This window comes from Tenrec ecaudatus, chromosome 5 (assembly GCF_050624435.1).
Source record: "Tenrec ecaudatus isolate mTenEca1 chromosome 5, mTenEca1.hap1, whole genome shotgun sequence".
NCBI classification, from domain to species: domain Eukaryota; kingdom Metazoa; phylum Chordata; class Mammalia; order Afrosoricida; family Tenrecidae; genus Tenrec; species Tenrec ecaudatus.
In genome coordinates, this window is record NC_134534.1 from 93,029,358 (window position 1) to 93,173,536 (window position 144,179).

At 42.6% G+C, this 144,179-nt stretch overlaps 1 pseudogene; it reads right to left on the minus strand.

The window, feature by feature from the left end:
- Nucleotides 1–60,681: 60,681 nt before the first annotated feature.
- LOC142449189 (thimet oligopeptidase-like) lies at nt 60,682–104,618 on the minus strand (annotated as a pseudogene).
- Nucleotides 104,619–144,179: the final 39,561 nt, after the last annotated feature.

Here is a 144,179-nt window from a genome sequence, read left to right on the forward strand (position 1 = left end):
CACAAGAGAGCTCACCTCCACTGGGGTCAGTTTTCAAGATGCGGGCAGAGGGAGAACATCATTCACTCGGTTGCCATACAATACTGGACAAAGATCACCCCAAATCAACAGACTCTCCTACAAGAGTGATAAGGGAAACTTACTGGACACTCACGCCAAGATGGAGGGAGTTTGGCACTTATGTCTCAGAGAAGACAATTACTCTTCTGTCAGTGGGCAAACTGGGTGGAAGAACCTCCCACTGGGTAAAAAATTCCCTTCACAATACTTAGACCCCAAGGGGAGAATGATTCTAGTATTATGTTTCTACTTGGCCCTTTTGATCTAGTTTCTACCCAGCCCTCCGTGATGCAGGCAACGTACTATAGTTTAGACTCTGCCTTTTCGAGCCAGTCAGATTCCTTCAGAGGCCACACCAGAAGGAAATGAATGTGGAAACCCCACTAAGGGAGCGGGGCTTTACCTCAAACTCAGCTGGAGCAAATTTAAGAAATCAATACACTCCCTTGGAGTGAAGGCTGAAATGTCCTGATGTGAGACGCTGTCAACAATTATTCCAAGGTTATGGAATTGGGGGTCCTTAAACTTTGGTTCAGATCTCTTGCTGTGATAGTGCCCAGTGAATGGTGGTCCAGGACTAACATATATTTACTATTTTAATGTCCTCCTTTTTTATTTTAACCCTTTTTCTTTTCTTTCTAAAAAGTCATTTAATGGACATATAGTTCACATACCATACACTTCCATAGTTCAGTCATCTTCAAGAGCTGTATCATCATACAATCTGCTTTCTCCCTTCTTGTCTTCATTATGATGTCCTTTGTGTACTCATTATCTCATACATTCTCTTCCTACAACCTTAAATGAGCTTATGGAACTTGTATACCTACCTAGAAATGGCATTGCTGGACCATAGGGTAATTCTATTTTTACTGTTTTGAGGTATTGCCACATTTATTTCTTTTTAAAAAATCTTAGTTATCCTCATGGGTGTGTAATCATATCTCATTGTGGTTTTTTTCCAATCATTTTATTGGGGCTCGTACAACTCTTACCACAGTCTATCCATCCATTGTGTCAAGCACATTTGTACATTTGTTACCATCATCATTCTCAAAACATCATTCTACTTGAGTCCTTGCTATCAGCTTCTCATTTTTCCCCCTCCCTCCCTGTTCCCCCTTCCCTCATGAACCCTTGATAATTTATAAATTATTATTATTTTGCCATGTTTTACACTGTCCGATGTCTCCCTTCAGCCACATTTCTGTTTCCCGGCCCCCAGGGAGGAGGTGATATGTAGATCCTTGTCATTGGTTCCCCTCATTGTGGTTTTGGTTTGCAGCTCTCTGATGGCTTAGGATGCTGAGCATATTTTCATATTTGGGATCACCATTTTAATATCCTTTTTGGTATTTCAAGTCTACTGCACACTTTGTTATGGAACTTTTTGGTCTTTTGCTACTATGATCTCAAAGTTTCATATCTATTTTGGTTACTACATTTTTGTTGGTTCTAAAGTTCTCCTAGTCAATAGCATGTCTATTCACTTTTTTTAAAAATTTTTTTAAAATTTTTTTTTAACAATTTATTGGGGATGATACAATTCTTTTCACAGTTCATACATATACATACATCAATTGTATAAAGCACATCTGTACAGTCTTTGCCCTAATCATTTTTTTCTCTTTTCTTCTTTTACATTTTATTAGGGACTCCAACAACTCTTACCACAATCCATACATATACATACATCAATTGTATAAAGCACATCCATACATTCCCTGCCCCAATCATTCTCAAGGCATTTGCTCTCCACTTAAGCCCCTTGCATCAGGTCCTCTTTTTTTTCCCCCCTCCCTCCCCTTTCCCCCCTCCCTCATATGCCCTTGGTAATTTATACCTCGTTATTTTGTCATATCTTGCCCTATTCGGGGTCTCCCTTCCCCCTTTCTCTGCTGTCCCTCTCCCAGGGAAGAGGTTACATGTGGCTCCTTGTAATCAGTTCCCCCTTTCCAACCCACTCACCCTCCACTCTCCCAGCATCGTCCCTCACGCCCTTGGTCCTGAAGGTATCATCCACCCTGGATTCCCTGTACCTCCAACCCTCATATGTACCAGTGTACAGCCTCTGTCCTATCCAGCCCTGCAAGGTAGAATTCGGATCATGGTAGTTGGGGGGAGGAAGCATCCAGGATCTGGGGGAAAGCTGTGTTCTTCATCGATACTACCTCAAACCCTAATTAACCCATCTCCTCTCCTAAGCCCCTCTATGAGGGGATCTCCATTGGCCGACATTGGGCCTTGGGTCTCCACTCTGCACTTCCCCCTTCATTTAATATAATATATATATACACATACATATATACATATACACATATATACACATACATACACACACTTATATCTTTTTTTTTTTTTTGCATGATGCCTTATATCTGGTCTCTTGGGCACCTCGTGATCGCACTGGCCGGTGTGCTTCTTCCATGTGGGCTTATTTGTTTCTGAGCGAGATGGCCGCTTGTTCACCTTCAAGCCTTTAAGACCCCAGACACTATCTCTTTTGATAGCCGGGCACCATCAACTTTCTTCACCACATTTGCTTGTGCACCCATTTGTCTTCAGCGATCCTATCATGGAGGTGTGCAGTCAATGAAATGATTTTTTGTTCTTTGATGCCTGGTAACTGATCCCTTTGGGACCACTCGATCACACAGGCTGGTGTGTTCTTCCATGTGGACTTTGTTGCTTCTGAGCTAGATGGCCGCTTGTTTATCTTCAAGCCTTTAAGACCCCAGTCACTATCTCTTTTGATAGCTGGGCACCATCAGCTTTCTTCACCACATTTACTTGTTCACCCACTTTGGCTCCAGCCGTTGTGTCGGGAGAGTGAGCATCATAGAGTTCCAATTTAATAAAAGAAGGTATTCATGCATAGAGGGAGTGTTTGAGTAGAGGCCCAAGGTCCTTCCGCCACCTTAATACTTGACCTAAAAATATCGACACAAAGATCTACTTCCCCAACCTCCTATATATATTTGCATGTACATGTCTTTGTCTAGACCTCCATGAATGCCCTTTGACTCCTAGCTCTTTCCTCCATCTCCCTTGACCTTCCTCCTGCCCTACTACCATGCTTCATCGCCACCTGGGCTAGAGTATACCTCTTCTCTAAGCAACCTTACCCTTGATCATTTCCCACCAGGCCTGCCACTCCCCCTTCTCTACCCTTTGGGGTCCCATGTTTTTCCCTTATCCCTGGGTTTGTTAACACCACTTCCTTACCCCCCCCTTCCCCCCACCCCAAGTCCCCCCGGAACTGTCGGTCCCGTTGTTTTTCATCCAGATAGTTCATCCAGCCTGTCCTATTCAGACAGACCTGTGGAGTCACTAACATGCACGAAAACTAGACAGAGGAACACAAAGCAACAGTATACAACCAGACAACAAAACAACCAAAATAAACCACTGAAAAAGAACAGAACAAAACAGTTCACAAGAGAAAAGCTTGTAGTTAGTTCAGGGATCATTTGCTGGCCCTTAGGAGCGTTTTCCAGTCCAGTCTGTTGGGGCACCACGCCCTGGCCCCAAAGTCCACTTTCAGCATTCCCTGGGGACCTTGCCACTCCATTCCCTTGCTGTTCCGCTGCACTCCCCCAGTGATTTGCCTCGGTGTGGTGGGATCAGGTCAGGTGCAATTCCCACACTGTGTCTCTGGTGCTGTCCCCTGTATCGCCCTTAGTCACTGAGGGGCATCATGTCTCATAGTAGGGCCAGCCATGTTGTTCTCTCTGTGGACTGGCTGCTCTACTCAGGAACATCATCATCACGGCCTGGTGGGCCAGGCTGTGCTCCACTCTCTCCTCCTGCCCCTTCATCTGCTCCCATGTGCTCTGATCAAATATGTCCATCTCCCATAGCTGCAGGGTCAATGTCGTCCTTTGGAACAAGTTCTTTTCGGGGGAGGGGCAGGAATCCACTTAATTTATGGTGCTGGGGCCAGCCTCCCAGACCTCTCCACCGGTTCCCTCCTCCACGCCGGGATATTGCATTCACACCTTGCGACACTGGGTTGACGTCTGGTCCCACTTTCCCTGTGGAGATATAAACCATACCCTCCCCTTGGGTGGATTAATGCCCCATTTCTGTCATGCTGATTGTACTTACCTCAGGGGACTCATGTTGTACCTGTCCCTTTGGGTCTGGCTTACCTCGCTTAACATAATTCCTTCCAGCTCTTCCCATGAAATAACGTGTTTCATGTGCTCATCGGTGCTTTTTAGTGCTGCATAATACTCCATTGTGTGTATGTGCCAAAGTTTGCTAATCCACTCGTCTATCGATGTAAACTTAGGCTGTTTCCAAGTCTTTGCTATTGTGAATTGTGCCGCAATAAACATTGGAGCGCATATGGCTGGTCGTGTTTTATTTGCTGCTTCAACCGGGTATATGCCCAGTAGAGGGATGGCTGGGTCGTAAGGTAGATCAATTTCCATTTTCTTTAGGTATCGCCAGATTGCTTTCCACAGTGTCTGTACAAATCTGCATGACCACCAGCAGTGGAGGAGGGTTCCTATTTCACCACAGCCCCTCCAACACTTGTTGCTCTCTGATTTACTGATCTGGGCTAGCCTCAGGGGTGTTAGGTGGTATCTCATGGTTGTTTTGATTTGCATTTCTCTTATGGCAAGGGACTTCGAGCACTTTCTCATATATTTATTGGCCATATTGATCTCCTCTCTAGTGAAAGTTCTTCTCATTTCTTTTGCCCACTTCCTTAGGGGGTTAACTGTTTTCCTCTTTTTGCAGGTCATGATGGTGTTGTAGATTTTAGTAATGAGCCCTTTGTCTGACGTGTCATTACTAAAAATCTTCTCCCAGTCTGTGGGTTGCCTTGTCACCCTCTTGGCAAAGTCTTTCGAGGTGCACAGGTGTTTTATTCTTATTAGATCCCATTTGTCGATTTCCAGATCACCTGTGTGTGTCCCCTTCCCTGTTGCAGTGAGCCTATGTGCTCCCTGGGCCAGTGCTCTGAGATTAGTCCCGATTCCCTCCTTAATGGTCCTGATGGTTTGGGGTTTGACTTCTAGATCTGTGATCCACCTTGAGTGTATTCTTGTGCATGGGGTGAGGTAGACGTCTTGTTTCAACTTTCTACATGTGGATATCCATTGTTTCCAGCACCACTTATTAAAGAGGGCATCTGCTTCCCACTTGACGTTTTTGGGACCCTTGTCGAAGATCAGTTGTCTATATGCTGATGATTTTACTCCTGGGCTTTCTATTCTTTTCCACTGGTCTGAGTGTCTATCATTGTGCCAGTACCATGCTGTTTTGACCACTGTAGCTGTGTAGTAGGCATTAAAATCAGGTAGGGCGAGTCCTCCAATTGTGTCCTTCTTCTTGAGGAGTTCTCTGCTAATTCTGGGTTTCTTCCCTCTCCATATGAAGTTGGTGGTCAGTTTTTCCAATTCTTTGAAGAAGGTTGATGGTAATTGGATTGGTATAGCATTGAACTTGTAGAGTGCTTTAGGAAGAACTGTCATCTTTACTATGTTCAGCCTACCTAACCATGAGCAGGGGAGCTTCATCCATTTGTGAAGGTCACTTTTGGTTTCCTGTAATAGGGTTTTATAATTATGCTTATAAAGGTCTTTAGTATTTTTTGTTAAGTATATTCCTAGGTATTTCAGTTTGTTCTTGGCTACTGTGAAGGGTACTTCCCTCTTAATCGCCTCTTCCATGGCCCTGTCCGATGTGTATAGAAACCCTACCGACTTCTGTTTATTGATCTTGTATCCTGCTACTCTTCTGTATTCCTCTATTGCTGTAAGTATTCCAACTGTGGAGTTTTGGGGGTCTTCAATGTATAGGATCATGTCATCTGCAAATAACGATAGTTTCACCTCCTCCTCTCCCAACTGGATCCCTTTGATGTCCTTCCGCTGTCTTATGTTGTTAGCCAGAACCTCCAAAACGATATTGAATAGAAGAGGGGACAGGGGGCATCCTTGTCTTGTACCCTTTTTCAGTGGTATTGTTCTTGTCTTTTCTCCATTGACTATGATGTTGGCTGTTGGTCTTTCATAGATAGCTTGTATGAGCTTGAGGAACTTACCTTCCAATCCTATCTTCATGAGTGTTTTGATTAGGAATGGATGCTGGATGTTGTCAAATGCTTTTTCTGCATCTATGGATATTATCATATGGTTTTTATCCTTTTTCTTCTCGATGTGGTGTATGATATTGATGTATTTTCGGATGTTAAACCATCCCTGCATCGCTGGGATGAATCCTACTTGGTCGTGGTGAATGATATGTTTGATGTTCCTTTGTATTCTATTGGCCAATATTTTGTTAAGGATTTTTGCATCTATGTTCATTAGAGATATTGGTCTATAATTCTCTACACCTGTGGGGTCTTTTCCCTGTTTGGGTATCAAAGTAATGCTGGCTTCGTAAAATGAGTTTGGGAGCTTGCCGTTCTTTTCTATGTTATGGAATACTTTGTGGAGGATCGGTGTCAGCTCTTCCCTGAATGTTTGGTAAAATTCTGCTGTGTAGCCATCTGGCCCTGGGGCCTTTTTCCTTGGTAGGTTTTTGATGACACTCTCTATTTCTTCCTTCGCTATGGGTTTGTTGAGGTTCTTGATCTCTGTCTCAGATAATCTAGGGATAGATAGTTTTTCTAAATATTTATCCATGTCTTCCAGGTTTCTGAATTCATTAGAATACAAACCTTCATAGTACTTTGTGATTATCCTTTTTATCTCATTGGGGTCTGTTGTTATTGACCCCGATTCATCCCTCATCCTGGCTATTGATGATTGTTCCTTTCTATCTTTGGTAAGCTTTGCCAGGGGAATGTCAATTTTATTAATTCGTTCACAAAACCAGCTTCTAGTTGCGTTAATCCTTTGCATTGTTCTTTTGTCTTCCCACTGGTTTAACTCCGCCCTGATTTTTATTATTTCTTTTCTCTTGCTATTGGAGGGGTAGTTCTGTTGACTCTGTTCTAGTTGTTGGAGGTTTTGTGTTAACATATCTGTCATACGCCTTACTTCTTTTTTCATGTATGCATTCAGTGATATCAAGCTACCTCTGATAACTGCCTTTGCAGTGTCCCATAAGTTTTGATATGTTGTATGCTCGTTCTCATTCGTTTCTAGAAACTTCCTGATATCCTCTCTGATCTGGACCTTAACCCATTCATGTCGCAGGAGATCGTTGTTTATTCTCCAATTGGTGGCCCTTGCTTTTCTGGGTGCCCTCCTATTAATCTCCAGCTTTATGGCATGGTGGTCTGAGAAAGACGTCTGGATAATATCTATGTGTTTGAATTTACTCAGGCTGGCCTTGTGCCCCAGCATGTGATCTATTCTTGAGAAAGATCCGTGTGGATTGGAGAAGAATGTGAAACCTTTTGCTTTTGGATGAAAGGCTCTATAGATGTCTATCAGGCCCTGTTGCCTAATTACATTGTTTAGCTCTCTGGCCTCTTTGCTGAGCTTCTTTCCCTGTGACCTGTCTTTCTCTGATAGTGGAGTGTTGAAGTCCCCCACTATTATTGTTGTTTCCGTGATTTCTTCTGTCATTTTTTTAATAGTTTGTTTGACGAAATTTGCCGCACCATTATTAGGTGCGTAAATATTCAGTATGCTTATTGCTTCCTGGTTTACTGAGCCTTTGAGCATTATGTAATGTCCCTCTTTGTCTCTTTTTATGTTTTGGATCTTGAGATCCATTTTGTCGGAGATTAAGATAGCCACTCCTGCCTTCTTGGAGTTACCATTTGCTTGGTAAACTTTCTGCCAGCCCTTTATTCTCAGCATATGCTTGTCTGCTTGCTTAAGGTGTGTCTCTTGCAGGCAGCAGATTGATGGGTTATGTTTTCTAATCCAATCCTCCAGCCTCTTTCTTTTAACATATGAATTGAGCCCATTTGTATTCAAAGTGATTATTACAATCTCTGGCTTCATGGTTGCCATATTCTGTTTTGTGTTTTGGGTCTTTGCCTATCTTCCTTCATATCAGTATACTGCGTTTGAGTGGAGGGTTTCTATCCTGTCCTCTTTTCCATCTGAGACCGTGTTGTCCTGGTACGTGTTGCTGGCATGTTGGCTTCTAGATGGAGATGGGCTATATGGTGGTCTCCTGGTGGTTCTAGTTGGAGCTTGATCTTCTGGCCATAGTGAGTCAGCCAGTATGTTCTGCAGGGTCGGGTGACTTGCAGTATATTTTTTGAGTTCTTCCTTGTCCTGGAAGACCCTTATCTTACCCTCTATCTTAATGGATAACTTGGCAGGGTATAGGATTCTGGGGGAGGCATTTTTATCTTTCAGTTTTTGGAAGATGTTGCTCCATTCTCTCCTCCTCTTCATGGTTTCTGCTGATAAGTCTGAGCATAACCTTACCTGCGCTCCTTTGTATGTGACTGTCTTCCTTTCTCTTGATGCTCATAGAATTTTCTTTTTCCTCTAAGTTGGATAATTTTACAATTATATGCCTTGGCGTGTTCTTCTTGGTGTTTAGCTTAGCCGGCGTCCTCTCTGCTTCCTGTATGAGAGTCGGATTCTCCTTTGTTAGGTTGGGGAAATTTTCTTCCAGGAATTCCTTTGCTATCTTGGCGGTCGATTTGTGTGTTATGTTGTGTTCCGGTAGACCGATTATTCGAATATTATTCCTCTTCATAGCATCTGTCATTGATCTCAGGCTGTCTTCTTTAATTTTCCTATCTGATTGTTTTTCTCGCTTGCTTTGTTTGGTTTGAGCATCCTCGAGTTCACTGATACGGTTCTCATCCTCCTCAAGCCTAGATATAGCTTCTGTGACCTTTTGTGTGGCCTCTGCTACCTCCTCTGTTAGTTTCTGCAGTTCATTTTGGTGGATAGTATTCATCCCCTGTATTGTGGACTTCATCCCCTCTATTGTGCATTTCATCCCTTCTATCGTTGCATCCTTATTTTGGTTTGCTTCTCTTAGCTCCTGTATTACTGCAAGCAGAGTTCTGAAGATTTCCTTTTGTGGCTGATCTATATCTGTTTTTTCTATGAGTGACGTTAGGTCTGTTAAAGTGCCTCGTTTTTCTGATTTTTTTGTTGGGAGTGATGTGGTCTGTTGATTTTTCCTTGATCCTTTAATAGGCCCCATGCTTCTGGGAGACAGGAGTAACCTTATTGTGTGGAGGCTCAGGTCACTGTGCCGTCTCCTGGGGTGGCTGGGGCGGGCTGCGGCAGGCTTAGGGCTGGCACTGGGGACCCAACAGGGCCCCAGGTGGTGAGAGCTGGCTGGAGCTCACTGACGGCTCCTCAGGGACTGCAAAGCCGAGACCCAGGCTCCACTGCAGGTGGAGTGTTTGATCTGCCCGGGCTGTGAGCGGGCGCGGGGAGGCCCCTTGGATAGCTGCGCAGGCAGCTGCGGGACACTGCAGGGAACAATGGTGTTCGCTCTCGCCCTTTTGGCTCGAAACCGCAGGGGGTAATGGCGCCGGCAAAGGAGGCTTGGCGCGAAACCGCAGGGGCCAATGGCGCCCTTCCTCTGCTCAGGCTCAGAGTCGCGGCCGCCGGGGTCCCCGCAGCACCCTGGGGAGGGCACCTACTCTTGTGCCTTGCGCAGGGAGGGGCCCTTGGTGGGCAGACTCAGCAGCGCGGGGTGCGGCGCTCCGCAGAAGCTCAGGGTCCGGGACAGGCGCGGGTTGGGCTATGGCTCCTGTTGGCGGGAAGTGCTCAGCGCAGGGTCCCCGCCAGGAGTGGAGCTGGCGCTAGGCTGCCAGGGGCTGGCGGGGGCGGGCGGGGGTGGGAGGCCAGCGCACGGAGGGCAGGTGGAGAGGTCCGCGGCAGCGGTGCGGGTGGACGGTCCCCCGTGGGGGTCGCCAGACAACCCGCGGGTCCGCTCCCCTGAGCTTGGATGAATGGAGGGAGGGACGTGGGCCCGAGGGCAGATCGCTGCCCTGTGGGGAGAGGGGAACTGCGGGAGAGGAAAGCTTCTCTCCCAGTGGGGATCCGCGAGTGGGGAGTGGGGAGTGGGCCGCTGGAGTAGGGAGGGCAGGCAAGCGGCTCTGGGCTGGCGTCCGGTTTGGGGATGGAGCCTAAGCTGGTCGCCAGTGAGCTCATGGCAGCTTAGTGGCCAGAGATGTCCCACTAGTCCGGTCCTCTTTCACCTAGACCCCTGCTCCGGACAAATACTTGGGGTGGAATGGGGTGCTGTCCCAGGGGGATATTTCACTCACCAGACTCTTACTATTCAGCTACCTGGTCGCCAATCCCGCTTTGTTTGGAGGAGCTCTCAGAGTATGCCGGTGTCCCTGTCGGCCATCTTCCCCCTCTCCCGTCTATTCACTTTTTGAGAAAGTCCTCTGAGGAACAAAACTTTTACAATTTTATGAGGTTCCACTTATTTATTTTGTCTTTAGCTGTTTGTGCTTTTGTTATTATATTACATGATCCATTGTTGAAAGATAGGCCCAATAGTATTGTCCCTTTTAATTTTTCTAAAAATCGTGTGGTTTTAACTTTCACAGTTAGGTCCTTAATCAACTTTGAATTTATTTTTTTGTGAGGGAAGAATCTTGTTTTTCTGCGTGTGGAATTCTAATTTCCCCAGCACTGTTTATTGAAGAGATGTTATTCCCTCATTTAGTGGGCTTAGTGCCTTTATTATTTTTTTTTAATTGAAAATAAACATGTGGGGTTTTTCTTAGCCTCTCCAATCGACTCCATCGATGGCTATAGCTATTGTTGTACCATTACCAGGCTGTTTTTGATGACCAATACAGTACAGTATGCTTTAAAATCAGGAAGTGCGTGTCCTCCACTTTGCTCTCCTTCAGCATTGTTTAGCTCATTGGGCCGATGATGTTGGACATATGCTTATTGATCGACCATTGTATACCTTCTTAAGAGAAGTATACAAACCCATGTTCCCATTTTTTAGGTTTTAAACCTTTTTCTTTTTCGTATCAGTGCCTTATGCTGGCCAAGGAGGCCAGAGGGTAAGAAAGCATACTTGATCCTAGGCAGAGTGCTTGCTGGCCCGAACATTATTGTTTGTCAGGGCACTTGGTCTGGAAGCTGTTTTCATGTGGGGGGTCTGATGGATTTGAACCACTGATCTTTAGATTATAGCCCTTACCTTTGACCACAGTGCCATTAGGATCCTCTGTCCTGAATGTAGAAGAGAACTGTTGGATCTCTCAGGGGAGAGATTGCCCTCGGTCCTTGGGTCCACGCTGAAGCCTGGTTTGTGATCCAAGTAGATTTATAAAGAATAGAAGCAGTTTCAGGCTCTACAGTAAATGGACCACAAGCCAGACAGAGTCCATGACACAGTTGTGGGACCACGGCCTGGATGCTCTGGACCGCAGCCCCGCTAGGCTACCTCATGTAGCAGCCACTGGGAAAGCGAGAGAGCCAGAGCAAAACCTTTGGCCTTTCCAGGGTTCATTGGGAGGCGTGGTCAACAATACTGGTCGACCCCATTGGGTGAATCAAATTCACCTGGCTTAGCTGGGCCAATCCAGGTGTAATACCCACCTAGGTGTACCACCCCTTCCTGGCCGGAAGCTTGAACTTTTGAGCATGCATAATGGATGCCCATGGAGAGGTATCATAGTATTATTATAGTATTATTCTAGATGTACATGAACTTGAAGCCATTCTCTGGCCATAGGCATAGCTCCAATATGTTAGATGGTATGGAGACTGAAGAGTAGCCATGACTAAGAAGAAACTTTAAAAACAAGCAGAAATTTACAGCATTTCCCTCAGAAACTCCTTGTGTCACCTTTCACACAGTGACACTCTGGAAATTGCTTTTACTAGTAAAACTGGGGGTTGGGGATGACAGAGACAAAAGAATAAAAACCAAACAAACCAAAAGCCCCACAAAATTTCAGCTCCGGGGCATACCTCAGGCACTGAAAGAAACCTGCCATCACCCTGTCTTTCTGATGATTCAACTATAGAAGCTCGCTTGGTTCTTGGAAATGTGGGTTTGATTCAAGACAACTTCTTTATAAGCTTTGGCAGCGTGCCCACTCATTCCACTCAATTAGACAGTTGAAAATCACAAATAAAGCACAAGGGGTTTTATGAAGTTTTAAGATTCAAAACTGAAATTGAAGGAAGCCAGTAGACTAAAAAAAAGAACAAACTAGCATATTCTTTCCTTCCGCCAATAAATTAAATTTGAACTTTAAATTAAAACAAAATCTATTTACTTAAATGTTGCCCCTCGAGATTGCTCTTATCCAAATGTAATCACCAACCTGCAGGAAGTCGTTTAAAGCAAACCTCCAAGTCCTGCAACCTGGGTTTGCTCTGTCACTCACAACCGAGCGACTGGGCAAATCACCTAACCCAAAGTGCTTTTTAGTTTCTTCATGGGAAGCTGCCCTCTCTATCAGTTGCTGTGGGCTTGACAGACGAAATCTCCTGTGCATTGGAGTAGAACCGCGCGACCCAGGATTTTCGGGGACGGATTTTATAAAGGATCATCAGGCTTTTCTTTTGAGGTGGACACAAGCCATCCAACCTTTTGGTTAGAGATGAGCACATAATCCATTTATACCAGCGGTTCTCAACCTGTGGGTCGCGACCCCTTTGGGAGCTGAACGACCCTTTTACAGGGGTTGCCTAAGACCATCGGAAAACATGTATTCCCAATAGTGTTAGCAACGAGGGACTGCTCCTCTAGCCCCAGGCGGGTCGCCCACATGCAGGTATGCTGATCTGGTGAGAAAGAAGCTATCTCAACCTTCGCACTGACTTGGCCTTTTTTGCATTCTGTTACAAAATGTAGCAATGCAGTTTGCTGTTGTTATAGTAAGACTGTTACTCATGCTTCAAGACAAAATTTCAATTATTTGTCATTGGAAATAAATGTTTCACAATATATCATTCCATATTGCTTTTGTGATTAATCACTATGCTTTCATCATGTTCAATTTGTAACAATGAAAATATATCCTGCATATCAGATACCTACATGACAATTCATAACAGTAGCAAAATTACAGTTATGAAGTAGCAACGAGAATAATTTTATGGTTGGGGGGTCACAACAACATGAGGATCGGTAGTAAAGGGTCGCGGCATGAGGAAGGTTGAGAACCACTGATTTATACTGTCCAGGGAACGAAGGCTATTTATTGTAAGACTTAAATGAGTCAAAACATAAAATTTAGAAGAAAGCCTGTCATGAAATAGCACTTTACAAAAAGGTGTTATTATAATTTCATCCTTAACTAGGGGATAGTGGCTGATTTATTTTGATTTTATCATGATTCCTACTATGAGTGGGTGAGATCTTTCATAATCTTGTCTTTTAAAATTGTTCCCTTAATTTGATGTACCAGGATTCTAGGATAATTCCATGCTTCCGGCCTTCAAATTTTGGAGCCCTGGTGGTGATATCATGCAGATGTTGGATTGCTAACCATAAGGTCAGCAGTTCAAAACCACCCGCTGTTCTACGAGACAAAGATAAAGACTTCTGATCCTAGAAAGACTTAGAGCCTCAGAAACCCACAAGGGCAGTACTTCTCTGATGCAAAGGGTCACTATGATTCGTAATTGATGTGTTGGCAATGAGTCTTGAGTTTGCTTTTAGACGATTCGATTCTTAACATATCTGGGTTGTGGTCGTGCAAATCGACTTTTTATTATCTCTAGTTCATCGATCTCCTGGTTGCTGCTACTCAGTTTTGCTTTCCTTGGGGATTTTGATCATCAAATGAATCCTGGTCAGGACAACAGCCCATCAAAAATGCACCAACAGGCAAAGGGGAACTCGAGAACTAGCTCCCGGTGATCCGCACTAGAGTGGGGCCACTTGGGGTATTGCAGGAAATCTCTTGGGGTGCAGAAGGTGAGGCAGGGTTTTCTCCAGCCCCCTCCACCTTCAGTCATGTATCCAATTCCAGCAGCTTCCCAGTTGTTCTCTCCTAGAAGACTACGGTTCATTAACCTCTGCCTAGTTTAGCTAAGCCTTCAGGTGCGCACACATCACCTGGGAGTCATATTAAAGCACAGATTTTTTTTCCATTTCTGGTTTTATTTAGCACAAATAAAACTCGCTAATGAGCCATTTTTCTTTGCTGCACAACCTGGCACTGGGATTGGTGGCTCTGATGGCCACCTGGGCTGCTCTTTCTACGGTGGTTTTGCGATTCTTGGAGGAAATGTGAGCAATCTCTGCACACTAAGACTTGTTGCACATCAGCAGCACTTCCAGCTCCTTGACATTGTTGACCAGGAGCTTGTGGACACCACTGGGAAGCATGTGCTTGGCTTTCTTGTTCAAAGCACAGAGTTTTGATTCATTGGATGCAGGGTGCAGCATAGGGCACTGTGAGAAGGAGGGCAGGCTGAAGAGAGCCCAGGTGTAGGCAGTGGGGTGATCACACTTTCATATGCTCTCTTTGAGCTGGCCACATGCTGACTCTGATGTCCTGTAACCCTCATCTTAGTTAGGAATTGAGCTAAACCATGTTCCTCTTGGCATGATTTCAACCAACGGTGCAATCCAAGGTTGATGTAGCAGAATGTGCAAAACCTTTGGGTTCAGAAAAAGTAGTGTTCCAATCCTCACAGGGATGCTGGTTGGTGTGGGGAACCATTGGAATTAGTTTTACGTTTGTAAAACTAAGGATAGTAATCCTCATGGGGTTAGTATTAGAACTAGAAATCATAACAAGTGGGAAATAGGCATCTATCAGGCACACTGTGGCAGTTCTACATAGGTTCTTTTACTCTATTTCTTTAACACATTTAACACAATGTCCTTATTAGGTGCCACCTGTTATACTGTGTGAGACTCCTGAAACAAGAGAATCTCTTTGTTGCAAGACTTTTTTTTTTTTTTTAAGAAAATGACTTTCTTACACAATCACAATAGAAACGACAAATGCAGTTGCAAGGAGGTTGATTACGATTCATGGTACCTCGTGGATGTGAGAGAAGAATTGTGGGGTTGCCAGGAGTTTTACTTTTTTTCGCAAGTGAATCACCAAACCTTTCTTCTGAGGCACCTCTGAGTGGGTTTGAATCACAAGCCTTTCAGTGAGGAGTCCAGCACATTAAACATTGTACCCCTCAGAGACTCCATAATCACAACACAATGTTCAATTTAACACTGGTGCAATGCTATTACCTAATCCACAGTCCAAATTCAAATTTCACCAATTGCCTCCACAAGGTTCTTTATAACTTTGTTCCTCTCTGGTAAACTCACAATAGTTTCTGTGGCATTTTCCCAAGCAGAAAACAAAATTTCATAACCACACGCTGTTCTCTTAAATTGGCCATCACAAAAATGAGGTTCGAGTGAAATTGCATTTACGAAAAAATTCAGTGTGACCAGAGAACATTCTCAGGTGACGCCACTGGGTGCACCAACTCAGAGCAAGTGGCTCAATGCTCGCTTGGTGTGAAAAATGTGTGTACTACAAAACTTCTGCCCAGCAGAGCATTTTTCCATTTGGGGGGGGGGTACCCCCTTATAAGTCATAATTGACTAGATGGAGCCGAGTGAGTTCATAAGTGAGGTTTTTTAAGATTTCAGAACAATTGTTTTGCAAGATGACGCTGGCCTTAGATGTGTCTCACATTTCCTCAAAATTAGAGTCAGGTGAGGCATTTCTGGCAGGATTGTTGTCTACACTTGGCACATCCTTTGGCACATGACATCTACGTGTCCCGTTAGTGATCAGGTGCACTTTATCACTTGGTTAAGATGGTCTCTTGCAGATTTCTCCACCAGGCATTGTTCTTGCTTTAAGAGATGTCTTGAAGGAGTTAGGCCTCAAAAGGCTTCACTGAAAGTGAGGGAGGAAGAGAGAAAATGAGAGACAGGGAAGGAGAGGGAAATGCTAACATAATAACTGTGGGTGGGACCTGGTTACGGTCACAAAGGGGTTCATTGGGCTGTTGCAACTTTACTGCATGAAGATTTAAAAAAACAGAAAGTATAAATCAAACAAAAGCTGACAAACACTACAGTGGGTAAAACACATAAAAAGACATAGTTACCACTAGGGCTGCCAGGTCTAACAGAGTAAAAGACAGGCTTCCCAGCAAAGTTTCCACCACCCTCTGTCAGTTTGCTACACTGTGGTGCCTTAGCTCTTCCTCTGATGCTGGACTCTGATGACATTATGAAGCGATACCACTGAGTCACCACAGCAAATACCAGCCAGGTCACCCATGGTGGACAGTTTTCAGCAGATCTTCCAGACTAAGAAGAAAGTTCTGGTAATCTATTTTGGAAAATCAGTCAATGAAACCTAATGGATCACAACCCAATACGGTCCAATACAGTGCTAGAAGATGAGTTTCTGGGTTGGAAGGCACCATATGCGATGTCTGCAGCAGGAGACCGGAGTAGAGGGTGCAAGACCGGGCAATATGTGGTCCCATTGTACATGGGATCGTCAGAAATTAGGGTGAACTCAACAACAGCTAGCAACAACAGTTATATTTAGGTGCCAATTAAACAACAACTAATGGTTTTGTTGTACATGTATCCTCCATTACTAATGATTTGTTAAAATTCAAGCTAGGGAGCTCAATGGGAGAGAACAGAAAGAGGGACCTGGTTTCACTTACTTAAGAATAGTTCAGGATTGCTTTCAACATTGCAATTTCACTGTTCATTGTGACAGAAAAGATTTTGTCCTTGTTAAAGGAGCTTAAAACAGCAGGTTAAGAACAGCACATTTGTAGAAAAATTAAGTTCCAGAATCGCACCATAATGGTTACAGCCTGGCTAGTGCCTTTGTCCAGCTCCCAACCCTCACTTCTGAGTGATACGTTATTCAACCTGACAGTCATGGTTGGTACTTCCAGTGTGAACTTGAGGGGTTCCAAGTTTGGTGGCCACTGCCTGAGTAGGAGAGAAGGGGAGCACACTTCTGTTAAGAGTACAACCGTGGACACATGTTGGTGCTGCTAGTAAGCTTCTGTGTTTTTGCCCCAATTTCTTTCCCTATAAATTGGGGGCTGCTAATAAGAGGGTCTTCCTTGGGAGCTGGTGGTGCAGCTGAGGTGGGTGAATGCATGCACAGAGCTGAGAGGGGCTGTCTGGCACTTTTTATTTTCCATTTGAGTATTAGGCATTGCAACTCTCAGCCTTCTCTCCTCTCGTGCCTTCTAAGAAAGATCCTGAATCTTCAGCTCAGGTCCTAGGCCCTCAACAGTGCTGCTGACATGTATTTGGATAATGGTGGAACATAAGGAGCTAAAGCGATTTTCATTCAGCCTACAGAGGAGCTTACCTAGGTATTTTTGGTTGACTTTTTAGATCTGTGGTTCCTTCGGGAGTGGGAGGTGGGGGTACTGGAACAATCGAGGAGGCTGCAAAAGCAGATAACTATACTTTAGTAGATTATGGGCTATTGTACCAAAATGTTTAATTGCCCAAGGGGCACTGAGTACAATTTTTTTGTTGTTGTTCCTGAAAAGAGGGCGAAAGAACAAATTACTCTGGTAACCTATGCTTTAGATAAGGGGCCCTCAAACTTTTTAAACAGGGGGCCAGTTCACTGTCCCTCAGACCGTTGGAGGGCCGGACTATAGTTTTTTTAAAAAACTATGAACAAATTCCTAAGCACACTGGACGAGTCGGCTGCTAAGCAGGACAGGCAGCAGCGGCGGCAAAAACACCTGGTGGGCCAGATAAATGTCCTGGGCGGGCGGCATGTAGCCCGCGGGCCAAAGTTTGAGGACCTCTGCTAGATGGATTGATACCATCGCCACAACAATAGAGTCAAATGTCTCAATGATCATAAAGATGGCATATTGGTGGGCAATGCTTTCTACACATAAGGTTTTCAGAGCCAAGTCAACACCAACTAACAACAGCAGCAGCAACCACGTGATTTACTTCAGACGTGACCAGAGGTTGCTCCTCAGAGGAAGAAAGGAAAACATCTGGAAGGGGGGAGGTAGGGGAAAGGGGTGATTGAGAATAACAAGAGCAGGAAGGAGGAGGGGTTCTGGGCACTTGCTGGAAGGCGACCATGGCGGTAGGGAGTGATGTAGGGATACAGAAAATAATGTCACATGCTGGACGGTGGCCTTACTTATTTGCCCTTTTGGAGTGGCCCTGGCAAATGCACACAGGCTCTTTTAAGATAGCTGCATACGGCCATGCATTTCTTCTTCCTGTGACCCATCGATGGAACCTGCTTCAGGGGGTCAGAAGGATGGCGAGGCCACATCCCACCCGGGTCCAGGCCGGCAGGCAAGCAGTGCAGGCAGATACACTATGTTTCAGATTTTAAATTTCTCTGTTGTTGTTCCCATCACCGTGGTGCTTCGATGGGGAAGAATGCAAGAGGGAACATTCTTGTCATGCCCATGGGATGACACGGTGTCCCAGCACCTCTCAGCTCTGTCCCTAATGTGGGCTCTCCCTTTGCTCCTCCGGCCTTTATTTCTTCATTAAGTATTTACTCGGCTCTCATCCTGTACACAGAAGCTGGACCAGCTGAGGCGGAGGCAGCCATAGGACCAATTAGTTCTTCACTTCGAAAATATTGCTCCTTGACTTTATGTCTTAATAAATAAATAAATAGATAAATAAATAAATAAATAAATAAATAAATAAGTAGATAAATTACTTTATTTCTTTTTCAGGAAGCCTTTCTGTATTTGAAGAAGGATGTAAAGGAACAAGAGAGGCTTGAAGGGAACCAGAAGAGTCGGTAAGACACTGTTCCAAAGACGATCTTCCACAATGACTACTTCTTCCTTCATGAGGTGGGGCTCCATTCTTCTCCCACTGAATGAGTCTGACCAGGCAAAGAGAGTGAGGCACTGACCTTGGGTGCAAATTTTGAGAGGGCACCAGGAAACTTAATAATAATTTTAACTCAGTATTTAAAACTAATAAACATAAAAATTAATGCATTAATTAATGAATAAAATTAATGAAAATCATCTGTAATAGTTAAATAAAGATATGATTAGCAAAAACTCCACTCTAAGAAGTACTGGAGCCTAAGGCCAAATGGGTAACATTGATCCTATCTCTGTCACATCATATAATATAATCAGAAGAAATATCAGATAAACCTGAATGAAAAACCCTTCTACAAAATGCTCCCTAGGAGTCCTTGCAGGGCACAAATGGTTAAGAACATGTGTGTTGGCAAAAGTCTGATGGCTGGACTCCGTCTAGAGGTGCCTTGGGAGTAAGACCTGGCTGTTTACTTTGGGAAATCTGCCATTGAAAACTGTGTGAGGCCATCTCTACTTTGACGCACACAGAGTCACCATGTGTCAGAGTCAACTCGATGGCAACTGTTTTTGTTGTTTCTTTGCTTTTGGTCGACTCTCCAGAAGGGTCAAATTTACAAAAGACCAGGAAAGACTCCGGAGTTGGGCCAGCTGGAGGAGGTTTAGGAAATGGATGAAACAACTAAATGCAAGATGGGATCTTGAGTTATACTCTGGAACAAAAAAAACCCAACAACCCTAAATTAGTAGCACAAAAGGTTAAATGTAGGCTAATAACTAAAAGGTTGGTAGTTCAAATCCACCCAGAGAATCCTCAAAAGGATGATGATTGACTTCTGAGAACTCACAGCCTTGTAAACCCTTGTAAAAGAGAAGTCACCATGACTTGGAATGGACACTTCAGCAACTAAACCACAACTGTAGGAAAACTATTGACATTGGAATGAAAAGATCTACGTGGAATCCTGTTCTCTCTGGTGGGAAGCCTGCATCAGTTCCCAACTAATGTATCTCAAAAGCTTAGCAGGTCCCAGCAGATCTCCTCAACTAAGCTGGACAAACAAGAAAGAATTAGCAAGCAACTTTGAAAATCCATCCGATGAAAACCTTATGAATCCCAGCATTTCAATCAGGGGAATGGCACATGACCAGTAGCATTGTGTTATGCTGTGGATGGGGCTGCCAAGGTCACCAAGGCAACCTTGAAGGCAGCTAACAACATCATCAACAACAACATAGCTCACTTAACAGGATCTTAATAAAGCTAAATTCTTGGTTTTAATCATTGTTCTACAGTTATATGAGGTGCCAACATTCGAGAAAGCTGAGCTGAGGTAGATGATTTCTGTTTTTAATTTTTTCTGTGCCTAAACCTATTTCAAAAAATATATATTTTAAAAAACAGTTCAAATATATCACTGGACCTCGCAATAAAAATAAATAAATAATACATATTTAACTCTTGTGTACACTAATGTCATGTGGGTTTTCCATTTGTCAAGTTACTGAGGCAGAGGGTGGAGACCTGTGAGGTTGACTTGGAATATGATTGGTGTGTGAGGACATCGTTTGTTGAGTAAATCATATGATGCATGAGTCAGAAGTTCAAGAGGGAGGGTCTATACAAAGCACCCCCTGTAGGAGGTGCTAGTCCATGCTTGGAGCTGAGGGCCTCTCTGGACCCACCAACGAAGCAAGTATAGAGAAACAGCTGTATCTACCCGAGGTAGAGCAGTGTTTAGCAGATGGGATCGTAGACTGTTTTAGGATGAGGAGACAAAATAAGGCATAATCAGAGTACCTAATTTCTGGCTCAGTCTAGGTAAAGCGAGTGTAGAACATCTAAGAGATGTGTGAAAGTAAGAGGTGGCTTTGTAAAATGTTCCTCTTGGAGTTCCAATCAGCCTTGCTAGTGTGTCACTTTGATTGTAAAGACAGTTAACTACTTTCAAGAAGCACATATTCTGATAAGCCCAGTGTTTTGAAGGTTCTATAAAACTGATACACGAATAGTTTCTTTTCTTTTTTAACACAAATAGTTTCTTGTTTCATCTATTTTGTGGCAAATCTCTTTTTTCAGGGGCTGTCACAGGGAAGGAACACTTTTGAGTGGAGTTGAAATTGGCAAGATGGAATGATTCCCACGAATGCTTGGGGTCCTAATATTTCTCAGTTGGAGAACCCCTTAAAACTGTTTTTAGATGAAAAAATGAGTTTGGAATTTACCCAGCAGAATATGTGTGGAGTAGGCATTGTTAGAACACAAAAGAGGGAATAAATTTTCCTGAAGCCTATTTAGTCTTGAGGAGAAATTAAATGGCCAATCATTGGATTGTGTCTACTTTGGTCCCATGTGCACTGAGCTGTGGGAAAGTGGGGTGTGTGGCCTTTGGAAGGCCTGGTAGTCTTCTCCTGCCTTCCATGTGCAGGTCAATTCACTTCAGTGTTACTGTATAGACAATGGGGGGTTTCCCTGCCAAGTGAGAACCGAGACACCATACAATCCCAGTTTCCCAGTCTTCTATCTAATACCTGGGAGCAGCCACGGAGGAAGCACTATAAAAGTTACCAAATAGGAGACCTACCATCAAGTCTGACCTTCACACTGACCTCATGCCATTCCGCTCTCCTCTGTTCCATGTACGAGAACCTGGTGTGCAAGGCCACCTCCATGCAGGGGAACAGGGAGGCAATGGGGCCTTTGGTTCTTCTGAACCAAATGTTATTTTTATTTAATTTCCTTGAAGTTTTTAGATTGTTCTTGGTGCTAAAAGTGAAGTCCCCAGACAGCTAAGTGATCGTGTAGAAAACTTTGGAGTTGTGAGTGTGTGGGCCTGGTGGTGGTCATGATGAGGGTTGGTATATCTGTGTGTGTGTCAAAGTATATGCATATGTATGTGTGTATGTGCGCATGTATAGTTAGTATATGCATGTTTGTGAATATGTGCATGCATGAGTGCATTGTGTTTGTGTATCTGTATCATGAGTGTGTGCTTCTATGGACATGTGTGTGAATGTGTATGTTCCAATAATGGGCCCTGTGTGGTGGGCTAGGTCTGACTTGACAAGTAGATTGCTGGCATGTGTCATGCCCTATGATACAGCTGTTGAGAAGTGTTCATCCACCCACCCCACAAAGACTTTATTCTTAGAATTATTATGACTGATCTCTGACTCTTGGTTTCACCCTCTCTCTCCAGAGCGTCACAGAAAACGTGAGTCCTGCTGTTCGTGAAACCACCATGCCATAAAGGGGCCCTGGACCCAAAGAGCTGAGGTGAAGGGTCCGAAGCTGTCCCACAGAGGAGATCGAAGAACTCCTACAAAGTGGATGGAGCTGCAGTTACCTGGCATATGAGACCCGAGAAGCAAAGAAGGCACACGGGGTCTGAGTACTGTAAAGGCTTCCCCTTCCTGAAACAAAGCTTTTCTCAGACCCACCACGTTTCCAAAGTTAATGCCTTCTCCCAGCAGCCTGTCTACACACTTGGGAATACGGACCTGATTTCCAGCATCTCCTTTGAAAGGAAACACTACATCATCCGAGCTTCTTTCTGAAAGGAATCTATTTTGAAAGCCTCAGGTAAATGCCCGCCATGGTCATCGGGCGATACACAGTTTGTGCTTAACTACTAAACCGAAGGTTAGCTATTTGAACTCACCCAGCAGCACAGTGAAAGCCAGGCCTGACAACCTAGTTTTCTACAAAGAGTCCAGCCAAGAGCGCCCCAAAGCAGTTCCACCCTCTACTAAAACTGTAATTGTCTCACTAGTCAGGAGTGTTTTCATTTTTGTTTTGTATGTTCACACTCATCATAAACATACACAAACTTCATGGGCTTCATGGGCTTTCCATATTTCCCCCTAAAAGAACCAGAAAGACAGTTTAAAATTCCTTTTAAATGAACTTTTCTGTAACCCGTTGGATCCTATAGATATGTGTATGCATACATTCGCACAGATACGCACACACTCAACTCACCCTTCCTTCCTTGACTTTCATTTGGGCATGGCCACTGGCTTCGTTATCCAGTGCAGGCATAACAGAAATACCACAGATATTTGGTATCTTGACAAACAGAAATATGATCTACTTCAGTTTAGGAGGTTAGAGGTCTAAATTCAGGGCAACGGTTATAAGGGAAGGTTTTCTCTATTTGTTGGCTTACGAGTTAGGAGAAAGATCGTGTCTCCTTTCAACCTCTCTGGGTGGGGCACTTGTTGGAGGACACATTTGTGTATCTTGGCGTCAACCTTCTCCTGGGTTAGAAAGCTCCAAGTCCAGGGACCCTGGGTCCAAATGGCTTGTGGCTCTCTTTGCTCTTCTTACTTGGTCGCCATAGATCCCCCTGAGTTCAGATAACTTTAATCTATTTTCTATCTCAACAAAAGGTGGACACAAAGACGAGCTACTCTTGTAGATTGCATGGTCTCACGAACAAAAGTGGCACAAATCGTAACTCATGAACATCAGTAGAGGTAAGGATTTACAACCCAGATGAAAATGACATCACATCGCAAAATGGAGTACAATTACTGAGAATCATGACCTAGCCAAGTTGATCCATTTTGGTGGGGGTGGGGGGCACACAATGCAAACGATAATAGGACAAACAATTTCATTATAACCATGTAGAGATCTATGGCAAACTTCAGCAGGGCTTCAGTTTATTCTTCATCAAGCTGGTTTGCGCCTCTGGAGGGACCTCAGCCCAGAATCAGTGGGGGCCCATTGTGATAATAAATAGATCACCCTCAGATGGGGTGGCTTCCCATTCAGAAATGAGTGCCAAACCCAAGTGTGAAGAAGCCGGCACTGAGTCACTTACAAGCATTGCCTGGCTCTCGAGTCTGTTGCAATTCCCACCGCCACTGGAAATTTCCAAGAAGCCCCGCCCCTGCACTCAGGCAACGTTGATTTTAATGACCGTTCCTATCGAGTGTGTCTACCACCCCTGTTTTGAAAGTACTGGCACTGATGCCGGCACATCTGAGTCATCACGGTCTTACATCACCAGGTTTCCTTTTAACTTGTACTCTTTTATTACCCTGCCCCACCTTTTCTTTAACTTGTCGTTTTGGAAGCAAATGCTCTCTGTTTATTAATGTTCTGGCCCTAAGGTAAGAGCAAAACTGCTGCGAGCTATTGTATCCAGTTAATTAAAATGCTGGGGTGGGTGTGTTGTGGATGAGAATGACAAAGAAACCCCAGCTGTAACGAAAAACCGTCTCGGTGAATAATCATTCTTGTGCTTTCTGCCCACATTTTATACTTGTAGATTTCATTTACTGGCGGTCCAATCACGTTCCAACATATGAACCCTGTACATATGCAAAGAGATGGAGGTTATTAAGAAAATAAGAGGAGAGAGGACAACAAAATAAAGCGTGTGTTTTTCTCTAACTCCACTAAAAACAATGTGGTGTATGAATCAGTTCTCTTTTCAGACTAGATGCGCCAGAAGAATGGCTGTGATTTATTAACTCTGCAGCTGGGGGGTTGCCAAGTTTCCTGTCTTCTGCCGGAGCAAGTGCGCAGAGCCTGGCTGTGATGGGAACGGTAGTTTTTGTTCCGAAACACGCTGATGTGTGAGGGACATCAGCTAATGGTCTTGTTTGGGGATTCGCCTCAGTATGATTTACAGATGGTTTCAGAGCCACCACAGAAAGGCTTCACTTTAAGTTAGCTACGAGCTGAAGCAGAGAGAGGGCGTCTGTTCAATGTTGAAAGACTGCCACCTTTTGTAGGAAATGAGAGTGGCTACCAAGCTGTTGCCAGAGGCCATAAAACTATCTGGGAAGGAGGTAGTAAAGAAGAGCCAGGTGGGAGGATGTTGTGGGAAGAGAGACGAACGGAAGCCAAGCCTGATAGGTTTTTCATGGATCCAGCGCCCTAGCAGTTGGTTTTACCATTGGTCCCTGAATGCTGCCATGTCCTATTTCTCTGTTCCCTCCATGGAATGAATGCGGTACAAGTAGGATGTGCGTGTCCTCCAGACTAGCCAGTGTCCTTTGTCTTAATGGGGCTTGATTAGTGGCACCGCAGTGGAAGCTGCCATCTTCCAGACAGCAAAGCTCACAGACCTTGTTAAGACAATGCCTACCCTTAGCTGGTGTCCATGGCTACTTGTTCGTCCATAGTGGACCCTTCGGTGAATTAAAAAAGGTCCCTTCTTGATGGGACTGTCCCCTTCAGGTAGACAACCTTAGTAGAACTCTACCAAACAGGTTGTCCTTTCCTAGTGATTGACCTTTCTCATGATGTTTCTCCTGCCACAAAGTCATCATCCATCCAAATTGGTCACGTAATTCCCCAGATATTCAAAGAATACTATCAATGTTAAGTCCCTTTGACTCAGAAGGTCACTACGGCACTTTTGGGGGCGATAGGAGCAAACAATCATCCTTGTGTTGGATTTCTCAGGTGGGAAATACCTCAGTTCTTGACTTCATGTGAGAAAGAATTCACAGCAAAGCCTGGTTTGTGATCCAAGTGGGTTTTTGTAAAGGACAGAAGAAGTTTCCGGTGTCACAGTCCCAAAGGGTATACACTATTTTGGGAAAGCGTGCCAAACCGCATGGAAGCTGAGCTGTGGTTCACCACTGAACATGGGCAACCTGGTGGGACTACACACCCACACGTGGTAGCCTGAGGTCAGAAAGACCGTGGTACAGAGGAGCGGGCGCAGGACAGGAGCTGAAGGGAAAAGAGAAAATAAGGGCCTGCGGTCTGTGGTCAAGGTATTTTGAGGCCTCTGGCTGGGAGGCATTTTCGAAGGTATTGATTGACCCCATTGGCTGAATTAAGCCCACCTGGGCATAGTTTGGGCCACCCAGGTGTACCTCCCACCTGGCTTGGGCTTGAATTGGCACATGCTTAGTGGTCTTTATGGTTGGCTAAGTCTCGCCTGATTCTCTTCCAACTTCCTATAGTGGGACTGGAGAGGGACAACCCCCTGACCCTGTTTCTTGCTCCCTAACACTTGGATCAAACTGGTGAGAAAAGTTGCCAACAGCCTGGACACCACACTGATTCTTCCTGGCACCTGGCAGATCATTGTAAAGCTCCCATCCGGGTCTTAGCCCATGGGTCTCTCTTGAGAAAACTAGGGAGGACTGCCTTATCCCATACGAGTTTACCAAGGAGCTATGTGGTAGTTCTATAACTGAAGGGGTGGAGTCTAGCCTGTCAATTGGGTCATAGCCAATGAGGCTTCTCTGTGGGCATAGCCTTCCCCTAAGGGTTTTGGGGATTCAGGTATTTCCTCCTTGGAGGTGGGATACTCTCTGCCATTCCCTGGGAGACATTGCAGCTGGCAAGACACATGGAACTCCGCTAATGCCCTGAGTTGGAGAAGCCACCTGGACCTACCCTAATGCAACTAGACTCTGAAGCTGGAGAAGCCACGTAGAGACCCCAACCAGCACAGAGATGCTAACAACACCACTGGATCCAAAGACTTTCTACCCTCTGGCCTGTGCTCTTCTACATTTGGCGTCATTGCATGTGTTTCGTGAGTCTGAAGAGGACTTTATAGTTTGGGATCAGACATGTGGGCTAATATTGGACTTATGGACTTGATCTGGACAGGGCTGGGATGTTTTCTCAATGTTCAATTGCTCTTGTATATGAATCTCTTTCTTGTACACATATGTGTGTCCATGGATTTCTTTCTCTAGTCTACCCAGACTAACGCAAGCTATCACGGATTTTAACTGAGCAATGTTCAAGAAGTCCCATCTGTACTCACGTTGGTGAGAGGGAGGCATTTACTATTCAGTTCTATAAAATTAGACCCCCCCCCAATCCCTGAGACAAATGGGAAGAAGGGGTGGGGGCAGGCCTCCCAGCTCCTCCACAAGCATTTTGTCCGCTAGTTAGCAAGCCATCTCCTCTGCTTCCTCATTGGCTGAGTACTGTGGGGTTAACTATCTTTGTTGCTTGAGTTTTCTGCCCGCTCAGCCAGATTCCCTTGCCCCCTCCCTCCTGCCCTCTTATGTCATCTGGTTCTCACATTCCACACCCCAGGTACCTGAGCTCCATGACTCTGCTTAACAGTTAACAACTGGTGCCTTGGCGATTTAGTAACTACCGGACTCTGCGCTCTGTGTGCGGAAGATGCTCCAGCCCAGTGACTTAGTGCTCACAATTTCTCCCCTTTTTCTTTATACTAATTCGTCTCACCTTCCTTTAAGTCTTTCAAACTTATCTAATATCTGTTGGCTTTCCTCCTCATCGAGGTTACCCTCCATGGATGGCCCTAAAAGTAATAAGTTGGTTTGTTGACATGTCGTGGACATCTGTTTACTCACAGCACCTTCAATTAGCCTTTGAACCAGTCCTCAAACACGGCTCCAACATCCAAAAGCTGTTACAATTCCAGCCACTATGAGGAGAGAGGGTCAGACTGAGGGAGTCATGGTTTTCCACTTTCTGGACCACCTCTTATCCAGTCAGCTAAAGGGTTACTAATCCGAATTCATTCGCTAGAGTGTTTCATCCCTGCAGGGCCCTTGCGGAGGGTCCATCAGGGGCTGTGTTGTTGGGGATGAAGGTGCTACATCTATCTCCAGTCATTACGCATGCACCTCCTCTCTCAGCTAGTTTCCCATCTAGTATCATCGGGTGTTTGCAAGCCATCCTACTAGGGGCATATCATTGGCTGGCTGCCCCTTGCAGTACGTCCCTCATGTAGTTGATGAACCTCTGTTGGTTCTAGTAGATGTAATTAATCCAGTCCACATTTTTGTTTCTGGTTGACCACTAAAAAAGCATACTCTTGAACCCTACAACTATCTAATTTTTAGCGTTAAATTCATCGAGAACTCCCCTAGAAACTCCAATGGGATGTAGAGAAATGTGGATCAAAAGACCCAGGGAGAGATCTCTGGACTCGAGATTCCTCATTGTGCTCAAGTTTTTTGTGGAATTCCAGGGTGGAGGGGATTGTCAGCTGGACCAAGGCACATGTCCAGTCCAACTGGAAGTCCGAGGCTCTCCTTTCCATGGTTCCACCAGAAATTGACCTGGGGTACTCTGAGGCGACATTTAGGATGTGGGTGCAGGTTGTCAGTTCTCCTATGGGTACTGTGACATCTTCTCTCTGCCATGAGGGGCAATAAGAGTGATTCATCTGCCCTAGGGAAAATGAGGGGATCACTCTTGGGTCAGACTTCTGCAGTGCAGGGAAAAGAAATGAATAGCTCTCACAATGCCATTTTCCCAAGCATCCTTATCCTGGCAAAGAGCCATCGTTCAGTGAACTCCTACTGGATCCAAGTCCCAAGTGAGGGGAAAAGGAACCACCTGTTCTGCACAAACATCCAAAAACTCACTGGCATTGAGTCAGTGCTGACTCATATCAACCCCCTCTGGGTTTCTGAGACTGTAACTGTTTAGGGGGAGTGGAAATGCCAATCTTTCTCCTGTGGAGCTGCAGGTGGTTTTGAACTGTCAACCATGAGGATTGCAGTCCAATGCATAACCACTATACCACCAGGGCTTGGTGCACAAACACAGCCATCACTTTTGTGGAGAACCAGCCCTGTATATTTACCCCTTTCTGCCCAAACATCACACTTTCATATTCTGTTACCATCTCTAATGTTTGTCTTAGGTCCCTTACCACAATCACTTCCATTCGTTTGGGGTCATTATTAAGGGCTCTCTTGGGTGAAACAATGGGGATAGGGTCTGGAGTTGGCTCTAAAGTTGGGAGGGTGCCAAGTTGGAGTACAAATTCCCCTACAGGATCCCATCGGGAGATATCAGCACCTATTCTAGAGACTCACCTTTCTACTCTTGGCTCCCTGTCAACAACTTACTGTCACCTGGGACACTGAGCATTAGACTGAGGAGTTGGATCCCCTCTCTAGAGAGGCTTCCCTGGCCACCTCTGATGCAAGCCGGTGACTGATAGCCTCCAAACTCATGTGGGGTTCTCTTATGTGAACCCCTGCTGTTTCTGTAGGGAGTAAGAGACTGCTCAGGATTTGCTTAACCAGAGTGCCATGAGTTAATTCTTTCACTTTGCTATTTATGAGCCCATGTTCTTTCCATAGTTTTCTAAATGGATGCACTGCCCCCAAGAATATCTTGAATCCGTGTAAATGGTGCCTGCTCCTCTTTTGAGAGGCATTAGGGCCCAACGGAGAGCATAGGACTCACAAGTGTGTGCTGACCAATTATTAGGTAATCTGCCCTTTTCATGGAAGGACTAACAGTCCATCTAATATTGTATACCCATTATGGCTTTTTCCTCCGGCCACTTGGGAGGACCCATCCACAAACAGCCTCCTCCCCTTATGCAGACAAATCTCCCGTAGGTCTTTAGTCTGGCATTCTATAATATCTAAGCAACTGTGCTCCAGAGCTTCTGAGCCCCCCGGCCCCTTCCACAGAAAACTAGAAGGGCTCAAGCTAACCTCCGCGGTCAAGAAAAGGTCGTCTTTTTATAGCAGTATTGTTTCATATTTTAGGACTCAAGAACCTGTCAACCATTTTCCAGCCCTTTGGTTTAAGATGCTTCTGCTCTGGTGTGGATGCTCACAATGTGAGCCCCCTAGGGTCAGCATCTGGTTTCCTTCCACCAGCAGGTCGGTATCAGCTACTGCTTGCACACATTCTGGCCACCCTCAAAACACGATCTAACAGATTGGACAGAAGGGCAATGGGTGGCTTCTTCTCCCCACTCACCTGGGTGAAGATTCTAAGAGCAACTCCCTGGCTCATTGGAGCAATAGGTGGAAAGGCCTCTTCAAAGAATGGAGCGCCGGAACTGGGCCTCTAATCATGGCATACTTTAAATCTTCTACTGCCTAAGTTTCTGTGTGAGACCAGACCTTCTTCTAAGACTTTGAGGTATAACACCTTTGTTCTTTGGCCATAGGAGTCGGTCCATAGTCAATAGTATCCAAGTAGTTAATTCCTAAGTGCCCTCTTTGCCTGAGCTAAGAACAAGCTCCCAATGCTGTCATTCACTCTAGCTGTCTTTTCCACTTCCCTTCACTGATCATGTGTCCTAGGTAATTCACCTCCTTTTCTAGGAACTGCAGTTTACTTCTGGAGACTCATAGCCCCTTTCCAGGCAGGAAATTGAGTCAATTGACAGTCATTTCTAGCACCTGGCTCTTGTTTGTCCCTGAGATTAATAAATCTTCTACTTCATCGCAGCATTTGAGTCTCTCCTTGGGGTTGAAATTCCTCTGAGATTCTTTCTAAGACCTAGCTGAACAAATTTGGGGCTTCGGTGAAACCCTGGAGTAACACTCTCCAGCGAAATTGTTCTCCGCCAGTCTGTGGGCTCTCCCACTGGAAGGCAAAGAGCTCTCTACTTTCAGAATCCAGGGGGCACCCCCAGAATGCATCCTTCAAGTCTATCACATGAAACTCTGCTCATGGGGAGAGAGGAGGGTATAAGGATTGAGAACTTTGGAACGACAGGTATGGACTAGTTGATTTATGGCTCTTAGGTCCTGTACTAATGGGTATGTTCCACCAGTTTTCTTGCCCGGGAGAATTGGGGTGTTCTAAGGAGACACACAGGGTGTTAGGAGGCCGTCTTTCAGTAGGCTCTCTGTTCCTGGCTGTAGGCACTTCCCCTCCTCAATGGGGATGGGGGACTGTTTTCTACAAACTAGTTTTCCTGGTTCTGTCTGTTCCACTCACAAGGATGTAATCTCCATCCCTCTCATTGCCTTCTTACCGCAGCCCAGAGGGTCAATCTTTCCTTTCTCTAGAAGCCTCATTATCCCCCTCATCAGCCCCTCCTCCACCCCGACCCTAATCCCAAATTTATAATGTGGTCCCATCCCAGAAGATTTACCCCACCTTTGGGAGGTAGAGGAGCCTCTCCTCTCCTTGATCTAACTCTTTTCTGAGAAGCGTCTTCTGAAACAGGGGACCTGGAATCTTTGCTGAGTCACTCATCGCCCGGTCAGCATCTCCGATGATAGGTTGCTTCCCTTTGACTGGCAGGTCAGGGAAGGGCAGATAGCCCTAGTGTCAATCAGAAAGGTCATTTCTTTCTCTTTAGGTCCCACCTGCAGCTTTATCAAGGTTCGTGGTGGGCCCCAACCCTTGGCTTCCCTAGTCCTGATCAAAAGTCATAAGGGGACTTGCCCTTCCTTCTTTAACTCTGGACACTCCCTTTTAAAATGACCTACCTGTCCACGGCTGTAGCATCCACTAGGAGTTCTGGTGGTCCAACCTAGCCCTCCCCTCCCTCCCCTCTTAGGGGGCCTGCTACTTCCCGACTGCCTTCCGGGAAGGGAGTCCTGCTCTCGACTCCGTGGACTGTCTTCACCGCGAACACTGGGGTGGGCTCTCTGCTTTTCTTCTTGTCTCACAAAGACTTTCTGGACCCCGTGAAGCATTCATCCATGGGTCTGTCGCTCCAGTCCTTCATCTGCTGCAATTTCTTAATAACATTGGGCCAGTTTTTGATGACAGTGTTGTCTTTCAGGATCCCTGCCCATCTGGCTCTCTGTCCAACCCAGAATACTTTCTTTCTTGATCTAACTTCGGTACTGGTAAGAGAGACATTAACATATCCAATTTCCCCTTGGCCTGGGGGAAATTGGCCCTGTCTCAGGCCCTGTTTCTCTCTGCCATGTGGCATAAGGAGCTGGCAGGCAAGCCAGAAGAATCCACTGTTTTGATTTTTCCTCTTAAAGGGGAAACATTGCCTTAACTGGTTCCGATTCCCCCTACCAGCCAGCAGAGGGCACAGGCCACCTCCTCTTGAGAGAGCGGTGTCCTGTCTTTCACACAGAGGACTGGAACCCTACAGACCCGGTCCTCACTGGGACCACATTGGAGCCAGAACTAATTGGTTCTTTTGGCCAATGAAGCCGGCAATGTTTAACCACCTTTTGTTTTCTTTATCCCAGGTTTGGGGATTGCCCTCCCTAAAGGAGTGCGGGGAGGAAGGTGCTTGGGAGCATCTTCCACTCTCTTCTGGGTCTCCTTCCTAGGCCCAGAGCTTTTGTTCCCCATTTTCTGTTGGTCTATGCCCGGTGTCTGAGCTTCCGTGTGCACTCAAACCCCCTTTCTTTGGAGGTTTCTTGCACCCACAGATTACAGTCATCTCCTCCCGGGCAGTTTCCTCGTGGGAGGACGGAACGTCGGATAAGGACCTCACACTTGCTTGTCTCCAAGACATGTCTCAGCCACACGCACGTGCCCCAGAAAATGCCCAACCACCAGGGTAGCACTCACAGCTCCTACCGTGCAGACAACGCCCCGAGGAGCACACAATTTCCTGCGCCACATTGTTGAAACCTTGCATACCATACTGGCTCCTCTTGGTAACTGGTATAAAACCCTGAAATGGGCCGTCCCAATGAGTCTCAAAAGAGAACTGGCGACCGGCCTTACCCCATATGAGTTTACCAATTGGCTCTCACGGGATTTAACCCACCACCACTCAAGAAATCCCATCTGTATTCACTTTAGTGAGAGAGAGACCTTTATTATTCGATTTTGCAAAATCAGGTGCCCAAACCTGGAGACTGAGGGGAAAAGGGAGTATTCGGGGTGCCTAACAGCCCCCCTGTAACCATTTTATACCTAATCACAAGCCCCCTCCCCAGCTTCCTCACCAGCTGAGTACTACTATGGGGTGAAAAATCTTTCCTAAGAATCTTCTGGCTCTCAAGCAGCCCCCTCCCCTCTTGAGTAATTCATCTGTTTCTTATAGTCCATGCTCCAGGTGCCTGAGCTCTAGTGACTGTTCTAACAGTTATCAATCTGTGCCCTGGTTATTCGCTAACCACCTGACTCTCTGCTCCCTGTTTGCTGAAGATGGCCTAGCCTGGGGACTTATTTATCACAAACCACCTGCAAGCTGAACCAGCATTCTCTGGGGCCTACAGGAGTAGCCCAGAGAAATGCTGGGCATGGTGGGCATAGGCCTCAAGGGTGCAGGCACCTTGAAGGGGTGATGACACAGGAATTGTTGTCCTATAGGGCCCTCAATCTTACAAATGTCCTCAGAAAGAGAATTGAACAATGTAGCTGGAGCATGGACAGGAGCAGCCTTTCAGCTGGAAATGCAGACTCAGGTCAGGTGGAGAACAGTGCGGTGTTGCTCAATAAGCAAGGAAAGCAAAAGCTAATATGTGTTTACATACTAATCTGCTGTGAACAGTGTCACATCTTTTTCACCCTGTCAAAGATTCTTCTAAGTAGGGCTTGGGCTTTCAGTGTCAAACATAGCTTTCTGCAAACTGAGAGCTCAAAATTTAACCCTGCACACAGTGTCCTCCTCTGTTCTTGGATTTTACTGTTATTAATTCTTTGATCACACTGGTTGGTGTGCTTTTTCTTTGTGAACTTATCTGACGCCTTCCTTAGATGACTGCTTGTTTTAAGACAAGCCTTTAAGATCCCAGTTATTCTTCATGATACATTTCTTGTGCTTTTCTTGTGGATTTTGGAGGTGGCGTAGAGGAGAGTTAGATTATATAGCAGAAAGGAAAAAGTAATCACTTTTATTTAACTTGGCAGATGAGAAAAATATTTTATTTAGCAAAATAATCTGATGAGTCATTTTGATTGAAGAGAGATGGTCTCCAAAGTTAAAAAAAAATAGAGAGGGAGAAATAAGGAGCTATTTTCTCTTGAACAGAAAATGGAAGGGCCTTTGTTAGCCCAAGGGGAACTGTGAGGGTTGCTGGAAAGGGTCGGGGGCAGGGCAGAGACAGATGTGGAAGTGAGAATGGTCAGCTTCCTAATTCTGCTGGCCAGAGTGGGACATATCATATCACAATCTGTGGCCTTCAGGCGGTCAGTAAAGTCTGTAATGCACAACTGCTCTTATTAGTCAACTGTTCCTTGTGGGATGTGAGGTTTATTTAAATAGGTTGTACTGTATTTGGGACAACAACTTAAACAGAGAAGGAAACAGCCTACAGAAGTGTGAGGCCAGAGACTTAGAATTGAGAGGGAGTTTTTTTATTGGTCCTCTGCTCATCAGAAGGGAGGTAGGGAAAGAATGGAGAGGGACTGAGAAAAGCAGTTAGTGATGCAGCCAGGAGCCAAGGCTGACTCTGCAAATTATTATTAAATTGTGAGAATGTGCCATTATCTTCTTTTAACTGATGTGGAGAGCAGGAACCTAAGGGGTCATGTCACTTGCCCAAGGTCACACAGCTAGGAGTAGATTCAGATTCAAACTTCAGTTTCCAAAGCCTACATGATGATCTATTCCCATAAATGCTTCCCTAAATGATCATGAGCATGTAATTCAACATGTACCTCATAAACATAAGACCCTTCCTGGGTAAGCAAGAAGAAATGGGGAGCCAGCCTGTGACTCAAAGGCCCTGAAGCCTTGAGCCCTAAAGGTAATTGTGTCTAAGGGATGACCTTGAAAGCCAAATGATTGTCCTGCTTACCTGACCTGTCAGGAAAATAGAAGTTGCACTTTGTATTCCAAATTATTTGTATTTTGGTGACCATCAGAGTCTAGGAGTGAAGGTCTGGGAAGGTGTGTTAGTCTGGGTTAACTAGAGAAACAAATTCATAAACACTCATATGTGTATAAAAAAGAGCTTTATATACAAGAGCAATTGATTATTGAGAAAACATCTCAGCCCAGTTCTAATCAACTCCATAAGTCCACTATTAGCCCAAACGTCTGATACCAATCTATAAATTCCTCTTCAGACTCACGCAACACCTACAATGACGCCAAATGCAGGGAGATCCCAGGCCAGTGGGTGGGAAGTCTTGTACATCCAGTGGCAGTGGAAGCATCTCAGTGCTGGTGTAGGTCTCCACTTGACTTCTCCAGGTCCAGGACTCTGGCTCCATCCGTGTGTCTCCATGTGGTTTGTGAACAGAAATACCTCACAGGGAGTGAGTGTGTGTCCCTCCTCCAGTGAGCTATTGATGTCCTTATTGCCTCCAAATGAGGTCATCAAGCTGCAACATGATTGACAGGCTAACCTCTATCCCTTCACTCTCGTTTCAAATTGACAACAGACTCTAACTACCACAGATGGCCTTAGTGTATAACTTTTCAATAGGTGCTCTTTAATCAGTTCCCTAGGAATTTCCAACCAATGATTTTTGGTCTGCAATAAAAAAGATATTTCTCAAGGGTGCCCTTCAAAATCTCTGAATTTTAGGAATCTCTAGGATGCTTTTGGAGCCCTGCTTGCATAGTGTTTATACCACGGGGTTCTCACAGTAAGGTCAGCAGTTCAAAACCACCAGCTAACATGTATTTGTGAGGAAAAGATGGGGCTTTCTATTCCTGTAGAGTTAGGGTCAAATGTTTTTTTTAAAAAAAAGAGGGTCTGGGAAACTCACAGGGGAAGTTCTACCCTGGCCTATAGGGCTGCTATGAGTTGGCATTGACTTGATGGCAGTGAATGAGGATGCTTTCACCAGACTGCAGATGGATAATTATTTAGGAGACCATTCTGAAAGCATATCCATCCGACAGCATCTATTAGCAAGCTCCCTCTCGATTGCAACAGCTGCTTTTCTACTTTCTAAATTTGGGGACAGTGCTTATTGGTAGACTCTAATTTATTTATTTTTCCTGCTGTTATTATTTTTTATTTTAATAAATCATTTTATTGGGGGCTCGTATAACAATCCATACATCAGTTGTGTCAAGCACATTTGTACATATGTTGCCATCATCATTTCCCAAACATTTCTTTCTACTTGAGCCTTGGTATCAGCTCTTCTTTTTCCCCTTCCCTTCTCCTCCCTCCCACCCTTGTGAACCCTTGATAATTTATCAGTTATTTTTATTTTCATATTTTACACCATCCGCTTTCTCCCTTCACCCATGTTTCTGTTGTTCATTGCCTGGTGGGGTGGGGGAGTTGTACCTTGATCATCGTGATTGGTTCCCCCTTTCTGTCCCTTCTCCCCCCACCTTTCCCCTACCCTCATGGTATTGCTATTCTCATTATTGGTCCTGAGGGGTTTATCTGTCCTGGATTCTGTGTGTTGAGAGCTCTTATCTGTACCACTGTACATGCTCTGGTCTAGCCAGAGTTATAAGATAGAACTGGGGTCATGATATTTGCGGGGAGGAAGCATTAAAGACATAGAGGAAAGTTGTGTGTTTCATCAGTGCTATACCCCACCCTGGCTGGTTCATCTCTTCCCTGCGACCCTTCTGTAAGAGGATGTCCAATTTTCTACGGATGGGCTTTGGGTCTCCATTCCATGCTCCCCTTCATTCACATATATGTGATTTTTGGTTTTTTGATGCCTGATACCTGATTCTGTGGATATCTCATGATCACCCAGGCTAGTGTGGTGCTTCCATGTGGGCTTCATTATTTATCAGTTAGATGGCTGCTTGTTTACCTTCAAACCTTTAAAAACCCCAGATGCTATATCTTTTGATTGCTAGGCACCATCAGCTTTCTTCACCAAATTAACTTATGCACCTATTTTGTCTTCAGCAATTGTGTGGGAAAGGTGAGCATCACAGAATTCCAGGTTATTAGAACAAAGTGTTCTTACATTGAGGGAAGACTTGAGTAGAGTAAGTGGACGCTAATTTAGAATTGATAAGAGGTGGTGGGATATGTAATGTTTTTGTCTTCTCAAGACAGGAGACTTTAGAAGAGGTTGATGAGGCCAACCTTTGTAGCAGAAAACACACAGACTGGGCGAGACTGAGGGGACATGGACTCTGTGAGTCTCTTGTGTGGTTATCTACAGGGTGTACATCCTTCGAAAAGATACACTTATTTTAAGGAGCACACGCACTTTTTCAACAAAAGGCTTCATAGTAAAAGTTTTAGATTTTATAAGTCGCACAGTAGTGTCTATTACATATAATTTACCAATTGGTGGGGAGAAGATTCTAATTGACAGCAGTCTCATCAGCGTCAGCTTAAAGCTGTGCTCCGTAGGGATTTCATGATGCGTCCTTGAGAAGTCGATTGATTGATAGGCCTTTCTTCTCAAACACTTCTGGTGGACTTGCTAAACTTTTGGTTAGCAACCATCATGCTAACCATTTTTACCAACCAGGATACACACACCTCCATTATCTTGCTATTCTGTTTTTCCACAAACTTTCCGAAGCCCTCCCCTACCACTGTGTGTGTACATGCATTTGTTATAAGGAAGAGATACATCTTTCTCGGCCTCTATTTATCTATCTGTCTACGCATACATGCTTATATGACTGCAAGTCAAAAGGTGTTACTACTAGGTTTTAGTTCATACATACAAGGGTTTATTCTAAACAAAACACATGAACACGTCTCTGTGATAAGTGGATGGCTATAAAAAAGGTATCATCATAAAACTTTTGACACAATGTCCTTAGGGTTTCTTTTTTTAAAGGCCCAATCCAAAGTGAATTATTTTGCTGGCACTGACGATTGCCCCAGTGATCATGCCTCTCACAAAGGAACTCCTTCATCCCTCTCCTGAAGAAGAGAAGAGAAAACACAAGAAGTGCCTGGTGCAGAGCCCTAATTCCTACTTCATGATGTCAAATGCCCAGGCTGCTATAAAATCACCATGGTCTTCAGCCAGACACAAACAGTAGTTTTCTGTGTTGGCTACTCTACTGTCCTCTGTCAACCTAGGGGAGGGAAAGCAAGGCTCACAGAAGTGTACTTCTTCAGAGGGAAGCAGCACTAAAAGACCCCGAATTAAGATGAATGGGAAGCCATGCTGATAAACCCATTTTGGATACCAAAAAACAGTGAATTGTTTCACGTGCAGTTAGGTTAAAATTTAATCTCCCATTTGACCCATTTAAAAGTTTTTCTAGCTTTTAATATTCATCTACTTTTTTGTGTGTTGAGGTTTTTCTGTTTTATTTTATTATTCTTACTAGTTTTAGTTTTTGGGTATGTTTTTCTGTCTATGATAACCAGGGTGAATAAATCTATGGAGACAGTCATTGAATTAATGGTTGTTGGGGCGATGGCAGAGGAGGTTGGAGGAAATGGGGAGCTAATAATAATGAGTACAAGAAAAAAATATTGTGAAATTATTTGTGGTGATGATTGTACAAATTTTCTTGATGGGATTGAACTATTGAATTCTATTTATCCTACATGTAGGTTATGTGCCAATAAAATGGTTTTGTTGGGAAGATGGCATCCAGGTAGATTTACGGGGCCGCCCGGGGCTCTTGCTCCCAGACCAGAATAGTACGAGGTAAGGGGAATGAGACTGGGAGGCCAAGTCCTAAAATTAGGATCAGGGTACTAGGGTCTGGCCCATACCCCTACTTTTTAAAAATTTCACTCACAAATCAAACCAAGAATGCACTGAAATGCTCTAGGTTCATTGTGCTGGGCTCGCCGGCGCTGGACTGAGCCTCTGCCAATGCCCTATTCCGGCAGCAAGCAGCAATTACCTCAGGCTGACATCTAAATGTGGTCATACTCCCAGATTCAAAGAGACCCTCTGAATGCTAGTCAGAAGACCCACACCAGAGCTCCACACGCTGTTAGCTACCTTGCGCTCATAGCCTAGTGGTTGGCGTCAGTGCGGGTAGCCATAGATTTGGCGCGATTGAAAAGACGTCAGGAAATGGACCTGAGTCAGAGCGCAGTGGGGCAGAGCATAAGCAGGTAGCCAGAGCCCGGAGAGCGAATTCAGTTCCAGCTGGCCAAGAAGAAGGCAACCTCTCTAAGAAGCTGCATTTCCTCCCCTGGGGGTCAGCGTGAGAGCCCCGAAATCAGGGCGTCCCACAAGCCCAAATTAAAAAAGAGAAAAAATATTTTCTCTGTAAAAACTGCAAATCCCAGGTTCACTGTTTAACTCTAAGACAAACTGGCAGAACAGGTCCTTTAGCATACATTAACATAATAAGGTAGCAGGAGCTAAGGCATGCCAGAAGTTAGCTCCAGAGCTTGAGGATTTCAATATAACAAAGAGCCTCTGGAGCAAGCATCAGTCTCAGAATAATTTCACTGAGCTAACTGCAGAGCCATAGCCAGGGGGCTAATTTAATTTAACTCAATTCCAGTTGGCCAGGGGAAATAAAACTTCTCTGAGCTATTGGGGCATCAGCAATCTTGGACCAAGCTAGGGAAACTCTGGAAGCCCAAGAGGATGGGGAGCTACTGTATAGGGGATCCCCTTTCTGTCCTGGGGCCCTACACTTGGCTGAGGGAACTTCCCCACCTGCTGCAGTGCTGCATAAGGCACAAGTGATCTCCAGCGCTCCGCACCATTGTGGGAACCACTGCCTGGCCTCCACTTGATCTTGCCTACAAGGGTAATTCTGCCCAACATCTGTTGGACTCTACACCAAACAGGCACACCACCACCCCTACCTTGAGACAGGGTGGGAACTCCTCCAGCCCCACGATTAGGTGATCAGGGCTCGGGTATCTCCTTGCTTTCTATTCTTTTTCTTCTTTCTCTCTTCTCTCTCTCTTTCCCACTGCAGTCAGTTTCAGCGGGCCCAGTTTTTGGTTTTCTTTTTCTGTTTCTTTTCCTTCTTTGCTCCCTCTCTTTCCTTTCACACACCACTGCTGGCTTCTGAGGCATTGTGCTCCACCTAGGGCAGCTCCACCCAAACAGCAGGGGGAACTCCAGCCTGCCCTCTGTGGGAGTGCTGCACACCACACAAGGAAGCTGTGAGAGCCCTCTCCAGGTCTCCACGCTGCTGAGGAAACCTGCCTGGCCTCCATGGTGACCTTGCTGATTAGGGCAATTCCACCCAGCACCCGTGGAACCCTGCACCCAAAGGGCACCCTCACCCACCACCCTGGGGCAGGGTTTAAACCCATCAAGCCCCTCATTCAGGCCATCAAGAAGCAGTTATCTCTTTACTATTTACTTTTTTCTTCTCTGTTTCTTCTCTATTTCCCACCACAGTCAACCTCAGTGAACACAGTTGTGCTTTTCTTCTTTCTCTTTCTTTCTTTCTTTCTTTCTTTCTTTCTTTCTTTCTTTCTTTCTTTCTTTCTTTCTTTCTTTCTTTCTTTCTTTTCTCTCGCTTTTCTTTTTCTCTCCCTCTCTTTCCTTCCACATGCCACTGCTGACTCCAAGCCCTCTACCCTCTGCCTAGGGCAACTCTGCCCACCCAGCAGGGAGAGCTCCAGCCTGCCCCTCTGTGACAGTGCTGGACACATCACCATGCAGTTCTACATACAGCACGGCACGGGGCTCAGCTATCTCTTTATCTACATGTTTTCCTTTTCACCCTCTTCTTTCTTTCTTTTCTTCTTCTTTCACTTTTTCCTTTTCCCTCATCTTCTATCTTTTCTCTTTCCTGCCACAGCCTAAGCAGGCTCAGTTTATTTTTGTTTTGTCTTTGTTTTATTTTGTGCATGTTAGTTTGTTTTTTTATTTCTGCTCTTGTCTTTGTTTTCTCCTTTCTATCTTTTTCTTCTCTTACCCCTCTCTTTCCTTTCACAAGCTACTACCAGCCTTCTGGTCACTCCCTCCACCTAGGGAAACTATGACTGCCCAGTTGGGGGAGCTCCCACCCATACTTGTTGGCTTTACACACGATTTGGGAAATCACGCCCACCCTCCATTACACCCCAAATGGTGGGGGATCTCCCCTTCAAATGGCTGAAGGAACTCCCGTCAACACCCCAATGTCCTACAAGTGACCAGAGCAACTCCTGCATGCTGTTTGTGGTGCAGGAACATCTACCCAACCAACACCACAATCTCTCCGACTAGGGTAATTCTGCCTGCCATCCATGGTGCTCTACCCCCAGGGGGAGTACACCCACCCACCCTATGCGGTGCTCCACTTGCAAAGGGAAAGCACAAGTTATCCGAGACCCTCCAAGCCCCATGAGACACCCCACCACAGCTTCCTGGGATACAAGCCTGTGAAGCACATTCTCATGGGCCCAGAACCACCCAACCAGTGTCCTATGACAGGACTATCCAACTCATATTCTAAATAACAGAATATTGGTTGGTTAGGACAAGAGTGAAACCACATAAAGATACAGTATGGGCAGAATATAAAAACTTACCAAGCACAAATAAGAGACCATCACATAGAACAACTCCATCCAGAGGGCAACAAAGGGAAACCATCCCCCAACATAGCATTAGCTCAATGGTGAAAGGAAGGCAAAAATGAAGCACACACACACAAAACTGATAAGATAGGTAGTTAGGAAAACACCCAACACAAAAGGTACAAGGTGATATCACAGAGTCCACAGATGGATGTAATAACACTGAATATCAGTGGACTAAACTCTCAGGCATTAAAAAGCAGTGGCTAGCAGGCTGGCTTAGAAAACATAACCTATAGATCTTCTGTCTACAGGAGACACAGCTCAAACTTACCGGGGAAAAGCCTGAGAATTAAAGGCTTGATAAAAATATACCAGGAATCCAGGGTGGATGATACCTTCAGGACCAGGAGTGTGAGGGGCGATGCTGGGAGAGTGGAGGGTGAGTGGGTTGGAAAGGGGGAACTGATTACAAGGATCCACATGTGACCTCCTCCCTGGGAGATGGACGGCAGAGAAGGGGGGGGGGGAAGGGAGACTCCGGATAGGGCAAGATATGACAAAATAACTATGTATAAATTACCAAGGGCACATGAGGGAGGGGGGAAGGGGAGGGAGGGGAAAAAAGAGGACCTGATGCAAAGGGCTTAAGTGGATAGCAAATACTTTGAGAATGATTGGGTCAGGGAATGTGCAGATGTGCTTTATACAATTGATGTATGTATATGTATGGATTGTGATAAGAGTTGTATGAGCCCCTAATAAAATGTTTTTAAAAAATAAAAATAAAAAAAGAAGAAAAAAAAGAGTTGTATGAGTCCCTAATAAAATGATTTAAAAATATATATATATATACCAGGAAATGCAAGTCAAAAAAAGCAGGGGTAGCAATCTTAATCTCTGACAAAATTGATCTCGGGCAAAAGCCATAACAAGAGACAAGAGGGAGCACTATATAATGCTCAAGGGAACAGTAGATCAAGAACCACTGAGCATAATAAATATACATGCACTCAATGAGAGACCTGTGAAATTCGTAAATCAAACTCCAAAAGATGATAAAAGAAATCACAGGCTCAGCAATTATAGTAGGTTACCTTAATATACCATTCTGAAAAAGATAGATTACAGGGAAAGAAACTTAACAAGGCAGCTACAGATCTAAATAGCATAATGGGATGAATTGACCTGATAGATATTTTCAGAGCTTTCCACCCAAATGCAAAATAAATTCACATTCTTTTCTAGCACACATGGCACATACTCAAAGATAAACCACATGCTGGGCCATAAGATGAACCTGAGTAAATTCAAGCATGTAGAGATTATACAGACTTCTCTCTCCGACCACTATGTCATAAGGCTGGAAATCAACAAAAGAATTATAAAAAAAATAATGGCAAACAATTGGAGGATGCATAACTCCCTATTGCAAAATGAGTGGGTATTAGCCTAGATCAGAGATGAAATCAGGACATTTCTAGAAAGCAGTGAGAATGAAAATACGACGTACCAAAACCTTTGGGACACAGCAAAGACATTTATCAGAGGAAGTGTGATAACATATGCACACAGGAAAAGAAAGAGAGACCTATGGTTGATATGCTGGCACAAACTTACACTAATTAGAGCACAGTTAACAGGAAAGAAATAAAAGTAAAAGGAAAGAAATAATAAAAAATGCAGCTAAAAGTTGGTTCTTTGAAAGGATTAACAGAATTGATAGACTGCTGGCAAACCTAACCACAAAAAGGAAGGAACAAATTTCAATAGCAAGGATGAAGGATGAAACAGGGGACATTACAACAGACTCTAATGAAATCAAAAGGATAATTACATAGTATAATAATGTCTATACTCTAATGAATTCAACAACTTGGAAGACATAGACAAATACTTGGAAAAAACAATCCCTCCCCAGACTATTCCCAATGGATGTCAAGAATATCAACAGACCCATAGCAATAGAAGAAATAGACAAGATTACCAAGGGATTACCAACAACAAAAAAAATCCCCAGAGTCAGATGGCTTCACAGAATCCTATCAACCATTCAGGGAAGAAGTGACACCAATCCTACACAAACTCTTCCAGAACATAGCAAACGATGGAAAACTCCTAAATTCTTTCTATGAAGCTAGTATAACTCTAATACCTAAAGTGGGAAAGGATCCAACAAAATTTGAGAACTACAGGCCAGTATCCCTAATGAACATTAATGCAAAAATCCTTAACAAAATACTGGTCAATAGAATACAAAAGTATATAAAACAAACAATTCACCATGACCAAGTGGGATTCATACCAGTAATGTTTCAACATATGAAAGACCATTAGTATTATTTGCCACATTGACATGAAAAATTATCAGAACCACATGATAATATCAATAGATGCAGAAAAAGCATTCGACAACAAATAACACCAATTCCTGTTTAAGACACTCAAGAAGAGTGGAATGGAAGAAAAATTCCTCAAGATAATATAATCTATATATGAAAAAGCAACAGGAATATGACCATCAATGGGGGAAAGATTAAAACAATTCCACTGAAAAGGGGGACTAGACAAGGATGTCCATGTCCCTACTCCTATTTAACATCATACTGGAGGTCCTAGCTAACAACATAAGACAAAGAAAAGACAACAAAGGTATTTGTCTGGGGAAGGGAGAGGCAAAACTATCATTATTCACAAATGATAGGCTTTTTATATATATTGAAAATCCCCAAAACTCCACAAGTGGAGTGTTGGAAGCAATAGAGGATTATTACAGAGTGGCAGGATACAAGATCTACAAATAGAAGTCTATAGGACTGCTATACACATCAGACAAGATCACAGAAGAGGCGATTAAAAAGGTAGTACCCTTTATAATAGCCAAGCAAAAATTGGAATATTTAGGGATTTACCTGACTAAAAAACAACAACAAAAGATTTGCAGGAAGAAAACTATAGAACACTATTATAAGAAACCAAGAGTGACCTGAGCAAATGGAAGAATACTTCATGCTCATGAATTGGAAGACTCAGTATAGTAAAGATGTGAGTTCTGCTCAAGGCACTACATAAGTTTAATGCTATTGCATGACAAATATTGTGTGACAACATTATTATTATTTTTTTAAATAGCATTTTTCACACAAACAGAACATTATTTGATGTTTGGAGGGGTGGGAGGGAAATGGGAGATAAAAAAACAAAAAAAAACTAATTGTGATTATACAACCCATTTAAAAATCAATGCAACCATGGTAGCATATGATATGTGAATACTATATCAAGAAAACCAAGGGGTGGGGGGAAGAAGAAAAGAAAAGAAACCAAATTTGACCAATATTTACCACAGGTGAAGGAGAAAGCGTTGTTGCACAGGGGACATTGAGTTTATGTCAATGGTGGTAGAATAATTTGGGAAATGATATAAATAGTGGCTGTACAGCATGAAGAGTATAATCAATGACACTGATTTACACAGTTGAAGGTGTGGAAATGGAAAATGTTCTATTGTGTTTATTTTTGCTACCATTAGAAAAAAATTACATGAAAAATGACTACAAGGAAGAGCAAATGTTTTAGAATGGAACATGTTGGCAATTGTACAACTCTTGGATACGATTGAATTATTGAATTGTATGACAGGTGGGTAAAATGCTAATAAAACTTTAAAAAAAGAATGTTGAAAGCAACATACTGCTAGAAGAAAATGTCAAATCTATCTTGGAGGAAGCACCTGCAAGAAAGGAGGATGGCGAGAACTTTATCTCATGTACTCTGAACGTGTTATAAGGAGAAACCAAAGCCATGGAAAACATCATGTTTAGAAAAGTAGAGGGTCAGAGAAAATGAGGAAGACCCTTAATGGATAGCTTGACACAGTGGCTGCAAGATTTGGCTCTAACCTAACAACTATGACGACAGCACAGGATGAGACATGTTCCGTTCTGTTGTGCATAGGGCCATTATGAGTCAAAACTGAATGATGGCACTTAAGAAGAACAATCATATATATACACATACAGATATACATATACACACATACATGTGTTGTTGTTTTGGTGTCATCGAATAGACTCTGACCCATAGCGAACATATGCACAACGGAATAAAACACTGCCCTGCCCTTTGCCATCCTCACAATTGTTCCTGTTCCTGAGTCCATTGATGCAGCCACTGTGTGTGCAGCAGATTTACACAATGTGGTGCATCTTATGATCCCTTGACTGCTGCTTCATGAGCATTAATTGTGGATCCAAGTAAGACAAGATCCTTGACAACTTCAACCTTCTCTCCATTTATGACGATGTTACCTATTAGTCTTGTTGGGAGGATTTTGGTCTTCCTTACAATGAGCTGTAACTCATACCGAAGGCTACAATCCTTGATCTTCATCAGCAAGTACTTCAATTTCTTCTCACTTCAACAAGCAAGGTTGTGTCGTCTGCATACCACAGGTTGTTAATAAACTTTCTGCCAATCCTGATGCCACATTCTTCTCCATATAATCCAGCTTATTTGATGATTTTCTCTTCATAAAGTTTGAACAAGTATGGTGAGAGGATTCAACCATGAAGCATATCTTTCTTGATTTTAAAACATGCAATATTTCCTTGTTCTGTTCTAATAAGTGCCTCTCGATCCATGTACTAGTTCCACATGAGAACAATTAAGTGTTCTGGAATTCCCATTCTTCTCAAGATTATCCACAGTTTATTATGGTCCACACAGTGGAATGCCTTTGCACAGTCAATGGAGCACAAGTAAACATTTTTCTGCCTTGAGTAAAATCCATTTGACGTCAGCAATGATATTCCTTGTTCCATGTCCTCTTCTGAGTCCAGCCTGAACATCTGGCAGTTCCCTGTCAATGTGTTGCTGCAATCGTGGTTGAATGGTCTTATTCAAACTTTTATTTGTGTGAAATATCAGTGACATTGTTCTATGGTTTGAGTATTTTGTTAGGTCACCTTTCTTTGGCATGGGCACAAATTTGGATCTCTTCCAGTCAATTGTCCAAGTAATTGTGCTCCAAATTTCCTGGCATAGATGAGTGAATGCTTCCAGTGCTTCTTCAGCTTTCTGAAACATTTCAATTAGTAGTTTGTCAATTCCTGAAACCTTGGTTTTGGCCATTGCCTTTGGTGCAGTTTGAACTTCTTCCTTCAGCACCATTGGTTCTTGCTCATATGCTACCTAGTGAAATGGTGGTATGTCAACCAATGTCTCACTTAACAGGGAAAAACCGAAAGCCCTTCCCTTGCTAACAGGCACCAGCAAGGATGCTTTCTATGAGCACTTTTATCCAAAATGGTGCTGGAAGTCTTAGCCAGGATCATTAGACAATAAAAGGAAATCAAAGGACTCTGCACAGGCAACGAAAAAGAGAAAATGCACTGTTTACAGATGATATGAATCTATATAGAACAGCTCAAAGACTTGGCAAAATGTTGTTTTGAAACAATCAAAGATTTGGCAATGTGGCAGGCTATCAGATTAAGAAGCAGAAATCAATTGGATTCCTGTATACTAACAAAGAGAATTCAAAAGTACATCAAGAAAACATTACCATTTACAATAGCCACAGAAATACTTAGGATTAAAACTAACCAAAGAAACCAATAAACAAATCTAAACTCACGGCCATTAAGTCAATGCTGACCCATAGCAACCCTTGTGAGTTTCCGAGACTGTAACTGTTTATGGGAGTAGAAAGCCCAGTCTTTCTACCACAGAGGTGCTGGTGGTTTCAAATGACCGACCATGCAGAATGCAGCACAACATGGAACCCTCCCAATACCAGTGCTCTAAAGGAACAAAAAACCTGGTGGTAGCTATATTATCTGGTGTCAACTTTTAAGAGTGAAGAGGTGGAGTTTAGCCTGTCATCGAGTCGCAGGTTGATAACCTCATTTGGAGGTGCTATGGGGTAAATAGCTCACTGGAGACCAGACCCACACTCTCTGCTACATATTCCTGTTGATAAGCCACATGGAGCTATGCTGATGGAGTCAGAGCCCTGGAAGCTAGAGGAGCCATGTGTAGACCCACACCAGTGTTGAGTTGCTCCCACCACCACTGAATCCACAAGACTTTCCACCCACTGTCCTGTGATCTTCCTGCATTCAGCATCATTGCATGTGTTGAGTGAGTCTGAAGAGGAATTTATAGATTGGTATTGGACATATGATCTAATATTAGACTTATGGACTTGATCTTGACTGGGCTGGAATGTTTTCTTAATATACAATTGCTCATATATATATAAAGCTCTTTCTTATATGTATATAAGTATCTCTGGAGTTGTTTCTGTAGTCTACCCGGACTAACACAGACCTGTAAAAAGAAAAGTATAAGACCCTATTATATAACCAAAAGAGACCTACATTAATGGAAGACTGTCCCATATTCATGGAATGAAGGTTTAATATTGTGAACATGTCAATAGTAACCAAACAATCTATAAATATCTACAATATACTGGAAGCTTCAAGACCTCAATAAGATAAACGGAAGAAAATAATCATAAACTACCATTACTATAAGGATCAACACCAAGACAAAGACGGACATTTGTTCTTGGGTTATGCAATCATTTAATCTGGCCTTCCAAACAATGTAGTGGTTGTCTGTCTTACATTTATGATATATTTATCACTCCTTTATTGGTACACGTTAAACCACTTCAGAGATCTCATTTCAGGCGGGTCAGTTTCATATTTCTGTGTCAAGGGACAAGACCAAAGTATTTTATAATATTTCATTATGTCATGATCAACCTCAATCAATAGACACTCCTAGAATGGTGATCAGATTTCAATGGGAATGCATGAGCAGAGGGGAGGGAGCTAGGTATCTGTCTCTGAGAATGTGATTTCACTTCTGTTGGTAAGTAAACCAAGAAGGGGCAGCCTGTCCTTGGGGAAAAATGATGAACATTTCTTTTATAGACACCCATGGGAGATACTGCCCAGCATTAGGTTGTGGATAATGCATTTTATTCTGAGGTGTTTGGTTTTTTTCAGTCTTCAGTGACCCTGGCCAGGACATAATAGGCTATCTGGATTTGAGACTTGTCTTTTTGAGATGTAATACATTTTCCAAACCACTTAAGAAATATGATTTGTAAACCCCATTATGGGAACCAAACTGCCTAAAACACACCTGCTGCAGATTAAAGGAATTGAAAACTCATTTGGACTTAAAAATGCGACACACAAATGTGAAAAGAAACAGGACTGTGATTCCAACGTTGTGGGCTTGGAAATCAGTAGACTTTGGCTCACATATCTTGCTTTTAAAAAAATAAAAGCCAATTTATTGACATGTAATTCACATATCACACAATTCAATGATTTAAGCATATTTTTTAAAGTTGTGAAATCATTACCACAACCAATTTTAGAGGGTTGTTGTCTTGTAGTCATTATTATTAGTTACCCATCTCTCCCACCTTCTCTGCCCAAACCCTAAGAAGTTATCAATCTAATTACTGTCTCTATAGATATACCTATCTCAGATTTCATATACAGAAAAACATACAAAATATAAAACAAAGCAGAAACCAACAATAACAGAATAAAGCATAAAATCCTCAATCAAAATGAAAGCATAAAAATTTAAAACTAGAAAAAACATAAATGGGTCAAAATGGAGAACAAATGATAAAGATGTTAAATTTTAACCTAACTACATTTGCATTAATCCACTGTCTAATGCACTCTGTAAACTCGATTCTCAGAATTTAAGCTCTAACACGATTCCTTCCACGAGTCTTAGATTTTGTTATTTATAAATTTTGGATCATGGAGGTTGGTGCGCGTCTTCTATGTAGACTTAGCTGGCACCTCACTTAGAGGGCTGCTTGTGTTTAGATAGCCTTCACGACTCCAGACACTATTCTTTCTGATAACTGGACACTGTCCAATGTCTTTACCACACTTTGCTACAGCACCCATACCTTCATATCTTCAGTGATCTCTTCATGAGGGCACATATTAAGTAGGGCTACATGATAAGGACTAATTGGTCTTAGATGTGGGGTATAATTAAGTGTGAGCTCAAAATCCATTTATATATTTATTGTATATATATGACCCTGGTTCACTTTAGGAACATCCTTATCTTTCATTGGGGGGAATGAAAAATCATCCCCCTAGGACATATGATGATATTACTTTAGATGTACACTTTAGAATGCTGTTGAGAAAAAGAAAGTGCACATGTATATTAAAGCTTTTCAGACTGAAGCATACAAATTGTTGACTTATACAGATTTAAAACTTATGCAATTGGGCACTATTTACACAAACAATGAAAATTAGATAGAGGGAAAATTTCAATGACACTCATTCACAATGGCTGAATTATACAAGGAGGTACACAAAAAATAATGGAATTTTTTCCCCAAAGATACATATTTTTTTTTTTTTACAAAACAACCTTATAAAACCTGTCTTGGACTGCGGTGAGGGGTGGGGGTAGGGTGTTTCTTGAGCCAAGGGGAGTGATGTCTGTTCCACATAACTCCTGGGGAGTAAACGAAGGGACTTTCTTTTACTTTCCTCTTCACAATCACGACCATTTCCATAGTCTTGGGATGGCCATCCCTTATGCATCTGCCATCAGGGAATTTCAGTCCTAAGTCCAAGGGCCACAGGTATGTTTGCAGTAGGAACTAGTTTGTTCAGTTGGGCTTCCGCATCAAGTCCTTCTGGTGCGGCACTTGGGAGGATGCCATGTTCCCTGTAAAGTCATCAGAGTGCTCAGTCCATGGTTCACTGAGGGTTGTATAGAAACTTAATAAAATGATCCGTACAGGAACAAAGAACCTGGTTTATTCTCCGCTTAGGTTCCCTGCAGTTATTGTTGAGCATCCCTTCCCATGAGATTGCTCTTCCCGTTTACCCCCAAACAGAATTATCAGTGCCTCCTCTGAATTGTGGATGCTCCCCTCCCTGATATTAGCTTGATTTCCCAGTAAGGTTCTCCTCTCATTCCTGTGGAGGGCCTGTGGATTTGTCACTGCCTCGTCTCAGTGTTGCACAGCATCAAATGGATGCTCTCCTTTTTCCACCCTCCCCGAGGATAGGCCACCCAGTGTGAGGTCTCTTCATCAATAGTAACTCTTAGGAAATGCGTATAAGGGGAGTAATGTATGATTAATTGCCAGTAGATAAACTTGCCTCTAAGATTTATTTAATTGGTGTTTCTCTTTATAGTCGTAGACCATATTTGTCCTTTGGTGCTGACATCCCTCACTCAGCATAATGGTTTCCAGGTCCTTCCACATCACATGGTGTTTCATGCTTTCATCACTGTTTTTAGGTAGGCACAGTGGTCCGTTGTGTGTATGTACCACAGTTTCTTTATCCATTCTTCCACTGTGGGCCATTTAGGCTGCTTCCAGGTTCTTGCTATTATGAACTGTGGTGCTAGAAATATGGGAGAGCGTACATCTACTTGTGTTGTACCTCTTGGAGTATATGCCTAATTGTGGTATTACTGGATAGTATGGGATTTCGATTCCCAGTTGTTTTAAGTATTGCCATATCGTTTTACATACTGGTTGTATTTACAAGTACACCGCAGTGAATTCAAGTTTCATTCCCTCCACAACCTTTCCAGCAAATGATGTTTTCTGTTTGTTTTGTTTTTTTTAATTGGGCTAGCTTTGTGGGTATAATGTGGTCTCTCCTTGTGATTTTAATTTGTATCTCTCAGATGGCTAATGATCGTGAGCATTTTTTCATGTGTGTGTTAGTCATTTTACTTCATTTTTGATGAACTGTCCATATCTATTTTCCACTTTTTTGTTTCTTTCTTTTTAAAGTTAAATTTTATTATTTTAAAAAAATCATTTTTAGAGGCTCTTACAGCTCTTTAACACTTGTTTTTTTAAAAACATTTCATTAGGGGCTCATACAACTCTTATCACAATCCATAAATATACATACATCAATTGTATAAAGCACATCCGCACAATCCCTGCCCCAATCATTCTCAAAGCATTTGCTCTCCACTTAAGTTCTTTGCATCAGGTCCTCTTTTTTTTCCCCCTCCCTCCCAGCTCCCCTCTCCCTCATGTGCCCTTGGTAATTTATACATTGTTATTTTGTCATATCTTGCCCTATCCGGAGTCTCCCTTCCCCCCCTTCTCTGCCGTCCATCTCCCAGGGAGGAGGTCACATGTGGATCCTTGTAATCAGTTCCCCCTTTCTCTTTAACACTTGTTAACTGGATTGTTTGTTATTTTCTTTTTTTTAAATCATTTTATTAGGGGCTCATACAACTCTTAACACAATCCATACATACATCAATTGTGTAAAGCCCATTTGAACATTCATTGCCCTCATCATTCTCAAAACATTTGCTCTCCACCTAAGCCCCTGGCATCAGCAACTCATTTTTTGCCCTCCCTCTATGCTCCCCCTCCCTCATGAATCCTTGATAATTTATAAATTATTATTTTGTCATATCTTGCCCTGTCCGACGTCTCCCACAACCCACTTTTCTGTTGTCTGCCCCCCAGGGAGGAGGTCACACGTAGATCCTTATAATCGGTTCCACCTTTCCACTCCACCCTCCCTTTACCCTCCCTGTATCGCTATTCACACCATTGGTCCTGAAGGGATCAACGCCTTGGATTCCCTGTGTTTCCAATTCCCATCTGTACCAGTGTACATCCTCTGGTCTAGCCATATTCTTAAGGTAGAATTGGGATCATGATAGTGAGGGAAGAGGAAGCATTTAGGAACTAGAGGAAAGTTGTATGTTTCATCATCGCTACATCGCACCCTGACTGGCTCGTCTCCTCCCCAAGACCCTTCTGTAAGGGATGTCCAGTGGCTTACAAATGGGCTTTGGGTCCCCACTCCGCACTAACCCCCTCATTCACTAGATTTTTTATGTTCTGATAATGCCTTATACCTGATCCCTTCGACACCTCGTGATCTCACAGGCTGGTGTGCTTCTTCCATGTGGGCTTAGTTGCTTCTGAGCTAGATGGCCACTTGTTTACCTTCAAGGCTTTAAGACCCTAAATGCTATATCTTGTGCTAGCTGGGCACCATAAGCTTTCTTTGCCACATTTGTTTATGCACCCATTTGTTTTCAGCGATCATATCACGGAGGTGAGCAAACAATGATACGATTTTTTGTTCCTTGATGCCTGATAACTGATCCCTTCAGCACCTCGTGATCACACAGGCTGATGTGTTTCTTCCATGTAGGCTTTATTGCTTCAGAGGTAGATGGCTGCTTATTTACCTTCAAGGCTTTAAGACCCCAGACGCTGTATCTTTTGATAGCCGGGCACCATCAGCTTTCTTCACCACATTTGCTTATTCATCTGCTTTGTCTTCAGTGTTTGTGTCAGGATGGTGAGCATCATAGAATGCCAGTTTAATAGAAGAAAGTATTCTTGCATTGAGGGAGTATTTGAGTGGAGGCCCAATGTCCTTCTGCTACCTTAATACTAAACCTATAAATATATGCACATAGATCTATTTCCCCATTCTCATATATATTTGCATATATATGCCTTTATTTAGACCTCTATAAATGTCCTTTGCCTCCTCTATTTCCTTTGACTTTCCTTTATTTCCTTTGACTTTCCTCTTGTCCCACTATCATGCTCAGTCTTCATTTGGGTTTCAGTAATTCCTCTTGGTTACATTACCCTTGATCATGCCCTATCAGGCCTCCTACACCCTCCTCACCACCGATTTGGATCACTTGTTGTTCTCTTGACCCTGGGCTTCTTAACATCACTACCTTTCCACCCACGTCCCACTCTCCCATGTCTCCCTGGAATTGTCAGTCCCGTTGTTTTCTCCTCCAGATTGTTCATCCAGCCTAGCTTATTTAGACAGACCTGCAGAGATAATAACATGCACAAAAACAAGACAGAGCAAAGCCAAGGAACAATTTACAACAAAACAACAACAAACCAATGACAACAAAACAAAACACAACAAAAAAGAAAAGCTTGTAGTTAGTTCAAGGACTGTTTGTTGGTCTTTAAGAATGTTTTCCCGTCCAGTCTATTTGGGCACCATGCCCTGACCCCAAAGTCCACCTTCAGCATTCCCTGGGAACCTCGCTGTTCCATTCCCTTGAGGTTCTGTTGCACCCCCTTAGTGTTTTGTCTCGGTGTGGTGGGATCAGATGGGGGGCAATTCCCACACTGTGTATCAGCGTTGTCCTCTGTAGGGCTATGGGCCAGTGAGGGACTGTAGGAGGTGGTCGGCTGGTCAGGGTGTTTATTGGTGGGTGACTACTTAGTCTCCTGTGCCTCTGTTTACCTTGCAGCTAAAAGCATTGTGACATAAGTCAGTTATTTATGACCCCTTTGAGATTATCTGGAACCCTGCATGTCATTGTGCTTATCTTAGAATACAGTGCTGCTATTATTCAGTGTATAGACAGTGTGCCTAGTTAAACAATGTTTACATAGATAAGAAGTTCAGAATGTTTTTTTTTTAAAATAAGTGCTTTAATGTTTACTTTGTAATCATTCCCTTGTAAGAAGAGTATAAAAACCAAGCTTTGAATATACTCGGTACTTCAGTCCATCAGACTGTTGTCCTCCCAATCCCATACTGTATATATGTCTCTTTCTTTTCCTTTCATCCACACGCCTCAGTTCGGATGCAGCTTGATGCAAGACAGCTGGTCTATCACCCGCAAGGGACGTCATGTCTCATAGTGGGGCCGGCCATGTGGTCCTCTCTGTGGACTGGCTGCTCTAATTGGGAATATCGTCCTCAAGGCCTGGTGGGCCAGGATGTGCTCCACTCTCTCCTCCTCCCCCTTCATTTGCTGTCAGATATGTCCCTCTCCAGGAGCTGCAGATTCAATGTTGTCCTTTGAAATAAATTCTTCTTAGAGGAGGGGCAGGTGTCCACGTAGTAGTTGGGATTGGGGATGGCCCATCAGACCTCTCCACTGGTTCCCTACTCCACGCCGGCATGTTGCATTCACATGTTGGAGCTCTGGGTTGAAGTCTGGTTCCGCTTTCCCTGTGGAGATATAAACAATACCCTACCCTTCGGTGGGTCAGTGCCCTGTGCCCCCGCTACCCATTTCTTTTTTATTATTATTTTTTTCCCTTTCCTTACCTCCTTTTTAGTTGGCTACTATGTGTATCCCTGTATTTGTTCTGGTCCCTGCCATACTACCTGGTCCTCACCCCAGGAATGTTTGCATACAGTAGCTTTTTCCCTGTGCCCCATTTGCATTTTTTTTAAAGCTTACCTCAGCGGACTCATGTTGTACTTATTCTTTTGTGCTTGACTTACTTAACTTAGCATGATTTCCTCCAGTTCTTCCCATGCAGCAATGTGCTTCATACGTTCAACACTCCTTTTTAGTGATGTGTAGTACTCCATTGTATGTATATACCACAGCTTTTTAATCCACTTGTTAGTTGATGGAAATTTGGGTTGTTTCCAACTCCTTGCAATTGTGAACTTTGCCACATGAATATTGGAGCACAGATGTCTGGCCTTGGTTTGTTTCTTGCCTCTTCTGGGTATATGTCTAGTAGGGGGATTGCTGGGTCATATGGTAACTCAATTTCCATCTGTTTTAGATATTGCCAGATAGATTTCCATAGTGGCTGTACATACCTACAGGTCGACCAGCAGCTGATGAGAGTTCCTGTCTCCCTGCAGCCCCTTTAACACTTGTTGCTTTCTGATTTTTTGAATTGGGCTATCTTTGAGAGTGTTAGGTGGTACCTCATTGTTGCTTTAATTTGCATTTCTCTAATGGCTAGAGATCTGGAACATTTTCTCATGTTTGTTGGCCATTCAGATTTCTGCCCCTGTGAAATTTCTGTTCAGGCCCTTTGCCCACCTCCTTAGTGGGCAATTAGTTTTTTGGGGTTTTTTTTGGGAAGCTAGCAGAGTATTATAGATTTTAGTAATAAGGAAGGCCTTTGTCTGATGTTTTCCCAGTTGGTAGACTCTCTTATTACTCTCTTGGTGAATTCTTTCAATGTACACAGGTGTTTTATCTTCAGTATACCCACTGGTCAATTTGTGCCTCCTCTGTGTTTGTGTCCTTCCCTATTTCTGATAGCCTGTGCATTCCTGTGCCAAAGTTCTCAAGTTGAGTTGTTGTAGAGTTCTGTATATTTTGGTAATTAGACCTCTGCCCAATGTGTCACTGTTAAAAAAAATAAAATCCCAGTCTGTGGGCTCTCATTTTACTCTTTGGATGCAGTCTTTGATGAGCATGTGATGTAATTTCAGCATGCCCCAGGTACCTAATCTGTCTTCCTCTGTGTGTGCTTTCTTCATTATACTTGATAGTCTATGCATGCCCTGAAACAAGGCCCTAAAGTTCCTTCTTGCTTTCTCATTGATGATCTTGGTGGTTCTGAGGTTCACAGTTAGGTCTTTAACCTACTTTAAGTTCATTTTTGTCCATGGGAAGAAATATGGATCTTGTTTCATTCTTGTAATATGAGAATCCAGTTTGTCCCATATCATTTGTTGTAGATACTGTCTTTGTCCCATTGGCTATTTCGAGGTCCTTTTTCATAGATTAGTTACCTGTTGGCTGATGCATTTATGTCTGGGTTTTCTGTTCTGATTCATGCGTCTATGTATTGCTCATTGTACAAGTAGCAGGCTATTTTGGCTGCTGTGGCTAGGGTAGGTTTTGAGGTCAGTTAGTGCAATACCTACTACTTGGTTCTTCTTTTGAGAAGTTCTTTGCTTATCCTGGGTCCTTTGCCTACCCATATGACATTGGTAATTAGCTTTTCCGTTCCTTTAAGGAATGTACTTGAGATGTGGATCGGGCTTGCATGTGTCTGTAGGTTGTTTTAGGTAGTATTGACATTTTCACAACATTAACTCTGCCTATCCATGAGCTAGATTTCTTGATTGCTGCTTCTTCCTTTACCTCTCTGCTTCCTCTTTACCAATCCCTGCCTTGAGGGGCCAGCCAATCACCTGCTTGACCTTTGATCTTTGCACGGGATCATGACCTTGACCCCTTGGAGCCCCAGGTATCTTCTGCTCTGATGAGGGAGGCACAGTTCTGTTCTCGGGTGCAGCACGGAACACTGGAAGCCTCGTGAGGGCTGGTTGGAGCCAGAGACCTGTTGTCCAGCTCCTTGACCACTCAGGAGCCTCCACCTGGCAAATGATATAAAAATGGCTCTATAAGAGCTGTGGTTAAACTTCACAATGCTTTCAATGTAGCTGACACTCCATGGCCCCTGATTTCAGATTTAACTGTTAGGAAGTACTCCCATCCTCTGCCCTACTGCCTGCAGAGGAATCCTGGGGCAGAACAAGCTGTCCAAAGCCCAGACCTAACTCCATCATGCGACATTCAGGACAAGGCCCGTGAAGTCTCTCCAAGGGCCACCTGGGTTCAGGCCCACTGCTCCCTGTCCAAGACACCTTCGCTCCCTCCTACCCAACATGCTGTAGTTCTCACTGGGCCTCTTTCTTTCCTGCCCACAGTGGGATGCAGTCTGCTATGGGCACTTCAGGGTTGGCATTCCTGCCCCTACTCAACCTCTGCCCCTTCTCTAGGTTCCGTAAGTCCTGGTGTCAGTCTTTCCTTTCTTTAGGATGTGGTTGCCAGCACCCCGCCAACTTCACAAAATGGCTCTAAAACAGGAGACATTATTCAGAGAGCAGGGTCTGGCAAATGGGGGTTATTCCAAATTTTCTGTGAAGATGGCGAGGACTGAGGGTGTGTGTTAGATAGGGTTCTCTAGAGAGATAAAACCAGATTGCTGATAATTTTATATGTATATTTATAAAGATAGCTATATAACACAAGAAATGAACTGTTCAAATATAGATAGATAGATAGATAGATAGATAGATAGATAGATAATACAAGAAATGAACAGTTAAATTATAAAGCAGTACAAATGGCTCAGTGTAACTCACTCCTGTGAGAGAATTGTGAGACACTGGCAGTCCTTCAAGTCTTGAGAGCCGCCAAGTAGTCCTCTGTAGAGAGAGCTAGGCTATCCCAGCACAGGCAGCAAACAGCAGGGCAGGTCACCAACCGTCAGTCCACAGCTCCAGAGATGTACATTCCAATTCTCTGGCAAGGAAAGTTTTAAAGGGACCTCAAATTACAGTGACACAGTTCACAGGTTAGGTATCCCACAAGTAGTGTAGTTTGCAAATTGAGGCACAGAACAAGCAAGGCAGCCACACACTGGTCCGATGATCAAAGAGCAAGAAACAAGAAAGGTGAGGCTCACCGAGCCATTTCTCTCCGTCCTTCAATTAATCCCACACGTGTTTATCAGCCAGCCTGGCACAATAAACTACCTCAGGGTGAGCTCCCAAAAAAGAAGCAACAGAGGGGATTCTGTTTAGAGTTCATCTTTATGGTGTACACACAGCATACAGGACTAGGGGTGTGTGTGTGTGTGTGTGTGTGTGTGTGTGCATTACCTACACAGAGCCCTGTAGAACATAACAATGAGTCAGCTAGCTTCAGAGTATATCCCTTGAGCAATTTCTGGAATAAGGGCTGGCTTCCCAGGCCTCCAGGAGGACATGCTGCAGTGGTGTTCTGGTTCTGGCATCCTGAACACAGGCTCCTAACTGGTGTGATGGCTCAAGCCTGGCAATCTTCATCTCCTCAAAGCACAGGATCCTCCTTAGTCTGTAGTTCCCTCAGAGCTGACCCTGGACTCAGGCCCCTTATGTTAAGGCTGTGACCCTTTAACACAATTCCTCATGTTGTGGTGACCCCTCCCCCACCATAAAATTATTTTCGTTTCTACTATTTTCATTGCTAATTGTTTTGGGGTGACCCCTGTTGAAGGTCTAGAACCTCAGTAAGACCTCTCTGAGCCTGCTGTCTACTCCTAACTAAACTCAGAGAGGAAACATATAGGTGGGAGGTAGACAGTGGTGGTGGACCTTAAGGCTGCCTGTAAGCCAGGGGCAACGGGGTCGCCCCTGTGCTGATATGTGTGTATAGTCCAGAGTTCTTTAGTTGGGGTGGGTGCATGGTATAGGGCCAACCTCCACCATGATTCTTGACTCCACCCTTTGGCCATGTGTCACTTTTAGTCTGTGATGTCACCTGCATCAACTACAGTCCTCAGCTCACCTCCCTCAGTCTTAACATGCTCTGGCCTTTCAGTGCCTTGTCCTGGCCTGTCCAGGCATGGCCCTCTCTGGTCGAGGTGCCGGCTTAAGACCTTTCCCACCAGCTCAATTCCTAAACCTGGGCATCCTCAAAGCCTAATACCTCCTGCTGGGCTAATGCCTGGTCATGCCCACATCCCTCTCTTCTGTGCCTGGAGGGTCTCCTGCTGCCTGCCCTTTTTTGACTTCCCTTTTTTTGTACCCAGTCCATGGAAGTAGGACCCACACCTGGTAGCCTTCTGACACCATGAGTTTCATCCCCCATACCTGGGCTGGCTTCAGCCATTCTCCTCTGCGATTTGCCTCGCCTCCTTCTGAGCCCTCCCCATCTCTGTAGGCCCTATGACTGTGCTTTCTACTGCCTCACCTTACATTCCACAAGCATACCTGGGTGTGATGTCCTGTCTGTCCCCACCCTCCAAGGCCACCTCTGTGCAATCATCCAGGCCCTCCTTTCATTGGCTCCTGTCCTTGTGTGTTGATGAGCTTTTTCTTCTTCCCCACTCTACCCCTCCTCACTAACCATCACTAGGCCGCCTCCCAGCCCTCCCACCTCCTCACTAACCATCACTAGGCCGCCTCCCAGCCCTCCCACCTCCTCACTAACCATCACTAGGCCGCCTCCCAGCCCTCCCACCTCCTCACTAACCATCACTAGGCCGCCTCCCAGCCCTCCCACCTCCTCACTCAGGACATCAGCCTGGCCCCCTGAGCCCACCTGTCTCTTTCTTCACCCCTCTGTGACTTCTCTAGGCCTCTCCCACCACCACAGCTTCCATCATTTGTCTCCCTCTCGATTCCTCCCACTTATTACCGCCCCCCCCGAGTGTCCCTGAACCCTCCTTTTCCAACCCCAAGTATATTTGCTGTGGACGGGCACTCCTGCAAATACCTGTCATGACACTCTCCAAAGCACTACTCACTCTCATCACTCAAAGACGGATACATCCCAAAAACCCTTTAACAGATGGATGCACGAACGCGTCTGGCCCCTCCTGACTGTAGAATTCTACTGAAACTTTAAAGCGCGTGCAGTGTGGATGCTTCTCTATTGCTGAGGAAACTTGGAGAAGTTGGCTAAGTGATGGTAGCAAGGCATAAAAGGCCTCATATTTTCATTTACATATGAAAGTGTCCACGGAGAAAGTCATAGACACAGAGGGCCAGTCATGGAGCTCATCTAGGGGATGGACCAGGAAACCAACCCTTCAAAGGTACAGGTTTCCCTTTGTGGTGATGAACATGATGTGGAGGGAGATAGCCGTGATGGTTTCCTGGGAGTACGGAAGTACTTAAAGTCACGATATCAAACAAATGAAACCTATGAAAACACTTTACTAAACGCTAAGTCCATTTACAATCAATAGCCCTGAGCCCTGGATGGGACCACACGTTAGAGTTGACCTTGTGTGTCACCGACCTCTCCCCTCATCCATTCCCAGATAACACTGGTGGAGGAGCAGAAGAGGGGGACAGGGAGGTGCCCAGAGGCCACACGCCGTCACACTGTTCCACTCCCCACATAGCTGGAATCTGACACAGACTCTGGATGCATCAGAGGTCAGACCTGACCATACCGGCCCCCTGTCCTCACTAGACAAATGCTCCCTGCCCCAGCCCAGAAATTCTGGGACCCTCATTAGGGGGTGCAGGGCATATAGCGGATGGTTATTTGGAAGCAGGAATGAATCACTGAGCACTTTTGAGAGATAGAGAGTGTGTCAGCACCCAGTCTTGCTCCAGCACACCGTGTTACAGTGCAGCTGATGCTGGTTCTCCTTGAGAGTTCGATTCCTTGTTTGCACTTCCTGGTACATTCAAAGATAAAGGGTTTGCCATGAGCAAGCGGCAAAGACCCAGGGCTTCCAGAAATATACAGTTGAACAGGAAGCCTGGAGACCGACAACAGGAGTCCAAAGGTACCTTTCCTGCAACTGCAGGAGTGAGAGGCAGGGAGGAAGTGACATCACAGTGAGTTCTGCAGGAGGTAGGAGTCTGAGCTCTGGGGGGTGGGGGAAGGATTACTCTGGGAGACAGGGGGTTGGCAGCAGTGTGAGTGAGGTCTTTGTGGTACACACCAACAGGAGGTCGGTGCAGCGGGTTAGCTGCAGCTCCCGATCCTGGTCCCACTGCAGGAGCAGGGCGATTAACTTGCTGTGTAGTAGACTGGTCCAGGACTCCTCACCTCATCATGTCCCCAAGGGTAGAGGCACAAGCAGAGAGCCCGAGGGGGCTTAAACAAGGCTGCAGAGCAATCAGTAGGGAGGGATCGATCAAAGGGTCCTGGGGGCAAGGCGGCTTCCACAGGGACCAGGAGGCAGAGGCAGGGGCCTCTAATGAAAAAAAAAAACCAAAAACATATCAATGATACATTTGTAAGGTGAAAATCAAGCGACGGTAAATATTTACAGAAAATAATCCCTAAAATAAGGAATTCTTTTAGAAGTTGCTGGGCTGTGAAGTTGGTGCTTCCTGCATTGGGATTAGAGGAGTCTCCTACAAGAGAACCAGATGAACCTGAGCCCCACAGCTGCAGGAGCATCAGCATGGGCTTAACGTGGTGCTCAACTTCCCTGAGGAGGGCTTGCAGGGATCAATCCCAGCCTCCCAGCAGATCTGCAACCTGTTCCCAGTGAGGGCTCTGGGGATGGAAGGAGGCGCTGATGTTGCTGGAGGACAGACAGGCCACTGCAGCTGGTGCTCCAGGAGTCAAGCCTGGAGACGGCACAGAAACAGGGTCCAGGTTTCCACTTCTGTCATCATCAGATAGTCCTGACTCAGGTGATGGACAACAACCAGGTGTTCGATGGCACTGAAATGATGCTGTAGGGGCCTGAGACACAAGCGCCAGCGCTCCCTCAGCTGCGTCTGGAGGCTGGCCCAAACACCAAGTGGCCCTGCTGCGGGCTCTGATCCAGGTCCTCGGACCGGAACACCACGAACTCCACGGGGATCCTGTGCCAGCGGCGCAGCTGCAAAAGGACGTGAGAAAGTCCTGGTCCATCTGCTTGTGCAGCTGATGCCACAGCTGGAAGTCCGGCCTCCAGCACCGGCTCCGTCAGGTGGGATTGACTGAGCCCTGCCAGGAGGACCAGTGCTCCGTGGACGCCATCGTCGGTCCTGCAGGGCCTGGTGAGAGAGCAGCCAGGAAGGCAGGGGACAGTGCTGGCGGTGGCCTAAGGGCAGGCGGTGGCCCTCCAGCTGCCTCTCCGCTTCCCACCAGGCAGAGGACTCCCGCTGGAGACGCCGACTCTGGAGACTGCCCAGTGCAGGTGCAGCTTCTGCGCGGAAATGAGCGGCAGGGACACCAGCCAGGTTCTCAGAGAGCCCAGAAATTCAAGCGGATTCTCCAGAGCCCTTATGGAGCGGAGCCCTGTAGACCTGCGGGGTCAGGAGGGCCTGCGGGGCATCTGACAGGCAGGGGGGAGCTTCTTCTGCAGGCGGCTCACAGGAAATGCCCTGCTCTCTGACAGGATCGGTGCTTTGAGCAGGTGATGGAACAAGGTGGGGGTGGGTGGCTCAAGGTGGATGGCGCCTGCACACCTGGGGATGTGGGACGTGGCCCCAGGGAGGTGTCTGGACCCCGTGCCAGGCGCTCAGGTCTTTCCCGATCAGGGGCCAGGTCTGGCTCTGGTGCTGGAAGAGAGGCAAGTTCACCACGTGAGGGCATATTCTCTTGCCTTCCAAACACGGCAAACATTGCACTTCCATGGAGTTTATTTCCAGGATTTCCATCCCAGAATCTGGCTAGAGACCATCCCCTAGCTGAGACGGGACACGCCTCCTGAGATGGGGGCGGTCTCAGTGGCGGATTGTGTTAGATACCACTTGCATGGAAAAGTGCACCCCAGTTCCTTCCTCACTACATGAGGGTTATGAAGCCAGCGGAGCACAAGGATGCCGGGGGCAGGGAGAGGGTGTGGTAAGACAGGGCAGGTTACTCTGAGCGCTGGCACCAATGCCGCTCAATGGGCACCCTGGGCGGCCCTAGTCTTGCCTCACAGGTCCACCTTCAGCATGCCCAATGATCCTCACCTGCAGGTGAGTACTTGGTCATTGTCGGTTCAAGGAAGGACTCATGCACATCTATTTTGGTGTAACAAGCACACTGAGGCAGGGGGCAGAGGTGAGACAAGGCGTCAGAGCCTGCACCATGAGGCACCAGGAGTGTAGAGTCTATGTCATTTGTGACATGTGCCTGAGATGGGACACAAGAGACTTCAAAACAAAATGTGGTGGAGTTTACTGAGTGGGATTTGAAGTGGGGGTAATTAAAATATAACACACTGCCACCCAGTCCTTCTGACTCATGGTCACCCTGTAGGCCAGAGTGGAACTGCACCTCTGGGCTTCCCAGGTTTTAAATCTCTGTGGGACCAGACGTCCTCACATTTGCCTAGAGTAGTGGCGTTGGACTTAAACTGCAGACCTTGAGGTTTGCAGCTAAACATGTAATCTACTGTTCCACAGGGGTTTCTGGATTAAAGCATTAAGACCCCGAATTTATTTACTTACTTATAATATTACCCCCTTAATAATAAAAGAACATTCTTTGTGAGCCCACATAAACTCAGTCCTCAAGTTACAGCCAACACAAGAATGTATGCAGGGACCCAGGCACAGTCTGAGACAGCTGGTGCCATGTAACTGCTAAGGCCTCCTCAAAGTCCTTTTGTCCCACACCCCAGCCTTGGGCGTCGGTCGTCGCGGGGTCAGTGTGTGAGGATCAGGTCAGAGCTTCTGTAGCCCTTTAGAAAGAGTACCAGCCAACAGTCAATCCAGGGCCAGGCAGGGTGAACGTCTCAATGCCTGTGAGAACAAGACTTGCTCTGGACCTGTGTGCAGCTGAGCCAGGACACAGCTCCACACAGGGATGGTTCCCAGTGGTAGGTTCTACTAGATTACAAGTCGCAGGAACATGTGCATCCCAGCCTGAGCCTCAGGGTGTGAGGGTGATGAAGCCTACAAAGCACGCGGGTGTGCGGGGCTGCGCGAGGATGCAGAGGGCACGGCAGTCATTGCTGCTGCCAACTCGGAGTTCTGGAGGGAAAAGGAACAGGTGTAGAGACTCCTGGGCTGATGGGAGGTGAACACAGTATGAAAGACACGTTCCTGATGTTCCTGAAAATCTTTGCGAATGACCGACTTGAAGAGATCAGGAGAGGAAGAGAGAAATGTGGTGGGTGATTTGGGGTGGGAGGGCCAGGTGCCCTGGAGAGGAAAGCTCTGGGAGGAAATGTGTGGCATCCAGATTTTGTCTGGACCCCAGGTCCCATGTAGTCATTTTGGATCTGTGAGTAGGGTCCCCACTCCCTGCACCCATACAGAGGCTTAGCCAGCACCCTTCTTGGGCTGGGTGATATGTCTCCCTCTGCCCCCCTCCTCCTGGAGGATGTCCTCCAGGCAGCTCTGTAGAGAAAACACCCCGAGAGAGCTCGGGGATCATCCAGACGGTCCCCTCCCCTCTCTGCGGCTTGTGTCCTAGGAGATCCCAGTGTAGCACCTGTCACCGCAGGATAGGTGGACTGGCCTGGAGGCTGCATCGTGTAGCTCAGACTAAGTCCACTGGGAATGAGTGGGAAGGGCATGCTCTCAGTATTGCAGTAGGACCTTGGAGGAATTGAGCGGGCACAGAGTCACCAGTGGCCTGGCAATGCCAGCAGCTCTCATCAAGTGGTGGCTGTCCCACTTAGGTCAGCTCAGAGCAGGACCATGCCTCCCTAAACCCCGAGTATGTAGCCCTAGATCCCAGTGTCCTAAGTAATACAGGGAATTGAAAGCAGGTTTCTGTAGCAGGTCTCTATTTTTGTCACCCCAACAGCAAAGGGGCCAGACCTGATGGACCACACCCCTCCCAACACCTCACCTCTTGAACCCCGTGACGGTGGGCACCGTGGTGAGAGCTCATGATGAAGCAGCAGATGGAAAAGCATTTTTATCATCTACCCCCTCGCCCTGCCTTTCCCACGTGCCTCCAGGTCTCCCCACAGCCCTCACTCCAGTTCAATCTCGAACATACACGACCTCATCCAACAGGGTTCTGCCTCATGCAGTCTGTCTGTCCTCACTTCCTATCTGTCCCTGTGGAGGACAAAGGATGGTTATGGTCTGGGGCCTGGTATTTCTTTGGGGAAAGGGAGTGGGACTGCCCAGGCGGGATCACACAGGCAGGGCCTGGCCTGCCTCGGACTGGCCTGGGCCACCCCGTGTTGCCTTTCTCTTCCTTTTGGTCAGTGTCCAGCTCTTTGCCCTTGCTTTTTCATCGCTGGGTAGAGAGCAACTCCTAAGAACACGTGAACATATCTTGCTGCTTTGAGTGTCTTGACTCAGTGAGCAGTTAGGCTTGGTTCTAGAATGTGGGTACCTGGTTACCAGTGTTCCAAGTTCTATGTGCTCTATAGACAAGAATCTACTGACCTATGCCCTGGGTCCCCTGACCTTTGCCCTGATCTCACATAACACCTCAAAATCCTTCGGATTGTGAAGTGTCTTGCGGTCCACCTGCCATTTCCACTACTGTACAGTCACATCCACATTGTCCCCCACAGAACCTGGGAAGGCCTGGGTGCAGCCAAGCCCCTAGCATTCACTGACAGAGCAGCCTTCAGATGCAGTGCGCCCCTGTATCTCTAGAAGGACTCTGGACAAATCTTTGTCTTCCCCACACTTTCCACAAATCTCCCCACCGTGGGAATCATTCTAGCAACCATTCCAGGAGGCATATGAGAAAGAACACCTATATTTGTATGCGTTGTTGTTACACTTAGAAAAAGGACAAACTCAGGCTGGGGTGGGAAGCAGCATGGGACATACCACATGAAATGTGAAAGGACATCCTCTTCAACAATTGGTGCTGGGATAATTGGATCTCCAACTACAGAAGAATGAACCAGGACCCATGCCTCCTCACCCAATATACAAAATGAAAACGCAAGCCCCACAGCTCTCAGAGTCCTCAGAACAGACTACCCAATACAATGAAGGAAGCATACACAGGGGAAGCCAAATAGGTACCTGAGACATATTAAAACGAAAACACTTATGCACATCAACAGACTTGATCAAAGAGTAAACAGAGCCCCTGGGTTGGGATGACAATTCACAAGGGATTAATTACTAAAATCTTTAGGATTCTGAAACACCTCAATCAGAATGAAACAAATAATCCAGCTAAAAGCTGGGCAAAGGATATGAATAGACAATGCCAAAAATCATCATTTGAATGCCTAAAATACACATGAGAAAATGGTCAAGATCACTAGCCATCAAGGAGATGCAAATCTAAACAACAGTGGGAAATCATCTTACACCCTCAACAATACAAAGAAACGGAGACCGTCAGATGCTGGAAAGAGTGGAGAGAGATTGAAACTTTTAGGCACTGTGAATAGGTTTAGGAAAACCTGAAACAACTGAGTAAAGAAATACCATATGACTCAGCAATACCTTTGTTGGGCATATTACCCCAAAGAAATAAGAGACGGATCACAAGTAGACATATCCTCTCCCATGCTGATCGCAGCACAGTTCACAATAGCAAGAAGCTGGAAAGAATCCAAATGCCCAAGAACGCATGAAGAAACTGTGGAATAGACACACCGTAGAAGACTATGCTTCCCCCCAAAAGTAGGAATGAAACACCTCATGACATGGGGTGACCTGGAAGTCATTACACTGGGTGAAGGCAGTCAATTAAAAAGGACCAATATAGTATGAGCCCACTACTATAAGGAGAAACATTACGATGAAGGCAGGTTTCTGCTCCCAGTCATGTGATCTTCTAATCCACTCCGTTTCTGCCAAACAAAATGCGCTCAGATCGCCTCAAATCAACAGACACACCTACTAGAGTGATAAGGGAACCTTACTGGAAATTCAAGTCAAGATGTGGGGAGGTGGGGCATGTCTGACTCAGAGAAGATCATTCCATTTCCGTTGGTGGGTAAATGGGAAGGAACTATATCCCTTCATGAAAAATCACTTATCAGTACTTGTATGGAGCTCAGGAGAGAATATGTCCGCTACTGTGTTCCTCATTGGACAGGTTTGGTCTCCTTTCTATCCAGCCATTAATGACCCCAGCTTTGTGCCAAAGATTAATGGGACTTTAGCCTCTGTACTTCTGAGCTATACAACTGTCTCCATAGTCCACACCTGTGGGACTCTGGGTGGGAACCCCACCAAGTGAACTGGATGCTGCCTCAAAATCACCTGTAGTCCTTGCACTGAAGGCTGCCACTGCATATTGGGAGAAGTGGATGAGGTCATAGAACTGCTGGCCATTGGACTTTGGTTAGGGTCACTTGCCTTGAGGGTACACAATGAGATAGTACACTTTCTATTTTAATGCCCTTCTGGCTTTATTAAGATATGCATTAATCTGGTAGCCAGAGTTCTGTCACTATCAATAATATTGAAAGTTTTGCCGTATCTTTAACCCCCATAGTTTGTGTAAATAGTGTTCAGTCACTTAAGGGTTTAATCTGTATAAGTCAATAATTTATATATTGTGGTATGTAGCCATCTTATATTTGTATAACTTCCTTTTCTCAGCTGTGTTTTAAATTATATATCATTGGCTAAATTGACGACATTATCAATAGAATTACCTTATCTCCCAGGGGAGATGATTGATAATATAATATTGTCTGACTTAACATGACAATGATGTTTCTAAGGTGAATCGTAAACATATATAAACCATAAATGTATGAAAAGGTTTTTTAGTTTTCACTTAATTCTAGCCCCAATCTAAGAACAATTAGTTCTTATGACATGGCCTTTCTTGATATTCACCTTCATGGAGAGGTCATTGAAGTGATGGATGCGATAGGAAAGTGTGGTGATAAAAAAAAGATGTTGTCTGGGTACCAGAAAGAGTACAGTCTGGGTTATTTAAGGTTTGTCTTCAAACCAGCAACCATCTGAGTAAGGTGTTAACTAAGTCCAAATGAAAGAAGCACACCAGTGTGTGTGATGCAAGGATTGTAAATAATAAAATCCAGATCCAAAAGAGGAAAAGGTATTAGAGCTTCAATTGTGAATACCTGGTGTGCAGGAGGCTATGGATGATAGGGGCATTCCAAAATCCATTTGCAGGGTCCATACTTGGATTAAGTCTTTGGTGAATCCCCTCAGTCCTACAGTAAGTCAAGGGATTTTCATAGTGTTGTCAGAGAGCATTTTGTATAGATAGGTTAAAATGTAATACCTTATCATTCAATCTCCCTTTTGACCCATTTAAACATGGTTTCTGTTTAAAAAAAAAACCCAAAGTGAAATAGACATGGATTAAGTCTGGTGGATCACTTTTGATGGTAGACTAAGCATGTAAATAGACTTGCCATCATGCATCGTGTATTGGGAAAGGCGTTGCTGCAGATGCTATTAGGTTAATATTTAACACTTTATCATCTGATCTCTCTTTTGATCCATTTTAAATTTGTTCTAATTTTAAAAATATTTTCTGCTTTCGTCTCAATTGGGTTTTTTCTGCTTTACTTTGTTATTGTTGGTTATGTTGTTGTTTTGTATATTTTTCTCTACAGAGACAGTCACTGAATTAATGGGGATTTTTGAGCTATGACAGGAGAGGTTGTGGGGAAATGGGACTCGAATAACAATGAAGATAAGCAAGGAGAAATGTTCTAAAATCAATTGTGGTGATAGTTGTAGAACTCGTCTTAATACGGTTGAAGTACTGACTTGCATGATACATATTATGTGCCATTAAAACTGTGATGCTCTCTGGTCTTGGGCTTTCCATGGTTGGAAATTTTTGATGACCTTCTTTATTTTTTCTTTTGTTACCGATCTGTTCAGGTTTCTGAGTGATTCTGTGCTCTCCAGTTTGTCTGTTGTTGTTGCTTATCTGTCTGTACTTATCCAGAAAGACTTTTATTTCTCTCTTGTATTTGAGGAATAATTTTGCTGGACATACAATTCTTGGTTGATAGTTATATCACTCCATTGCCTTCTTGCTTGCATACTTTCTGTTGAGAAGTCTGAGCTTGTTCCTCTCAGTTTTCCTTTGCAGCGGACTCTCCTTTTGATTGAAATTGGAGTTTGCCTCTGATATATCATGGGGTTTTTCTTTTAGGGTCTATCTTATTTGGGGCTCTCAGTTTTGTTTTGTTTTTCATAAACTCAATTTTATTCAAATAAAAATACAAGGAGAAAATATTTGTATCACATATATCTGATTAGGGACTTTCAGAAAAACAAAACAAAGCAAAAACAACAAAACAAAATAGACCAGATGCTTCATTAGCTTCTTGAATAGATACTTTGTCTTCCTTTGCAATGTTGGGGAATTTTCTTTCGTGATTTCTTATCCTGTTTTCTTTGTAGTTTTTTGATTGATTGTTTCTGGATGCGGAAGAGACAAAGATTTCTTCTCTTGATAGTGTCCCATGTCATTCTGCGGCTCTGTTTGTACTTTTATTGTTGTTTCTTTTACGGATTGTAGTAGTGAGAATGATTGTCTTTACGTTCACTGATTCAATTTTCTTTTTATTCCATTCTTTTCTGTGGGTGTATTATTATGTTGCCTAATTATATTATCTTATGGTTTATCTTCTGGAATTCCTTTTGGTTTAAAGATCTTAGTTTTTCAATTTCTTCTGTTCTTCACATGAGTGTCCCCTCATTTACTGAAGATCAACAACAGGCCATTGAAGAGATGGGCAAGTTTTCTGGACTATCTTGAAGTCTGGTTCGGTGACTATAATGGAAGATTTGAGAATGAGAAAGAGGACTACGAAATGTGTGCCTCCGATTCTGACTGACCAGGAGAAAGCATAGTGTGGAAACCTTCTCTGCTTTGAAAGAACAGCTCCGAAGTGACCCAGACATTTTTCCCAAGGTCATTACTGGTGAGGAGGCATGGTGCTATTCTTATGACCCTGAAAGCAAACATCAGTCAAGCCAGTGGAAGACGCCATCGTCACCTCACCTCATTCATCAAGTGAAATCAAAGATCAATACATGTGACCTCCTCCCTCGGGGACGGACAACAGAAAAGTGGGTGAAGGGAGATGTCAAACAGGGCAAGATATGACAAAATAATAATTTATAAATCATCAAGGGCTCATGAGGGAGGGAAGAGTGGGGAGGGAGAGGGAAAATGAGGGGCTGATGCCAGGGGCTTAAGTGGCGAGCAAATGTTTTGAGAATGATGAAGTCAATGAATGTACAAATGTGCTTTACACAATTCATGTATGTGTGAATTGTGATAAGAGTTGTATTAGCCCCTAATAAAATGATTTTTTAAAAGAAATCAAAGATCAAGACAATGCTCATTTGTTTTTGATGTGAGGGTGGATTTGACAAATGTACTAAGTGCAATGGAGAGCACTTTGAAGGTAATATGGTCATTTTGTAAAAAAAAAATTACATACAGAGCTTTGAAAAAATTCTGGGTTTTTTTGGTACTCCCCCCCACCCATTTATTTAGAAGAAAAATTAAAGAAGAAAATAGAAAAGGAAGGAAACAGAATTGAGGAGAATATATAAGGATGAAAGAAGGGTAAAAAGTCTGGATGGGAAGAGACGAGAAAGAGAGACCAGAGACCAGAGACCCAAGATGGAGAGGGGGTTGGGTCTCATTGCTGGAGTTCTGTTACCATGGCAGCATGGATATGGGCAGTTTTGTACACTCAGATGAAGAAGGAAATGTGTTAGTTTGGGTCTGCGTGCCAGAATTTGCAGGGCTCCCAGGTTTTGTCTGGAAGGCACACACAGTCTCAGGATTACAGTTGCACTCGAAGAAGTGGGAGAACATTGGAATATATATATAATTATATATATATATAATATATATATAATTATAATCCTAACCTGTTATATATATATATATATATATATATATATATATATATATATATATATATATATATATATATATATATATAACAGGTTAGGATTATAATAGATCAAAACTGCAAAACCCAAATAAAATAAAGTAAAAATTCGCAAATCCAATTGCCGTGTGGGTGGGGAGTCCTACTCTTTGGTAGTGTTTTCCTGTATGCGCGTGCCTTCTGGACGGGACATCTGGTGGAGAGATCGCCGGAGAAGAAAGCAGCAGAGAGAGAGGGAGGCAAAGAGCAGTGAAAAGCTTCGCTTGGAGACCCGGAGCGCAGCGAGGTGTGAAGTCGGACGGGCTGCGCTGTCTCAGGCGCTGGAGAGCTTCTCTGGGCTGGCAAGGGATTCGTGGGTACGCCAAAATCAACTGCCTGTCAACGGTAAAGGGGAGGTGTCAGTGGTCTCCCACCTTAAGGCACTGTATTTTACTTAGTTTTTTATTTCATTTTATTGGGGACTCTTAGAGCTGTTATCACAATCCATACCTATATCTATCGTATCAAACACATCTGTACATATGTTGCCATCGTCTGTTCCATAACATTTTCTTTCTACTTGAGCCCTTGGTATCAGCTCCTCATTTTTTTCTCCTTCCTATCTCCCTTCCTTCCCCAAGTCCTCTTTATAATCTGTAAATATTCTCTTTTTATTCCCCATGTCTTACACCAACCACTCTCTCCTGGCACCCACTTTTCTGCTCTCCATCCCCCTGGGAGTGCGTCTTGACTTCGCTTTGAAGTTGATTTTCTGGCTTCCAGGCAATGCGGGTTATCCCTCTGAGTGGACTTCTCTGCTAGTTGATGAGCTCTTCTTGTGCTTGTTACTTAGTGGCCATGTTCCTCGTCTCCTTATACTTGACTTGTGAAGCTTATTTCTTTGTGCTCCTGTAGCGATCTATATTGCTTCCATGGTTCAGATTAGGCAAACTTATGACTGTACACAAGAACTAAGCTTTTGAGAATGCAATCTTTGTTCAAACAAAAGTATTTGAAAATATGATTGCTTGGTTTCTCTGGCATTGATTCTGGTTAAATGATGTAGGAAATACATAATTGTTCCTACCATAACGACTCTCTGAGCCTATATGCTAAGACTTGTAGGCTGGAAAGGTCCCAGCCTTGTGCTGTACCACTTAGGGAAGGGAAGCAATCCTGAATGCATAGTGCTGTGTTGATTCATACAACCACAAATGCTATTGATTATCTGCTGTGTGCTGAACGAGCTCCAAAGGTTAACATTTCCTGTTGACACTGCTTCTGCCTTCCATGGACATCTGTCTTTCCATGCATTTCATTAGGCACTTGGTTAGGACATGTTGACTAGAGAAATAAGGAAGAGCTTTATATCAAGAAGCAATTATATATCAAGAAAACATCCCAGCTCAGTCCAACTCAAGTCCATAAGTCCCTCTTCAGGCTCACACAGTCACAAGCAATGATGCAGGATGCAAGAATATTACAGGCCTTTGGGGGCAAAACTGTGTGGATCCAATGGCTGTGGAAGCATCACAGGGCTCTTACAGCAGCCAGGGTCAGCCAGCAGGAAGGTGAAGGCCAGGAGAGAAGGGCAGGGTCCCAGGACCCTCCTCATGAGAAGGAGGCAGCTTCCTTCAACCTGAATGGCAGGTTGAATATCACTCCTACACTTTTATATATCTTATAGTCAACATGAAGTTATGGAACTACCACGGACACTATAAGCAGGAGCACATTAGAAAATTTAATTTTTCTTATCCCCCTTTTAAAATCATTTTATTAGGGGTTCATACAATTCTTATCACAATCCATACATACATCAATTGTTTAAAGCACATTTGTGCATTCATTGCCCTCATCATTCTCAAAACATTTGCTCTCCACTTAAGCCCTTGGCATCAGCTCCTCATTTTTCCCCTCCCTCCCCACTCCCCACTCCCTCATCAACCCTTGATAATTTATAAATTATTATTTTGTCATATCTTGCACTGTCTGACATCTCCCTTCACCTACTTTTCTGTTGTCCGTCCCCAGGGAGGAGGTTATATGTAGATCCTTGTAACCGGTTCCCCTTGAAAATTTAATTTTTCTATGACACTCCTGGCACTGAGCTAGGGTTACCACAGTGGCATACGCTATAGCAGTGGTTCTCAGCCTTCCTACTGCCGTGACCCTTTAGTACAGTTCCTCATGCTGTTCCCAAGCATAAAATTATTTTTGTTGCTACTTCATAACTGTCATTTTGTTCCTGTTATGAATCGAGCGACCCCTGTGAAAGGGTCTTTCGACCCCCAAAGGGGTCATAACCCACAGGCTGAGAACTGCTGAACAAAAAGGATCAATCAGTATTATCATACTCCTTTTTAAAAAGAAGCCACTGAATTATGTGTAATTAATTTAGATGTTCCCCTTGGGCTGGATTACTAGGTAAAAAGTTGACATTTATAACTCACCCACAGTCACTTCAGAAGACACACCTGGTAATCTACTTCCCCAAAGGCACAACCTTGAGAATTCCAAGTTCCACTCTCACACACATGAAGTTCCCATGAATTGAAATCGACCTGATGGGAACTAATGATAAATCAGTCTCTCCAGTAAGACCAGGTAGTCACACCACAAGCAAATAGTAGAATAACTGAAATACTTTCTTCTTGTTTCATTTTGTTGTTGATGTTCTACACACACTACCTTTTTCACAGGCTCCTTTCCTCCAGAGCACAGAACACAAATCATCGACTAAATAAATTTGTAATCCCATTCTCCTAAAAGAATATGAGTGCAAGTGTGCTTATTTTTGAAACACACCAGACCCAAATTCCCAGAGGAAAATGCGGTTCAGCACAAAAGTGCCTAGGAGACAATGTGAACACTTGATGGACTCATTAGAGAATTCTTGAAATGCCTGTTATTGTTTTCTGAGGATGTGATTTAAGTAAACACTGGATCACAAACTCTGAGAGGTTTCAGACCACTAGAATACTTCAGAGCTGTTTCAGCTTTGCTATTTGCTCTGCTTCTATGTGTTTCCTTACCCTCACTCTGTAGAGTAAGTTTCTTTCTTAGTCCACAAGTCTATTTAAAAAAAAATAGTTCCGGCCATTGCCTTACCCAACTCTCTTCCTTAGGCACTGGGGAAGATTGCATTTTAAAAAGATGGTCATACAAAGTTATTTTATCCCCAAGCTTTTCTTATAAGGCGACGTTGCCACTCCTCCATCAAGAGTTGAGTCAGCCCCACGCCTTCATCATCGGTGCAGTTTTGAAACTGTCTTTACATGGAGCACTTCAACATTCAAGTCACATCTGTTTCTCGTGACCTTGTATTTGTTTCTATTGCACTGGCTTGAATTGTAAATCCTACTATAGTGAATATGAGAGCTGTCATTTTCAATCAACTGCAAGTTATTTTCTCTTAACAGTTTTAATGGCACTTAATCATCATCAATTCAATAGTTCAGTCATATCAAGAAAAGTTGTACAATCATTACCATAACCACTCTTAGACTGTCTTCTCTCCTGCCCCTGCAATGATTAAATCACTTTAAAAATGATTGTGTAATCATCATCAGTTCTAGTGGGTGCTCCCTTTCCCCTCCCACATACATTGTTTGTTCCCTCAAGCCCTCACCCTCCCTATCTCCCGCCCCCACCCATGCCTCCTCTACAAAACCTTACATCAGTTCTTATCTCCATGCCTTTACTCTCCTATGCTTCACAAATTGGAAAACCCAACAGAAACATTTTTTTAAAAAACAGGAAAAAATAATAAAGTGGTAAGGATAAAATAATAATAATAATATAGAGACAAAAATACAAATAGCAATAAAGAAAAGACCATGGTGATTATTTAAAAGGCCAGGGAAGAAATTTTTGTCATGGAATAAGCAAGAAAGACTTGCACTTAGAAGAATCTTGTGGGGAATCGGCCAGTAACTTGATCAGGCTAGATACTCTACAGATGGGTTTTGCGCTCCCACTGTCTCCCATAGCCTACAAATTGAGTGTTCTCAATTTAGGCTCTGATACTTTTCCCTTTGTCGTGTTTGAATTTTGATATTTTCATCTTTGGATCACACAAGCTGGTGTGCTTCTTTCATGTGGGCTTAGTTGACTCCTTGCTTGTTGGAATACAAGCCTTTACGACCCCAGACATCATTCCAAGAGATAGCCGGGTACCATCTGCTCTCATCACCACATTTTGCTGTAGCACCTTATCTTCAGTGATCATCTCATGAAGGTGAGTATCAAACAGGCCAGGTTATCAGAACCAACTGTTCTTGGATTGGGGCTAGAGTTCAGTGGGGACCCATAATCCATCTGCTGGTCCCTGGGATATGCATATTTCAGGTTTACTTTGGTGGTCGTATTGTGACAAATTCAAAGCCCCATAAAACCAATTACCCCAACAATAGCAACAGACCAACTAGCAGAAAACAAGAGATAAGCAAACACAAACAAGCCAACTAAAGGCAGGGAAACAAAACCCCATCAAAACAGAAAAGCAAATCATTGTCAGTCATCCTCCTGGGGTATAAGGCGATTGCACTAGTTACAAAATCAATTTTTCCAATGACACATCACTCTGGACACTACAAGTTATTTTCAACGGCACTTAAGATAATTGATAACTGTGGTATTTTGCTCAGTGAAAGTGGTACTGTGTGGCTTTCGAGGCTAGACCATAAAAAGCAATGTGGCTCCTGGCTGGCTTTCTTAGACTGCCATGAATTCTGATCCCTTTATGTTGTTGCTATTGTTGAAGATACAGACAGGAAAACAGACACCAGCTTCACCATGCTAGTTTTAAAATTCAGCGACATTGAGCACATTGTCCAAGTTATGTAACAATTCTCATCTTTTCTGAGTTGTTCCTCCACCATTAGCATAAACTCACTGCTTAAGGTCCCCATTACACATCCCCTCATAGTTTTATTGGCATATCACCCACACATAATGCAGTTCAATATTTAAATCACATCAAGAAGAGTTGCACCATCATTACAACAATCCGTTTTAGAACATTTCCTTCATCCATGTACTCACCGTTATTAACTCCCCATGGATCCCCAACCTTCCCTGCCACACCCCTAAGGAAACATTAATCCAGATCCTGGCTCGATACATTAGCTATCCTGGATTTCATATACAGAAAAATATTTTTTAAATAAACCAAAAAACCTTAGAAGAATAACAAAGTAAAAAAGTGAAGGCTTCAATAAAAAGGAAAGTAGAAAATATTTAAAAATAGAACAAATTTAAACATAAGGGAGATCAGATGATAGGGTGTATTATTACGACTTTCTTTATCCTGTGGGGAGGTTGTTCCTCCCCATTTTCCTACCAATAGAGCTGTCATTGACTTCTTGTAGACGTATATTCCCCCTTCCCCCACCCTTGACTTGAATTTCCAGTAAGGTTTCTTGGTCACTTTGGTGGGAGTATCTGTTGGATTGGGGTGATCTTAGCACAATTTCACATGACAGCAATGAAATAATCTTCTCTTTCTCCACCTGTCTTGAAACACTGTCCACAGGTGAGGTCAGGTCTCTGCCAACGTGGTTTTGAAGATGTACATTGAGAGGTAGTAGCATATGTTTCATGGGAGCTAGGCAAGCCTTCTTCCTCGTAGTTTAGGGACTTGATTCTAAGAATACATGTCCTTAGAGCAGTGGACTGCCTTCATCTTGGTATTTATCTTATAGTAGTGGACTCCTACAATTTATTTTTTCCTTCTGTGATTGACTAACTTCACTCAGCACAATGGTCTCCAGGTCCTTCCAGATCACGAGGTGTTTCATGGTTCCATTGCTTTTTTCAGGGATGCATAGTATTCCAACGTGTGTATGTTCAAGTTGCTATTGTCATTTTGGTACCATATAGGTAAATCTTAAAAGACATAATACTTAAGTAAGAATTTCTTAATTAAAGCACTTTTTCAGAAGAATTGTTACATTTGAACCGTGGTGTTGGTAAAGTATTGAATATATTGTAGATTTCCATAAAAACAAACAAATGAGCCTTAAAAGAAATGTAACTGGAATATTCCTTAGACGTGAAGACAAAAAGACTTCAGCTCACTGCATCATTTGGAAAGGCCAATCACTAGAAAAGGGACTTGTGTTTAGTAAAGCAGAGCAGTCAGTGAAAACAAATGAAACCCTAAATGAAATGGATCGACACAAAAGTCACAACTCTGGGCTCAAACAGATCAGGAAGGTTCATGAAGATGTCATGGACTACGCAATATTGTGTTCAGTTCTACATTCTGTATCCACGAGTTAGGCCAACATGCTGTCAGCTAATGATAGTGACCCCAGAATCAGAACAAAGAGAAGTCACTGAACTTGAGGCCATTTGCTACCAGCAATAAAACACTAACAAATAAGGGGAGTCAGGGATTCCAACTGCCCCATGTGATAAAACCTCAGAAATCACCAATTTCCCGTAAAAATATTTCAGTGCTTCCCTCACAATCTTATGATGAAATTAATAAACAATACAACTTATTTAGAGATAAGATAACTATGTATATAATTATATATATGTATTTCAATTTATACACCTAACCTTAGTAAACCAAAGCCAATTGAGTCAATTCGGACTCATAGTGAACCTGAAAGACAGGGTAGAACTGCCTCTGCGAGTTTCTGAGACTGTAAATTCTTTAAAGATTTTTTGTTTACTTTAAAACAACTTTTCAAGAGTTATGGGGAAAATAAAGTTTAAACAAAATACTGAAAGCCTGTACAATCTTGCAATTAATTTATTATGAAATAAATAAAATTTTATTAAAGTCTTACCACAACTGAAAATATTTTGCACTCTACATAAAAAGAAAAATACATGTAAATACAGCGTTTACCTTGATAAGCATGTGGTGTTTGCTGAGTGAATGTGGTTTATAGAGAAGTGGATTATCCTTAGCATGAAATATGTCAATATTCAAACACTATGTCTTTTTCATTGTTTTGATTTCTTCTACACTGGCTGACCTAGAAATCTCACTCTCCTGAGTATTTGAGCTATCATATTCAAACTACAAGTTATTTTTTATGGCACTTAAAGCAATTGATAACTGTGGTATCTTATTTTATACTTATTTTACTTCCAAAACAAGTTTTTCTAATGTTGGGAGACTTTGGCTACTATATGTGTAATCTGGCATTATCATATGATCTCTATTTCTTTAAAAACACTTTATTATTTCAAGTGTATTTCATTTTCATTCATACCTGAATTATTTTGTGTTCGAAATTCAGTAGCAGAACCCCACCCCATTTTTTAAAAGGAATTACAACATTCAAGCACCTAAATCACATCTATCACATTGTAAGGTATCTGACATGAGCCACCGAAGGGAAGAGGCAGGACAGAGCTATGAGTTCTTCTGTGATCACTACTGGGAGCCAGGGGGCATTGCTCAGATACACTTAGTGTCATGTGAGTACAAAGATTCATTGGCAAATGACAAGGTTTTATTTTGTTTGTTTTGCATTTGGTGATTTTAGTCTCTAATTCATCTACTATGTATTGTGGTCGGTTAAAGATGGCTACCAATCTATTTCCCTTCACTTTGAATATTGACTCCACCTATGGTTTTCATTGTCATCTAAAAGAATGGATTATTACTTTGTAACTTTTAAGATTGGGCTATTGCGTACTTGGAACATTTCATCTTTGAAAGTCACATAGGGAGGCCACGTAAAAGGCAAGCAAGACACCACACACAGTGCATAACAATGGCTAGGCTGTTACCTGAGGCTGCAAGAACCCCAGGTGAGTGTGCCATCTCACATGTCCCAGCTGGGCAAGCCTGCTGATAGCTGCTGACACTCTGTGGGTTAGAAAGCACCCTATGGATCCCAGCAAGCCACAGACCTGGGAGTGACAACAGTCCTTTTGTTGTATTAATCCACTGTTTTCTAGGGAGTTAGTTGCATAGAAATAGACAACGGAAACAACCTGTGAAAAACTTTATTCATGTGGCAGAAGAGATGGTACGATGGTCAGGCATAATTTCATTAAAGATGAGGAGATCATGAGTATCTGTTACTACTTATATACATTTGGATTTGAGAAAAGTCAGTCGATGTTCCATTAGAATTTTTTCACTATATTTGGCATATTATAATAGAGAGTATATTATACTGAAGATCGTATTATCATAAAAAGTAAACATACAAGCATGCGCACACACATACACCCACAGAATCACTTTGGTTGCATTGACCACGGATGCAGACTACTTGTACAGGTGTTGCAATTCAGATCATCGGGAGTGTGAGTTTCTAAAATGATGAGCCCCTTTTGGTAAAGTTCTAGATAAAATAGAGAATATGTACGACAATCTATCCATAGCTCATATAATTGACATAGTCTTGGAAATCCCAAGGTACCGAGTGTTTAATGAGTGTTCTTGGTAGACAACACTTCTCCTGTGGTTATAATTAATCCTTGATGAATGACGCACTTCCTGTGTGAGCTCAACCGTGGGAGAGGGCTCTGGAAGGCCTGTGACTGTTTTCCTCCACACACATGTAACTTTTAGTATTTGCTGATTTGCTTCATTCTCTTGAAGCAATCTTATCCAGGAGGGCAACTGCATGGCAGCTCCTGAGTTCCTCTAACAAGTCATTGTATCGAGAGTGGTCTTATAGCTCTCTGGTACAACAGTAAAAGCAGCCCTTTGTCCTGCTCAAATGAGTCACATTTCATCTGGAAAAGGTCTCGTGTCTTCCTCTGAGGTAGTTGTCCTGTAGGCACCGCTTATATAACCTGTATTTGTTTGTAGGCCTATAATTATGCACATCCAAAAGTGGAAGTACAAAGTGTGAGTCATGATTTACAATACACACCACTATGACGGAATGGATTTTCTAATTTATATTAACAGAAACCTGGGAGGTAAGTGGAGTAGTGGATTTAAAGACTGTCACACCAGAGTGAAAGAAATATAAAGTTTAATGATTGTGAATTAATGATATGGGTCCACTAAGGCAAGATTGTGGAGTTTATGTTTTAGTTTGAGGGGTTTTGTCAGTTAATCAAAATATCGACAATAAAGATTCTGTCAGTGGAATCTCAGAACAAAGTACTGAACATGTTGAAGAAATACTGAACAGATTCCGATAAAGCCTAAATCACTGTGGACAGATTATTAATTGAAATCCACTGTTAGAGATAGATAGAAATGTGGTCCCCCTCACTCAAGTACTTGTTAAAAATCTACTCTGTGCTTCTGAATATAATCCTGTTTGGAACTAGGAGTGTTCCTTGTTGTGTGAGTTAGGTTATGTTCTAGTTGGGCAAATCCCCAGCCTAGTCATTTCTGACTTATCAAAAGAGCAGAGTAGAAAGAGACACACAGAGAGAGCTAATTGTCGATGTCCAGAACCTTCGAGGAATGGCAAGGAATTTCAGTAGAGAACAGAAACCAGAAGGAAGACTCACAAGAGAAATCAATATGGTCAAGACCCTAATTTTGGCCCTTAGCCTCCCAAACGATGAGAAAATACGTGCATGTTTTTACAACCACCCACCGTGGCGCCTTTAGTAACTGAGACATTAAGTAACTGAGACATTAAGTAACTGAGACAGGTGGCATTAAGTAACTGAGACAGGTGGCCCTTCAGGATGCTGCTAAGGAGGGCCAAGCAGTGAGCAGTGTGTGGTCGGGAACTGGGAGAGATCCTGGCTGTGTAGCAGCAGAGAGTTTGCTGAGAGTGTTTCCTGCAGTTATGTGGAAAGCAGAACTCACAGGGGATGGATCTAAATATATGGCCGAGGAGATTTACAAGCTACGTGTTGAAAGATTTGCCTGCTTTTTTTTCTCCCTTGCTTCTTATACTAAAACGGGAAAGGAGAGAAACAAGGGTTAAGCAAAAGGAGCTTGATCATTTTGTTAGTTCTCAGCCTATTTAGATGGGAAGAGATCCTAAAACTCAAAAATGGAGGCAGGAATCATGGCCTTCTTTGGAAAAGGCAATCTACCATAGAGTCTCTGGAGGGAAAACATTTTTTTTTTTTTAGAACAGTAAAGAGAGGCTCAGGTGCTGGGAATTAGGAAGAGGCATCTCAGAAGAAATGCCTGCTTTGTTTCAGAAAATCCAGCTAATGAAAATCCTCTGAAGAACATTTCTACTCCAACACACATTAGAGCAGCATGGGACAGAGTCAATGTGTCAGTCACTTCTTGGTTTTTGTTTTAACTCATTCCAAACACCCCCATGCCCTTACTGTTAGGAGCTATGAAGTAATGTTCCCTACTAGAAGCCTCATGGAAGATTTCAGAACTAAATGCTATCTTTCTTACTGGGGGCCTTGGTGGTGCTGTTAGGTAAGCATTGGACAAACCAAAAGTTCTCTAGTTCAAATCTACCAGTTGCTCTGTAGAAAAAGTTGAGGCTATCTGCTCCCATAAAAGTTTACAGCCGCAGAAACTCTATATGGTGTCACTTGGAGCCAGAATCAATTCAAGAGTCAGATACTGACAACTGCACATGAAAAGCATTGGCCAGGAATCGAACCTGCTTCTTTCATGGAAGGTGAGACTTCTACCTCTGAACTACCAGTACCTCATGCCCACAGACCTTCCTTAGAAAGCATCCTGAATGCTGAAGTCTACCCAGAGTCGCATCCTAGGGACTCAACCTGGGATAGTAATCACCCAGAGTGTTTTGGCAAGGTGATGATATTCCATAGTGTTCATTGAACTCATAGTAGCTGGTTTAACATCATCAATAGAAATTGTGCCATGTGGAATTTGCCATGAACACAAATCCAAGATTGACTTTTGGATTTCTGCTCCTGCACACTTAGCTAAAACATTTTATTCAACATTACTTAACATAATTGTATGACTAGTCTTCAAAAGGTTGGTCAGCAAATTTGAATGAAATGATCTTTTTTTTCCATAAACCTTTTTTTTATGACTTCATTTCTTTTTTTTAAAAGTTTTATTAGGGGCTCATACAACTCTTATCACAGTTCATACATATACATACATCAATTGTATAAAGCACATCTGTACATTCTTTGCCCTAATCATTTTCTTTTCTTTCTTCCATAAACCTTTTAAAGCCTTCCCACATTTATAAGGCTGTTGGTTCTGTTTGAGATCTGGGAAATACATCACCATATTTTAAACAGGTGTGTAGAATTGGCTTAATACATTTCCATCACTCTCACTGTAAAGAGCATCATGATGTAGTGATAGCATGACAAGGGGCTGCTGGAGATGCCTAGACCCACAGGTTGAAAATGTATGTATGTTTGTGTGTGTGTGTGTGTGTGTGTGTGTGTGTGTGTGTGTGTGTGTGTGAGAGAGAGAGAGAGAGAGAGAGAGAGAGAGAGAGAGAGAGAGAGAGAGAGAGAGAGAGAGAGAGAGGCGGGGCAGTGGGAAGCACTCAAGCTTGGAAATTGCTCTCATTTGATGTGTGTCAGTAGAAGTCATCCAATCAGCAAAAAACTGCCTGGGTAAGGAAAATTGTTGACTCTGATAAACAAGGAATAGGACAACAACAAAGAATGATGAGTGTGGGAAACTCTTTTTTAAGTAGAAGAAAAATAGAAAAAAGCAGAAAATGTAAGAGTTAATAAAAATTCTGTGAGTATAAGAGATCAGAAAACCTAGGCCCAGAATCAACCCAAATTATAGATGACAACATTGCTTCTCTTCTTAGTTTTGATTTTTCTATTCCCAATATGATTTCATAAAACATATCTGTTATAAGAAAATAAAGACAAGAACTTTCATACCAAATAAAATAGACTTTGGGGTTGCCAAATGACCTTCTCCTTAGATTTCTGAGAAATCTGATTTTCCTCCCTAGAGGCAGGAGACACTCTCTGTTCACTCCCTGGGCGTGTTACACTGGGTGGGCTAGAGAAGCAAATCCATAGGCATTCATATGTGTTAAAAAAAAAAAAGCTTTACATCAAGAAATAATTGTATATCAGGAAAACATCCCAGCCCAGTCCAACTCAAGTCCATAAGTTCAATACTAGTCCCTAAGTCCCTCTTCAGACTCATGAAGCCACAAGCAATGATGCAGAATGCAGGAATAGCACAGGTCGGTGGGTACAAAATCTTGTGGATTCAATCAATGGTGGTGGATGCATCTCCAGGCCTCTGGCAGCAACCTGGGTCATCCAGGAGGCGGGGAGTGCCCAGGGACCTCCTTATGAGAAGGGAACACCCACAAGGAGTCACCAACAGGCTGTGATCTGATTGACAGCTAAACTCCACCCCTACACTTTTTCTATGTTCAAGTTGACATGAAATTATGTAACTACCCCAGATGTCTAACCATTTGCCTTGGATACTGATGCTGCTGATGGTGATGCTCCTCCTCCCTCTTGTGAAGACAAAGGTGAAACATTGCCCAACCTCAGGGCACACTGTTTTTCTTTTCTTACACCTACCTAAACTGTCAATGTGTTAGAAAATTTGAACAGATATATAACAAAAGAAGAAATTGAACAAGTTATTGATAAAGCTCCCAATAATAACAACAAATGCTTTGTACTGTCTACCCAATATTTAAAGAAGAGTTGACATTCTTCTTTAAGAATTCCTACAACTCATCCAGAATACAGAAAATTAGAGAATACTTCCAAATGTATTTTCTGAAATGAACATAATTCTGATACCAAAGACAGGCAAAAGCATTTATATTATATTATATTATGTTATGTTATGTTATGTTATGTTATGTTATGTTATGTTATGTTATATTATATTATATTATATTATATTATACACACATACAATTGTCCTTCATGAATAGAGATACAAAAATTCTCAACAAACTATCAAAACAATGCATTATGGGGTTCATATAGGGTATGTTAGGATGGTTAAACACTAGAAAAATTAATTAATGCAATTCACTGTATAAATTAAACAGATGAAAAGAATACATGATAATACCTATTGATGCAGAAAAGCCATTTGACAAAATATAACTCCCACTTCTGACGTAAAGAACAAATAAACAAACAAAAATGCTCAACAAAATAGGAATAGGAGGAAAGTTCCTCAGTATAATTATGGCTATATTTACCAGATAAATTAACCATATTATTTTCAGCAAAGAGAAAGTGAGATATTTCCTTTTCAGGTGGGAGCAGACAAGGATCGCCTTTACCACTAACTCTACTCAGCATTGCATTGGAAACCCTACGCAGAGCAGGAAGACAGCACATGAAAATTAAAGGCATCCACACTGGCAAAGAAGTAAAATTATATTTTCTGATGATAGGGAAATACCAAGATTTTCCTACAGCCTTAGCAAGAAAGTCTCTTGAAGTATGATGACAGTGTGTTAAAACTACCTTACACGACATGGAACTGCCTTGCAAGATGTGGAACTAACTACTTTACAACACGTGGAACTTCACTATAAGAGGCTGAATTACATACCATCATGAACATAAGGGACTCCATTTTTGAGAGAGACTAAAAGCCCAGTAAGAAATGCTGAATCACTGCAGACTCACTGAAAAGAAGCCAACCACCCACCAGGCCGGCACCTAGAAGTTCCCTGGACACTTTGGGGGAACCCTGATAAAACCTGGCCGAACGCAAGAAGGGCAGCAAAGAGTCAGCAAAACCGCCTTTAAAGGCCCGGTTAGAGAGACTGAACTCAGAGAGCTAGGAACCAAGGAGGAGACATCAACTCCTGCTCACTCCAACTCTACCCGGGCGAGTACACCAGTGAAGGCAATGCCTAACGGGACTAAGGGCCAGTAACAGATATGATGCTGAATTCATCTTGTGTTATCCTTATAGCTAATGACTTAAATTAATTTTAAGATCATTTGATGTGAGTGTGAAGTGAATAAACTGAGCATTAAAAAATGTTAAAGAGCGTTAAGTAATTATTGATCACGCCACTCATGACAAATTAAATAAGATGTTCAGCAAGCAGCAGGTTAGGTACAAAATCAGCACACAAAGAGAACGCTGAAAAATTAGGAAAACAGTAACATTTATGATGTCCAATCAAAGAACCGAAAGACCTATACAGAGAAAACTACAAAATACTACTATAAGGAACCATAAGTCACTTATATAAATGGAAGAAGGAGATGAAAAAGCTGATCACCAACTTTATATTGAAAGAAAAGAGATGCAAGGTAAGCAGAGCACTACCAAGAAAGAACAAAATAGGAGGCTTCACACTTCCTGGTCTCAAATGAAAGTATACAGGCACACTAATCCAAACAGCTTGGCACTTGTACAATGACAGACACATAGACCAATGGAAAATAATTGACAACCCAGCTACCGGAGGACAGTGGATCTTTGATGAATTGCTGCTCTGTATTAAGTAGGGAAGAGATAGTCTCTTTAACAAATGATGCTGGGAAAACAAAATATGTTTGTAGAGAAATTACGCAGGACCCAGATCTCACACACTATATAAAAACGTATTCAAGATGAGTCAAAGGTGTAAATGACAAACCTAAAACTATAAAGACCATCAAAGAAAAATTAGGGACAAATTTAGAAATTTTCACACATGACATACACTATCCAACAACAAAAATGAACAGATAATATAAGACACTAGAAGATTGAGACTGTCTAAAATGAAACATTTTTTCACATCAAAATATGTCACTATAAGGAATAAAAAAAATCCACAAATTAAGAAATTTGTTTGGCAATGACACATCAGAGAAAGAATTAATCTCTAAAATATACAGAAAAATTCAACTCCTAAAAATAAAAAGACAAATAATCCAAGTAAAAAATATACAGAAGACATGAACAGGTACATTCACAAATTCCAAAAAGTATGATGCTTCCTTATAATTGGAAATAGAAATAACATATGTATGATCCAGCAATTCCACCACAGGTATATGTTCTTTATAAATAAGACTTATGACATAAATAGATATATGCACATTCATATTTATCAAATATGAATGTGAATAATATCATTCATGTTTATCATATAAATATTAATATGAATAATAATAAATATGAATGTGCATAATAACAAAATGATTAAAACAACCTAAATGCTCCCCAATAGATGAATGGATAAACACAGTGGAATATTATATAATAGTAAAGGATAATGAGGAATCAATGAAACATCTTGTAATAAGGGTGAACTTAGAAGACATTGTGCTGAATGAAATTAGAAACAAAGGATAAATGTTGTATAATACCATGATTATTAAAAAATCATAGAGAAAAGAAATTTTAAAAAAACAAGCAAAGACTCACACAAAAGGAAATCTTTTTGGATGGTTAGCAGGCTTGGGAAGGTAAATCACTAACTGAGAATAGACACATATTAACAGGAGCTAAGGGGCAGGCAAAAACATTAAAAAATGGTCAAGATAAAAGAAAACACTGGAAAGAGTATAAGAGTTACAACCAACAGAGTTCAATACTATTGTTTTAGGGCAGGTTGACTAGAGAAACAAATTCAGTGGCACTCATATACATCAAGAAGTAGGTATATATCAGGAAAACATCCCAGCCCAGTCCAACTCAAGTCCATAAGTCTGATACTAGTCCTTAAGTCCTTCTTCAGACTCGTGCAGCCACATGCAATGATGCAGAATGCAGGAAGATCACAGGCCGGTGGATGCAAAGGCTTGTGGATGCAATGGCAGTGGACGCATCCCAGGGCCCTTGCACATCTCAGAATGGCTCACTGGCATGAAGGTGAAGGTAGAGAAAGAGAGGGGCCTGTCTCCAGAGAGCCATTTATCTCGGTCACATCTCAAAAGCTGCGACCTGATTGACAGGCTAAGCTTCGCCCATATCTTCTTACAGGTGCCATGTTGGCACACACAAAAAACCTATCATAACTATTATGTATACAACCCTGCAATAACCAATAACAATAATCTATAAGTGGATTCTGGAACACAACCATGGACCATAACAAACTATGGATAACCTTCCGAAGAAGGGGAATTCCGTCCAGAACACTTCATTTTGCTCATGTGGAGCCTGTACCTGGATCCAGTACCTGGATCAAGAGGCAGCTGTGGGAGCAGAAAAAGGGAATACTGTATGGTCTCAAATCAGAAAAGGTGTGCGTCAGGGTGGGGGCCTCTCACCTGACTTACTTCATCTACAAAGAATTCAGCATCAAGATGGGAGGAAGGTTTATGAACAACCTGCCAGATGCAGATGACATAACCTTGCTTGCTGAAAGTGAGGAGGACCTGAAGCACTTGCCAGTGAAGATCAAGGGTTGCAGCCTTCCGTATGCACTTCAACTCACTGCAAAGACCCGACTCCTCACAACCAGATAGATGAGGGTAGACACATATTAACAGGAGCTAAGGGGCAGGCAAAAACATGAAGGTAGATGGCGACCAGATTGAACTTGTCTTGCTTAGAGCCACAGTCATGCTCGTGGAAGCAATAGTCCAGACATCAAAGGATGCATTGCATCATGCAAATCTGCTGCTCGAGATCATTTTAAAGTGTTGAAAAGCAAAGATATTACTTTGAGAACTAAGGTGTTCCTGATCCAAGCCATGGTATTTGCAATCGTTGCCTCATATGCATGTGAAAGTTGGATATTAAGAAAGAAAGACTGAAGAGGAATCAACGCATTAGAATGATGGTGTGACAAAGAATATTAAATGCACCATGATTGCCAAAAAACCACAAATCTGTCTCACAACTACAGCCAGAATGCTCCTTAGAAGCAAGACTGGTAAGACTTTGTCTCGCATACTTTGGACCTGAAATCAGGAGAGACCAGTCCCTGGAAAAGGACATCATGCTTGGTAAAGGAGAGGAGCGGCGAAAAAGAGGACGGCCCTCAACAAGATGGGTTAACACAGTGGCTTCATCAATGACCTCAACAATCGGAATAATTGTGCGGATGGTGTAAGATCTGGTGGCGTTTCATTCTGTGGTACATAGGGTTGCTATGGTCAGAGCCAACTTGACTCACTGGACCTAGCAATAAGACAACATAAGTGGGTACATAGATTTGCACTAAAGCTGAACTTGTATGGGAAGGAGAATGCCCATGAATATATACAAGTCTGATACAGAATAATTCTGCATATAGATTCTTTTCTATTTTCTTTTTTAATTTAAAGAGAACATTAGCGTGTCTTAACAGATAAAGACAACACAAAGACACAGGCACATCATCTGGATGAGGGAGATCATCAACAAGAGGTTGAAATGGTGTCTGAGGGTTCACAATTAGGATAAGAGATTAATACGATATGGTGGGGGCAAGGAAACTGTCACAAAAGCATGGTTGGTGGCAGATCAATACACCACAATTATAGGTGGGACGACAGAAGCAGGAATGGGACCATGATTGGGACACACACATTGTCAGATAGAAGGGCTTACAAGACTGGTCCAGGGTCTTCTGACCACGGCAGTCAGGGGGAGACTGATAGGGCATGATCATGACTATGCAACCCCTGTACTGTCCCAGTACAGTGACTTCCACCAAGGTCAAGGACACACGTAAGCAAACCCATAAGAGAGAGACTGCCCCTCCCTCAGGTGGCCAGAGGAGTGGAGGCTATTCACTCTCCAAGATATTCTTTCTGCCTGAAGGTAAGATTGTCTACCCTTGCTTACTGATCAGAAAGCATTCTGTGGAGGGTTCATCTACGTGAGGGCTCTTCACATGGATTTGGGGCTGTCACTGCCATCCATAACCTCTTGAACCAGGGTGTTCATAAGTTAAGTTCTAATACATTCCCCCCTCTGATCATAAATTATGATGATTAATTATTTGATCACACGGGCTAATGTGATTCTTTCATGTGGATTTAGCCAACACATCACTTAGATGGCTGCTTCTTTAAAGACAAGCCCAAGACTCCACAACGTAACATTGGTTGGGAGACTAGATTAAATAATTGCATCATCTTCCTTAAACCCAAATGACTAGTCTGACTTCCTCTCTTTCTAGTCTGTTCCTTTAATCAGACTGATTTCTTCAATGGGGTATGATGCTCAGAGTAAAATGACCTACTCGTCTTTCTGGACCATCATTCTCAGACTCAAAATATAGAAGAAAATCCAGCAGCAAGTGGCTCACACATGGATTATCCCAACTTCCACAAAAGCCAGAGATGGAACAATTAGGCCGAATGGTTGAAAATAATATAAGACTAAATACAGTATGAGGCATTTACCTATATCTAAATAACAACAGCAGTAACTGCATTCTGTAAAATATCCCAGGTTGCTTATGAACAAGGAAATGAATTTGGACACTGAAAACATTCATCTATTAAGACACAAAAGTGTCTCTTTGGAACGTAGTGGGAAATTTTACTGTTACTCTGTGTTGTAACCCATAGCTCAAACCTCCCCAGCTTCTCTAATCAGGATTTTTATTAATTCATTAAATTTTTCTAACAGAAATGTTTAGTTTGAGTTGTGATATCTTAAACCTTTAAGTTAAACAATCTGGGAGAAATGAGACCAGTAAATTATAGTATACAGAGGACACTTAAAACTGCCCACACAAGGGAGGAACAAGCGTGGGGATGACCGAGGACTAGACAGTGTTTCATTTTGTAGTAAAGCAGGTCAACATGGTCGGCACCAACTGACAGCACCTAACAGCAACAATAACAACCACGCTAAAAGATATTTTTTAGATAAACTTTGATGAACAGAAACTAGATTCCAAAATTCACCTTAATATCGCCCCATGAGAATATATTTGAAGAGACATTCATTAAAGGAGTCATGGGAACTTCACTGGAAAGAACTCTTACACCTTCTCACTAAGCCTTGTGGTGCTTAAATATAGGGAGCTAAAAGTTAGGTCCATCTGCCTCCATTTGTAAAGGCTCAAGTCTGCCTAGACTTTGAAATCTTTAAAAGATTTAAATTTGAGTGCAAATGTGACCAAGAGCAAATGACATGGAATGAAGATGCTCTTCCAAAGATCACAGAACAAGATTTTACTCAACTTGCCAAAACTCTGGGCTTTATTCCCTGGTAGTTGATATTATGACAATTGATTTTTTTTACACATTTGTTCCATTATCCTTTATTTCCATATACTCATTTGTCCATGCCAAAAAATACCCAAAATCCACTATAGTATCACATATAAAACTTAAGACACATTTCATTTATTCAGTGGCCAATATTCATCCTTAACAATTTTGGAACAGTTTCAATCCATGCACTTCATCACCCTATAGTTCTAGAAATCTTGGTTTAGACTGGTGGGCCCCAACTCAGGATATTAGCCCCTTTTTATAAGTCCAATATCGTCCATTTTTCTGTCAGAAGTTTTGTTCAAATATGAGGTCTTAGCAGGTCAGCAAAGCAAAAGCATATCTGTAGATGACAAAACTTTACATGACAAAGGTTAATTAAGCATAATGTGCATATACTTCTGAAAGACTTGATTAGAAAAACCCCAACCACGAAAAGTGTGAAAGATTTGAAAGTTCAAATCTGTAAGTTATAAACTACATAATACACGAAGGAAGACTGGTCTTCAAGAAATAGGCCTGCCATTTTGGGGTTAAAATCTGATTCAAAAGTTAAAAAGAGCCTACATATGCTAACTAACCTCTGGCCTGCAGAACCTTTTGAGATGCAAATGTTCTTGATACAGGGGGGGGTGGAAAGATTCATCACCTTTTTCTATTTTATAAATAAACTCACCTAAATGTATGGAAGCCAAAAAGGTTTTAAGAACACATTTCATTGTACTAAACAGCTCTACGCAAACCCAAATCCACTTCCACTCAAACCTACAACTTTCCATACGCCCTCAAGTTAGCCTGTGCTATCTTTCCCATCCTGGGACAACCAGACAGTTGGCTTTCCTACAAAACAACTTTCCTTTTCCCTAAAAAATGAAAGGTGATAAAATGCAAAAACTTACTATCAGTCATTCCATTTTGATTCTAGCCTTGCAGCCTCGGCCAAAACTTTTCACTCGGTTCTTAAAGTGATTTTCATGGAAGTTTAGAATACACTGTTCTTTCAGTGGGTTCCCCACACCGACATGCTGTATTTTACTATTGGATTAAGGCACAGAGTTTTAATCCAGGAAAGCCTACATTAATTTGAAAAAGCAGCAAGTTAAAAGGTAAGTTTTTTATTATTATTAATCATTTAATTGGGGGCTCTTACGGTCTTATAAAAATCCATAAATCAATTGTATCAAGCACACTTATACATGTGTTGCCATCATCATTTTCAAAACATTTTCTTTCTACTTAAGCCTTTGGTATCAGTTTCTCCTTTTCCCCCTCCCTCCCACCCTTGTGAATCCTTGATCAATTATGTATTGTTGTTATGATCATATCTGACATCCACTGTCTCCCTTCACCCACATTTCAGTTATACTTTCTCCTGGGAGTGTGTGGGGTGTTATAGATCCATCACTGTGATTGGTTCCCCATTTCTTCCCCTTTCTCCCCCCACCCTCCACCCCCACTACCCTCTGGGTATCGCTACTCCCACTACGGTTCCTGAGAGGCTTATCTGTCCTGAATCCCATGTGTCAACAGCTCTTATTCATATCAATGTACATACTCTGGTCTAGCCAGATTTGTAAGGTAGAACTAACGTCATGGTGGTGGGTGGGTTGTGGGTGAGGGAGGAAGTATTCAAGAACTAGAGGAATGTTGTGAGTTTCATCAGTGCTACATTGCACTCTGGCTGAAAGGTCCCTTCTGTGTGAACCTTCTTTGGGGGGACGTTCAACTCTCTACAGATGGGTTTTGGGTTTCCACTCTGACCCTCTCATTTGCATGGATATAATTGTTTGTTTTGGGTCTTTGGATACCTACTACCTGATCTCGTTAACACCTCGTGATCACACAGGCTGGTTTGCTTCTTCCATGTGGGCTTTGCTGTTTCTCTGCTAGATGGCCTCTTGTTTAGCTTCAAGCCTTTAAGACCCCCAGATGCTATTTCTTTTGATAGCTGGACACCATCTGCTTTCTTTACCACATTTGCTTATGCACCCATTTAGTCTTCAGCAATTGTGTAGGGAAGGTGAGTATCACATAGTGCCAGGTTATTAGATCAAAGTGTTCTTGTGTTGAGGGAGGACTTGAGTAGAGACCCAAAGTCCATCTACTATCTTAATAATTAACATATAAATATATGTACATAGGACTATATCCCTATCATTATAAATTAGTACATTCATATATATACATGCCTATATTTATACCTCTATAAATAGATTTTGCCTCCTAGTTCTTTTCTCTATTTCCCTTTACTTTCCTCCTGTTCCACTATCAAGTTCACCCTTCATTTGGCTCTCAGTAATTCCTCTCAGCTACATTTCACTTGATGAAACCCCACAAGGCATTCCACACCCTCCTCGCCATAGATTTTAGATCCCTTATTGTTCCCTTGTCCCTGAGTTTGTTGGCTCCCCACTCCTTTCCCCCATCTCCTCCTCTCCCATGTCCCCGCAGCACTATCGGTTCTGTTGTTTTCTGCTCGGGATTGTTTATCCTGCCTATCTTATATAGAGAGACATAGTTCCAGATTTGCCTGTGAGCTTTTATGAATGTTTTCCAGTCAGGTCTGATGAGTAGCTAAGCCCTCTCCCTGAGTCAGAAGTGTATTTTTGGGGTTCCTCAGGGACATCATTACTTTGCTACCCTTGCTGCTCTGTTGTGCTCCTTTCAGGTTTCTCCCCACTGTGTGTGTGATGGTGGTGGGGTGGCCGCTAGGGGTGGGAGGGTGCTAGACACTATCTGCCCAGTGTCTCCAGTGCTGTGGGTCAGTGAGGTGATGTCCTGTCTCATGGTGGGCCCAGCCCTAAGGCCATCTCTGTGCATTGGCTGTTCTGAGCAGGGATATGGGCTTGGTGGGGGAATGATGAGGTTCTCTCTCTCTCTCTCTCTCTCTCTCTCTCTCTCTCTCTCTCTCTCTCTCTCTCTCTCTCTCTCTCTCTCTCTCTCAGCTTGCTCCCCTGTGGTCTGGACAGACCCGCCACTCTCCCCTGGCTATACCAACAGTGCTGTCCTCTGTAGTACATCCTTCTGGGGAGAGAGGGTCAATGTAGCTCTTGTTGTGGCCATCCTGCAGGCCTCTCTGTTACTTCACTGCTCCCTGCCTGTTTGCTGCCCTCAAGGTTTGGCGTGTTGGGATCAGGCCGGGTCCCTCTCTCCCTTTCCTGTGGAGACAGAAACAATCCCCTCCCCGTGGTGGGTTAGTGCCCTGTCTCCACACCACCTTCATCTCCTTCAGCCCCTCCTTTTTAGTTAGCTGCCATATGCATCCTTGGATTGGGCCTGACCCCTGCCAGAGTGCCTGGACAAAAGGTAAATTCTAATTAACCCTATAGGTAAGTGAACAGATTGAAAGGAAACAAATTATCCATCAAAATAGTTAAAATTATCTTATTGCATGAAATGCGATTCATAAGGTAAATATCGATCGTAGCAGTCAGATAAAATAATAAGTCACATTTATGATGCTTGAATAGTCTCAATTGCCTTAATGGCCCTGCGAGTGGAATAGTCTTAGATGACCTGCACTGGCAAATGTTCCAGAGTAATGAAAGTCATGGGACACACACAAACACACACACACACACACACACACCATTCCAGGAACGTTACAGTGAGGAACAAAGCAAAGAGCAAACCTGGCTAACTACAAAATAGGAAGCAAGCTCATGTTACATGACTTCCCACACAGTTTTGATTTGTCAGTAATGATTCGAGTAATGCCAGAACATCGGCCTTTTTTAAAAACACGTGGTTTGATGAATCCAGTCTCTCCTACTTCAGAGCTACACATTCAAAGAATGAATCAGATTTCCTAACTAGAACATTTTTTTCACTAGTGGCAAAAAAAATCCAATTCTATGTTAATACTGTTTAATATTAATATTCCCCCTATGAACTTCAATTAATTAAACTTTCAATCAGGAGACTAAAGTTTGGATTATATCCAGTAAATTTGTCATTAAGGAATTCCGCAAACATTGTTCTTATAGGTCTCTCTTTTTTTTTGCGTAAGAGAGCACTTTATATCAAAGATTAATTGTACAGTGAGAAATCATCCCATCCCAGTCCAGATCAAGTCCATAAGTCCGATATTAGACCATATATCTGATATCAGTCTATAAATTCCCCTCAGACTCATGTTGCCACTCATAATGTTGCCAAATGCAGGATGATCACAGGCAGGTAGGTGAAGTCTTGTGCATCCAATGGCAGTGTAAGCATCACAGAACTTTGCCTGCAGGCCTTTGCTACATGGATTGACAATAAGAGGGTGAAAGCAGAGAGAGAGAGAGAGAGAGAGAGAGCTCTTATATGTCTCTTATGATAATCCTTTCAAATTAGGAACAATAAAAAAACCCAAAATATCAGCACAGTATATAACAGACTTGAATATAGATGTCTTTCTCAAAAATATTAATTTCTAGTGACCACAAACATTAAGTAACTCAATTTTAATATCAGCAAATAGCTTAACATATTTTAAATTATATGTGGACTACAAGACACTACTGAAATAAAGTTTAATTACTTTTTTCTTATTTTTTCTAAATTTAGTTTCCTTAGATTCTTTAAAATGCCTACATTTTGACAAAATGCCCTGGTAATCAAGTTGATTCAGACTAAACAACCTCGTACATGAGGGATCGATTAGAAAGTGCTTTGCAGCGTTTCTGAGATAGTAGTGTGCAATTGCAGTTGGCTGGTTAATCTTTCTGCACACAGCCATTTGTCCTTAAACTGCTGTGTTTCAGTGAGCAGCCCAGCACTGGCTGCCTGTGCCACCCGGCCATTTGTCCTGACACTTAGCCAGAACAAACTCTAGTCATTTGTGTATCAGAAACAGCTCGGGTTGAACAAAATGAATAACTGGTTTTTCCTCTAAAATCCCATTTAGAGAACACAATAGGTAGGTTTGTTGTGCCAACCTGGCCTAAAAGAACATGTGGAATTAATCAGGTTGCAGTTTGATTGGAGGGCAAAGAGCTAAATGGCTCTTCAAGGCCCACCCCCTTCTCTTGCTTTCTGGTGATCAGAGCATTCTGGAGCATGCTTGCTGCTGCTGTAGCTAGTTCTCTGCCTCAACCTGTGAGCAATGCTACCTGTGGGCCAGGCCAATCCGTGAAGTGTGTCGCTAGAGCTTGAGGCTCCGTCAAGACCTGCTTCACTTTGCTGCTAGTACGGATATCACTTGAGCTTGAGACTGGTGGATTCTGTCACCTTGCACTGTTTGCCTTCGATATCCCATCCAAGCCTGCTTCCCTAAGCTCCTGAGCTACTTACTGTGGGTGACCCAACCTGCTGCTTGCCTTGCCCCAGGGAGGACTCTATTGTCTGCTTCCTTGACCTTGGACCTGGCAGCCCCCATGAGTTGAAGGACTTCCAGTATATTGACTGTTCCATGAAAGTGAGTTTTCAGTGGCTAATTCCTCTGAAGTGGAGATTCATTCTTTGTAGTCTATTCTTAGTCTGGAAATTCTGCTGAAACCTGCTCATTTTCATGACCCTGCTGGCATATCAAATACCAGTGACATAGCTTCCACCTTCCCAGCAGCACCCAAGCCACTAAAGTAAACTAACTAACAACAGGTGACCCCAATTTACAATGGGATTCTATGCTGAAGACTCCAGCATAAATTAGTTCTCATGTGAGTTGAATACCTCATTTTAGTTTCCATTATTTTAATCCTTTATTTAAAAGTACCTCGATGTATTTGATCCTTAGTAGTCTCCTTCTCATTGCCATCGGGTCAATGTTGACTCATAGAGACCCCCGTGGGTGTCTGAGACTGTGTCCATTTAGGGGAGGAGAAAGCCCAATCTTTCTCGCACGCGGAGCGGCTGGTGATTTGGATCTGCAGATGGTGCAGATCATCCAACGGTAACCAACATTAACCACTGTGCCACCAGCGTTCTCTCAGTTGTCTCTAGGGTCAGAAATATTACATGTAAACTTACAAATGTACTTTAGTTACATACATTCATGAAAATATACTAATCATTAAAAAGTTGAAGAAGAGTTGGATGATGCTAATGTTCCACAAGCTCCATTTAGGGAATATTCTGGATCAGTTAGATTATCCCTGGGAATGGGATGGCATATCTATTCAGAAAATAAGTAAGGGTTGATTGGCCCTTTTCTTTCCTTTTTGTTCACTTTTCCCTGAATTTGCTTATTGATTCAAAGCAATCCACATTTGGATCCCTGTTTTTAGCAACTGATGTCCCTTATGTACTTTAGGGGGGGAAATTCAGCAAATTCTTTTGCTGTAACGATATTAATAACTCTTTTCCTGCCTCATCCACCTTATCTAACTTATCCTTGATTTATTTAGTTTCAATATTGGTTATTTTCTGTTTCTTCATTAAGTACCTGATGTAGCCAAAACTGAGTCTGAAGTGTTGAAATCAGCCACTGCTGATATTAAGTACTCACGGTGTACTAAAAAAAGAGTTTTCTGCTCTGAAGCATCATGAACAATGACTATACTCCAACAATACAGTAGAAAGGAGAATATATTAGAAGGTAACACCAATGAGTATCCAGCAGAATCTATGTTGGCTTCCCATATATTTCTGCAGGAAACTTAGAATGTAGGGTTTAAATGTGCTTGGTAAAAGTCATGTCAACACATTCCATTTCCAAGCACAGGAATATTTTGATCTATGAAAGGGGAAAAAACAGTGTGTTAAGTTTTAAGTTTTATCCAACAGCAATTCGATGGCAGCTGTAAGATTTATTCACTTATGCATATGTAAGTAAATTATTTCCGCATTCCCAAAATGTCCACTTCTATGGTCCTATGACTGGGTTTCTAACAGCTGAAGTGAGGGTAACATTTGGTAAAGTGTGAAAAAGGGAGAGAGATTGTTATACAGGAGTGTTGGAGTTTACACACAGCCATAAGTTAGTGTTTTTTAAATTTATTTTTTCATCATAGATTATCTGCCCAAGCAAACTGCACACAGAAATATTTTTTCAAGGATCATTATGACCTATCTGTGGTGTCAGCAAAACCTTCTATCTTTTTTTCGTTAAAAGTTATGGTTACATCTCTTACCTCTTGGGAGGACACGGGAAATGTTTTGACTAATACACGTTTCTGTAGAACCCGGGTCTCAGCAGCAGTATTCCCCTTGGGGTTCCTTCCAGGGCTGAAAAACTGTGCGCTTTTGTTTGAGTCATTACTAACGATATTCACAGCGAACATCTTCTGGATTTGGCCTTCTAGCCAAAGCAAAACAGGTTGAGGTAGTTAGTTTATTGTGCCAACCTGGCCGATAAACACATGTGGGGTTAATTGAAGGGCGGAGGGATAAATGGCTGTGTGAGCCTCACCTTTCTAGTTCTCAGGTTTCTTGCTTTCTGATAGTTGGACCAGGGTGCAGCTGCCTCAGCCAGTTCCCTGCTTCAGCTGGAAAGGCTCACTTCCTGCAAGACATCCTTGAGGAGAAGCCACATGGACCTACTCCGATGCAGCCCTGGGTGCTGGAGCAGCCATGTGGAGACCCCTGCCAGCGCTGAGATTCTTACACATTCACTGACTCGGCTTTCCTCCTCTAGTCGGCATCATTCTGTGTGTTTTGTGAGATGGAGGAGGACTTTGTGGATTGGTGTTGAACATATGGGTTAATGGGTTACTGTTGGACTTGTGGGCTTGGGCAGCACTGGGTTGGGATGTTTTCTTGATGCACACTTAACCTTTATATAAAACTCTCTCTTATACATGAGTTTCTGTATATTTGTTTCTTTAAAGACCCAGACTAACACCAGCTTCTCTGTTTTGGGGATCGGCTCTTGTCTCTTCTTGGTTAAAATGGTTGTTTTTGTGCCAGCCATTCCTTTAAATGCCTCCAAAATCCTGTTCATATCCTTTAATGATTGTGGAAATGGTTGAAATAAGTAATCCTTTCAAACTTGCTATTTCACCAGTTCCAGTTTTCCTTCCATTATCATAGGCCTTAGTGATCTTTATCTTTCTATCCATCTCTAGGGCTTTTCTCGCCTTGCATTTTGGATTGGAACTATCAGTGGCCTGACTGCTTTCACACATGTTGGTGAGGTATAAGCAGTTCAGGTGTCACAGTTAGAGAAATTTGAACAACTCCACTTTAAATGAGCACCTTTTGGTAGGAAATGCTGCATAAGACCTGTTCCACCGTGAAATTGGCATCAGTGCAGTAACAATGATCAAAGCCATAACACCTGCTGGGCATTTGCACCATTCAATTACTAAGAATTACCCAACTTTCTATTCATTACTACTCTTGATATTGACAGACTTCCTTGTAGGCCATGGCTAGGTTGATATACAACAGTAAGTTCTAACAGAACATCTGTGTCTGACCATATGAACACACGCTCAGTAAATTCTACACTGCATCATTGCATGCTATAAGAGGTCCCAGAAGACCAAGGGTGTGAGGGACGATGCTGGGAGAGTGAAGGGTGAGTGGGTTGGAAAGGGGGAACTGATTACAAGGATCCACATGTGACCTCTTCCCTGGGAGAGGGACAGCAGAGAAGGGGGGAAGGGAGACTCCGGATAGGGCAAGATATGACAAAATAACGATGTATAAATTACCAAGGGCACATGAGGGAGGGGGGAAAGGGGAGGGAGGGGGAAAAAAAAGAGGACCTGATGCAAGGGGCTTAAGTGGAGAAAAAATGCCTTGAGAATGATTGGGGCAGGGAATGTATGGATGTGCTTTATACAATTGATGTATGTATATGTGTGGATGGTGATAAGATTTGTATGAGTCCCTAATAAAATATAAAAAAAGAGAAAAAAATGATTAGGGCAAAGACTGTACAGATGTGCTTTATACAATTGATGTATGTATATGTATGAGCTGTGATAAGAATTGTATGAGCCCCAATAAATTGTTAAAAAAAAAAAAAGAGGTCCCAGAAGAGGAGGGCGTCAAAATGCTATTCAGCCTAATTTGCATACATTGTATGTTAGGGACAACTCAGACTAGCATAGTATGCTGGGTACCACCCTCTATTATATGCTGGAAGACTGGAAAATGTCTTGCAGGATACATAATGGCTGCCTCAGTAGCCTTGAGCATACCAGTACTCGTGAGTATGGTACAGACCTTGGTAATGGTTACACGTGGAATTACCACGAGTGGTAGCAACGTGATGACAACTGACAGCAACAATAACTATTCCGTGGCTCGGTTCTAACAGCATCCATGGATCTCCACTGCCCACACCTCAGTCTGGAAAATAAGAAGATAGAAAACCCATCAGAAGAGACCTATGAAGCCCATTAGGTAAAATAGAGCTTACAAGAAATACTTCCAACATACTTTTCTCCCCCCAAATTGGTGAAAGTATTTTTACCAGCACTGAGAATTGAAAAAGGAACTGTTATTGTCGGCCTCACCTAAGAAGAGTATGAGGTCCAAGTTGTCTTGATATCTACAACGAATCCTTAGGAGAAAGGCAAAAATCACTATGACTGTAGGAGGCTCGTTGGGCTCAGGAAAGCTTCTTTGGGGGCTTGTTGGTTTGGGGAAACTGGTGGTGAGCATGACAGTTAAGACGTTGTGCAGATCTGTACTTCTTGGCTTACTGGTGAAACCTTGGGACCCAAATCCTCTATATTTAGGAATCCCAGATGCTGAGGTTCAGGGCCTGTCCACCGCAGGCAGCGGTCCCATTTGCCTTCCTCAGATGATATTTTAGTTTGGGGTTTTAGACTTTATTTTTTGCATCAGAGGCACCTAGGATGGAAACACCAGAGTTGATTGATGGCTGAACCACACCACTCTCTTACCCCTTGCCTGAGATGCAGGGACAGGCTGTGGCTTCAGTGAACAGCAGCAGGACACCAGCTGAGATGTCTGTGGATTCCCACAGATGGTGCCTTATTTCCGGCAGATGTCCCCGATACTAGGCAGGAGAGGCCACCACAGAAAGGGTTGCGCAAAAATAAAACATGTCTGCTCAGCCTGACTTGCCAGCAGTAGGATTGCCACCTAGCTTGAGGGTAGGCGTGATCCAGGAACACTTCAGTCCACAACCCATGAGTGCCTTGTTTTCTTGGCTAGTGACCCTCGTCTACCAAGTGGATCTCCTCTCTGCAGTTCTGTGGGTTATCGGCACACTCTAGACACTAGCAAATGGGAATAAGTTGCCACAGAAAGCCCCCTTCTCTGTCTGTTGCATTGCTTGACATTGAAACTTAGAAATGTGGAAACTCCGGACTTGATGCAAAGGGCTTCAGTGGAGAGCAAATGCTTTGAAGATGATGAAAGCAAAGAATGTACAGATGTGCTTTATACAATTGATGTATGTATGGATTGTGATGAGTGCTATGAGTCCCTAATAAAATGTTTAAAAAAAATAGAAATGTGGAAACTCCATTGGACATTACAGCCAGCAAAAGCAGTGGCAACTGCTCACTGTGTGCCTAGTGCTCTATTCCTCCAGCATAATTGCTGAACAAGGGTATTAAGCCCAGGCAGGAGTATGGCCCAAAGTGCCAGACGGCTATTTGTTCCTCATAGAGAATACATTTGGGCATGGGTGAAACCTACTGTACAACTAAGGAAGTTTACTATGGAGTCCTTGGATGGTACAGTTAATATACTCAGCTGTTAACCCAAAGGTTGGAGGTTTGAGTCCATTCAGAGGCACCTCAGAAACAAGTCATAGTGATCTAATTCCAAAATATCAGCAACTGAAAACTCCACAGAGCACAATTCTGCTCTGATACACATGGGGTTACCATAAATTGAACAGAGTCAAGAGCAACTGGTTAGTTACATAGTGTCAGATATGTCAAGTGCCTTGGAGGAAAACAAAGTGAATGAAGTGAAAGATGATTGGCAGCAAGGGTTGGGAAGCAAAGGAAGGTTCAGGGAAGGCTAATGAAATGATACTTTAAAAACAACTCACTGCCATTGAGTCATGGATGACTCAGAGACCCACTGTGAGTTTCTGAGACGATAACTCTTTATGAAAGTAGAAAGCCAGGTCCTTCTCCCACAGAGCTGCTGGTAGTTTTGAACTGCCAACCATGCAGATCACAGCCCAAAACAACCACCACACCACCAGGACTCCTTAATGATATTAGTGCAGAATAAAGGAAAATGAGGCAGCCGGGCAGATAGCTGGCGGCTTCAGATCCCTCCTCTCATCTCATACTGGACTAAGAGGTTGCCCTCTTAGAAATGGGGAAACTGGTTCTGGGGATCTGAATCACAGCTTGGGGACTAGGAGCTGAGATTGGAAACCAGATCTCCCTGTCTTTAAATCCTTTCAAGAATAATTGCTCTGAAAAAGAAGGATCACTGGAAGACTTCAAAATGTTATGTGAAGGATTTTTATTGTAAAGCATAAAAATTTACTGAACAATATAACAAACTGGACACAAATCCAGGCTGTCCTTCTTCTCCACTCCTTCCCCTTCAATGACCCTTCTTGACTCATTGCTCTCCTTGTAGGTCAAGTGCAGTCTCCTGGCCTCACTTCTCACTTGGTGATTGTTGTGAATTATTTTTCTCCTTTCTCATTTCCCCTGTTGCTTATTCTTTGTTTTTTTGTTCACCCCTTGCCCTCTATTTTCCCTATTCTGACCATTTCATCTCTTTTCTTTCGATTTGGCTGAACTGTTTCATGAGTAATCATCTCTTTATTCCTGTAGGGCACAAGCTCGATAGTTTTCCTATTATCTCTACTCAGGAGTTACATCTCTGAAAATGAATTGTTCTTATTCTGCCCAGAGAACCAACAGGGCCACGTTGACTCAGGTGCAACCAGGAGGTATGGGGGTGGGGCATAGCTGTCTCTGTACTGGGGTAAATAAATAATGCATGCTCTAATCCAAGCCCTTGGAGAACCACAATTTAATAGCCTGGTTCTATGAAGAGGTTAGGCTTTGACCATATGAAATCTTTGAATAATATTTCAAAATGTGTATAAGATACATAGGATATTATAGGACAACAGTCTTGTGTATGTATTTGAAATAACTAACATGTCACAGAGCACTTGTGATCTCGATGTTGACAAGATTGCAAAGCAGGCTACTGTGGTCTGTCACCTATATTCTTAACTCAAGTCAATCCTTAATTTCAACTACAGGTTTGTGAAACTGAAGTTGCATTTCTCTCCATCCACAATCATGCACTCTTGGAACTACACTGTATCCATGGACTCTGTGGGAAACCCTGGGGCACTGGGCTGAGAATGCCACCTTGAGAATATTCACTTCTCCATAAGTATCAATAAGAATAGGAACACAGGGGTTATGCAATTTAGCCACATAGGTTAACTATTTCGAATCTTTTGTGAGTAATATGAAATTAAAATTTCATATGCTAAGACATTGTTGTTTTATTTTAAAATTACTAACTTCTTTGTCCTCCAAAGGAAACTCGAACTAAAGGGGATGAGTATCGTCTTATTACTGAAAATGTAATGAGAACATATGCTCATTCCATCTCCATCGCAAGGGGTAAAATGATAGGGCTGCAAGAGGAGCCTCCTAAATTAGAAGCCTCAGCAAATGGCTTCTAAAGATGGTGCATCACGGGAAATGTTTTGTTTTATTATATGGGGTAGCCACGAGTTGGCGCTGACTCAATAACCAGTCACAGAAACAAGGTGAGTGATGAGAACCCAATGTTCCACTCAAACATGGTTTCCCTCGTCCAGCGACTCTGGGGTTATGGGGACTATAGCCTATTTGGAGAGTAAAGGGATCTATGCCCCTGTTGCTAGGTGTCCTCAAGTAGGCTCCGACTCACGCCAGCCCATGCACAACCCAGAGAAGCTCTGCTGGGCCCGGTGCCGTTCTCATCGTTGTTCTGTTTGAGTCCATGATTGCAGCCACCATGGAAGCCCATTTCTTCAAGAGGTTTCCTCTTTTTGCTGACCCTGTACTTTACCAAGCTTGATTTCCTTTGCGAGAGACTGGTCCCTCGAGATAACACGTTCAAAGTACTTGAGTTCAAGCTTTATCATTCTCACTTCTAAGGAGCACTTCCTGACTGTACCCTTCGGACGGTACTTCCTCTAAGACAAACTTGCATGTTCTTCTGCAGCCCGTGGTACTGTCTGCTTCTTCAACACCATAATTCATACACATTGATTCTTCTCAGGTCTTCCTTATTTATTATCCTGCTTACATGTACATATAAGGTTACTGAAAATACCATGGTTTGGCTTAGGCGCATCTTCATCTTCAAAGTGACATCTTGGCTCTTTAACACTTTAAAAGGGTCTCATGCAGCAGATTTGCTCAATGAAATAGATCATTTGATTTCTTGACTACTCTTTCCATGCTGGATCCAAGTGAAATGAAATAATCCATCCCCATAGTTTGTGGGAAGCTTCAGGTACAAAAATTGTTTGGGATAATAATATTCTCTCACTCAGACTTAAAAAAATGTGCTTAGTTGTACAATCCCTGTGGGAAAGTGATATTATAGGTCCATTTTGAACAAATGATGACATCTTAAAAAGATCCAGAAGTGTAGTTTGTGAATGACTGGAATAATAAATTTGGATAACGGAGAAGAATTCTTATCAACATGATATTTGTGAAATGAATGTAAATTCTTTGCTCTTTGGCGTCAAGTCCACTTAGACTCATGGCAACAGTATAGGACAGCTTATCGCAGTCCTAGAGCTTCAGAGGCTGCAGTTGTCACGAAAGCAGGCTGACATCTTTCTCTTATGCAAAGCGCTTGGCTTTGACTTGCTGACTTTTTAGTTATCAGACAAATAGTGCCCTGAGGGCTCCTTAAAACGAATAGGAGCTGAAATATATTAATGTCTGAAACATCACAAATGAAATACAACTTATTTAATCATTTATGCATTGAGTAAATGATTACTCAAAAAGGGGGCTGGCGGGAAGGACCTATTGAATTGATGGAGACTTTCTACATCCTATGCAATACTTCATCCCTAAAGCTCTGCCTACCAGGGTGGCTACTGCGTGCATAAATGAAGTCGGCAGGGTTGAGGGCTGCAATTTAGCTTAAGGAGGGCCAGGAAGCAGGGACGGGAAGACGCCAGGAGAGCTGTCAACTTGAGGCCAGGCTGGGGACGGGCGTGGGTTGGCCATCCACTGTCAAGAGCACACAGACACGGTCCTCTCACCTTTTTATACGGCCAAAAAAAAAGATGCCATTTGCAATTAAATATTGATTATTAAGGAGAGTATATTTCAAGCTCCAGTTATTCAGAAAGTTACCACAGATCTGTTCGTTCTGATGAAACTGGGGGCTGATAAGGGCGGGGAGAAAGGAACACGGAAGATGTGTTCACAGGAGAGTGCAGCCCCGGGATGATTCCAGGGGTGATCTCCGCCTCCACCCCGACTCCCAGCGAAACCAAGGGTTCAGCTGAAACACCAGCGCGATTCCCTAGGCAGCAGATGATGTGAGGCAGTCGGCAATAGAAAAGGCAAGGGTTGGGGTCGCCAGGGCCCCCATCTCTTCTCCTACTGCATCACAAGAGGGTCTTGAGGGGAGGGCTCAGAGTGAGAGGCGGCCAGAACCCAGTGAGTGTCCCCAAAGCCAACCCCTTTTCACCCTAGTTGTCGCAGGGTGGAAGGTTTGGGAGCTCGGAAGTGACCACAGTAGAGAATGGCCCCTTCCTGTCACGGCTGGGCAGTCCACTCAGGATGCTCAGGGCCCGGCTTCTCGGGCCTGCAGTCAGTAGAGCTCTGAGTCACCAGTCAGCAGACTGCCGACGGGGGTCATCTACCTGCAGTTCCTTGTTGAGCAGATGGCATCTTGCCTGGGGTCACGGCCCATGGCGCTGGCATCCTGGGATCCCCGAGTCTCAAGATGGAGTTCTGGTAGTCCTTGCCCACCTTGCTATCCAAGACGCGCTCCTACTTGAAGTGGGTGTGGAACATGTCCATGGAGTAGACCTCACTCCGCAGGTGGTCATAGTACTGGGCATCATAGCGACCAGCCAGGTGGCCGGAGGTTGCTGGCATGTTGGTGCCTGGCATGGCTGGGACCCCCATGTTCTCAGGCCCGACGGCCACTGGGTGAGCACCTGCACGGGGAAGTACACCTCCTGCAGGTTCTGTTCCGCGCTGCAGGGCGCGTCTCCTCCACCTGGTTCAGGTGGATGCGCACATCCCTGGCACCTCTGCGCCCATCGAAGAGTAGCTCACAATGCTTGCACTTGGCCTTCTCCAGCTCCAGGCTCACTGAGTGCTCCTGCTCCCCCAGGGGCTTCAGTTTCTGGGCCAGCGCGTCTAGGAACCGGCTGGTCTTGGCCGCGTTCCCCTCCAGGGACTGGATGTCTGTGCCCACAGGTCCACCAGCTCCTGGAGGACCGTGCAGTTCTCCTCCAGGTGAAGGCGGCCTCCACCTCCCTCCTGGTCTCAGGCCCTGGCACCTCTTCAGCAGCGGGAAGTAGTGCGGATACTTGAGGGTGACCTTCAACTTGTTGGTCCCAGTCTTCTCAGGAAGGTCAGGAAGTCGTCAGGGGAGGCCACCAAGCTCCTCCCGCCTCTGGAAAGTGGCGTTCTCCATACACAGCAGCCTGAGCTTCCTGATGCCCTTGATTTTTTTCTTGGGTCTCCTCAGGGAGGTGCAGGCCGGGCGGGACAGCAGCTTAGGACAGCTCGTGGCCTCGGGGCGCACGCAGCCTGTCCTGTCCTTTCGCCTGCAACCGCAGGAGCCTCTGGTTCACGTCCTGCCACGTGCTCTTCTCCATGTCAACCCCCTGTAGCTTCTTGTGGACTTCAGTGCCGGCGGCCAGATGTCCTGGGATGAGGAGCCGTGCTGGGGGAAATCCAGGAGCTCACCCCCACCTCGGCCAGGGCCTGGAGCGTCTTCTCATTGGACAGGTCCGGCAAGTCCTGGGCGCCCAGGAGCTGGCAGGTCGGGTTTGGATCTGCGCAGGGCAGGCGGTTCTCCAGCACTGCAGGGGCCTCGGGGCGGGTGAGTCTATCCCAGGGGCTCCCTCGTTCTTGTCCCACTGCCACCATCGCCACGTCAGGGTGCTCAGTTGCGGACCCTGTTCCTAGACCTAGGAGCACGCACACGCTCCCCCGTGGGTCGGCCCACGCTAGCTTTTTAAAAATTATTTTTATTAACAGGGGTAATGGTACCAGCTTGGGATAGGAAGAGGGTAACGATAATGATGCGGATGGTGAAGGCGGAGTGCTGGTGGTGGCGAGGGTGGGATGTTAGCGATTGCGAGGGTGGGGTGCAGGTGCAGCTGAAGGGTAGCAAGTGGGAATGTAGGAAGAAAGAGGGAAGGGGGATGCTGGAAATGTGCAGTAGGTTGGGGAGGGTGGAGACCGGGAGAATGGGGCGTTGAGGTGGTGAGGGGAGTGGACATTGGTAGAAGTGGGCATGGTGGATGGAAGAGATGGTGACTATAGAAGTGATGAGGGTGGTGGGACGCTTGTGAGGATATGGGATGGGGCCCAAAGTGTATCAGAGTGCAGATCCAGGGATACATTCTTCACCATTCAAGTCAGATTTATCATTTTAATCTACTATAGGTCTCTCATATGCTCTGATAATTAGGGTTGTACTGTTTGAAGGTAGAGTTTAAGATGAATATTTTTTAACTTATAGGACTGATTGAGTTCAAGCTATCTTGAAGTGCAGACATGTGGCCAAGGGTATGTCTTGTAAAGAAGGTTAAATTTTCACTTAGAAACAAGACATCAAACATAGTAGAGTCATGCCGGTCCCTATGGGGAGGTGGGTGGTTTGGGGCTGTGCTCGCCTCTGTGTTCTTGGAACTTTGCAGACACCACATCTACGGCACTCTTTCTTGCTTTCCCTCACTCTTTCTGCTCACCAGCTCCAATATTTTCTGTGACAAAACCCAGTGGGTCATGAGTTTCTTAAGTGATCATGGCAAGAGAATTGCTCTAAATCAAAATGGTGTTAGTTTGTAAGTTTTCGAGATGAGACAGCTTCACAGTTTTGGAGGAGGGAGGAGTGGCAGGCAGAGGGGCCTGCATCGTTGGTGATGCTGCTTCTGCTTTTTTTGTTTAATGACAAACGAACTTGAAGTTTAATTCCTAGGAGAAACCTTTCAATCTGACTGAATGAAGGGCTTGGCCAAGTTTCAGCTGTACTTGAACCACAAGATGTTCCTCTGACAACGGATATAAATGGTGGTCACCGACCTGGCCTGGACAGGAGAACCACTTAAGAGATTTAACACATCAATGTCAGGATGCCAACCCAGCTGTATATGTGGAAGGGGGGGAGGGGCTTGGGGTATGGTCAGAGCTTCAGGAAATTTAAGAGGCCTCATGCCATTCTTCAATGAGAACCACTGCATAACTAGTACAACATTTTTTCATGACACCTAACAGAATGCAGAATTTGATGAGGCACACTTACAAGGCTTCTCTTTACTTTGCAATAATAAATTTCAACACTTTCTGCTTTTGAGCCTGTCTACAAACATCTGGGCATGGAAGAAAAAAATTAAACCATAAACATTTCATTGCTTGAAAAACCAAGCTATCAACCAAATAACTAAATTAAGTCACATATGAAATCCCAGCTAACTAGACGAGTACATTTTCAAATATAGCTTGATTGACTAAGTTACAGCACATGCACTTCCTAGCTGAGGGAACAGTTCCCAGGTAATTGCTATTTTAATCTATCTTATCAGCCAGCTGCTCACTCTCAAGATGAGGAAATTGATAGAAGACGCTGAAAGGGCAGAGCTCAGCCCAGAGGAAGGTCGCTCATGCAGGACACTGCAATGTCAGCCTCTTTTCAGACTTTAAAGCAAACTACAAGTCTCTCCCTTTATAATTTTGAAGCATAAGATGAAGTTAGAAGAAGAGTCCAATTACCAGCTCTTTCCCAAAGCTCTTACTTTCTCAGTCAAAATGCATTTTCTCCAAGATTAACTGCTTTTAAAAGTCAGAGACCGTGTCCCTACAACTCTACTGGATTCACGAGTTCTTCTATTTTTTTTCTTGTGCCATTTTAAGCTTTTATTAATTTCACATATCTGTTTACTTTTTAAAAAGTAATTGTGATTTGGTGAATGCTCTAGAGAAAATTGATTTTCTATTAAATAATCCGTGCACATTTTGTTTCATGATATTCATTGCAATTCCCACTTTTTCTGTTCCCACTTCCATTCGTTCCTCTGTTCTACGCCTTCCTGTAATCTTAGCTTTATCCCTTGTCTAAGGAGAGTGGCCCTCCCTTCCTAGTGTCATTGGTTGCCTTGTAGGCCTCCTCTTATTTGACTTAAAGTTGAGCCACAGAGGTGAGTTCAGATGGCTCAAGGCCCAGTAGAGTTGATAAGATTCCTGTTTCAGTTGGATGGAAGGAATAGATAAGAAAAGGAACAAATAAACAGGATCTGATATCAAAGGACTCAGTAGAAAGAATATGTTTCGAAGATGATGCTGGCAGCATCTGTACAAGTTCACTTGATGTAATTGATTGATGGATTGTTCTATATCTGTAAGAGCCCCCAACAAAAGCATCAATACAAAAGAAAAGGAATTTGTCATTACCATGAAAAAGCATTTCTAGTTGCTTTGGTTGGCTGTAGCTGTGACTAATGCAGCTGACATCAGAAAACTGGTGATCCTGCCTGCATGATCTCATGGTGTCTGCTTTGGACTGAAGGCGGGTGCCTAATGGAGTTATTGGTGATGGTGGATGAGCTTAATCGCAATTGTTTTTGCAAGCATGGAACTGTAACTATTCTGTGTAAACCACTGGCACGGAGTCCATTTTTGACTCATAGACACCCTATATGACAGGGTCGACCTGCCCCTATGGCTTTCTGAGGTTTTAATTTTTATGGGAGCAGAAAGCCTCATCTTTTCCCTGCAGAGCAGTTGGTGGGTTCAAATAGCTGCCTTTGTGGCTAGCACTTCAACCTTTGCCCCAGTAGGTCTCTAGGACTCCTGCTAGTCCGAGTATTCATTGCAATTTTGAAACACGTGCATGCGATAATCTACCATTTGAGTACCAGCATGGTGCCATCAATGGTTAACATGCTTGACTGCTAAAGGAAAGGTTGGAGGTTCAAGTTCACCCAGAGGCACCTCAGAAGAAAGACCTGACACTCTATTTTTGAAAAATAGCCATCAAAAACCCTATAGGTGACAGTTCTGCTTGGACACACATGAGATCACTGTGAATTAAGTTGACTCAACAGCCACTGATTTAAGCTTTAATTTTTATATACCTACTTTAAAGGAGCAATCAAATTATTATTAGATTTTGAACTGTGTGCAACCATCACACTATTTTTACCCAAACTTTTTCATCACCCCCAAAGAAACTCATTACCCCTGATGCTACAACTCGCCCTTTCTAAATACTGTTCACTACTAATCTACTTTTGCGTCTATGCGTGTATCTACTCGACAGAATTTATATGACTAGGATCACAGATTATCTGTCCTTTTGTGTTTGTTTCACTCAGCATGATGTTTTCAAGATCCATTCATTTCATAACATACATTAGAATGCCACTTATTTTTTTATATCTGGATAATGTACTATTATAGGGATGTACCAGAGTTTTCAAACACTTCATTCATCTGCTGATGTGCATTTGGGATCTTCTGTCTTTGGGCTATTGTGAAGAATGCCGCAGCAAACACTGGTGAGCCAGCATCAAGGGCCTGGGGCATATAGCCAGGAAGAAAATGGCTGACTCATGCTGGAGTTCCATGTTTCCCTTTTGGAGGAACCACCAGACTTGTCCTACAGTGGCACCATTTTTTTATATTCGGGGGCAGGACTGAATTTTAATGTGCAGGACTGTAATATTCTGGTAGTTGTTTTGCCATTTGGGTAATTGTCTGAGGAAAGCAGCCCAATGGCTTGCTCTTGACCGCCTAACCTCTGTGGGACATTGAGCAGGTTATACTCCCTGTGTTTCAGAGTCCTCATCTGCAAGTAGTAGGCAATAGTAAAGAGAGTTAGACCAATTAATACATGAATAAGAGGTTTAGTGATGGGCCTCGCACAGAGAAAGTGCTCTATCAATTGGAGCTGGTTCTTTGTAAAAGGAGAATAAGAATGACATTCCTAGCTGGTAGGAAGACTGTGGATTGCCTATTATGTCTGGCTGACCTCTTGCCCCTCCCTCAAAGCCCATTATGTTCCTAGAGAGGGAATTGAGCGCCCCTTTGGACTTTTCTTGATGCAGCAGCTGGTGGACTCCAGGCAATCTTTAGAGGACCTTTGCACCTTCAAAATCTCTTCATTCAAGGTGTGCCCTTTTCTCTACCCATTTTGTCTTCTGAGGCATCACGCCTTGTTGAGCCCTGGACAGCATCAGAGCGTTAAAGGAGCCAGATGGCCAAGGACTCGTGTGTCAAGTCATTTTGAAGCAGTACCAAGACACCCACTCTCTTCTCTCCTACTTTGCCCCCCGAACTTCCTCCCCCCAACTACCATGATCCAAATTCTACCTTGCAGGGCTGGATAGGACAGAGGCTGTACACTGGTACATATGAAGGCTGGAGGTACAGGGAATCCAGGGTGGATGATACCTTCAGGACCAAGGGTGTGAGGGACGATGCTGGGAGAGTGGAGGGTGAGTGGGTTGGAAAGGGGGAACTGATTACAAGGATCCACATGTGACCTCCTCCCTGGGAGAGGGACGGCAGAGAAGGGGGGGAAGGGAGACTCCGGATAGGGCAAGATATGATAAAATAACAATGTATAAATTACCAAGGGCACATGAGGGAGGGGGTAGCGGGGAGGGAGGGGAAAAAAAAGAGGACCTGATGCAAAGGGCTTAAGTGGAGAGCAAATGCCTTGAGAATGATTAGGGCAGGGAATGTGCTTTATACAATTGATGTATGTATATGTATGGATTGTGATAAGAGTTGTATGAGCCCCTAATAAACTGTTTTAAAAAAAGACACCCACTCTCTTCTCTCCTACTGTGCCCCCGAACTTTAGTTTTCCATTCAAGAAGTCATGCACGTTTTGTTTCCTGTCACTGAATGTGCTGAATCCGCACAAGGTAAAAGCCCTCCCCGCTTTCTCCCTGCATTTCCCTCTTTCCTATCCTTTCCTGTCGAACTTCGTCATTGGGCAAATGCCGTCCTTTTGATGTCATATGGCTGATTGTCTTAGGGTTCCACTATGTTTAGGGTTCTACTAGTGTCCATCAGACCAGTAAGCCTGGTCTTATTTATAATTTCGAGTTTTGTTCCACATTTTCTCACCTTCTAATCAGGACCTTCTATTGTGACCCCTTGCACAGTGGTTAATAGTACTAGCTGGGCACTGTCTACTTCTTCCAATCTCGGGGTACTGCAGGCTGATGTTTGCGTAGTACATTAGTCCACTGGTCTAAGTGTTCCCATAGGTCTTTCACTTTCTTCACTCACTATTCCTCCACAGCTGTTAGCTGCTGTCGAAGTGAACTCTGACTCATGGCACCCCTGAACAACAGGATCAGACCATGTGATCCATAGGGATTTCATTTGCTGATCGCCAGAAGTAGATCACCAGGTCTTTCTTAGCCGATCTTAGTTGAGAATCTTCACGGAAGCCTGTTTAACATAATAGCAACTTACCAGCCTCCACTGATAAATGGGTAGTGACTGTCCATGAAGTGCCCGGGCTGAGAATTTAATTAGAGTCTCCATATCGAAATAATGAGAATTCCAGCCTTTAATTAAAACACCACCCTCACCCTTTTGCTAGAGTCCAGCATTATTTTTTAATGTGAATTCAGTTCAAAAGGACATTTAACACATATAAACCTTATGCTAGGGTCTTTATCGGAGTTGGTGTCTAGCCCCTCAGTTAATAGCTTCCCATCATGTCCATTTTAACATATGTTGCCATTTAGAAATTTGTGCATCAACTATAAATTTTTCCTAAACATCATTTTGCCTAGGAATGATTTATTTCCTTAATTTCAATATGCTATCAAACACTCATTTCTGGTTTCTTATATTTATAGTTAATCAAACAAAAACAATTTAATCTTTACTCAGTGAAAATTCTTTGCCTTTGATTAAGAAACATAATCTTCTCAAAGCCATTTACACATTTGAAAGAACTTTTAAAAGTTTGTTGGAAAATTGAATTCAAAGATAATGGATTAATTAGAAAATAATGTTTCCCTGAGCTTTTGGAAACCCCCTCAGAATTAAGGTTACTTATCTGTTAACTATTCACAACTTGTAGGTCAATAGGCCCAAAGGATGGAAGATTTGGTTTCAAGAACCTTGGGAATCATTTGAGAAGAATGAGAGCCTATTGTAGTAAAGCAGGAGGTAAGGTAAAGGTGTGACTGTCTAGCCTGTTGCTGGGACAATGTCCTGTGGTTTCCATTCTGAGCTACGCTGATGCTGGCACTGGCCAGTGTAAGTGAGGGAAAAGGAGACTCTTGGGAGGGATGTAAGGCAAAGTTGTAAACTGACCTCTAGGACTGTAATTTTCCCCCTCACATTCTGAGAAAATGTGATCTTGTCTCAGATTCTGCAAGTGATGTGGTAGTAGACAATAGTAGCACTCATTATTAACATCTTCTGGGAAATTATACAGACTTGGCAACCTTATGTTTATTCCACGACATCTAATCTGTTTCCTTCCTTTAATCCTTTGCTCTTTTTCTTCCTTCCTTCCTTTTTATATTTACATTTATGTTTGTTGGTATGCTCTAATATTAATAGCCCAATAAATAAGAATCCTTTCTAGCTAAATTCTATCTCTTATCTATTTTTAAAATAGGAATCATAAAACTCCTCTTGAAGATACTGTGGACATCAGACAATTGATTACAAGCAGGCTAGCTCATCTGATCAGAAACAAAAAGCTGGTACGGATCATATCTGGTGAGTTTACCTTTGATGTAAGTGCCAAGTATGATTAGATTTTTTTTTTCCAAAAAGTATCTAATTAATGAGATACCCACTCCCACACCCCAGGTTAAACATTTAGGATATCCGGGATTGTCATGGGACTGTCAGTGCAAATCCTCATAAACTGGCTAAGATATCTCTTAAAGATGAGTAGCCAAACCGGGCACCCCAGATTCTAAACTGGGGTCATGTAAACCTGATGAAGATAATCCCCAAATTCCAGTCTACTACAAATCCAGAGTTTGTAGCCAACATGTCAACCATTGAGCATGCCTACAAATAACTCACAAGTAGAGGAACTCTTATGGGACAGTCTCTGTGTTATAATACACCCCAAAGCCACACACTTTCTACCTGCTCTGTTTCTAAAATGCTCATCTTAAACCAGGCATACATCAACGGAGGCAGGAACTGCTGGGAGGGCAGGGGGAGGACTACACAGGCTGCTTGCCTCATGTATGCCTGTCGTTGTTCTTTGGAGCCCTGGAGTTGGTTCTGACTCACAGTGACCCAATGAAAAACAGAACTAAACACCACCCGCTCCTGCCTGATCCTCACAGTTGTTCTTACGTTAGAGCTCATTGTTATAGTCAAGGTGTCAATAAATCTGATTAAGGGCCTTAATCTTATTCACTGACGCTCCACTTTATCAAGAACGGAATCCTTCTGCAGGGACTGATTTTTCCTGACAATATGGCCAAAGTAAATAATACCAAGTTTTGCCATCATACTACATCCCAAGGAGATGAGAATCAGGTAGACTGAACATAATCAGACTTTCCAGGTCCACCCCCAAGACATTGCAGTAGGTAAGGCAGTCCCTAGATAGAAACAAATAAGCACTAGTAGAATCAGCATGGGGGAGCTACTGAAGGGATCGCCCATGTCTCCTTCATTATCTGGGACTTACAAGTCATTTACAAGCCACCCGAGCTGCCTTGTTGACAATTAACCATTATTCCTAATAGTTGTTTAATGCAAGAGGAGTTTTTTATTTTCATTTTGTAAATGAGTGAGAGATGACAGAAATAAACCAGAGCTCATGGATTCTTTTTCGCTTGGGCTATTTAAAGTACGTAAGACTTTCTTTTGCACTGACCAGGGTAAATGTAAGAAGGAAGGAAAGAGAGACTGAATAACTGGAACTAACATGAGACTCTTATTTGATGATTAGCTATGTAGTAATGACAATTATTTCAACCTTTTACTGCATTTTTAATTTTTTTATTTTCCAGGCACCATACTTTTCATATATTATCCATCTAATTATCACCCTAATCCTAGGTGGAAGTAATAGTATATCTAAATGTTATACAAAGAAACAGAAGCCCCAGAAAAATCAGAACAGAAATAATGAGAATGTTCATACTTTGTGAAGAATTTAACCAATATCACTGAATAATTTGCATAGAAATTAGTGAATAGAAATGTAAACTTCAGTGAATACACAAGAAGAATTATTCTAAGGATACAAGAGGATAAAATCAGTAGGAAAGAAAAAAATTAAGATAGAAATATAACAGTTTTGGGTAGGCACAAAAGTGGGTCACAAATTTGGCTTGATACCTTCTAGCATTCAAAGCAAAGAAAAACAATTCACTTTATTCCAAAAGTGAAAAATCAGGGTACCAATAAAAGATGGAGCTAGATTTCTCCTAGATGAGGTGAGTAAGTGAAGTGGGGCTGTCATTATGTTTCCACTGATTAATTTAATGGTTTGTTTAGTTTGACGGATGATCAGATGACCTCAGAGAAGCCAGCACTTTTGTGTCAGATGCAAGTTACAACAAAACAATTGTGTGAAAGACAAGAACAATGCTGACATGCACTACTTTCTCAATGAGTGGCTACAGTGCAAGGGAAAAGGTAGAATTTGGAATCCTTAAAGGAGACGCCCTGATTATATATCTGCTAGGTATCCTGGAAAATATTGCCTTGTCTCCAGCCTTACAGAACTCAAAGCTCTAATCCCCCGGGAACAGCTGGGGTATAGATACTCTATGGTGTTTAACAAAGTGGACAAATCACGAGGCATCCTGATTGATATGAGTATAAACTAATAGGGGTATGCAGATAGGGCCAAGATTTACTCAGAAATGCAAACAGGCAGGTGAGCAGGGACCCAAGGTCTAAGCCAAGGGAGCAAGACAACGATGAATTTAGTCAAAGTGGGCATCCCTCATTGCAGCTCAATGAAGCTACCTATTCTGTTTTCTGACAAAGTTCCATGGTAATCACACTGGATTGCACACTGGTAATCATTCTGAATATTATTATCTACTAGCACATGGTTGTTCTGGAGGTTTTTGTTTTTGTTAGAAGGTCCAAGAGAGGGTCACAGCAGAGAAAGAATTGTTCTGGATACGGCAGAAGCACTTGTCATCAGCACCAAGGGAGGAAAAAGGAAATAAAACTTTCTGTTTAAACACCTCAGTACCCACAAAGAAATAATAGCTCTGACATAGAAATCACTATTGTGACTCTACTAAAAATTAAAGGCTGTAGCAAAGTGATTCTGGATAGACCTAGTCAAAATGATGATAGAATCCAACTGTGTGCTCCTTTTGCTTCTAAGATATTTTTCAACCCTCCTCTCTATTCTTCTATCCTGGAAGATTTGAGTCTCTTGAATCAGATGCCTTATATAGCCATGCACCCGGTGTAATCCTCTTTAGATTGTTAGAGTTGATGTGAGTGCCACTGAGTCAGTCTTTTGACTCACAACAACCCCATGCATAAAATCACTAAATGCTACCTGGTCCTGAGCTATATCAACCATCAATTGAAGATCAGACTATTGTCATACACAGGGTTTTCCGTGGCTGATATTTTAGAAATCATTTTATTGGGGGATCTTATAGATATTATAACAACCCACAAACCAATTATATCAAGGGAACTTGTACATATGTTGCCCTCATCACACTACCCAAAGAAACGATATTGAAGACTATGAGAGGCTAAGGGTGGGGGTATGGGGGCAAGAGGAAGGACATGGAAGCAAGACAGGAGAGTGAGTGTAAAGTGAAAAAGAAGATGCAGAAAAACAAGGAAAAGGAGAGGAAGAAGACAAAGAAGAAGAAAGTGGAAAGGAAGAGGAAGCAGAAAGAAGTATACATGTGGGCTCACTGGGATAGTGTCATTGTTTTTGATGCGATGGACTGCACTGTAGTGCAAACTACATATTCTATGTATTTTTAGTGTATATTTTATATTTCAGAAATAAAAGAAAAAATAATAAAAATGAATAATTTTTTTTAAAGAAAGGCGTTTCACAGCCTTAAAACTCCTCCAGATTCCTTAACCATCAGACCTAAACACTGCTCAGAGTTGTTATAAGAAAAATAAAAATTAAATTAAAACTGACTTAAATTATTTGCGACACACAGCTAGTTTCAAACAATCAAACATAAAATAAATCACAAATATTAGAGCAGACATAAATGAATTGGGAAAAATGGGAAAATCAACAAGACAAAATTAGTTTCTTTGAAAGGATTAACAAAATTGACAAACCACTAGCAAACTTAACAAAGGAAGAGAACAAGAAATGCAGACATATAGAATTAGTGATAAATGGGTGACATCACAGCAGAATCAAATGAAATTAAAGCAAGTTGAAAACCTAGGTGATATGGGAAAATTTCCAGAAACACACTAAGCAAAACCTTACCATACCCATAACCAAAGAAGAAATAGATCAGATTATTAAACTGCCAACCAAAAAAACTACAAGACCAGGTGGTTTCACAAGGGCCTTTTGTATATAGAGAAGAACTGACACTAATTCTTTTCAAATAATTCTAGAAAATAAAAAAGATAGAAATCTCCTTGATTGATTTTATTAAGTGAGCATAACTCTGATTTTAAAAAAGGCACAGGCACAAGCATTGACCCTGTAGACCAAAATCCCTTATGAACTAGACACAAAAATTCTCAACAGAATCTTGGCCAATAGAATCCAACAATCTAAAGGCGGGGAGGAGTACACCATGATTAAGTAGTAGTCATATAAGGTATACAAGGATGATTGAATATTAGTAAAACAATCAATGTAATCAACCACATACACAAAACAAAAAATAAGAACCATGTTACCATATACAGTGATACAGAAAATGCATTTGACAATATCCAACACCCATTTTTATTTTTTAAAATTCAAAAATAGGAATAGAAGGGAAATTTCTAAACACAATAAAGGCTGTATATGAAAAGTCAATGACCAATATCTTGTTAACGGGGAAAATCTGAAAACATTTACCCTGACTGGGAATGGGAGCCAAACAAGAAGACCTTCTGTCACCATTCTTAGTGAACATTGTGCTTGACATCTAACCCATTACACCACAAAAAGGAATCAAGGGTAGACAACTAGACAAAGAAGAAGTGAAACTCTCACTATTTTCAGATGACCTGATATGTGTATATACTCGAGTATAAGCCGACCCAAATATCAGCCAAGGCACCTAATTTTACCACAAAAACTGCATCCAAAAATGTACTGAAAAACTCGGCTTATACACGAGTATATGTAGTATGTAGAAAACTTCAAACACAATCTAAAGAGGCTGGTGAAAACAATGGAAAAGTGTGGCAATGTGGCAGGATATAAGATTAAGGTACAGAAATAAATTCCTGTATACCAACTAAGAGAACTCTGAATAAGACATTAATAAAATAGTATTATTTGCAGTAGCCTCTCAAAAGATGAAATATTGAAGAATAAACCCAACCAGAAAAATGAAAGACCTGTATGAAGAAAACTATTACACAAAACCAGAAGAGGCCTACACAGATGGAAGAATAACCCGTGTTCATAAGTAGGAATCGGTAGAAAGAGGAGACTTTCTACTCCTACAGAGTTATGATCTCAGAAACCCACAGAGGGCAGTTATCTTCTGTCCAGTAGGGTCACTATGAGTCAACATCAACTGGATGGCAGTGAGTTTGTTGTTTTTATGGATAGGACGGTTTAATATTGTGAAAATGTCATTATTAAATATGTTGATCGTTGTAATTAGTTCCCCCTTTTTACCCCACCTTCCCCTTACCGTCCTGGTATCACTACTCTCATTAGTGGTCCTGAGGGGTTTATCTGTCCAGGATTCCCTGTGTTTCCAACTCTTATCTGTACCAGTGTACATCCTCTGGTCTAGTTGGATTTATAGGTTTGAATTGGGATCATGATAGTGGGGGGAGGAAGCATTGAAGAACTAGAGGAAAGTTGTATGTTTTATCCGTGCTGTGCTGCACCCTGACTGGCCTATCTCCTCCCTACGACCCTTCTGTAAGGGGATGTCCAGTTGCCTGAAGATGAGTTTTGGGTCTCTACTCCGCACTTCTCCTCATTCACAATGATATGATTTTTTCCTTAGTGTTTTTATGAATGTTATGATTTTTTTGTTCTTTGATGGCCAATACCTGATCCTATCGACACCTCGTGATCACACAGGCTAGTGTGCTTCTTCCATGTGGGTTTTGTTGCTTCTTAGCTAGATGGCCACTTGTTTACCTTCAAGCCTTTAAGACCCCAGATGCTATATCTTTTGATAGCGGGGCACCATTAGCTTTCTTCACCACATTTGCTTATGCAACCATTTTGTCTTCAGCAATTATGTCGGGAAGATGAGCATCACAGAAAGCCAAATTAATGGAACAAAATCTTCTTGCAACCAATTCAATTTTTCAAAGAAATGGAAACCCCAATTATGTACTGGAGAAGGAAGTGTCTAATTACTACAAATTACTAGTTACTTCTAATTAGTAATTAGAAAAATGAATTAATTTCTAAAGGAGGGGGAAGAGGCATATGATAATCAAGGGAGTCCTAAAGAAGAATAAAGTAGGAGGGCTTGCACTACCCAACCTCAAAACCCGTTATGTAGTTAGAGTGGTCAAAACAACCTGCTACTGGTGCAATGATAGGCCCATAGACCAATGGGACAGAATAGAAAACTCAGGGATAAATATATCCACCTACAGGTAAAATGGAGTACTATACATGTCTAAAAAGAAGAAAACAGAAAGCACCTAATGACATGGATAAACCTGGAGAAGAAAATGCTCTATAAAGCTAATCAATAACAAAAGGATAAATATATGAATAAGGGCCCAAAACTATTAAGCAGGAAAGAGACAACATCTTCAACAGTGTTGACAAAATTGAAGCTCCAACTGTAGAAGGATAAAACAAGACCCATACCTCATTCCATGTACAAAATCAAACTCAAGATGGATCAAAGACCTAAGTGTAAATCCTAAAGGTCTAAAGCTCATCAGTGGGAAATATGTAAGGGTTCTGTTACAGAGCATACATATACTACCAAACATAGCAAAGTCATTACACACAAAGGAAGACAAAATAGATGATTGGGACCTAGCAAAAGTAAGACAATTTAAGTGCATCAAAAGACTCCATCAGAATATTAAAAACAGAGTGCACGGGCTGTGAAAAATCGTTAGCAATGCCACAACAGACAAGGGACTCATTTCTAAAAGCTATAGAACACAGCAGTGTCTCAATAAGAAAAAAAAAACCAACCTAATTAAAATGTAGAAAAAAAAATGTAGGCCAAAGACAAGATTAGATAGCTCACTAAAAGAGATATTTGAATTATATATAGACACAATGAAAAAAATGTTCATGAGAGATGCAAATCAAAAGAAGAAGAAGAAAAAGAAAGGGCCTAAAAATAGTTCCAGGTTTGTCTGCTGACCCTTGTGGATGTTTTCCAGTTGTGTCTGGTGAGGTGCCAAGCCCTGCCTTCTGAGTCTGAAGTCTATTTTGGGGGGTTCCTTGCTGCCCTGTTGTGCTCCCTTTGTGTTTTGCCCCAGTTGGGGGTGGGGTGTCAGATCGGGCACAATTCCCACACCTTATCTCCAGTGTTGTCCCCTACAGCGCTGTGGGTCAGTGAGGGGATGTCATGTCTCATGATAGGACCAGCCCTACAGTCTTCTCTTTGCCTTGGCTGCTCAGAGCAGGAGTGTCGTCCTTGGGGCTTGGTGGGCCTGGTTGCAGTCCACTCTCCCTCTCTCTTGCCCTCTTAGTTTGCTCCCTGTGGTCTGGGCAGACCCACTACTCCCCCAGGCTGTATATTCAATACTATCCTCTGTCCTCATCCATATCCTGTTTTTTTCTGTTTTTTCTTTTCCCATCCTTTTTAGTTGACTGCCACATACATCTCTGGGCTGGATCTGACCCCTCCCTGTCAGAGTGCTTGGGCCTCACCCTGGGAAGTTATGCTTTTAGTGACTTTTCCTATGTGCCCCTTATGTTTTTTAAGCTTAACTCACTGGACTCGTGTTGTACTTATCCTTTTGTGCTTGACTTACGTCACTTAGCATAGTTTCCTCCAAATCTTCCCAGGTTCATCACACTTTTTAGGGATGCGCAGTACTCTATCATATATATGTACCACAGTTTTTAATCCATTCATCCATTGATGGAAATTTAGGTATTGTGTCTCGATGGACATTGAAGCACAGATGTCTGGCCATGGTCTGTTTCTTACCTCTTCTGGATATATACCCTGCAGGGGGATTGCTGGGTCACATGATCGCTTGATTTCCACTTGCTTTAGATATCACCAAATCGATGTCCATAACAGCTGCACATACCTACAGGTCCACCAGCAATGGATGAGAGTTCCTATCTTACCACACCCCTCCAACACTTGTTACTTTCTGATTTTTTAAGTAGACTATCTTTGAGGGTGTTAGGTGGTATCTCATAGTGGTTTTAATTTGCATTTTCCTTATGGCTAATGATTGGAAACATTTTCTCATATGTTTATTGGCCATTTGGATTTCCACCCTTCTGAAGCTTCTGTTTGGGTCCTTTGCTTGCCACCTCACTGGGTTATTTGGTATATTTTTTCTTATTATAGGCTACCGGTAGTAGAGTGTTGTAGATTTTAATAAGGCCTTTGAAGGTGAACAAGCGGCCATCTAGCTCAGAAGCAACAAAGCCCACATAGAAGAAGCACACCAACCTGTGCGATAACGAGGTGCCAAAGGGATCAGGGATAAGGCATCATCAAAAAAAATCTTACCATAGTGAATGAAGAGGGAAGTGCAGAGTGGAGACCCAAAGCCCATTTGCCAGCCACTGGAGACCCCCTCACAGAGGGTCTTAAGGGGAGGAGATGAGTCAGTCAGGGTGCGATGTAGTACCGATGAAGAACACAGCTTTCCTCCAGTTCCTAAATGCTTCCTCCCCACCAACTATCATGATCCGAATTCTACCTTGCAGGGCTGGATAGAGCAGAGGTTGTATACTGGTGCATATGGGAGCTGGAGGCACAGGGAATCCAGGGTGGATGATACCTTCAGGACCAGGGTGTGAGGGGCGATGCTGGGAGAGTGGAGGGTGAGTGGGTTGGAAAGGGGGAACTGATTATAAGGATCTACATGTGACCTCCTCCCTGGGGGACGGACAACAGAGAAGTGGGTGAAGGGAGACGCCGGATAGGGCAAGATATGACAAAATAATAATCTATAAATTATCAAGGGCTCATGAGGGAGGAGGGAGTGGGGAGGGAAGGGGGGGAAAGAGGACCTGATGCAAAGGGCTTAAGTGGAGAGCAAATGCTTTGAAAATGATGAGAGCAATGAATGTACAGATGTGCTTAACACAATTGATGTATGTATGGATTGTGATAAGAGTTGTATGAGCCCCTAATAAAATGTTATAAATAAATAATAAGGCCTTTGTCTGATGTGCCATTGCTCGAGCTGTTTTCTCAGTCTATGGGTCCTTTTATTATTCTCAGTGAATTCTTTCAATGTACACCGTTGTTTTATCTTCAGCATATCCCACTTGTCAATTTGTGCTTCCCCTGTGTTTCTGTCCTTCCTTGGTCCTTTCCTATTACTACTAGCCTATATATTTCCTGCCCCCAAATTATTAGGTTTGTCCCATTTCCCTTCTTAGTGATCCTAATAGTTTGGGGGTTTTCTTCGAGGTTGTGATACACTTTGAATTTATTCTTGTGCATGGAGTAAGTAAGGTAAGGGTCTTGCTTCAATTTTTTTTGCAGGTAGATATCCATTTTTTCCAGCACCACTTCCTATTTGATATTGTTGGGACCCTTAACAAAGATCAGTAGTCTGTATGTTGATGATTTATTTTATTTCTCGGTTTTCAGTTCTTCTCCATTGGTCTGGATATCTGTCATTATACCAGTATTACCCACTGTGGCTGTATAATAGGTGCTAAGGTCAGGTAAAGCAAGTCCTCTAAATTTGTCCTTTTTGAAGAGTTCCCTGCTAATTCTGGGCTCTTCCCTCTCCATGTGAAGTTGGTAGTCAGTTTTTCCAATTTTTGAAGATATTGATATTGAACAACATTAAATTTATATAGTGCCTTGGACAGAACTGGCATTTTTACTATATCGAGTCTTCCAACCCACGTGCATGGGATATTCTTCCATTTGTGGAAGTCACTCTTGGTTTCTTGTAATCGTGTTCTGTAGTTTTTCTTGTGCAATTTTTTTCTATTTATTTATTGTTAGGTATATCCCTAGATATTTCTATTTGAGCTTGGCTATTGTAAAGGGTACTACTTTTTTGATCTTCTGGTCTGTGGTCTTGTCCTATGTATATAGTAGTGTGATAGACTTGTTTGTTGATCTTGTATTCTGACACTGCAATATTCCTCTATCACTTCCAGCACTCCTCTTGTGGAGCTTTTGGGGTTTTCCACATATAAAATTATATCACCTGAGAATAACGATAGTTTCACCTCCTCTTTCCCCCAATGAATACTTTTGATGGCTTGCCTATGCCTTATGTTGTTAGCTAGGACCTCAAGTACTTGTTAAATAAAAGTGGAGACAAGGGGCATCCTTGTCTGGTCCCTTTTTTCAGTGTGATTGTTTTCATCTTTTCTCCATTGATTATCATGTTGGTTCTTTGTTTTTTCATATATAGCTTGTATTATATTGAGGGACTTACCTTCCATTCCTTTTTTTTTATTTAGTGTCTTCAACAGGAATGGGTGTTGAATGTTTTTATCTGAATCTATCAATATTATCATGTGGTTCTTATCCTTTTCATGTCGATGTGGTGAATAAATCTGACACCCTTTCAGATGTTGAACCATCCCTGCATCCCTGGTATGAATCCCACTTGGTGATGGTGAATTATTCATTTTATATAATTTTGTATTCTATGGGTATTCTAGTAACAGTATTTTGTTAAAGAATTTTGCATCGATGTTCATTACATATATTGGTCTGTAGTTCTCAATTTTTGTGAGATCCTTGCCCACTTTAGGTATTGGTGTTATATTAGCTTCATAGAAATAGTTCAGGAGTTTGCTATCTTTTTCTATGCTCTGGAAGAGTTTTTGTAGGATTGGTGTTAGTTCTTCCACGAATGCTTGTAATTCTCCTGTGAAGCCATCTGAAGAGGCGAATTTTTTTGTTGGTAATTCCTTGATAACTTTGTCTATTTCTTCTATTGCTATGGGTCTGTTGAGGTTCTTGATGTCCATCTGAGCTAATCTAGGGAGGGATTCTTCTTCCAAGTATTTATCCATGCCTTCCAAGTTGTTGAATTCATTGGAGTACAAGCCTTCACAGCACTGTGTAATTAGCCTTTTAATATTGTAGGGTCTGTGTAATATCCCATTTCATCCCTGATCCCAGCTATCGAAATTTAGTTCTTCCTTTCTTTGACTAGGTGTACCAAAGGTCTACTGATTTATTAATCCTTTTGAAGAATCAGCTATTAGCTGCATTGATTTTATAAATTGTTTTCTTTGTTTTTTAAATTGTTTCCCTCTCCTGTATCTCAGCTTTGTTTTTTATGGTTTCTTTTCTTTTTCTATTAGAAGGATTTTCCTGTTGACTCTTCACTAATTGTTGGAGGTTTTGTGCCAGCATATCAATTGTAAGTCTTTCTTCCTTTATCATGTGTGCATTTATTACTCTCAAACTTCCTCTAATAACTGCTTCTGGCTGTGTCTCATTGATTTTGGCTTATCATATTCTCATTCTTGTTCATTTCTAAAATCTTCCCAATTTCTTCTCTGATCTGGCTAGTACCGACTCATTTTGCAGTAGAGAGTTATTCATCCTGAAATTGTTTGCCCTTGATTTCTTAATTGGATTTTTATTGATTTCCAGTCTTCTGGCATAATGGTCTTAGAGGAAAGTCTGAGTGATCACTATGTGCTTGAATTTACATAGGCTCAAGTTGTGCCCCACCATGTTGTCTGTCTTTGAGTATGGGCCATGTGGGCTTAAAAAGAATGTGAATTTGTATTTGGGTGGAGAGCTCAGAAAAATGTCTATCAGGAGTGTTTTCCAGTCCAAGGGACAACAAATGATCCTTGAATTAATTACAAGCTTTTCTTTCTTGTTGTGTTTTGTTTTATTCTTTGTCAGTGGTTTGTTGTTGTTTTGTTGTATATTGTTCCTTGGTTTTGCTCTGTCTTGTTTTTGTGCATGTTATTTTATCCGCAGGTCTGTCTAAATAAGATGGGCTGGATGAACAATCTGGAGGAGAAAACAATGGGACTGACAGTTCCAGGGGGACATGGGATAGGGGGACGTCAGGGGAATGGAAGTGGTGTTAACAAACCCAGGGACAAGGAAACAACAAGTGATCCAAATTGGTGGTGAGGTGGGTGTAAAAGACCTGGTAGGGCATGATCAAGGGTAATGTAATGAAGAGGTATTGCTGAAACCCAGGTGGGGACGGAGCATGATAGTGGGACAGGAGGAAAGTCGAGGGGAATAGAGGAAAGAGCTGCGAGGCAAAGGGCATTTATAAAGGTCTAGACAAAGACATGTACATATGCATATATGTTTATATATGAGGATGGGGAATAGATCTATGTGTCTATATTTATAGGTTTATTATTAAGGTAGCAGAAGGACATTGGGCCCTCACTCAAGTACTCCCTCAATGCAAGAATACTTTCTTCTATGAAATTGGCATTCTATGATGCTCACCCTTCTGACATAACCACTGAAGACAAAGTGGGTGAATAAGCAAATGTCGTGAAGAAAGCTGATGATGGTGTCCGGCTATCAAAAGATATAGCATCTGGGGTCTTAAAAGCTTGAAGGTAGAAAAGCGGCCATCTAGCTCAGAAGCAACAAAGCCCACATGGAAGAAGCACACCAGCCTGTGTAGGATCACGAGGTGTCGCAGGTATCAGGTATAAGGCATCATCAGAAAAAAAAAAACAACCTTACCATAGTGATTGAGGGGGTTAGTACAGAGTGGAGACCCAAAGCCATTTGTCGGCCACTGGATATCCCCTTGCAGAGGGGTATAGGGGAAGAGACCAGCCAGTCAAGGTGTGATGTAGCAACGATGAAAAATACAACTTTTCTCTAGTTCCAAAATGCTTCCCCACCCCCCACCCCAACTATCATTATCAGAATTCTAACTTGTATGTCTGGCTAGACCAGAGGATGTACACTGGTACAGATAGGAACTGGAAACACAGGGAATCCAAGGCAGATGATACCTTCAGGACCAGGGGTGTGAGTGGCAATACTAGGAAGGTAGAGGGAGAGTGGGTTCGAAAGGGGGAACCGATTACAAGGATCTACATGTGACTTCCTCCCTGGGGGATGGACAACAGAAAAGTGGGTGAAGGGAGACGTCGGACAGGGTAAGATATGACAAAATAATAATTTATAAATTATCAAGGGTTCATGAGGGATGGGGGAGCGAAGAGGGAGGGGAAAAATGAGGACCTGATGCCAAGGGCTTAAGTGGAGAGCAGATGTTTTGAGATTGATGAGGGCAATGAATGTACAGATGTGCTTTACACAATTGATGTATGTATGGATTGTGATAAGAGTTGTATGATCCCCTAATAAAATGATTTTTTAAATGTCTGTCAGTTCAAGTTGCCTAATTGTATAGTTTTTTTCTGTGACTTTTTTTTTCTTTTTTTACATTTTATTAGGGACTCATACAACTCTTATCACAATCCATACATATACATACATCAATTGTATAAAGCACATCCATACATTCCCTGCCCCAATCATTCTCAAGGTATTTGCTCTCCACTTAAGCCCCTGGCATCAGGTCCTCTTTTTTTTTTTCCGCTTCCTCCCCTTTCCCCCCTCCCTCATGTGCCCTTGATAATTTATACATCGTTATTTTGTCATATCTTGCCCTATCTGGAGTCTCCCTTCCCCCCTTCTCTGCTGTCCCTCTCCCATGGAAGAGGTCACATGTGGATCCTTGTAATCAGTTCCCCCTTTCCAACCCACTCACCCTCCACTCTCCCAGCATCATCCCTCACACCCTTGGTCCTGAAGGTATCATCCACCCTGGATTCCCTGTACCTCCAGCCCTCATATGTACCAGTGTACAGCCTCTGTCCTATCCAGCCCTGCAAGGTAGAATTCGGATCATGGTAGTTGGGGGGGAGGAAGCATCCAGGATCTGGGGAAGCTGTGTTCTTCATCGATACTACCTCACACCCTAATTAACCCATCTCCTCTCCTAAACCCCTCTATGAGGGGATCTCCATTGGCCGACACTTGGGCCTTGGGTCTCCACTCTGCACTTCCCCTTTCATTTAATATGGTATATATATACATATACACATACATACACACACTTATATCTTTTTTTTTGGTTGCATGATGCCTTATACCTGGTACCTTGGCACCTCGTGATCGCACTGGCCGGTGTGCTTCTTCCATGTGGGCATTTTTGCTTCTGAGCTAGATGGCCGCTTGTTCACCTTCAAGCCTTTAAGACCCCAGACACTATCTCTTTTGATAGTCGGGCACCATCAGCTTTCTTCACCACATTTGCTTATGCACCCATTTGTCTTCAGCGATCCTATCATGGAGGTGTGCAGTCAATGATATGATTTTTTGTTCTTTGATGCCTGGTAACTGATCCCTTCGGGACCACTCGATCACGCAGGCTGTTATGTTCTTCCATGTGGACTTTGTTGCTTCTGAGCTAGATGGCCGCTTGTTTATCTTCAAGCCTTTAAGACCCCAGTCACTATCTCTTTTGATAGCCGGGCACCATCAGCTTTCTTCACCACATTTACTTGTTCACCCACTTTGGCTCCAGCCGTTGTGTCAGGAGAGTGAGAATCATAGAGTTCCAATTTAATAAAGGAAGGTATTCATGCATTGAGGGAGTGTTTGAGTAGAGGCCCAAGGTCCTTCCGCCACCTTAATACTTGACCTATAAATATAGACACATAGATCTATTTCCCCATCCTCCTATATATATTTGCATGTACATGTCTTTGTCTAGACCTCCATGAATGCCCTTTGACTCCTAGCTCTTTCCTCCATCTCCCTTGACTTTCCTCCTGCCCTACTACCATGCTTCGTCGCCACCTGGGCTAGAGTATACCTCTTCTCTAAGCAACCTTACCCTTGATCATTTCCCACCAGGCCTGCCACTCCCCCTTCTCTACCATTTGGGGTCCCATGTTTTTCCCTTGTCCCTGGGTTTGTTAACACCACTGCCTTACCAGGTCCCGTTGTTTTTCCTCCAGATAGTTCATCCAGCCTGTCCTATTCAGACAGACCTGTGGAGACACTAACATGCACGAAAACAAGACAGAGAAAACAAAGCAACAGTATGCAACCAGACAACAAAACAACCAAAACAAAGCACTGACAAAGAACAGAACAAAACAGTTCACAAGAGAAAAGCTTGTAGTTAGTTCAGGGATCGTTTGCTGGCCCTTAGGAGCGTTTTCCAGTCCAGTCTGTTGGGGCACCACACCCTGACCCCAAAGTCCACTTTCAGCATTCCCTGGGGACCTTGCCACTCCATTCCCTTGCTGTTCCGCTGCACTCCCCCAGTGATTTGCCTCGGTGTGGTGGGATCAGGTCAGGTGCAATTCCCACACTGTGTCTCCGGTGCAGTCCCCTGTATCGCCCTTAGTCACTGATTGGCATCATTTCTCATAGTGGGGCCAGCCATGTTGTTCTCTCTGTGGACTGGCTGCTCTACTCAGGAACATCATCATCACGGCCTGGTGGGCCAGGCTGTGCTCCACTCTCTCCTCCTGTCCCTTCATCTTCTCCCGTGTGCTCTGATCAGATATGTTCATCTCCCGGAGCTGCAGAGTCAATGTCGTCCTTTGGAACAAATTCTTTTCGGGGGAGGGGCAGGAATCCACTTAATTTATGGTGCTGGGGCCAGCCTCCCAGACCTCTCCACTGGTTCCCTACTCCACGCCGGTATATTGCATTCACACCTTGCGACACTGGGTTGAAGTCTGGTCCCACTTTCTCTGTGGAGATATAAACAATACCCTCCCTTTGAGTGGATTAATGCCCCATGACCCCACTACCCTTTTCTTCCTTGTATTCATCCTTTTGTTTTCCTTTCCCCACCTCCTCCACCATTGTCTACCATGTACATCCCTGGTTTTGGTCTGGTCTCTTCCATACTACACAGTGTTCACCCCTAAAATGTCTGTATACAGTAGCTTTTTTCCCTATGCCACTTTTGCTTTTTAAAAAATTTTTTAATTCTTACCTCAGCGGGCTCATGTTGTACTTGTCCTTTTGTGCCTGACTTACCTCACTTAGCATGATTTCCTCCAGTTCTTCCCATGCCGCTATGTGCCTCATGTGTTCAGCACTGCTTTTTAGTGATGCGTAGTACTTCATTGTATGTATATACCACAGTTTTTTAATCCAATCGTCAGTTGATGGAAATTTGGGTTGCTTCCAACTCCTTGCAATTGTGAACTGTGCCGCAATGAACATTGGAGCACAGATGTCTGGTCTTGGTTTGTTTCTTGCCTCTTCTGGGTATATTCCCAGTAGGGGGACTGCTGGGTCATATGGTAACTTTATTTCCATCTGTTTTAGGTATCGCCAGATTGATTTCCATAGTGCTCATACATACTTACAGGTCCACCAGTAGTGGATGAGAGTTCCTGTCTCCCTACAGCCCCTCCAACACTTGTTGCTTTCTGATTTTTTGAATTGGGCTACCTTTGAGGGTGTCAGGTGGTACCTCATTGTTGTTTTAATTTGCATTTCTCTTATGGCTAAAGATCGGGAACATTTTCTCATATGTTTGTTGGCCGTTAGGATTGCTGTCCCTGTAAAATTTCTGTTCAAGTCCTTTGCCCACCTTTCAAGTGGGCTATTGGTTTTTTTCTTTTTGGAAGGTAGCAGAGTATTGTAGATTTTAGTAATAAGGCCTTTGTCTGATGTGTCATTGCTAAAGATGTTTTCCCAGTCTGTGGACTCTCTTATCACTCTCTTGGTGAATTCTTTAGATGTACACAAGTGTTTTATCTTCAGTATATCCCATTTGTCAATTTGTGCCTCCTCTGTGTTTGTGTCCTTCCCTATTTCTGATAGCCTGTGTATTCCCTGCACCAAAGTTCTCAAGTTGGTCCCAATTCACTCACTGATGGCCCTAATAGTTTGGGGTTTAACTTCAAGGTCTGTGATCCACCTTGAGTTTATTCTTGTGCATGGAGTGAGATAAGGGTCTTGCTTCATTTTTCTCCATGTTGATATCCATTTTTTCCAGCACCACTTGTTAAAGAGGGCATCTGCTTCCCATTTGATATTTTTGGGGCCCTTGTCAAAGATTAGCTGTCTGTGACTTTCTTATTAAGCTTCTTTACCTGTAATCTATCTTTCTCAGAGAGCTCTATATTGAAGTAGCCTACTATGATTGTTGAAACATTGATTTATTTTTACATCTTTTGGAGAGTTTGATTTTTGAATTGCTCGGGTCTCCCGTTGGGCACATATATATTTATGCTCACTGGTTCTTGGTCTACTGTTCCCTTGAGCATTATAAAGTGCCCCTCCTTATCTCTTGTTTTTGCTTGCACCTTGAGATCAATTTTGTCAGAGATCAGGATTGCAATCCTGCTTTTTTTGAATGTCTATTTGCTGGGATATCCTTCTCTAGTCTTTAATTCCCAGCCTATTTTGTCTGCAAGCTTGAGACGTCTCTTTTGTAGGCAGTGGATTGATGGGTTCTGTTTTCTAAGCCAGTCTGATAGTCTATTTTAATGGATGAGTTCAGTTCATTGAAATTTAGAGTTATTAAATCCGCCTTTGGATCTATGATGTCATCTTGTACCTTTTGTGTTGGATGTTTTCCTACCTCTCTATAAATTTGTTGTGGGTGGGGGCTCATTCTTGCATCTTTTCACCATTGAGCCATTGCTATCTTGGGAGCTGTTTTCAATGTGTTCACATCTGGTTGACCATGTGGTGGTCTCTTATTTGTTTTCAGTGAGTATTGTTCTTCTGTTTGTACTGCGTTGATATGAATATTTTGTAGAACTGGGTTTCTTTTAACACATTCTTTGAATTTTTCCTTGTCCGGGAAGACTCTTACATCTCCATCTATCTTAAAAGATCATTTGGCTGGGTAGAGAATTCATGAGTTTGCATTATTTTCTTTCAGCTTTTGAAATATGTTACTTCACTCTCTCCTCTTCTTCATGGTGTCTGCTGTTAGGCCTGAGCATATATATGTTACTGCCTTTTATATGTGACTGCCTTTTCCCCCCTAGCTGCTCTTATTATTTTCTCCGTTTCCTCAAAGTTGGATAGTTTAACTGTTATATTCTTTGGTGAATTCTTTTGGGGACAAGTCTAGCTGGTGTCCTTTCGGCCTCCTGACTAGTTGCCTAATTTTCATTCATTTAACAGGTGAAGTTTTCCTCTAAAAATTCCTCATTATTTTTCTGCCATTGATTTCTTCAATTTTTCTTTTACAGGTAGTCTACTTATTCTAATGGTGTTCCTATTCATAGCATCAGACATTGTTCTCAGGTTTTCTTCAGTTTATCTGATAATTTTGCTTGATTGTCTTTACCATTTGTTGAAATCTGCCTGGTTTCCTCAACATCATTGGTACAATTCTCTGTTTATTTTAGTCTGTTGGTGAAGTCTGAGAATTTGTTATTTGCTTTTGTTACCTCATCCCTTAACTATTGTATTTCCCTTTGGAGTATGGTCTTTCTCTCCTCTATTGGCTCATCCTTTGTCTGTATTGATTTCCTCATAGCCTGTATGACTCTGAGCAGCATTCTGAAGATTTCTTTCTGTGGAAGATAATTGTCTGTTTCTTCTATATACATTGTTAGGTTCAGGACTTTTTTTCCTCCTGATTTTTCGTTGAGGTTGTTGGGGCAGTTTCCTGTCTCTGTATCATTTTGTAGGAACTTGGTGCCATTTTCCTGAGAGTCAAATATCCCTAGGCTCTCTGTCTGGGAGTTTGTAGGAATGCTTCTGCCTGCTGCCTGATGTTAACTGCCCTGGAGTTTGGGCTGTGGCTTTGTTCCCCTGGGGTTTCCCTCTCACCCTAGCCTATTCTGTTGTTTGGAGGGTGGGTTGGATGGACCTCTCAGGGGACGCTGGCCAGATGGTTGCAAGCCTTGAGAGTGGTGCTGTGTAGGCTGATTGGACAAGGAGCTGCCACTGTTTGATGGAGAGTGTTGGAGGAAGGCCCTGTGTAGTACCAGTTTTTGGCCTGGGCTGTGGCTTTCAGCTCCTGTTGGCTTTTCCTGTTTTGTTATGTTAAAGTTCTGTAGGCTGTGTTCAGGGGATCTGCAACCTGCCTGTTTTCTTGTTAAAACTATGTCAATGAACAAGCTTTCTGGTAGATTACATTCAGAGTTACACAAAGAAATAAAGCCTCGGATTGAAAGCGATTTAAAGTTGTTTATTTTTCTTTTCTTTTTTTAATTTAATAAATCTTTTTATTGGGGCTCATACAACTCTTATCACAATCCATACACACATCAATTGAGTAAAGCACCTTTATACATTCGTTGCCCTCATCATTCTCAAAATTCACCTTCCACTTGGGTTCCTGAAATCAGCTTGTTTTCCTTTTTCCCCTCCCCCTCCCTCCCTGCTCCCCCTTTCTCCCTGCACCCTTAATAGTTTATAAATAATTATTTTATCTTATCTTACACTGCCCGGCATCTCCCCTCACCCACCTTCCCATTGCCCATCTCCCAGAGAGGAGGCTACATATAGATCCCAAGATCAGTTCTCCCTTTCGACACCCTCTTCCCTCCTGGTGTTGCCACTCCCACCGCTGGTCCTGAGGCGTTCATCCATCCTAGATTCCCTGTGTTTCCAGATCCCTGCTGCATCGCTGTACATCCTCTGGTCTAACCAGGTCCGCAAGGTAGAATTGGGATCATGATAATTGGGAGCGGAGGAAGCATTCAGGAACTAGAGGAAGGTTTTGAGTTTCATTGTTGCTACACTGAACCCTGAGTGACTCATCTCCTCCCCACTACCCCTCTGCAAGGGATGTCCAGCAATCTACAGATGGGCATTGGGTCCCCATCACGCACTCCCCCTCATTCACAGTGATGTGATTTTTCCCCCTCCCTTTGTTGTTTGAGACCTGGTCCTCTCTGCCTTTCACGATCACACATGTTGGTGTGCTGCTTCCGTGTGGGCTTTGTTGCTTCTGGGCTAGATGGCCGTTTGTTTAATTTCAAGCATTTAAGTCCCTGGACGCTATATCTCTCAATAGCCGGGCACCATCAGCCTTCTTGACCACATTTCCTTATGCACACATTCGTCTTCAGCATTTATGTGAGGAAGGTGATCACACAATGATGGTTTTTGTTCCTTGGTGTCTGCTACCTGGTCCGTTCAACACCTTGTATTTGCTTAGGCTGTGTGCTTCTTCTCTGTGGGCTTTGTTGCTTCCGAGCTAGATGGCCACTTGTTTGCCTTCAAGCCTTTAAGACCCCAGACACTATATCTTTTTGATAGCCGGGCACCATCAGCTTTCTTCACCACGTTTGCTTATACACATGTCTGTCTTCAGTGATCATGTAGGGAAGGTGGGTGTCATGGAATGACCGTTTAGCTGGGCAAGGTGCTATTGTATTGAGGAATTGTGCATGAGGAAGCCCAATGTCCACCTGCTACCCTACTACTGAACCTATAAATATATGCATATAGGTCTATTTCCCCCATAATCATAAATATATTTACATATGTACTTGTCTGTATTTATGCTTCTCTGTATGCCCTTTGCCTCCTACTCCTTTCCTCTGTTTCCTTATGCTTTCCTCCTATCCCACTACCATGTTCAGTCTTCATTCTGGTTTCAGTAATTCCTCTCAGTTACCTTGCCCTTGGTCACTCCCTACCAGTCCTCCCATCCCCTCCCTCCACTGCTTTTGAACCACTCATTGTTCCCTTGTCCCTGTGTTGGCCAACACCTCCTCCCTTTCCCTACCTCCCATGCTCTCATGTCCCTCTGGGACCATTGGTCCCGTGATTTGCTTCTCTCATTGTTTGTCCAGCCTATCTTATCTAGGTGGACCTGCTGATATAGTAATAAGTGCATACAAATGCAGATGGCTTTGACAGCCCCCAAGTGACACATAAGAACATGGCTTCGACAGCAGCAACACCGACACGCTGATAGGCAAAAAAGCCACTAACATACAAAATTTACAAGGTAAAAAAAAAGACAAAACAAAAAGATAGCAAACAAAGAAAAAAAATTGTTAGTAGTTCAAGGTCTGTTTGTTGGCCTTTAGGAGTAAGTGTTTTCTGGATGAGTATTGTGGGGTGCCACGTCCTGGCCCCAAAGTCCATCCTCTATACTCCCTCGTGATTTCTTTGCTCTGCTTCCCCTACTGCTCCATTGCACGCCCCCAGTGTTTGCCTCAGTGTGGTGTGGTCAGCTCAGTCACACATCCTCCACTGTGTCTCAAGTGCTGTCCTGTGTAGTGTCATGGGTTGGTGTAGGATGTCGCATCTTGCAGTGCGGACAGCTGCATGGTCCTCTCTGTACGATGGGCCCTTTGAGCCGGGCTATCATCTTCTGAGCTTGGTGGGCCCAGGTGTACTTCACTCCGTCCTTCCTCCTTCCTTTTTCCTTTTTTACAATAGTTTTGTAAGGTGCCCTTTTATTGGGACTGTGCTGCACTGTCCCCCAGTGAAGGAGGACCAGATTAGTCCAGCGGGTGTGGGGTCCAGTGGGTTTGAATTGCCCTGGCTGCCCTCCTGCACAGCTCTGCAGGCTGTGCTCTGGTGAATCTACTCTCTACCATAGGTAAATATCCTAGGGGCTCTCCAATTATAGCAAATTAGTGTCTAATTATCTGTTGCTGCCCATGTTGGCAGGCTGGGAGTTGAGCAGAGGGAAAAAGGGATGGCCAATACAGTCACTTTGTTCCTAGCTGGGAAGAGAAGATGCAAAGCCTTCGAATGCAGGAGCAGGGAGATTTGTAGAGACTGCCAGTGTGAGTCTTTGTGGCTAGTTCTGAGGCTCTCCATGAGCCTGAGATTATGACCATCTTCAGACAGAAGTCTTGGGAATTACTGCACAGTGTGAGCCTAGGATCTTGGGCGCAGGAAGGGGTGGTGGACACTGGGCTGCCTGACCTGGTGATGGATTAGCAGAGCCTGTGGGCAGACACAGTGAATTTAGAGCATTTCAGCAAGCCCTCAAATTTCTCCATGGGCAAAAATCACAGGGAGAGGTCTGATACACAGACCCTAGTACTCTTGAACTCTATTTCTGGCACCCTGCCTCTTGCTATTGACCTCCTCACCTTTTAATTTTTCTAACAGCAGTAGCACCAGGCAGTGATTCTACCTGGATGCCATCTTCTATTATTTGCACTTGAAAAAGCATGCTTAATTATATTACTAGCATCTTCTGCAGGTTGCTTTGTATGGACTGGAAGTGGTTAAAACCTCTGTATACTAATAGCATTCTGTGTAGCTTTCCTTGTGTAACAATATTGTCTCTTTTATGAAAGTCAATGCTATTTTATTTGGTAGATGGATATTCATAACTATTAAATGCTCATTTTAAAGTGTACATCATAATTATAGATTCCCACTTCATGTTCTTAAATGCTATTTTCAAATTCATATCAAATTACATTGTGACTCATCATTTTTGCTTACATTTGTCTCATATAATTCTTTCAAACTTTTTATCTTAAAATTTTTCCATCAATCATCAATCATAAGCACGTTTCTTATATTTTTGCCTATATTTCAACATTGATTTGATTTAATATTTGACTCTAAACATGCTATTAAAATAATGTCTCAGTAAATTAATTACTTTATTTGATAGTCTTAAAAGTTTGTGGTACGCATTATCTTTAAATATATATTTTTTAGTTTAATTTATAAAGGTAAGTAAAAAAGCATTGCTTTGAAATCATAGAAACCTTTTAAAAATAAAATATCAAAATCAGAAGATATTGTATTTTACATGTTCTCTGTCTAGGTTTATGGACTTTTGAATACAGTTTTTCCATCTCTCTAAACCATTTCCTGAAGAATTCTATGCTCTTTAATTTGTACCACATCAAAGCAACACCTTTAGCATCCTCAAGGGGCTCAAGTATTCCTTTTAAAAAGGTCTTTGAGTTTGGGAACAAAAAGAAGTCTTAAAAGGTGGAATAAAGTTTCCCAATGAAATTCTTCTTAGACAGTAGTGCATTACAGTGATGAAAAAAAAATTCTCAGCACAACTTTCCTCATCAATACAGTTATCAATTTAAAACATGGAACTTCCTCCTAATAAGTCCCTATGGTGACCTGTGCCCTTTAAGATCTGTCAAGAACACCGATTTGAAATCCCCCAAATCAGTTACCATAATCTATGAGTTGATTGTTGGGCCTTGAATTTAACTGACCCATTCTTTTGATTGAATATTTTTGTAAGGTACCCTATTGAGACTAAGACAAGTGTATTACTGAGAAAATGTGTCTGCATCACCACTGATCACAGAGACATCCTTGAAAATATACCGTTTAGCATAGTCTATATGTGCAAAATTGGAAGCCTAGTAAGGATACTTTCTTACTTAAATTTCTTTATGTCCTTTCTGATAATGAATAAAGAAGATAGTTGTAAGTAAATACATTTAATCCCCCATTTCTTTGGATAAGAGCTATCCCTACTAGATAAGGTTGCATGTGTTTTCAATTTATGTGTATTTTGGATATCATGTTAGACAATGACTTTATCATTGTCTTTATATGGTTGCTATGCAGTGGCTAGGAACCCTGGTGGAACCCTGTTGGTAACACACTGAACAGCTAACTGCTCGTTGTGGTACATACACAATTTCATTTCAACTTGATAAGTAAGTATAGGGGTAGAGTGTGGTAGTTACATAATCTGTTGTCAATTTGAGGATTCAGAATGAAGGGGTGAAGTCTAGTATGTAAATCAGATCATATCCAATGAGGCCTTTGTGTGGGTATAGCCTTCTCCTGAGGATTCTGGGAACTCCTGTATTCCTCCTTGGTGGTGGGAGATACTCACTCTCTCTCTCTGCTCACTCCCTGCAAGATATACCTGTGGAGAAGACACAAGGGGAGAGGTGGATGGAGACAGATCTCTAGACCTGGAGAAGCCACGTGGAGTACCCTCCCAGCGCTGAGATGCTTACAAGGCCACTGGATCCATGAGACTTCCCGCCCACTGGCCTGTGCTCTTCCTGCATTCGGTGTCATTGCATGTGTTGCTTGAGTCTGAAGAGGACTTTATAGATTGGTATCAGACATATGGGCTAATACTGGGCTTATGAACTTGATCTGGACTGGGCTGGGATGTTCTCTCAATAATCAACTGCTCTTATATACAAAGCTCTTTCTTATATGCATATGAGTGTCTATGGATTTGTTTCTCTAGTCTACTCAGACTAACACATGGAGTCTAGCCTTCAATTAGGTCACAATCTGATTGGTAGATGCCTCCTTGTGGGCGTGGCCTTCTCTTGAGGATTCTGGGAGCTTCCTCTGTCTCTTTCTCTCTGCTTCACGTTCCTGTTGACAAGCCACGTGGAGCCATGCTAATGGCAGTCAGAGCCCTGGAGATGTGTTCATCATCATTAGATCCACAAGACTTTGCACCCACTGATCTATGATCTTCCTGCATTCAATATCATTGCAAGTGGCATAGTAGCAAGTCTAAAGAGGAATTTATGTACTAGTATTGGACATACGGGCTAATATCAGAATTATGGACCAGTATACAATTGCTCTTTGATATAAAACTCTCTCTTACACATATATGAATGTCCCTGGATTTGTTTCTCTAGGCAACCTGGCCTAACACATTATGCTACCAGGAGTGGGGTACTAGAGAAACAAAATCATAAAATGGAGAGTGGATGTTTGTTTCACCTTTACCTCATGGTAGTTTTCTTCCTTGGCTATCCAGAGATAGATATGACCATGTAGTTTACCGGGTTGCTTTCTGGAAAGGATATGGGAAGTTTTCATTTAAATTATTTTCTTTGGTTGTTGTCTTTTGTTATTAGTGTTTGAAATGGCAAAAATGTAATTAATGTATATTTTGAGCTCAGTGGTCAAAATTGCCACTTGAATTTCTCAGAGACCATGCTGCTTGGTGAAAATGGCTGATAGAAGGTCAAATGGCTGACAGAAGGCCGGCCCTGGCTTAATGCAGTCAAACGTCTAAGGCCATATTTCATATCAATGAGGTAGTTTAGATAAGGATTAAGATAAGATAGATAAAGGATTGTACTTGACTATTTTAAGAATTGAGTGTAGAATCTGGTTGTATAAAGTTTATACTGTTTTCTTCTGCCTATTGTTATTAATATAATGATTGATAGAACTGATTATTGGAGAGTCTAACTAGAGAGTCTGTAGCTCACTGTCTTCAGCCATCAATTTTAATCTTTAAATGGGTTAGGACATGCCTGCAAAGAAGGCTCTGAAAAGATAAACCCCACCCAGTGTTTGAGTGCTCAGGACAATTGCATTCAAAGAGACTTGCCTGGTGCGCATTGACAGACTGAAGGATAAAAAAGGAACCCTTTGGTTTCTTGAACTTTGAACTTGTAGTTTGTGCCTGAAGCTGGAAAAATCTGGAGCCATGAAAGAACTCTCCTCTCTAGGACTGAATGTTAAAGGGAGACAGCAGGCAGCCTGAGATGTTGGTAGGCAACCACTTGGAATCACTTGTTGAGTGGAAGTAGGAGAAATGCAGCAATAGAGACAGGTTGTTTCTGGCCACTGACACCTGGTTCACAAGGATTAAAGGAGAAGTTAAGAGTGGGTTGGCTGATCTGAAGTTCATGACCTAGCCCAAAGAAATTAGGGTTTTTGAGAAATTGACGGGTTCATGGTTGAAAGGCAAGTCACCCAATGGGTACCTTAGTGAGGCTAATGAGGTAACCCATAGTGAGTTGATCAGAGCAGAACAGAACCCAACCAGATGAAGATGAAATTTTTGAGCCTGTGAATTGGCGCATATTGCTGGCGATTTAATGAATGGCTTGCCTGTTTTGACCTGACTTTGCTGATGGTTATGGACTCACAAAGTTCCAACTGTAATGAAGATTCTTCCATCAAAGAACATACTTATCTCCTCAGAGCAATGTATTGATATAAGTGGGCAATATAAAAATTGGGTACCCAAAATGGGGAGGAAAATGGCATGAAGTGGTTGACATACAAATTTTAATAGGTGGGTGAATATATTTGAAAATATTATAGGATTATGGTGGGTGAAAGTGTTCACTTAAATGCAATTGTTAGGCATAGAATACTGATGTTTTGTTCACTTATATAATAGTATATTTAAATGTGGCTGGCACATTTTGAGTTGCATGCATTTTGGTTTCATCCTGTTATTGTTTTGTTTTAAAATTATGCATGGTTAAAGAGTTGTGTAAAAGTATCAAGTTGTCAAAAAAAAGTATCAAGTTGTCAAGATGTGTTTTGTGGCAGACACATAATTTCATATCAACGTGATAAATATGTCTAGGGGTAGAGTCTAACCTTTACTCAGGTCACAGCTTGATTGATGCCTCCTTGTGGGTCTGGCCTTCTCATGAGGGAGATGCATCCAGCATCATGGGATACCCAAGACTTTACATCCACTAGCCTGTGGTCTTCATGTATTTGGCATCATTGTGAGTGGCAATGTGAGTCTGAAGAGGAATTTATGGGCTAGTATTGGACATATGGGGTAATAACAAATTTATGAACTTGATCTATAATGAGTTGGGATGTTTTCTCAGTGTACAATTGCTCTTTGATATAAAGCTCTCTTTTACACATATATGAATGTCCCTGGATTTGGTTCACCAGTCAACCTGGCCTAACACAAAGGTCAACAGCTCAAAACCACCAGTTTTGTCCTTAATTTTATTCCCATTCTAAACAGAATGGTGATAGCTGGTCACCATCTAGTTCTTCTGGTCTTAAAATAATCGAGGTTGTGGTTTGCAGAATTGTTCCTTCTTTGATATTTTGGTTTCTTTCTTACTTTACTCCTAATGGGTCAAAGGTCATAATTGTCTCTTAGTTCACAAGCTCTAAGTCCTTGTCAACAGATGCTGTTCCCTTTAATAGGATGCAAAACTATATTTTTTCCCATTCCATGAGACTCCGTGTCCAATTTTCAAACCTAGGAAACCCAACTGCGAAAACATTTGGCTATGTCTTTTTCACTGTCTGTAGTTGTGATCCTTCAGTGAATGTATCTGACTGCACACCCATATCTATATTTACACGTACACATGCATACTGATATCTCTTCTCATATATGGACCTATCCTCATATCTATATGCCTATGCCTAACCATGTGTGATCCTCCTCATTTTTGTCCTTGTTGGTGTTTTACCCTTAAATGTTAAATCCTCTGGAGCAGGCATCCTTTTCTCATGAGCACTCCTCAGTGACATCATTTCTTTTGGTCGTTGTGTACTCACTACCCTCAAATACCAAAACAATGTTTACCTGAGTTTTATTGACTAATGTATAAATGAGTTTCAGGTAGACCCCACTTCATTCAGTGAGGTGCCCACATTGAGTCCTTCTGGTGTGGCCTATGAGGGATGGTGTGCATCTCAAAATAATAGGGTCTAAAATCCCAGTAATCTATAGCACACGGTCTGGGTCAACAAGGCTGGACAGAAACTAAGTCAAAATATTGACTTGGGAGAATAGTGCCAGGAATATTCTTCCCTTGGGTCCTATTATTAGTAAGGGTTTTTTTTTTCCTGATGAGAGGTTGCCCCTCCTGTTTTCCTACCACTGGAAATGTACTTGCCTTCTCTAAGACATGCCTCTTCTCCCTCCCATCTTGACTTGCATTTCTAGTTAAGGGTACTTATCACTCTGGTAGGAGTGTCTGTTGATTTGGGTGACCTTAGCACAATTTTGTAATGCAGCACCCACCTTGTCATCTCCTCCCCATGAATCTTGAAATGCTCTCTCCAATTGAGTGAAGTGAGGTCTCTTCTGTCAAAGTGTTTTTTAAGATGTTCACAGAGAGCCGGTGATATATATTTCACTGGCACTAGACAGGCTCTGTACCACATTGCTTGGCAGACTGGTCAGAGGGTTGTATGACCTGGGAGCAGAAGCTTGCCTTCATCTTGTTGCTCATCTTTATAGTCGTGGACTCATGCCATATATTTCTGTTTGTGATCGAATGACTTCACTCAGCATAATCATTTCCAGGTCTTTCCATGTCATGAGGTGTTTCATGGTTCCATCACTGTTTTTTAAGGATGTGATGCATGTGTGTCCCATGGTGTGTATGTAATTGTGTTAATCTGGGTGAACTAGAGAAAAGATCCATAGAAACTCATATGTGTATAAGAGTGAGTTTTATATAAAGTATAATTGTACATTAAGAAAGCATTCCAACCCAGTCCAGTCCAAGCCCATAAGTCCAATATTAGTCCATATGTCCGATACCAATCTATAAAGTCCTCTTTAGACTCATGAAATACATACAATGACGCCAAATGCAGGACAATCACATGCCAGTGGCAGAAAGTATTTGTATCCAATGGCATTGTAAGCATCTCAGGGCTGGTTTCTACATGGCTTCGCCGGTTTCTCCAGCTCAGGGCACTAGAGTAGTTCCAGTATCTTGTCAGCTGCAATGTCTCCCAAGGAGTGAACAGAGAATCTCTTCTGCCTCCAAGGAGGAAAAAATAGATTTCCCAGAATTCTCAGGAGAAAACCATGCCCACACAGAGGCCTCATTGATTATATCTTGATTGACAAGCCAGACTCCACCCCTTCACTCATAATCCTCTCAAATTGACACCAGATTATGTAACTACTAATTATGAGTGAAGGGGTGGAGTCTGGCCTGTGATTTGCACTTTCCAGACGACTAGTGAATGTGAACATTTCTTCATGTATTTGTTATCCATTCACCTGCGGTCCTTTGTCAGTTGTCTATCAGTACCAACCTTTGTAAGTGGGTTGTTTGCTTTTTTCTGATTGAATTGTTGCAGAATTCTGTAGATTTTAGCAATTAGTCCTTTGCCTATTATGTCATTGTTAAATACCTTTTTCCCAATCTGCAGGCTTTCATTTTGCTGTTTTGATCAATTCTTTTGATGTTCATAAGTATTTTATTTTTAATAGCTCTCAGTCACCTGTTTTGTGTGTGCTTCCTTTATTATATGTTGTAGGCCATGCATGCCCTCTAGTAGGACTTTTAAGCTTGTCCCAATTTTCGCCTTGACAGCTCTGGGGCTTACCTTTGGGTTTCTGATCCATCTTAGATGCTCTCTCAAAAATCAATTGGCTGTAAGTGGATGCTTTTATTTCTGTTTCATATCCTATTCCACTGGGCTGTGTATCTGTCATTATACCAGTACCTGGTTTTTTTTACCTCTGTGTAGGAATTTTTGAGGTGAGGTAGTGAAAGACCGCCTACTTTGTTCTTATTTTTGAGATGTTCTTTGCTTAGCCTGGGTGCCTTCCCTCTCCATATGAAGTTGATAATTATTTTTCCATTCCTTTAAAGGATGATGTTGAGAATTGGATTGGAATTGTTCTGTATTTGTAGATCGCTTTAGATGGTATTGGCATTTTCACAATATTAAGTCTTTCTATGCATGAACACAGGACATCCTTCCATTTTTGTAGGTCACTTTTGGTTTCTTGTAATAATGTTCAGCGGTTTCCTTTGTATGCGCCTTTAATTTCTTTGGGTAGGGTTGTTTCTAGGCATTTCATCTTTTGTGTGGATATTGTACATGTCATTATTTTCTTGATGTCCTTTTCAAAGCGCTCGTCACTGGTATATAGGCATCTCATTGATTTATGCTTATCTTGTACTCTGCTGCTTTACCAAATCCCTCAATTTTTTCTGACAGTCATGTTGTGGAGTCCATGGGAGTCTCTCTGTGTGAAATTATATTGTCTGGACGTAATGAGAGCTTCACTTCTTCGTTGCCCAGTTGTAGTCCCTTGATTTCATGTTGTTGTCTAATGGCTCTGTCTAAGCCTTCTGGCACAATGTTGAATAACAGTGGTGATAAGGGCTATCCTTATCTAGTTCCCATTGTCAGGGGAAATGCTTTCAGGTTTTGTCCATTGAATGTGATATTATTGGCTGTTGGCTTTCCTTATATGGTCTTTATTATGTTGTGGAGTTTCCCATCTAGTCCTTCATTTGGAACGTTTTAATTAGGAATGAATGTTGGATATTGCCAAATACCTTTTCTGCATTGATTTATCTGATTATGTGGTTCTTATTCTTTATCTTCTTAATGTGATGCATTACATTGACTATTTTCCTCATGTCCAGTTATCCTAATATACCTGGTATGGATCCTATTTAGTCATGGCAAATTATTTTTTGATATGTTGTTGGATTCTATTGGATAGAATTCTGTTGAGAAATTTTGCATCCATATTCATAAGGGATACTGGTTTGTAGTTTTCTGTCTTTCGTGTTCTTTGCCTGGTGTTAGAATCAGAGTTATGCTTGTTTCACAGAATGAGTTTGTCCCTTTCTATGTCCTGGAATAGTCTGTGTAGAATTGGTGACAGCTCTTCCTTGAATGCTTCGCAGGATTCCCCTGGGAAGCCAGGCTGCCCTGGGCTATTTTTGGTTGACAGCGTCCTGAGGACAGTCCTTTTTTCTTCTTTTGTTGTTGGTCTGTTCAGGTTTTCTACATCCATTCGCATTCATTTGAGTATATGATATATTTCTAGTATTTGTGCATTTCTTCTAGATTCTCAAACGTTTTGCAGAACAGTCTTTCATAATACTGTTATTCTTTTTTATTTTATTCCTATCTGTTGTGATGTCACCTTTTTCATCTGTAATTCACGATATTAGCATCTTGACTTTCTTTGGTAAATTTTTGAGAGGTTTTTCAAATTTTTTAATCCTTTCAAAGAACCAGCTTTTTGACTTGCTGATCATTTCCATTGTTTTCCTGTGTCCCAGTTCATTTATTTACATCATAATTTTTATAACTTCTTTTCTTGGAGGGTTGTTGTTGCTGCTCTTGTTCTCATTTTTGGAAGTGCTTTGTTAAGGTGTTGATTTTTGTTTTTGATTTTTTCTTATTTTTTTGTGTACATGTTGTTTGGAATAATAGCTCTCTGATAATTGCTTTTGCTGCGTCTCAGAGTTTTTGATGCAATATGTTATTGTTATCACTTGTTTCAGGAATTTCTTAATTTCATCCTTTATTTGATCTATTACCAAGTCATTTCTAAGTAGAATGTTGCTCAGTTTCCATGTGTTTGTTTTTATGTTCCTCTTATTTCTATTGTTGTCATTTCTATAGCATTGTGATCTCAGAAAATGTAGTATCTCAAATTTTTTTAATTTGATGTTATTTTTTGATATGTTGTAGCCTAATAGACGATCTATTCTAGAGTATGTTCTGTGTGTACCAGAGAAGAGTGCATGTTGTATTGTTGCTGGGTGGAGTGCTCTATATGTGTTTAGAAGGTCAAGTTGGTTGATTGTGCTGTTCAGTTCTGTTTCTTTACTGGGTTTCTTTCTTGATAATCTTTCTGTTCTTCAAGTAAGGTGTCAATGTCTCCTGTGATTACTGTCAAGTTGTTTTTTCCTGTTTTGAACGCTGAGAATTTGATTGATGAATTTAAGGGTCTTTTGTTGGGTGCATATATGTTTATTAAGGTTAGATGTTCTAGGTATATTATTCCTTTAATCCTTATGTGGTTTCTAGTCTTATCTTTACTTGTGTTGTTCTCCTTGCAGTCTATTTTATTATAGGTTAATATTGCTGCTCCTGCCTTCTTATGGTTGTCACTGACTTTATAGATTTTCCACCATTCTTTGATTTTTAGTCTATTTTTATTTTTGAGTTTAAGGTGTGTCTCTTGTAGGTAGCATACACACGGGTCTTGTTTTCTATTCCAGTCTTCTACTCTCTGTCTTTTCTTTGCTGCATTTAATCCATTGACATTCAGTTTTCATATATGAGGGTTTGTTGCTGTTATTTTACTGTGTTTATATTTGGTCTCTTTTTCTTTTTGTGTGGGTGTGTGGGTGGGGGATCGGGGGATCTTTTTTCCTCCTGTATTTCTATGCTGTTTGGTTCCTGCTTTTATCATATTGGTTTCTGGGGAGTGTTGTCCAGTCTGATGCTCTCAGGTTTGTCTGTAGTTCTTGATTCTCAGTCCATAGTGATTGGTCTATATATTTTGTAATGCTGATCTTTTTTGGTGTGAATTCCTTTAGTTATCCCTTGCCTGGAAATCTTTATTTATCCCTCATATTTTAGGAATAATTTTGCTGGATATAACGTTCCTGATTGGCAGATTTGTTTGTTTGTTTAGAATTTTATATATGCCACTCCGTTGTCTTCCTGCTTTCATAATTCTGCTGAGAAATCGGAATTTATCTGGATCAGTTTTTCTTTGTGGGTGATTATTTTCTTCTCTAGCTTCCCTCAGGATTCTCTTTTATCTTGAAATTGGATAGTTTGACTCTGATCCATTGTGATAGTTTTCTTTTAGGGTCTAACCTATTTGAAATTCTCTCAGCCTCTTGCTTATTTTCTTTCCCTCTGTGATAGAGTGGAAATTTTCTTATCTAATTTCTCATACTACTTTTTTCTGTAGATTTTTATTGTTGTTTCTTCTTGTTTTGGGATCCTGATGAGATGCAAGTTGTTTCTCTTGAGGTGATCCCACATTCTCAGGCTTTCTTCTGATTCTGTTGTATTGTTGTTATTGTTAATGATGATTGTTTCTCTCATCACTTGTAGTCAGAGTAATTGTCTCATGTTCATTGATTTGATTTTCCCATTCTTCCCGTTGCTTCTTCGAGTCTTTTATTATGTTTCCCAGCTGTATTACCTCAGTTTGTTTTATGGGTTCCTTTTGGTTTAAAGATTTTTAGTTTCTCAATTTATTCCATTGTTCTCTTGAGTACTCCCCCATCTCTTAATAGGATCTAACCATCATTCTTTTGAGTCCTGTATCTGTTAGTTTCATAACCTCTTCTTCAGAGCACTCCATTAGGTTTTGTTAATTTTCATTTGTTTGTGTTTCTTTTTCTTTTTTTGGTTTCATGTCATTGACTGCTGTTTCCTTTGCATTGTGTTACAGCTATCAGTGGTGTGAGAGCTTCTGGTTCACGTAGAGGTCATTGGCTCTTTTTATTGACACAGTAATTTTCTAATAGGAATTGGAAAATATACAGTGGTGAAATAGAGAAAAAGTGGGGACAGATAGGTAAGTGTGGTAGTTTGGAGAGTAGAAGAGGTAGAATAAAAGTAATTCTAGTAATAATAATAAGCAGCTGACTGGATAGGCTGACAAATTTGTATAAATAATGGGTAAATGGAGTTTAAGAAGGTTAATCAGAATTAATAAGTTCCACTGAAATATATTTCATGAGGAAAAAGAGAGACCACAGAAAGAGAAAATGGGTAGAATTTCACTAAGACAAGTGATAAA